The sequence below is a fragment of the Crassostrea angulata genome, chromosome 3 (genome assembly GCF_025612915.1).
Source record: "Crassostrea angulata isolate pt1a10 chromosome 3, ASM2561291v2, whole genome shotgun sequence".
Lineage (NCBI taxonomy): Eukaryota > Metazoa > Mollusca > Bivalvia > Ostreida > Ostreidae > Magallana > Magallana angulata.
Genome location: NC_069113.1, coordinates 36,960,767 through 37,104,945, shown reverse-complemented (window position 1 = coordinate 37,104,945; position 144,179 = coordinate 36,960,767). Strand labels below are relative to the sequence as shown.

At 33.4% G+C, this 144,179-nt stretch overlaps 3 protein-coding genes across 15 annotated transcripts in view; 2 read left to right on the top strand and 1 right to left on the bottom strand.

Annotated features, from left to right (window-relative positions):
• The window catches only part of LOC128176278 (uncharacterized), an 18,974-nt gene extending 16,070 nt beyond the window's left edge, over window positions 1-2,904 (top strand). For 3 of the 4 annotated variants that reach the window (XM_052842494.1, XM_052842495.1, XM_052842496.1), the window contains exons 4-5: window positions 201-897; window positions 1,163-2,904. In XM_052842494.1, coding sequence (XP_052698454.1) covers window positions 201-897; window positions 1,163-1,227 — 762 coding nt within the window. In that variant the 3' untranslated portion in view covers window positions 1,228-2,904. The remainder of the gene's footprint in view (window positions 1-200; window positions 898-1,162) is intronic. The other variant, XM_052842497.1, reaches the window with a different exon arrangement.
• A 30,884-nt stretch (window positions 2,905-33,788) lies between these two features.
• Window positions 33,789-49,827, top strand: LOC128176699 (myosin-IIIb-like). Of its 4 annotated transcripts, XM_052843206.1 has the most exons (30): window positions 33,789-34,046; window positions 35,829-35,894; window positions 36,070-36,200; window positions 37,558-37,763; window positions 38,323-38,479; window positions 38,869-39,097; window positions 39,402-39,510; window positions 39,668-39,784; window positions 39,951-40,051; window positions 40,177-40,263; window positions 40,429-40,494; window positions 40,729-40,845; window positions 41,050-41,161; window positions 41,551-41,621; window positions 41,756-41,824; window positions 41,946-42,065; window positions 42,465-42,550; window positions 42,722-42,817; window positions 42,944-43,035; window positions 43,174-43,338; window positions 43,811-43,944; window positions 44,180-44,203; window positions 45,005-45,201; window positions 45,559-45,648; window positions 45,810-45,927; window positions 46,199-46,246; window positions 46,392-46,463; window positions 46,588-46,626; window positions 47,705-47,902; window positions 48,592-49,827. In XM_052843206.1, exons 1-30 carry the CDS (start codon window positions 33,936-33,938, stop codon window positions 48,604-48,606), a joined length of 3,243 nt encoding a protein of 1,080 aa, XP_052699166.1. In that variant the 5' UTR covers window positions 33,789-33,935; the 3' UTR covers window positions 48,607-49,827. The 4 variants fall into 4 exon arrangements, with proteins under 4 accessions (XP_052699166.1, XP_052699168.1, XP_052699169.1 ...); XM_052843208.1 differs by lacking the exon at window positions 46,588-46,626; XM_052843209.1 differs by lacking the exons at window positions 47,705-47,902; window positions 48,592-49,827 and adding an exon at window positions 46,909-47,677.
• Window positions 49,828-55,710: 5,883 nt separating this feature from the next.
• Window positions 55,711-117,909, bottom strand: LOC128177548 (potassium/sodium hyperpolarization-activated cyclic nucleotide-gated channel 3-like). Of its 7 annotated transcripts, none has more exons than XM_052844287.1 (12): window positions 117,311-117,909; window positions 79,650-80,482; window positions 67,914-68,077; window positions 65,414-65,620; window positions 64,036-64,133; window positions 63,416-63,433; window positions 62,971-63,021; window positions 61,996-62,145; window positions 60,886-61,104; window positions 59,701-59,847; window positions 58,912-59,155; window positions 55,711-58,702 (listed from the first exon to the last, which is right to left on the bottom strand). In XM_052844287.1, the coding sequence occupies exons 1-12, from the start codon at window positions 117,371-117,373 to the stop codon at window positions 57,717-57,719; spliced, it is 3,180 nt and encodes a 1,059-aa protein (XP_052700247.1). In that variant the 5' UTR covers window positions 117,374-117,909; the 3' UTR covers window positions 55,711-57,716. The 7 variants fall into 7 exon arrangements, with proteins under 7 accessions (XP_052700247.1, XP_052700246.1, XP_052700248.1 ...); XM_052844286.1 differs by lacking the exon at window positions 117,311-117,909 and adding an exon at window positions 103,436-104,127; XM_052844288.1 differs by lacking the exon at window positions 117,311-117,909 and adding an exon at window positions 103,436-104,127 and having other exon boundaries at window positions 65,453-65,620.
• Window positions 117,910-144,179: the final 26,270 nt, after the last annotated feature.

Sequence of the window (144,179 nt, the reverse complement as noted above, 5' to 3'; positions counted from 1 at the left end):
ATTTTTTTTAAATTGTAAATTACAAATGTATGATGTAATGTCTATGATAATGATAATTTATTGAATGCAAATACATGTATACTAGTATCTAAAATTGTCACTTGCAGTTGACATAGTGTCTCTGTTAGGTGTCCTTTTTCAAATATTAAACACTGCCTGTCTCCTGCAATTATAAGACGTTCACTTTCTTTGATTTGCAGGGTCTTTCAAATGGACAGCATCGTCCGGCTGCTGGATTGCCCCAAGTTCGCCAGCCAATCATTAACTCAAAAATAAATGAAGTTCCAGGGAACAAACCAGAACCCCCACCACAGGAGAAAAGCACTCCTCAAAACTCTCAAAATGGTCAAAATCACACAAAAGAAAAGACTTCACCTCCAGCTTTGGTTGAAAGTATTAAAGGTGTTTGGTTAGCTGGAAAGAGCATATCGTGCATGCATTTGAATAGACCTGGCCGACAGGGCAAATTCTGCCTTGTGGAAGCTGTGTGCAAGCTTTATTTTAATGGTTGTAGTGTGAATGAATTTCTCTATGCACTGGAGAATGTCCTAAAGGTTCCTCTGGTAACCTGTACAGATGAAGAGGAGAAATCGTTTATTTATTATTACAGTTTACCTGTTACAGTACTGAAGTGCAACAAAATGATCAATTACGATGACCTAAATGAATATTTTCCCCAGTTATCATACGTGTTCAGGGAGAAAACAGGGTCAAACGGTGATAGTCAGAGTAACCCAAATTCTACCTCAAACAAGAGCCAGGCCAGGGGTGTCGGTGAGGATTTATCCAGGAAGAGGCCTATAAACACAAATGGAGGACCACCTAGTAAGCAACCATGTCGTAAACTGGAAGCAACAGTACAAAGACTTCTCAGTCAGCAAGAATCACAGAAAACTGGTAAGAAGCAGTTAGAACAATTTGTCCAACAAAACTTAATTTAATATAAGGTCTGTTTATCCTTTTGCTAAATTTTTAAATTAATTATCATTGATGAATAGAACAAAAACATTACTTTTGGTTGCGAAATAGATAGGGCCGGGGTGAAACAAGCTTGATTATCAAGGTTTTTTCTTTGTTACCACAAAATAAGCTACATGTTACATTGTAAATGTATAGGTATTGTGATAGGCTTATACAACAAATCTTCGTTTTTGATTTACAGAATATCCCAATAAACCTATTATCAATGGGGAGTCCTCAGGGGGAGCTGTTATTATTTTGGATTGAATTGATACACCCCATAAAGTATCATTCTTTTCAAACAGAGACCACCATAAGCCAGACTTAAGCAATGCTCCCTTCATCAAAGTTATTGGAAAGTGCCATGAACCTTCATCTGAAGTGTTGATCACCAAGAGTAAAAGGGAGCATTCAAAGCATGAAGAAAAAGCCAAGAACTTTTAAAGCATTTATTCTTCAGAAGATGTCTTGAGTTTTTTTGCAGGACTCTAGGCATTCTGTTGTGAGCAATGCACTCCAATTTGGACTGTGTAGAGATGATTCTGATCAAATAGGTTGTGTCTGTTAATAGTACTATATTAAAAAAATGAGTTGGATGAGTTATTGTATTTTTAAATTGTACAGTATATTTTGCCTCATTGAGTTTTTCCTCTCAAGACAAAAGAGAGGAAGAAATAATGACAAATGGTAAATACGCAGATTTTTTTTTAGATTGTCTCATTTGTCACTGTGACAGAGTTTTGTGTTCGACAACTGGGCATTATTGTATACATGTATTGTGTATATAACATTAACAAGTGGTAACTAAATATGTATGTATAACAAAAATTAAAGAGGAATAACTCTTTTCAACAGCAATAGTTTTACCATTTTCACTGCCATTTATAACATGAAAAATATGATTTCATAGGAAAAATAAACTTTTGATGAATGACCTTTGTTGCATTAACATGAACTCCTTCACCCGATTAACTTAATTACCTTATTGAATGTTTTCACAACAAACAAATACAATACATTTTGCTATGTTGTAAATTTCTTTTTATAATAAATATGATTTTCTGTATTTGATGCCACATAGTACCATATATCCCTGTTTTCATCTTTGCAAGTTTTTTTTTTATTACATGTACATGTAGATAGCAGTAGTATTTTTTGAGCCAATGCTAAGTATGTTATTGCAATATGGCCAAAACTTGAGTGCTATAGAGTTAGTAAAATGACAAATATAGTGTAGAAGTTTTGGGTGTTTTTTTATTGTTTGTGTTTTGACCTTTTCTCTGTTACAGGGTATCGGTCTTTCTTAGTTGGCATTACATTTGAGAGCAATACTTAATTTCAGAGAATTTTTTTTCTCTTTACCTGTTTTATTTTATGATTTTATTACATGTATTCTGATATTTTGAACAGTTCATTTTCACATGAAATTTCATTTTTTTTCCTTATCCAGCATGTCAAACAATAAAATCCCCATACTTTCATATAATTTTTTATTTCATATCTTATCAACAATCAAAATAGGTTAAAAGAAAATTTAAGCTATTTTTTAACTTCCTATAAATCTTAATTTTTCTCTTTGGTTTTTTTTTGTAATGAACATTTACAGACATTGCCAAAAAAAACTGTATAAAAAAAAATCAAACCAACTTCTTTTAGGGTCTTTTGTTTGAGCTTTGAAAAGCATTATAAGAAACTGGTCACACACAACACGATGCGTGGTAAATTTTATTTTCTAATGTTTTTTTTTTTTTCAAAAGAGTGAAAGTGTACAGAACATTCATGGCCACCATCTCATATTGAGAGAGATGAAATCATTGTTTTTAGACTTCATAACAAACATTTTTATACATTTTTCATGTTATTTCATAATTTGTTAATAACTTGTGTACACATTGTGCTGATCGCGTTAGTAATTGAGAATGAAGTAAAAACTGAAACAAACAATGTGCTTGTTGTTTATCGCCACTTTACACGGTTTATTGTTCGTACAAACAAGGCACGTGACTTCTTACAGAATTGTTTAGAACGTCAACGTGGACTTTGCTCCAAAGTATTTTTGTGCTTCACGTAACCTTTTCTTGTACTGTGATGCCCTGGAGCTACATGTATGCTATATATGTGCGACTATGACAATTTTTAATAATTTTCGATCGCTTGAAGGTGATTTTCTCCAATTTCTGCACGTTACAAAATGTAATAAATGTCACATATATAAAAATCACCGTAGGCGTTTGCTAATCATGTTTGGGTTAATATGACGTTACTATGGTTTATGCACGGTAACCCGTAGCAACGCGGGGTGGGTGTGTTAATTTGTCCAATCACCCACGGTTTATAGCACTAACCTGCCTCTGCCATCGACAAAAAAGCTTTTGAACCTTTAAAAAATGACATGGCAATCATGCTTATTCATTTTTGATACAGATAGTATTGGAAAAAAAATTTCAAAAAAAACCCCACTGCTATCATGAGTACAGATTTTACAGATATTTAGTGTTTGTCCCGGCGTAAAAAGTAGAACTACTCGGATGAGAAGTGGAAACTTGTGTATCCTCATAGATTGCATGACCCGTAATGCTATGAAATGATCATTCTACTGAGGTTCCTGTAATTACCGAAGGATGCCATCGATTCGTTTCTTGCAATTAGCAGGCTACTGAACTATTTCGTTATTGCAACTGTCTTTAATGCTTTTCGTAAATGAAAGGAACGAAGCATATTCATATCGGAGAAAGGAAATTTTTATGTTTTTGATTTCTTCAGGGCATTTTAATTTAAAACCTATTACGATGTGCATAGAATAAATTTAAAAGTCAGACATTTTTGCGCATTTGCCAAAATAACTGTTATGCCCTTGGATAAGAAAGGTCGGAAGAAGGATAGGTTTACTGAAATACAATGTAATCAAGTCGATTTGATGTGCATTCAGCTTAGCCATCAATATAAATTGGGAAAGCTTTATCTGAAACTCATAATTATGTAAATATAACTAGGAACAGGAGGTGTAAGTATTGACTCGGTAGCGGAAACGTATCACGACTCGTTATGGAACCGACTTAATTTGTTATCACCATGTTGTTGGAGGAAACATCTATACGGGTCTACACCTGGCCGCATTTCGATTCAATTATGCAATCTTTGCGAAGTTTCACATAATTATGTAATGCAGACATTCTAATCTAAACCGTTTCCGATCTGTCTGCCATTAAAGGTGTTTTCACACAGCCAAACCAGGAAATTCAAATAAAAACCTTTTATGACCCTTTGCTATGGCTGAAGGACGCTGAAAGGAAAGGAATATATTAAAAACACATTATTCGACTACAAATGTAGCTTTTGATCTATACTAGAAAAAGTATGTGTTTTATTCTTCATATTTTGGTATAGTGATATTTAGATTTCAGGAATATCGGCTAGAACTGTCTTCGTGATCAAATTTTCGAATTTTATGTATAGTTAATCCCGTTGTAAGAATTGAAGCTTGACGAAACTTAAAGATTATAGTAACTGAAGTGTACATATCAATAAAGTGTAAGAAAAAATTACATTTTATTCATTAGATAATATTAAGTATTAGACAATGGCAAAAAAACACCCTAATTCACTAACAAAACAGAAACGGCTCATCTCGCGAAATTAGAACGGGTCCTTGCAAATGCCATTTCCTTTTTCTGATCTACAAATAAATTTATGCCAATACATATACAATCGGGAATTTTTTAAAAAGGTTTTGATATACAAAATGCATATACTTTATACTTTAAATTTCTTTTCTTTTTCTATTTTTCTTCTTTTTTTTTCTTTTTTTTTTTGTGCATAGGTTAAATTTTGCGTTTATAAAGTTTTCTAGAAAACATAACAAGGGAAATTACTTCCTGATGTTTTATTTCTCTGAGATATTACGAAAAATCGGAAAGAATATCGCCTTGAATAATCTTGGTTAATTGTATTCTGACGTCAACGACCTTCTTAAATTGGTTGTTTTAGTGAAGATATACAAGGTAAGTGCCTATATAGTAGCTTTATAAAAAAAAAGATTTTGAAAGTCGGTTCATGTGTTTTTACATTTAATGTTGATAAAAAAAAAACAGTCTGCGCACATTTTTTCTATGGTAGAACACGTTTCACACACCAGAAACAAACACGATTGTTTTTGAAATTGATAACGTAATTCAATATCTATACATTTGCATATCGCTCAAAATACCACTGGTGATCATGGGGTGTTTTGTTAGAGTCATGCTGTGGATATGTATTAATACGTTATTACAAATTGAAACATGCTTGATTTAGCTTATCGATCATGATATTTATTGGCGTGCACAATGTAAAATAAAAAAAGAAATAAAAAATCACTCGCTATCTTTCGTGGTCGTGCTTGCCATGAGTTCGTAGCGCCCAACTTAATTGATTTTCAATTTAACCGCATTTGAAAATTATTTCTTTTTAAGCTACAGAATGTTCTTTTTTAAAGATTACTTGAATCAAAAAAATATTGTAACGAAACATGCGAGGAATAAGTTGACCCTCCCTTTTTCATGACTATTCCGAAAAGGTCTTAACAAGCTGTTGCTTTTAAACATCTTATTTTTCACAAATTAACGGTGGTATTTTTTTTAATCAATGAGTCATAAAATATGAAGGTATTAGATGATTGCCTGCACAAGCGCGGGAAATAACACTTTACATATTGATGGGATTTGTATGTTTAAGCAGATTTTATCTGTTCATTTTTTGTATATTTATATTGTGTCCGAGTTTATTCTTTTTTTAAAACATATTTTTAATCGGGTTTTCCAAGAAGAAAATCCGGTTATTGAAATGGAGAAAATGGCGTGCGGGCGGCTGCCAAAAGGGTGTCCCTATTGTATGGATAACTCCTCCCACAGTTTTTAGATAAGAAGTTGTTGTTTTGCAGATCAATTGTACATATATCAGATATGTGCATATTACTTGTATATTGATTTTTGATAACTTATGGGGAAAAACAGCTGTTGAACTTATTATAATTCTTTTGCAGAATATTGCAAATAGGGTATTCAACAATCGAAAATGGAAGTAGGTTTTTAATTAATTTTACAATAATTGATTATCAAGTAAAATTCAGTAATAGTTTACGGACATATATCTCACACGTGTTCAAATATCAACGGTGTGAGCAATGTAATATAAAGACTTGTTCAGCATAGCGGGTGCTTGCAAACGAAGAGCAAGGAAACACCCGGATGTAACACTTGTCGAACCCATCTTATCCCTGAAAGAATAGATACCTGCCCTCGAGTATTTGAAAGTCGTGGTTATTGCAAAAACTACAACAACAGAATTTCAAATAAACAGCGCCTACAGCGCGCCTACACCTCATACTTTGTACCCTTTACGCCAACATCCCCTCACCCCGTACGTACTGCACACAGCGAATGCAGTTCCAGAAGAATTACCTAGCAACGTAAAATCTACGCGGTCACAATAGGTATATTTCATTCTAATAGAATGAAATCGATGATTTCTAGAAAAAAAAAGATTAAAAAAAAGAAGAAATCAAACAAAACCAACACTTCTATTTTCTTTAAATCTGAAATACACAAGATTTGCTTTCAAAATTTACCCTTTTAACATTCATCCTTTGGGCGGATTCGAAACATCTAAATACTGTATTTTTTCCACGTGAAATGATAAAAAAAATTTAAATAATGTAGTACAATCTTAACGCAAACAATACAATCTCATAACTGAGTCGTGCAACGATGCGTGTGATCCTATTTAAAACGGCAATTCAAGCAGTTAAAAGGAGAATCAATTTTTTGTATTTTGTTCATGCCACGCTGAATGACTACTTTGACTGAATTTTCACAGGCAGAATGATATGCGTGTGTGCATACACAGAAAACGGTATGTGAATGCTTAGAGACCCATATGAATATTATAATGGCCCATAAAGTACACTGTCAAAAAGTTTTGTAATATGTAATTTAAGAATCTTAATAACATCACAGGTTTTAATGGTAGACGTGTCAGCTTACATGATCGTGTATGAAAAGAACCTCAATATTTTTGTCCTTTTTTTTAAATACCAACATTTTTTAAAAAAGACAATTGCTATCAAAATTCTATCTATTGTTGAAATCTTTCAACGATTTGTTTATGAAAACGGAAACTAAACAAACCTTGAGTCAAATTCGAGAACGGTTACCTTATTTTAATATAAAAATTATATTTTTGCAAGTTCATGCATGTACAAAAAAATAAAAACTATTCTGTTTAATAAAGATTTTCATACACAATTATAATAGAATTAAATTACATTAAAGAATAGGATGACAGTAATAAAATATTGCTTTTATTAGAGTCTCTGAACATCGTGATCCCCGCACATACTTGTATAAACCTCTTTTCTGTAACTAAAATAGTATTCTAGTATAAAGTTTTTGACATGCAAAGATAGCGTTAATGCATCCCACATTGTCTTTACCATGATAGCTTGTTTTTCTTAAACATCTTTTTCAAAGTACGCCAAACAAATTTGATTGCATATATTCCGCTAGTGTGAAATAAGACTGGCATTTATCATTTAGACATAATTATCTAAAAAGACCTTGGGAAATCGTCCATTTAAAATCGTTTGACTAAGGGTCAAATTTGAGCACGAATGTAGTACTTTACTTTTCTTCTAAAGAAAGGAAATTATAGAAAAATTAAGTGTTTGGAGAAATTCGACTCTCAGATAAGCAGAACGATTACTAGTACTCAATGCCTCCAGCCTTCAACAAACATTCGATATTCGCCGGGTTTTTTTTATGTCGACAGCAATTAGGCTACCCTAATCACGTTTTAGATTGCAAAATGTTCCTTCAAACTATCGAATTACCTTTAACTCTAAACGAATTGTTCAGTTTGATAGAATTATGTTTTGTTTATCTAGATAAGATAATATCTTTTTTTTATCTTCAGCCAAAACATTTTAAAACGCACATTGATTTGATAAAAGAACCATTTTAAGGAGAGCTTGGACTTTGGGTAGTTGTGTCAAATAGCTATGTGACGTAGGTCTGTCTATTTCATTGCTGGCCTCTCGGCCATGGTTCTATGAAATCAACAAAATTTGTCTGACTTTTCAGCAGTCTATGCATATTTCATTCGAAAGCAGCGTACCGTAAAACGTTTTTTTTTTTCGGCGTGTCACAAACTTTGCGAAAAATGGGGGAAATATGTAGCATTTTTTGAATTGCATCAGTCATTTTTTGCGATTTTGAAAGTGCAATTCTTAGAGAAATTGATGCAGGATGTAATTTCTGCGTAATCAATATTTTGCAATTTGAAAGAGGTCGTGAAAAAAAACGAAAATTAAATCATCGCAAAAATTACCAGATAAACGGTATTTTTAACTTGTTTTGATGCAAGAACTAGATAGTTTCGTACTACTGAAAGTCCAAGGTCTTGGTTAAATGGTTCTAGTATTCATTTATTGTTTTGTACTTTCTCTGTATGTTCCTTCTGTATTTGATTATATAACTTACAAGTATATACACACGTCTGCTTTTTTCAGCTTACCATTGACAAACGTGTGTCATTGGCATTGCTTTTGAATATGCTTTAATCAAGTTGCCGCGGATAATCATTAATGAAGAATTTATAACCCGCGTCAGTGGGTAAAAGTTCATGAAATATTGTATTATCGATAGGGATAAGATAACCAGTATGAATAACCTAACTAATGTTTATATTCATCAAGAAGTTTAAAGACTTGATTTTTACGGGAGTTATGTACTAGAAATATGCCCCGTATATGTGATAGTATCAAACGTTTTTGTTAAACACAGTCTTAAATTTTAAATAACCGCCAGTTACACTGCGCAACTGGATTGAGTTGGCTGAGTAAAGTCTTTTGTTTTCCATTGGTTCTCTAATTTCATTGGTCTTTCTTATTTTCATTATCCAATAAATTTAATTCTCTTTTTGATATAAGTAACCGTTCAAACTAATTAAAATTAGGCAGTATTTCATTTTCAACATCATTGGTCAATCCAGCGTGTATCTGCTGCATCTTGTGGTATGTTAATATTATATTTACTTATATATTTCTTTACTACAATGTTAGTGATTAGGGCATTTTATTTTAATTGCAAAGTTTATACTTTATCGTATTTTTGCAGTTAAACTTGTCATAGTAATTTCTAAAACTTGTTTGTAGGTTCAAATGTAAAATTGTTACAAAACATGTTTTATATTATAAATGAATACTGGAGTAACGGTTGCTTATTTTCAAAGATTTCAGAAACAAAACATATCAAATGTACATGTAAAACTGTATTTCATGTCTAATGTATTATTTCTTTGTTTATAGGTCAATGCTTTATTTATCTATGAAATAAATCGACTGAAATCACCATCTGCCTCCTTTCTGCTCGGTTACATGTAGTTTTGTACGAACAAATATTCATTAGTTTGAGGCATGCTGGGGCAAAGAGGTGTATGACGCATTTTGAAAACACAGCTGTGGCGTCATTTTTTGGTTATTGCAGTCTTTAATCCTACCTTTGTTTTTTGTAACAGTGAGCTAATTAGCACCTTATTTCTTAACAGACTGTTGAATTAAGTTTTAATACATCATTCAAAATGGGAATGTATCAGGTCAATCAAAAGCATTTTTAAATGATATCAGTTCTGAAACAGTGCAGGAACAAAGCAATGACATTTTATCACACCTGAAATTGTTATGGCTTTTATTTTACTGCTAAGAACCTTTCTCTAAAAAAAGTGAGACAATAGCTGTAGCTTATAATACATTGTTCAGCACGATTGATACATTGTTGTGTATATCATAGCTACCATCTTTAACTGATAGAAAATTTTAGATTAAAAGAAAAAGAAACCAGTATAAAGCATATATTCGGGAGTGGGGAGGTCTTAAAGCTGACATGAATTGATAAAAGCATTTGGTCGCCATATTAGTTTTGATCGCTCCTCTACTGTCACTGGCGTATATATACCGGTTGAGAAAGTTACGGTCGGTTGCTTTCTGATCGAGGCATTCAGGTTGCACGGACTTCTGAATGCATGAACTACACAATGTAGTAAAATGTTAGTATTAAATAATAAAGAAATCAACAATCAATAAAATACAAAATACATTAATTTCCAAGGTATCCGTAATATTTTGCACATAGAGTGCTGCCTTACTTTGCATGCACATCGAACACGTGTGTCGTTTATACAGAATGCATAACGTCTGCATCATTTTTAAAACCCCGGTGACAGTACATCCAAAACAGTAGCTAAATGATAGTCAATCCAAGAAAGTAACAACGTAACATCGTTTCCATTCGTTCCTACAAAAACCCTCTGTTTCTAAGAATCCATGCGATCATTGACATTGCTCGATCTGCCACAGTGTGTAGTTTGCGCATGTGTGATGTTTTTTATACACAGGAAAACGGTCTACACTTATCGAGGATTTTTGAAGTATCTGTGGCTGGATTTCAGTCTGTCTTGTTTCGTCGTTCATTGGATATTCCTTGCCAGTGCAGTGGTTGTCATGTTATTTTTGTTCAAAACGCGATTCTACACGTCTTTTTGTCCTAGGTAACGTGTTCGGGTGAATGAAATACCTAAATGCGGTGAAGCATGAATAGTGCTCTCGGCCTTATATAGGGGGTGTGTAGCTATGAGCAGAACAATAGAAATCGACAACTAATATGGCGGTAGTCGGAGATAAAAGGGAAATATTGCGTATTTATGAATTCATGTCAGCTTTAATGGACCATCTCTCTTACCTGAAGGACAGTTCTTGCATCTTTTTCTAAATTTTCAAAACTTTTCTATATTATTTCAAAACTCGCTAAAATCTCAGATATTCCAAGATCTGACATTAATATAAAGAAAGTTTATTAAAACCTGTTTTTGGAACATCATATCATAAAATGGATTCATCGACTGGCCTATCCTTTGTATCTTATTATTTAAGGCATCAATGTATCAAAGATAACAATTTGGGAATAATATACTGATATAAAAAAAACAAAACAGTAGGTTATTGTGACCAACTTTTGAAAACAAAAATGATATGAGGTAATAAGACACACCAACAAACAAAGTTTGATAGTCATTTGCTTAATAATATCCATGTTAAGACAATACTGTGGAGTTGTTTTTATTCAAGGGAGTCAATGTTCGTGGGTAGCTAAATTTTTCCTGCTTCGTGGGGACGTAATTTCTTTGGTAGTGTAATCAGGAAAATTGTAATAGATATCAAACAAATGGTTGTATATAGGTTCGTAGGGATGTAAATTCGTGGGAAAGGGTTATCGTAATTAAGCCACGAACATTGGTCCCCAACAAGCAATGATGATTCCACAGTAAATACATGTAGTTATGAAACACCACATGAAGATCACCGTGACCTTGATTTAAAGATATGAAGAGATGGGGCTGCTTGCATAGTTATATCACACATTGTAGTGATAAAAACAAAATTATTTTAAAATGTTTTTCCCTTTGATTTCTATGTTGAATACCTCCTCAGCTCTATGTTTTGGCCATGGGGTCAAGGTTTTCACAATTTAAAATCTACATTATCTGATGATGCTTGTTCATCAACACCACAAATTGTAGCTTTGTAGTTCTTAATCATGAAATATATTTTCAAACGTTTTCCCTAAGTATTTCTTTTTAAAATTTTAGCGCCTTCTTCGTAGGTCCCGGTTTTGGTCTTAGGGTCACAGTTTTAACAATTCTAAATTCATTATACTTGAAAGCATTGATGATAAGATTGGCATTTCTGGCGTAGTGGTAATTTAAAACCTTGTTTTTAAACATACAACCTATTTTAATGATTCGTGATCATTATCATTGAAAAGGGCTTGACCCTCTATATTTATATCTTTAAAAGACGTTCTTCGCATAATAATGATTTGTAGCAAATTTGGTTAAATTTGGCTCATTGATTATGCAAAATAAGTTTTAAAATGTGAAAATTTTACCGACAGACAAACAGGCAAAGAAAAGCTCACTTGAATTTTCAGTTCATTTAAGTTAAACACAAACTTGATCTTGTACAGCGTTAGTTACAATCATTAACATCTCTTTTTATCTTGTTCGCTATGTGTTCTCATACCTGCCCGCGGGTACAACTCTCACCAGCATTATGTGACGGAGTTAATTCCTTCGGGCGAAGTACATGTAAATCTTATGTCTCTTATCGTAACAATGGGGAAATATATCTCATGATTGACCGACCAAGCGTTGTTTATATGTTTAAGCTTGAAATGTAAAGAGAATCTACATGTGTAATATCTACGTCGAAATTTGTGGCATTTTATTCAATACATATACTAGCGGAAAAAAAGAAACTGTGCATTATTTAATATATGAAAAAACATTTAAAAATTACAATGAACAAATTTTATTTTTTGTAATACTGTTAACACATATATTCGTAAGACCATCTCATAACACATTAATGTCAACGTCGAATAACGTCAATTTCAGCACACTCGAAATTCACTGTTATTTGAAATTGAATTAAGAAAATTATTAATAACGCGTGTGACCACCATTTGCGTTTATGCATGCTTGACAGCGACGCCTCATTGATGCCACTAAAGTGTTCAGAAATGCTTGAGGGATTTGTTGTTCCAGATGTTGGTTAAAGCCTGGCCTAAATCAGCCAATGTCACTGACTGATTTGGTAAACGGCGTAAACGTCTTTCCATTTCATCCCAGACGTGCTCGATCGGCGACAAATCGGGGGAAACAGCTGGCCAAGGCAAGACATCGACATTCTGTTGAACAAACAAGTCCCTGACTACACGTGCAACGTGTGGCCTTGCGTTGTCTTGCTGCAGAGTGATGTGATTTTGATGTCTCTGTATAAAGGGTATCACATGACGCTGACTAATTTCATCTCGATAGCGTACGCCGGTGAGATTTCCATTAACAATTTGTAGAGGGGTCCTTCCTCGTGCTGATATTCCACCCCACACCATAACGCTACCTCCACCAAATTGTTGACGTTGCACAACACAAGCGTCCTGGTAACGCTCCCCAACGCGACGATACACCCTACAACGGCCGTCATTGCTATCCAAATGAAATCTGGATTCATCAGAGAACAGAATATTGGCCCAGTCCTGTATTCTGAATCGCAGATGTTGTGTGCTAGTCTGGCGATACGATGACGTTGAAGCAGTACTGGGCGCACCGCTGGACGTCTCGGTCTGATGTTTTGCTCGCGCAGACGATTACGCACAGTTCATGGACTAATTGGTCGAAGCCCTGGTAAGCTACGGGCAGTCAAACTTGCTGTCTGGAAACGATTTCTCAGATGCACAAATCTAATGTGGTTGTCCTGTTGACATGACGTCACACGAGGTCGCCCAGAGCGCGGCGATCCTGAGTGTTGCCAGATTGTTGAAAACGTCTCCATAATGACTGGATGGTGTTCCGATGAACTCCAAAGTGTCTTGCTACAGTATTTTGTGCCATTCGTTTGCAGCATCCCACAACGATTACGTTGGTTTTCGTTAAGTCGTGGCATGACACAGGGGTAAATTTTGTTGAAACTAAAGTGATTTCATTAACAAAAAAAGTTTAAACAAATCCTTTACAGTTCTTATTCCAAACAGTATTGGCCCGTAAAACTCGTGCGTACAAATTCTTCAATAAGCAACAGGTGATCAATAGATAAAGAAAAATTATGCTAAATTTTATAATGCACAGTTTCTTTTTTCCGCTAGTATATTTATGGCCAAAAAAATGCGACGTGGGATGAGGGCTGTTTATTGTTTCAACAGGTGTATTTCAAATGTTTTAATTCTCCGAAAAAGAACTTGATCAAATTTGATGGATGTCATCTGTAGGGATAAATATTAATTGTAAAATTGATGACCCTCGCTTCCTAGATGGTTTTGACTTTGACTAAAATAAATTAATAAAAATTGATGCATTTTACAAAAACACATTTTTCTGCTCTTGATAGTCAACAGAACAAACCAAGAATATCAGAAAAGAACAATTAAAAGTTTATTATGTGAGTAGCTCAGGTAACCTAAAATATTTTACTCTGGACAACTATAACAGCATAGTTTATATGAACAACAAACCCACTACTAAATTGTTAAATATATTACTAGTATTCTTCTGAAATGTATTTATATTTTGTTAAGCTTTCTTTCCGATGCTGGCTGATGATGTGCTTTTTTTATGACGATGCTCTTTATATTTTATCAATAAAAGCATTGTTTTATATTTCACTTAGAGGTTATGGTTCCTTTTAACTCATGAATAAAAAATTTTCCCATTGAAACCAATTAGTTTTGTCTTTGCTTTAAAGGAAAAGATGTATGTATTCGGGATTGCATTAAACTCTTTCACCGTAAATGCCCTAAACTCTTGTTTTTATTGAGTTCACCTTAGAAATGAACTACTCGGACCAACTCGTCATTTATCTCACTGTACGTCCTCTTGTCCGTCTGTTTATTGGTCTGTACACTGTTTTACAAAAGGTTCTCATTTCCATATATCTACATAGGAAATTTTTCTTAAATATAAGATATTCAGTATAAAACTTTATATGCTTTCAAAATAAAAAGAATATTGTTACCTTTTTTTAATTTAAAACCTTAGATTAACCGATTAATAAAGTCTGTTGATCATTGTCCTCAGGTTCCCCATAAAATGCATCTAAAACAGTTTAAAATGAAAAGCTGCAAAATATAGGTCGAATGTAGTTCACAGTGACCTTTTCACTCAGGTCCTCTAATGCATCAACTGACAAGATTTGATAATCTTGGTCTTAAAAGTCGGCAAGATATTCAAGTTTTAACTAAATATCATATTCGGAAATTTTCTACATTACAATTAGATAACATATTTTGCATAAGAAAGATGCTTTTAAAATTGTTGTTATCTACAACATATCTTCATACATATTTATCATTTTTTAATTTGGTGATCTACACAGTGGTTCTTGTAAGAATATTTTTTTAAAACACGGCTTTGGTTGATATTTTCTATTTTGAAATTTCATCCAGTCCTGGAGCCCACGCTTTGACAAGGGAGTCATCATTTCATTTTACACTTTATGCAGATGTTTGCTTACTCATACAAAAAGTTGTAGCTTTGTAGATCTGGTAAAGAACAAAAGGTATACGTTTACTCAGAATGAAAAAAATTCCACTGATGATAATGAAAAACCATACACCGTGTGTCAAAGACCTGTCATGGTAGTACTATTTTTCACTTTCAAAAAGTAGGTCAATGGCCTACTTTTTGAGATAATGGCCATTTAATATTTTTTGAAAAATCAAGAAAAATTCCTAAAAATTTTACGCTATCATTGAGATTTTCTTAATTGTGAAAATAATAAAAATTGTTCAACTTTTTAAAAAAAGAAATACAGTTTATGAATGGCAGTGACATTAAACAGACACAAATTATGAAGTTTTCATTCACAATTTTTTTTAAATATTCCAGTCCGAATTTCTTCTATTAGTTTTCAAATACCTACCCATTTTTGATCCAATTTAACAAAACACTTAATAATGATAATACTTAAACATTTAAAGCATTATACTAAGTATATTAACCTTACTCTTCAGGCATAAAAATTATAAGAGGTCAATGATCAAAATTTTGAGATATGGCGTCTTTAATCGTTTTTAAGCATTTTTCACTATTTTTGTAGCGTGTGCCATTCGATTATCTAAATGAAAAAGTGAGATAAAACCAACAAAAAAATATGCGAAATTATGTTGACTAACAAATAAAATCTTTACTTTGAATATTACAGTACTACCAAAAATATTTCAGTGAAAAACAAAATCTGAAAATTTTAGTCCGAATTTCATCTGTTTCGCTTAAAGTCCAACTTTGTTTGAGCCTAATTCCATAATATAGTAAAAATATCGAATCGTATGTCAATGATAATTCATTTCATAAATACTTTTAGTGTTAAGAACAAATTCTACTCATGACATTTAACTTTATAACAATCTGAATTTGAGAACTCAAACCCTGAGTAAACGACGTCTTTAAAACATTTTCCTTTTCAATTACTAAGCGAACGTCGAATCCCTCTGGTATCCTGAGCACTGGAATTGCCTGGAAGTTCACGGTTTGTACAATCTAATCCTACATTATATGATGATAGTTGCATTATAATAGCACAGTGTGTGGCTATTTGGTTTTTCAGAAGAATAAATTTGACCTTGAACACCTTATGGTACCAAGATAATTGCCCGGGATCACGGTTTGAATTACATGTATTTAGAATTTTCACTTTATGTGGATGCTTGCTTAGTTCTATCAAAAATTTTAGCTTTGTAGTTCTTGAGGAGAATTAGGGTCTTCCGTCTCCAGCGGAAGACCCTTCTATTATTCTTCGGTTTCTTTTTCAATTCTATTATTATTATTATTATTATTATTCTTTTTTTCCTTACACATTTTGTGCAGAAGATTTCTCGGCGATTACTCGTTCGATTTCTTTTAAATTTTCAGTAAAGATGCCCTGCCGTCTGAAGTTTGTACCGCCGGAAAATTTTTGAAAAATTCACTTCCGTTCGGAAGTTATCGTCATTTTACGATTTTTAAAAGTCCATTTTGTCTGACAGGTTTTTCAAAAATGGGTAAAGATATAAGGCTGAAATTTTCAGAGATGATAGACCTACTGTTTTTCTGGCGCAACACACTCAAGAAAGTGTCCGCCGTCACTTCTTTTTGTCATAGGAAAAAAAATTGAAAAATTGAATTTTTCGACTTTTTCATTTTTTAATATTTCTTTTTTATATTTTAACAGTTGATAGTGACCCTCTTACTGATTCAGAATATGTAATTTGTTTTAAAATCGATCAAGGCGTTCTCGAGAAATTAAGCGTCAAAGTCCTGAAGCGAGAGCCCGAGTAGCTCAGTTGATATAGTCTTGGACATGGCCCAGGTGACCCGGGTTCAAGCCCCGACTGCCGAAAAAAAAATTTCCTATTTTTTTGGATAGAATAACAATTTCGTGTTAAAAGTCGTCTTCTCTACTCAAAAATCTCACGGAAGACCCACTCGTTGCTCGCAACGAGATCGAATCTAGTTGTTTATATTTTCATTCAAACATTTCTATTTTGAACTTTGAACCCCTTTTTGAGTCCCAGTTATGGTCTGGGGTGAAAGTTTGACATTTTAGAGTCCTAATTATATATAGAAGATTTGATATTATTTCTAGTGAAGTGATTCTTAAGAATAAAATTTAAAAAAAAACACGTCCTATTATATTGTCAACGTTTTGGGATTACTGTGTTTTAAAACCGGTTGATATATTATTTTAACAATTTAGAATCCCCGTCTCCATTAGGTAATGTTGTATCAAATTGGGTTAACTTTACCCCAATGGTGTTAGAAACAACGTAAAAGCACGGTCAGACATACAAACAGATGGACAGAGAGGCGGACATACGACGAATAACCTGTAATCAGAAAGGCTTCCTTGAACCATCGTTTTGGGGGAAGGGGCTAAAATATTGTTTGTTGAAGTAAATGAAAACTACAATTTGAGAAATAATTCATTGTAAAGGGGAGATAAGAAAGAAAATTAAGAAATAACAAACGGAAACTTTTTTAGGACGTGAAAGCAGTTAATTGAGCGATTAATGAGCAAAGCAAAATTGCATTTCGAAGTTCATGTCTATTCAAACTACGACCCAATGGTGTTAGAAAGATACCACAATGGAAGACAATTAAAGACAGTGTCTCTGTTTTTACACAACAATACACAAAATTGTCAAAAAAGGAATATTAAAAAGTACTAGTATCCTTGTTATGGAAGCAAGTTAGTATAAATATGATTTTGCTCAGATTGTTAACATGCTCCTTTATATATGTTTGAAATTGAGATTTTAAGGTTTATGTATATAGTGTGATTTGGTATCAACTTTTTTTTTTAAATTTTTGGATCCAATTTTTTTTTTGAATTTTAACAATTGATTTAAATCATTAAAAATAGATTATCTGAATCCACTTAGCATCAACGGATTCAGTGCATAAATTATCCTCACAAATATAACCTAAAAGTATAACCAGGTCCACACTTCATTTCCTAACTACACATAATAAAACACCCTTTAATTACATTGCAGCACACCGAGCAGGCTGAGGCCAGGTTTATTTTTCAAACACATAAACAAGCCATTGGACAAGACATTAATATTGAGTAACATAAAATTACAATATGTGCATCCATAATAATATGGTATAACATGATTTAAGCCTCCTCCGCCGCCCAGGAAAAACCATAGATAAAAAAAACCCAGTTGTTTTGAAAATACTATGGAATCCTGTGTATCCGCAGCCAAATGCGGAGTCAGCAAACATGCAAGTGGCGGAACCTCACTCTTTGAATAATTTATATAAATAGGAAATATGAATTACACACACACACACACATATATATTATATACAATTTATATAATATTAATAAAAAAAAAACACGACTTGCTCGGGACAGCGTGCGCTAGAAAGTGAACCTTACTGACAACCCATGAATCAATTCGAACACGTACACCCAATACTGAAATTTCATTGGCTAAATACTCCAAAATAAGGTAAACTTAGTAACCCCACACTTTCGTAATTGTTTACATGTCTTCATGACAATCATTTTTCGCTATACTTCGTAACGCGAAACCATTTTATTCATAGTCAATAGCTACATTGAATTATATTTGATAATCATTTCTTTTCTTGCCATGTTTTTATAGACATTACGATACTTTCTATAAGTATAAAAATACATATGTTCATTCACACTATATAACATTGAGGATCTGAAATTTTGATATTTATTTGGGACAAATCCCCCACTAAATATAGTAATAGATAGTATAGTATGAGTCTTAGCTTGTTTAAAACGACATTGTACACGCACTCATTGACACTGGGCTCATAGACGCAATACATCAATCACATACGACAAACGATGTGTAATTGTGAATTAGCCAGATGATGTATATGCACTTATCAGCATACCAAAGAAAAACCTTTTTTCGAACCTGTAAACAATTTATATCTATTAAGATGTACATCTATCAAAACGATACCATTGCTTCTCATACGGTTTACCGAAAAACAAGTTAATTTTATGGGCGTTTCTAAAGAATATATCATGATTTGTTACACCTATATGACAACAAGGGTCACTGTATAATTTAAACAGTTTAACGCCCCATTTTCTCAGGTCTTTTATGTATATTTGATACTTTTTTATTGACTAGTCCTTTTGTTATGCCAATATGTGCCAATGATATACGTAATACTAGTTATGGCATATGAGAGTATATCTTTGTTTGTTCTTGCTTCATATTTTGCAATGTTTTTAATTTGAACAAGTAAAGGACTCTGTCATTGTGATATATATATATATATATATATATATATATATATATATATATATATATATATATATATATATATATATATATATATATATGTCTTGTATATATGTTGCTTTAAATAATGTCATTCATTTACTTAATTAATGACCTTTTTACCTTTATATGAGTTGAAGTATTTTTCTTGGCAGGCTGACATAAAAATTATAGTATGAAGACTTTCCAAAGTATTATCAGCCAGCGCTCATGCATAAAATTAAGACACGGCATACAAAGGAAGGTACAGTCATAACTGTGCATAATAACCGTATTTTGTTTTCGTTTTCAGTATAATATTACGCCCATGAATTATAAGTGGTATGAAAATCACTTTAATCAAATAAGTGCGAAGAAAAGATATTTAAATCTTTATTGTAACCATCATTTTAATTTTTTTTGTTTTAATTCCCAAGCCTTCGCACTAATATCATATTCTAAGCATGTTTTATAGCAATTAAAATAATCAAATAGTTTAATCACGGAAACAACAAACATATTATTTGATAATTTTTTTAATTTATTTCTTATTGATAATTTTGATTGAACATGGTTACTGCTCTTATCTCAGTGTGTCATTTTGTTTGGCAGTTCACCAGGAAAAAATACGTATTATTTCACTGCAACAAAGAGATGTGATATTTTGATAAGCACCAATGGAAGAAAAGTCAATTTATGGTTCGATGCGAAACGTGTTTCGCAGGCTTGATATAAAAAGTGCCAACACAACATTGCTCACGAACTCATCAATACTGGGACATTAGCACACAAATGCAATGCATCAATACATCACGATTTTTCTTATATAACTAGTTATCAGTTTATTTATAAAAAACACAGGTGAATTGTACCGTGTAAAGGTTACTGTAGGTTACACGCTGTTAATTTATTATTTTAACACTATATTGATTTTTCAACTTTATTTTAATACCTCTTTACGAGAAACATATTTTCGAAATTAAAACCAGCAATCAAATGTAAATGATTTAGGGGCAAATGGCTTCTGAGCTCCATCCATCAAATAGCAGAAATGTCAAAGTGTGCTTTAAGTAGTATTTTGTTATAATTGTATCATTACTTTCCAACATTTTTTTAAAATGCATATCAATTAAATACAATGATTCAAATTGTTTAGTCATTAATATTTTGTTTTCGTTTTAAGCTTACAGATTACAATTGATAGCCGTAATACTTGGGAAATTAGACGTCTAGATTTATCAGGTATGATTCTGTTAATTGAATATCTTTTTCCTGTGCATATAATCAAAGAAAAAAATATAGAAAATGAAACATGAATTATTTAAAAGTCCGGAATACCCACTCTTGATTTTATTATTTAAAAAATAGCAGCTGTGGGCTTATTTGCTACCGTTTTCTGAAATACAGTAGGGTACATGTTGTTCCACTTGAGGTTATGCCCCCGATAAATCCTTTTTTCCCTAGAGGTATTATTGAGATTTTTTAGATTTGGAAAAAAAAACTTTAGTTCGCATTATTTTCTCGTCGCATTTCATAGCTGTATACCCTTATTGACTATTTTACCATGCAGTAAAAGTATTTTCTTTTAACATGTTGACATATAGATAGAAATTGCATTGTAAAATGGGGAAAAAACAAAAGCATACTCCAAAACCTGACCTGGTCTGGCCCCGTTGGCCTGGCCTAAGAACTGACTTGGCCTCTCTTTTGGCCTCAAATTTGGTTTGGCTCAAAATTTTAGTTTGGCTCTAAAAATCGGCCTTGCCTCAAATTAGGCCGTTAAATTTTTTTGGACCTCAGTCTCATTTTTATTTTTATTTTTAGATATTGATGATTATATTGATTTTGTATTTATTTGTGTCCAATACACACGAAACATCGCATTGAATGGCTTCAACTGTCATTTAAACAATAAAATGCTTGCTTTTTCCATTGCGTTAGCTGGTGATTTTAATTTTTAATTACTGCAATGGTCACCATCTTCATAGCCCGCCTTAATCATCAAAGAAATCATATTGTTTATAATTACATCTTTGTTTTGTTATATTATTGAATCAATCATAAAATGTAAGTTAAAGTAACTAATTCTCAAATTATTGTGAATTTACATCAGTACGTAAGATAAAAGAAATATTCAAGTCGCCTTTTTGGGAATTAAGTGTGTCATCTACATGATTATTTCGGGCAGTTCGTGATTTTTCATAGGTTGCATAAGGTTTCAACCTGGTGATGATAAAAGACAATCGCTGAATCAAATTATCGTAGGATGCAATGTTGCCAAAATTAGGCTTTTTAACAGCAACGTAAAGGCAGTGCTCCTGTATGGCTCAGAAACATGGAGGATGACTGTATCTACAACAGGATCCAGACTTTTACCAACTCATGTCTGATACGTATCCTCCAGATCAGATGGCCTGACAAAATAAGTAACACAGATTTGTGGCAGAGAACAAGCTCCTATTGACGAAGAAACAATGAAGAGAAGGTGAAGGTGGATAGGGCATACACTTCGCAAACCACAGGATAACATCACAAGGCAAGCCCTAGCCTGGAACCCCCAAGGAAAACGAAAGAGGGGCAGGTCAAGAAACACCTGGCGGAGACATTTAGAGACGGATATAAAGAGAATGGGTAAAAACTGGAAAGAGGTAGAAAAGATTGCAAAGGATAGAGGGGCATGTAGAAATCCTGTCAGCGGCCTATGCCCCAGAAGGGGTAGCAGGCATAAGTAAGTAAATAAGCAATGTTTTATTTTAAAAATTTTCTTAATTTTCAATATTAAATTGACTTATTATTACAGTATTATTCAAAATGTTCTGATTGATTGTTCAGTAGTATGGTTGCTGTTAAAAAATATACAAGTCTAACAATAGAAGAATATTTGCAGTTTGCGCAATATGCTTCCAAACAACCCTTATATATATATGAATGTTTCATCCAACACATTATTATTTTGATATACTGTAAAAATATCAAAAAGAGTGAACAAACCAAATTGCAATTAATTAAAAAAAAACTTTCATGGTAATATATTCAAATTTTCAGACGTCTTTATCATGGAATTTAGAGGTGAATCTGATCCTTTAATAAAATGACTGTCAAATTTCAACTTTTTAATGATGTCTATTGGACTTCATGAAGAAGTTCATCATTAACATTACTCTCATCAATAAGATGACCTTGTAACAAAACTAACTGCGAAAAAAAACATAGCTTATTTGTCATTATTGTTACTGCTTCTCTTCTTCCTGTTACCATAAATTTACATAATTTTTTACATACATAATTTCTTCAAACATTGTGTAGTGTTTTTATACCAACGTCTTTAAATGATGACAATTAAAATCTTATTTTAATTGTCAGAGATATATGTATCATCCATTTTTATTAATTAAACTTCCTTGTTGCAACTTGGTATTGCTGTTGCCAATCACAGAAGTATTTATGATAAGCAAATAAATTGTGTCTCAATTCAATATCAATATTTGATGTGCATGAGCAACAAATTCCAACGCTATAGGTCACGAGTTAGGTTAATTTTTATTCCTTTTTTAATGTTTACATTCCTTTGGTAAAGCATTTCTTATAGTTAACAGTCGAGTTCTAAGTTGAATTCAAAGCTCATAATTCTTCGTTATGTAAACAAAGCTCAGGTCATATATTTGTTTACATTTTGAATTTTCAAAGTTTAGACCTAAAATGACGATAACAAATTCTAGAAACTATTTATTAATGTTCAAAGCTAATTTAAAGCATGAAAAAGATTTTTTACGGTTGTTGAAACAATGTAAATAAAGATATGGAACAAACCTTGTTTACATAACAACAAATTTTGAGCTCTGTATTTTGCTCATAAATCTACAAATGACACTCAAATTTTGGTTGAAATGTCTTACTAAAGCATTGTAAACAATAGATATAGAAAAATCAAATTTGACCAAAATCGTGCCCATGCCCCTTTGATATGTCTTTGTACATAATTAAAGTCAAAATATTAAATCAAATCCTTACTGTTACCATTTGTTTCCTTCGTGTAATCTTTAAATGAGGTAACAGGAAGAACAGTAACATGAAGAACAACAATCACGTAAAGGGTTGATTAAATCACAAAGACATCTACTGCTGATATTGATTGTGAATGGATACTAGTGTGGTATGTCCTTTTTCATGAGAATGAATATCTGGCCATCATCATTGTCTTTTACACCCTGTGGTGTGTAAGGCAGCAACAAACTTCCTCCACCACTGTCTATCCTGGACCAGCTTTGTGATTGATCCCCAGGTCTGAAGCATGGCTTTAAGCTTGCTCTCCACTGTCCTTCTCCATAATTTTCTTGGTCTTCCCCTCTTTCTCTTGCCTTCTGGGGTCCAATGCAGAGCTGTTCTCGTTGCTGACTGAGGGTCTTTTCGTGGGACATGTCCTATCCATCTCCATCAGCGTTTCCTTATGATGGTTCCAATGTCCTCTTGGTTGCATCTACTCAGTAGTTCTTCATTTGTTATTTTTTCTGGCCAGAAAATTTTAAGTACTCTGCGCAAGCATGGTATGTGGAATGGTGTAATTTGGAGAGATCTGTCTCTGTGATTCTCCAACTCCCTGATCTATATAAGAGTGTGGACACAACAGAGCTCTTGGAAAGCTTCAGCTTGGTCCTGGTGCTGTATTGTGCAGACCTCCAGATGTTGTTCATGTCCCTAAATACTCACCTAGCCTTGTCCAGTCTGCTGTGTATGTCCTTTGCACAGCTCTTTTGTGTTGTGATGCTACCCAGGTATGTGAAGTTGTCTGTCTCGTGTAGTGCTTCATCTCTGATTTTAAAATGAACAGGCACTTCCACGCTAAGTGTCATTGTCTCTGTTTTCTTTTTACTTATACGTAGGCCAACCTGTTGTCTGTTCGTTTGCAGCCTGTTGGTCTTTTCTTGGATATGATGGTGTGTGTGAGACAGCAGGACAGTGTCATCCGCAAAGTCCAGATTAATGAAGATGTTGTTGTGTTCTACTGAGCATCTGAAGTTGTTATAGAAGCTCTTGATTAGGTGGACCAGTTTAGATGGAATGTAATAATGGCGTAGAATTTTCCAAAAGTTGGCAGGGTGTACACTATTAAAAGCCTTTCCGAAGTCCACAAAGTTAACATACAGCTGTCTCTGTCACTCAGTGCGCTGCTCTATGATGTTGCGGAGTGCAAAGATCTGGTCAGTACAGTCTCGATGCTTCCTGAACCCTGCCTGCTCCTTCCTCAGTACTGCATCTGTCATTCTGGCACTTGGACCCAATGGCTATACAGCTTTTAAATTTACAAATGACATAAAGAATCTAATTACGAGGGATACTTTAATAAATTTTCGTTTCTTGTATTTACCCCATTCATGTTTTTTCATCAATAGATGATATGTGATTTGTTTATAAAAATGGTCGTTTCTTTCTTTCTCTTCTTCTTTATTAATATTTCTTCTCTTAAATTTTAAGATTTTAATTTTGATGTTAATATATTCATAATATATAATATGATTTATATCTTGCTGTCTGAGTTAATCACGTCGTTCTGAGTTTATCTATTTCTAATAATCCAGTGATTTAGCATTGCATGCCATGGTTTGATTTCACTCATCCAAAGAGAGATAATACCTTCTTAACTACCAAGTGACAATTGAGTATCACAACTATTCCAAAAGAAAAGTTTTTAACCCTTCTCTTTTTATTCCGCTTTTATATGGTAAGAAAGTATATACCTACTTTGAAACATGGAAATCAAATCTAAACGTTTTGTGCCAGTTTAAATCTTTTGTTACTTGTTTTTTCTTTGTTTTCTTTTCATGAACAAACATAAACTGATAAAGCTTAGGTTTCTTATAAATAAGTTATTCCTTTTTCACCTTATTTCACCTTGAAAATCTTGTGTTTGCATAATCTGCAAGAAATACTATTAATTCCAAACAACATATCTCAAATATCTGATAATTGACCTTATTGATTTAAAAATACTTACAGAATAAAGACAATGCTTGTATTCATTTTATAAGCAATAAAAATCTATCAATGCTTTATGCTTTAGAGCTCCAGTAAATTATTAGTTTTATAGCACTTTTAAGTAATAAATGGGTAGAAGTTTCAAAATATTTAGAGAATATTTTTAGGACATAAGAAATATACTGATAAGGAAAAAATTTGTTCAGAATAACCAATGTTATCAATTATAGTTAGGAAAACCATCATTATTTGCTTTTCAAATAGTTCTGAACGGTATCCATAAAATTTTAGAGGCCTATAGCATGGAAAGGTCATTGACCTGTACTCTGTCCCGAGATTTTGCTTCTACCACTTTTTGCTTAATATTTCGATATATAATCATAAAAACCTTTGTGCTCAAACTACATTCATCCCTTAATATGGAAAATGTCCAGATTATCTGTTTTGAAACGCCCCCTTTACCGCTTCAGGTTTTAACACATCCCAAAATAGAAAGTCTACGGGGATTTTGCATTGCATCAGCCATTGATAAGCCCGGATGATAACGTTGAAAAATTGCGCGAGGTGTCCTGAGTACTTCCGAATGGAGAAAAATGTAAACATCACCCTTTATAAATCTCCGTAAGAAATTTGTTTTCGTTCTTGTGAACTTTTATGAGTGAAAAATGATAATTCTTCAATGAAGATATCTTGGATATATTCCCTTTTATCGATGTCAATTGTATTTCTCTCACATGTATGTGTATTTTTATTAAAAAAAATCAAAAAGCGATGGATGCAATAACTTGGCACAGACTATAATTGTTTAAGAGCGAATTATAAAACTTCAATAATTGTTCTACAATGTACAATTGGGTGAATTCATATTCCTATGAAGTAATATATTTTCAATCTGAGTAAATGTTATCTATTTTTATTATTGCGTGTGTGTATGTGTTTCTGCTACTTGGTTTTTCATTTCCTTTTATGATTTTTTTTTTTTTTGCTCAAACCTGATAGAATTAAAAAAAAAAGTTTTGGTCATTTGACCCTGCGTCGAAAATCTTTATTATTTCAAAAAAGTTATAGTCCTTTACAAAATACAGACTTTAAATTTAAAATAGGGTTGCTTTGGTCAGTGGCTTATTGGGTGATTTATATTTAATGAACCTTAGTAGCAATTTCTACCTCCGTACATAAAAATAATATTTCGTGAATGACTTTTTAAGACATAGCCAATCAGACTGAAACATAGGCAACCACAGGTATTTTCAAATTTTGCTTGCAAAATAATTTTTATGTCATTAATAGCTTTTCACAACAAATAGCGAACTGCTGAAGACAAAAAGTAACATAGCTTCACAGTTTGAACCATGGCCTCTTCTTACATTCCAAAATTATCATGTATGAAAACTTCAGTATACGAATATCAAAATCACAAACTTTAAATCAAAAAGATATAGAGTATTAACAGAATTGTTCCGAGTGTCAGAGCTTTTATTAGTATATGACACAAGGTTTTCATTACTCCTTACTTAAGCTACACGTTGGGTTACAATTTAGAGGACTCTCCTCTCCGTCCAATATGCCAAAAGCGTCACGGTCATTTGTCTTGTCTGTCCGTCTAATACCAATAGTCTTGAAAGTTTATAATTGTCAGATTTCCTCTTTAATTTATAGATATGTAAATTCCAGCATAAAAGACAATGTAACAACTGTGGTGGTTTTTTTTACTTTTCTACTGATATATTCATCAAGTTCAAAGTCTGAGGTCACACTTTTTATTGTTGAGCCATGCATGTAATATTTCCTTTAACCTTTTTGCATTATTGATATTTCATATTTTCAGATGAAATGATCACAGTAAGGTTACCTTTACACATGAGAATCATCCATGAATATGTCCGTATAGAAATCAAGCTTGAACTGTGTATCATAGCTAATTATTTTTTCTGTATGCATTACTAGTATACCTAAACCTCCGTCAACTAAGAACGATGCTATATTAAGTGGATATAGTGCTTTCCGGTCAAATTGACTGGTACGAACTTGAAAGGTTATGAATGCAACATCAGACAATGGTGCAGTGATACGTTTGATACAATTTAATCTTTATTTGCAATATTCGAGATTCAAAAGAGGGTTTATCAAGGACATTATTCTATTCTATATCGTAGATTAATATAGTGCGTTTTATTATCAAATGCTTAATGTTAAACCTTTTAAGGGAGGAAGTGTGGCGTCTCACTTTTTGAAGGGAGATCTATTATATATATATATATATATATATATATATATATATATATATATATATATATATATATATATATATATATATATATATATGGCTCTGCTTGCTAGTTCTACATTATAGCATTTTTCGTCATCTGTTTACACATCTGTCTGAAACTTAATTTTTTTTCTGGATTTTGTCTTTGCACTTGCATTTATTTAGAAAGTATTTTCCTTTCCTTCTTTTGTTGAGTTTTGTTTTTCATCAACGTATCATTTTAACCTGTGAAATAAATATGTTGTGACGTCATGCATTTTTCGCCAATCACAAAGCAAATGGAGTGCAAAGTGAGTTAAGTCTACAGACTGCTAACCATTCTAACCTTTATCAACTGACGTTCAAGGAAAACATTGAATACTAGGAAGAATTAATCATCTGATTGGTCTAGAGAGTCGCGTGACAGAGGGCGACAAAACGTCGTGTCTCCCGGGGAAAAAATATCATGTCTCACCTATTCGGAAATCTCGGGATTTTTCATTCCAAAGGAATTTAAAAAAAAGCCAATATGAGCATACTATGTTAACAAATATGATGAAATCAAAATATTAATCGTTTAAATTATCTTTATACTACAAAAATAAATTTTCAATATTTGTTTCCAATTTATGAAAGAAGAGAGAGACAATCAGAAAAAAAAAACCAAAATCACGACGTAATTGTACGGCGGCGTGAAAGGGCCAGATGAAAAAAACAATTAATCTTATTCGTTCGGACGAATAAGTTATTTGTTCGGACGAATAAGTTATTTGTTCGGACGAATTAGGATTTGTTCGGACGAATAAGTAATTTGTTCGGACAAATAAGTTATTTGTTCGGACGAATTAGGATTTGTTCGGACGAATAAGTTATTTGTTCGGACGAATTAGCTATTTGTTCGGACGAATTAGGATTTGTTCGGACGAATAAGTTAATTGTTCGGACGAATTAGGATTTGTTCGGACGAATTAGGATTTGTTCGGACGAATAAGTTATTTGTTCGGACGAATTAGGATTTGTTTGGACGAACAAGTTATTTGTTCGGACGAATTAGGATTTGTTCGGACGAATTAGCTATTTGTTCGGACGAATTAGCTATTTGTTCGGGCAAATTAGAATTCGTTCGGACGAACAAGTTATTTGTTCGGACGAATTAGGATTTGTTCGGACGAATTAGCTATTTGTTCGGACGAATAAGTTATTTGTTCGGACGAATTAGGATTTGTTCGGACAAATTAGATATTTGTTCGGACAAATAAGTTATTTGTTCGGACGAATTAGGATTTGTTCGGACGAATTACGATTTGTTCGGACGAATAAGTTATTTGTTCGGACGAATTACGATTTGTTCGGACGAATTATGATTTGTTCGGACAAATAAGTTATTTGTTCGGACGATTTAGGATTTGTTCGGACGAATTATGATTTGTTCGGACGAATTAGATATTTGTTCGGACAAATAAGTTATTTGTTCGGACGAATTAGGATTTGTTCGGACGAATAAGTTATTAATAGTGGTACATGTATGGAGAGAGAGAGAGAGAGAGAGAGAGAGAGAGAGAGAGAGAGAGAGATGTCATAATCATGGATAAATAAATGTGAAAAGTCTAATCTGTTTACATGATCATGCGCGGATCCAGAAAAATTTACCGGGGTAGTGGTGGTGGTGGGGGGGGGGGGGGGTCTGATAGATAGTTTTGTTTGCGGGGTGGGGGTGCAAGGCCCCCCGACCACCCCGGCTCTAGATCCGCGTATAAATGTATGCCAACTGTAGGCAGCGCAAGTTTTTTTCTTTGCTAACTATAAGTTTTATTTCGTTATTAATAGTGGTACATGTATGAGAGAGAGAGAGAGAGAGAGAGAGAGAGAGAGAGAGAGAGAGAGAGAGAGAGGGTCATAATCATGGATACATAAATTTGAAAAGTCTAATCAGTTTACATGATCATGTGCGGATCCAGAAAAATTTACCGGGGTAGTGGTGGTGGGGGAGGGGGGGGGTCTGATAGATAGTTTTGTTTGCGGGTAGGGCGACCAAGGCCCCCCGACCACCCGGTTCTAGATCCGCGTATAGATGTATGGCAGCGCAGGTTTTTTCTTAACTAACTATAAGTTTTATTTCGCACAATGCCAGAAGAAATGATTCCAATAGTCATAATCATATGATTCCGCAGGTGGATTTCGATTGTCGATGTTTATATTGAAAATGTAGTCATTCTCCTGTTTACTAGGGACACTGGACATACGAAATTATCTTTCGCCTTAACTTTATACATATACATGTATACGATCAAAGTTAACTGATATACTTCGTGGAATTGTAATAATCGCACAGTTACTTAAGTGACTTATAAAACAAACTAATTTTTACTTATACTGTAAAATATAAAGTCAGCAAAATATCCCAACATCCTAACTATAATGCAAAAAAGTAATAAAAATAGAATTTAATGATAAAAATACTTATTGTCCGTCAAATAGACCTCTGATGACGTATTTGCATGTTAAAATTATCATATGGCTTTGTAAAGTTTTCCTATGTTTGGAATCTGAGGAGCGCAAATAAAAACATTATCAATAATCATAACTGATTGAATAATCATAACTGATTGAATCAAGTTATGGGGAAAATTAAAATAATTAGACGATTTAAGGTGAAATAAAAGCTTACAAAACAATTGACAATTTTATACAATATTTCAAAAGGTTGTATCTCATTTTTCTTAACTATTATTGAAAAATATTGTTTATGAATCCTACTATCGTAAAATCTGACGCCTATTTTCATCGGTCGAATGCGGCATCCAGGCTATTTATAGATAAAAACTCCATATGATGACGACTAACTTTGATTTTGTATCGACGATTTTTGATGCTATGTCTGATTTTAAAAATGAAATAGATTCAAAGTTGACTAATGAGACAACCATTAAGGTTAACATTAGTTTTAGACTATCGAAAACCCATGGCACCATGATAATATAACTCCAATCCTTTAGATAGATAGAGTTTGAAAATTGAGCTTGACAGCACAATATGTCAGATATTGCATACATGTCAGATAGTATACATGTAACACCTATGTCTATATTATAAGCAAATTATCATTTGAAGGAAAGGGGTGGCTTGACCCCCCCCCCTTTCATCTACATCATTACCAGAGCAGATACATGTAGTCTTTATATTATAAAGTATAAGTAAAAACTAGTTTGTTTTATAAGTCACTTAAGTAATTGATCGATTATTACAATTCCACGAAGCATATCAGTTAACTTTGATCGTATACATGTATATGTATAAAGTTAAGGCGAGAGATAATTTCGTATGTCCAGTGTCCCTAGTAAACAGGAGAATGACTACATTTTCAATATAAACATCGACAATCGAAATCCACCTGCGGAATCATATAATTATGACTAGTGGAATCATTTCTTCTGGCATTGCGCGAAATAAAACTTTTAGTTAGCAAAGAAAAAACCTGCGCTGCCTACAGTTGGCATACATCTATACGCGGATCTAGAGCCGGGGTGGTCGGGGGGCCTTGCACCCCCACCCCGCAAACAAAACTATCTATCAGACCCCCCCCCCCCCACCACCACTACTACCCCGGTAAATTTTTCTGGATCCGCGCATGATTATGTAAACTGATTAGACTTTTCACATTTATGTATCCATGATTATGACATCTCTCTCTCTCTCTCTCTCTCTCTCTCTCTCTCTCTCTCTCCTCTCTCCCTCTCTCTCTCATACATGTACCACTATTAATAACTTATTCGTCCGAACAAATCCTAATACGTCCGAACAAATCCTAATTCGTCCGAACAAATAAGTTATTTGTCCGAACAAATAAGTTATTTGTCCGAACAAATATCTAATTCGTCCGAACAAATCATAATTCGTCCGAACAAATCCTAAATCGTCTGAACAAATAACTTATTTGTCCGAACAAATCATAATTCGTCCGAACAAATCCTAATTCGTCCGAACAAATATCTAATTCGTCCGAACAAATCGTAATTCGTCCGAACAAATAACTTATTCGTCCGACCAAATCCTAATTCGTCCGAACAAATCCTAATTCGTCCGAACAAATAACTTATTTGTCCTAACAAATATCTAATTTGTCCGAACAAATCCTAATTCGTCCGAACAAATAACTTATTCGTCCGAACAAATCCTAATTCGGCCGAACAAATCCTAATTCGTCCGAACAAATAACTTATTCGTCCGAACAAATCGTAATTCGTCCGAACAAATAACTTATTTGTCCGAACAAATAAGAATTTTTTATTTTTTCATCTGGCCCTTCCACGCCGCCGTATTATTGCTTTCGACAAGTCGAAAAATTATTTAAAATCGACGTATTTTGTATACTATAGTCATATGTTGTTCGGTATAATAAAACGTTTATTGCATGAATGTTCGGGAAATATAAGGATTTATTCCCCCAAGAAAAATCATACATTTATTTCCCGAGGGCTTTGCTTGGGGAAAATATGATTTATTCCCCCAAGAAAAATCATACATGTATTCCCGAGGGCTTTGCTTGGGGAAAATATGATTTTTCTGGGGAATAAATCTTCATATTTTCCGAACATTCATGCAATAAATCTATAATGTCGTCACTCAAAGCATCGCTACATCGGCCAAAGCGAGATTTGCGATAACACATTGAATTACCTTACAATGACATTTACCTGAACGGTTTTATCATATCATAGGTCAAGGTAAAAAAAACAAAAAAACCTAGAATTTGATTTTTACTTCATAAGCATAAAAAAAACTTTATTTAAATTTTAAGATTATTTAAGATAATGTGGGGTTTTTTTCTTTGAAGATTTGTACACAGTCTTTATATTATTATCAACCTTTTTTAATGATGTTCCGTGTACCGCTCGAAATTAATTATTTTTCCATCATATGCAAAAATACCTCTGACATATGCTACATTTGTTTTGAAAAAATGCGACATGACATTTTCTAGACATAAAACAAGGTTAAAAGGGGTCCTTAGCGAGCAAGTTCTTTATTTAATCATTACGCATAGAAAAATAGCCACTGCACAATCTTTTTTTAACTTTAAATTAATTACACTTCACTTGATTTCACTGCGTATTTTAATTTATTAGCAGTTGATTGTTAGTATAAAGTACAGAAAATTTAAATCATTTTAAAGAAAGGGACCGAGTACAATATCTATCATTAGAATTTACAAATAAAATACGGCCTTCATTTTTGATGGATTAATATCATTTATATCAATGAAAATAATAGTTTATGATCTTTCTCTCTCTCTCTCTCTCTCTCTCTCTCTCTCTCTCTCTCTCTCTCTCTCTCTCTCTCTCTCTCTCTCTCTGCGCTGTGCTTACATATCAATCATATTTACCCCCTAAGCTTAGCATCAATTTCAAGATATCTTGGTGGGTGATTTTTAACTTTGAATCTTCACGTTCTTGTTATATCATTTAATCTACTGTGGTATACAATCATGTTGAAACACAATTATCAGTAGTAAAACGATCTTTATTATAACCATAAATAATTTAAAATATGAGAAATAAACGTGTAATAAAATGCACTCCTTAGAATGTTTATGGTTTTAACAACAGTACAACATGTTTTAGATAGCAAATGAATGTAATTGAAAAAGATGCTTCCAAAATTTTTACATCGTTTCAAATTTGGGGCATTTGTCTCATTTGCCTCCACTAAGCTAGCGCTGATTATACATGCATTAAATTTTATAATTTTTTTTTTATTATTTAAATTTCATTATAAAAAAATATAGCAATTTATGTATTTCAAGAAAAAAAATTGAATGCGTATAAATTCAAAGCTATGATCAATACTTAAAAAAAAAAAAACATTATAATTATCTGTCGTGTATGAACAAATTAAGTAATTTGCCTGCATTAACTGGTTCGAATATTTTGATATGATTAGCTTGTTATAAGCTGCAGTCATACCTTGATGTAATGTTTAGGGCTCTTTTAAGTCCTTAAAAGGCAATTGCTGACAGTAATTCTCACATGTGATATTTGTATTTAAAACGTCATGCTTTTCTGTGTCAAACATACCCAAATCACGTTTAGTTGCTATTTTTAACAAATAATGAAAAGAAATCCTAAGACTCTCATGAATCAGTATTATTTTTCTACCTTTAAACTACGTCACACAGGTAACTCATCGATGACCAGTCTAAAAATAGCTCGATCACGTTAAAGGTACATAAACTAGTATTCGTAAGCCCTCGGTAAGGAGCTATAAACAGTGAGTGGTCTTGGGTTGGAAAAAAAGGAAGTGCCTTGATATCATTCATTGTGTGAACCTATGCACAGGTAAAGAGATAAGAAACAGGTAACGAAACAGCTGGGAAGATGGAGAGAGACAAACCGGGATCTACCGAGGATTTAGCGACACTTGCTAACCTTGATGGTAAGGTGCTGCTGAATGAATTAAAAGTGAGATACCTGGACAGCAATATTTATGTAAGTACACAATGCTGAAACCCGTTTTCCTTATAAGCTTCCAGTGACAAAAACATTGCATATAATAGATGTTGACATTTTGGAATGGCTATGAACTACTAAGCAAAATCGATTTTTATCCTAGATTTTTTTCTTTAGATATGAAATTTGATAAGGGCGTGATACCTTGATGATTTAAAAAACACGAATGGTTGGATCAACTAAATATAGCATAGGCAGATTATCTTAATATTAAAATATGTTGACCGTCTGCTTAAAACATTAAGTACACCAGCTGTAAACTAAAATACACACATTGAGTGTTTATACGTATTCGCGCGATAATAATGAAAATATTGTTTGCCTGTCATGATAAAGGAGTGTGTGATCAATTCATATTAATAATGATAAAATCCTGGTGTCCATCAGTTACATGTACCTACATTGTAGCTCACGATCTCTCTATCTGTTTAGTTTAATTTTAAATCAGCCATATCATTCAAACTTGATATAAAATGGAGCCGATTTAAGGACACTCTTACTTCTGATGGTTCTACTTATAAAAAGAATTGCTCGTTGAATTGCTTGATAAACAACAACCTTTCTCCAGTTAATTACATAGATGTTGGTGATTGATATTAGGTATACGGACAAAGAGATGAATGTTTCGGCAAAAAGCTGTGAGCCAAATCGAGACATTGACTGGATGACAATTGACCTATTCTATCTCGCTTAGAAATCAAATTGGCACTCGTCACGATTTTTTAGTTAATATTACCTAACTATTTCTAATCATAGTATTTTAATTGTGTGATTCGTCAATTGATGCAAGTCATAACCGTCTCGTTTGAGAGAGAGAGAGAGAGAGATAGTCTTAAAGTTAATAGTCTGCGACTGTATATAACTACCCGACAGTTAATTTCTGCATGAACAAGTTTGACCAAATCACTTCCTTGTTGCATTCCAATACAAATCTGAGACATGGCAATGTTTGAAGTAACCTTTAAAGAACCTGAATAAAATACCCGTAAGATATAAAAGCTGATTTCAAATCGGGTGCTTCACTGCGTTCATATAAACTAAATCGTGAGGAGAGAAAGATTTCGTTAGAACTTCATTCATTGAAAAAATGCAAATTTTGAATATAATAAAAACCCATTAAGACTCAACCGTACCTAATCATTAAAAAACTGTTGTTATAACATATGAAATAATATTGCCACGGCTTAATTAATATGTTCTTTATTGGGGTATTTTGGTTTGTATATATACATCGGTTTTTTAATAGTCTTTTATTTAATCATTTAAAAAAGTAGTAAACTAGTCCACATGTGCTTGGGTCTTACTCTATATGTACATGTATTTATGAGTATTCATGCGCGGATCTAGAGGGGGGGTCGGGGGGGTCCCGACCCCCCCCCCCCCTGGAAAATGAAAATTTATTAAATTTACATAGTAAAATTATCGCGAAAATATGCCTCGGACCCCCCCCCCCTGGCAAACACAATTATCCTTCGGACCCCCCCCCCCCCCCCTGGAAAAATTTTCTGGATCCGCGCATGAGTATTGGATGTCATGCATAGGCATATTATGCTGAGAATATTTTTTACCGAATGACAAACGTATTCCGGAAATCTAAACACTCCTCGTATCCTGTTTCCTTATTACAATTATTTTGACATTTTGGCGGCGAGATCAACCTCGCCAAAACTTCTATCATTAGTAATCATTAATCAAATAATATTGTTTGTCGTAATGTTAGTAGATAAATGCATCTTTATGTGATCATTTTCATTGTTTTAGACATATGTTGGGGACATACTTGTTGCTATCAACCCATTTAGACCCCTCCACATCTACGGAGAAGAGGTAATACTATAACCATGCTAACATGATTAAGACAGTGGTATATCTATGACTTAAAAATTTAATCAAGATACTTACCTGATTTTAAAAAGTTGTGAATGTTTAAATATGAAAACCAAGCTTCATAGAAATAGCAGCTCGGAAGGTTATTATTTCTTATTAATTTAATTAATTATAGGAATCACAGAAGTATTATCTGGAAAAGAAGAGTTCCAACCCACCACATATTTTCGCCATCGCAGATGCAGCTTACCAATGCATGCTGGGATATGGTGGACGAATTCCACAAAATCAATGTGTGCTTATCAGGTAAAAATGTTATGGAAAAATCCTAGGGTATTTAGTTCTAGATGACACAGATATATATAAAAGCCTCCTAACAAATTAAACCTACATGTATAACGTTCAATAGCCTAGGGCGCTTAAATTTCCGGGGTTGTACAGAAAGTTTATTTTATTGGAAAATTTGTGTGTGATTAGAAATGGACACCCTGTATTTGCATTACAAGTGGCCATTGGAATGTTGGCGTAAATATATCCAAGTATAAAAACATTTCGTTGAATTTCTGCTTAATTTTGATCAGTCTATGGCATATATATGTAAGTAACTAAGTGCAAACTGACATTTGAAAGGATCCTTTTCTTGTAGGAGAAATCTTGTAATAGCAGGGACATATATATGCTATTCTAATATTATAGTATATACATCCCTGGTAATAGTATGTATAGCAAAGTTGTTCCTTTATGAAAAACATTATACCTAGGAATGCTTCTGTTCATTCATGCATGCTCTTACCCACTGAAGGTTGGAGGACAATGAAAAGAGCTTGATTTTTATCAGTTTATTGAGTCCTTGAAAAGTGCTAAGAAAAATTCATGTACATTAACAACAAAAACTCATGGAAGGTGCTTGAATTTTCATGCAAATGAATGCTTGACTTCTGATTTTGCACTACAGTTGAATGTTTTTTTACTTGCTCTTCTAAGCAGAATAAAGATATTAAATGAAGATAATTCTCTCTCCTAATTTTCTAGTGGAGATAGGATGATTTTCCTTTTTAACCGGGTTTTCCAACGGAAAAATCCGGTTATTAAAATGGTGAAAATGGCAGGCGGGCGGCTGCCAAAAGGGTACCCTCATTGTACGGATAACTCCTCCTACAGTTTTCAAGATAGGAAAATGTTCTTTTTTAGCAGATCAACTGTACATATATCAGAGGTGTGCATATTGCTAGGATTTAGATTTCCGATAATTTATGAAAAAAATACCAGCTTTTGAACTGAGTCATTTTTTGGCAAAATATTGCATATAGGGTACCCTCATTGTACGGATAACTCCTCCTACAGTTTTCAAGATAGGAAGTTGTTCTTTTGCAGATCAATTGTACATATATCAGAGGTGTGCATATTGCTAGGATTTTGACTTCTGATTATTTATGAAAAAAATACCAGCTTTTGAACTTAGTTATTTTTTGGCAAATTATTGCATATAGGGTACCCTTTCACCTTATCCATTTCACTGGATACGGGTTGACATGGATTATGGATACAGTTCACATAAAAGAAAACCCGGTTTGCTGTCACATTGACGGCTTTTCACTTGTTAAAAATTTGTTTTCTTTATTGAGGTTTACGAGAGGATAATTTTCTTTCATGCTTTTCTTAGTGGAGAGAGTGGAGCAGGGAAGACAGAGAGCACCAAGTTAATCATCAAACAGTTGATAGAGTTATGTCGGGGCAATACTCAGCTAGAACAGCAAATCCTCCAGGTCAACCCTTTATTAGAGGCCTTCGGAAATGCCCGAACAGCCATGAATGACAATTCTAGTCGCTTTGGAAAATACATCCAGCTGATTTTCCGTGATGGACACGGTATAAAATTTTCTTTGAGAAAACTTAAATTTTTGTTGCATGTTACCAAGAAGGTAATTTCTGTATCAGACTATAAGCGTATGAGGAAGTGAATTTCTAAAGAAAAAAAATTGTCATTGAATTGATGATTGTAATCTGCTGTGTGCTGTATTCATCATGTCTGCTTTTCAACTACTTTTGTTGCTGTTTAAATAAATGTACATTGTATCGCATTAAAGGTAAACTAAACTATCCAAGTTTAAAACCATTTGGTTGAACACTCACTTCCTTGTTCAGATCTCATAAAGAGTCCTATTTTCATTTCATGCTTAAAAGCTGTTAAATTGCTCTTAAAATTGTAAAATTTTAAAATATTTGTGAAAAAGGGGGGTTTTCTAATCATTCTCACAATTTTTTATATGCAAGTTTAAAAAGCAAATGAATCTAAAGCAACTATTCAAGCAGTTTTAAGCATGTCAAATAACATGTATAAAAACTCTTTGGCAGATATGTGTAATTCACAATTAAGTTTGTGTATTGATTTTAAGATAATTAAATCGGTACTTTAATATTTTTACAGTGGATGGGGCTAAGATCTCAGAATATCTGTTGGAAAAGTCCAGAGTTGTCCATCAAAATGGAGAGGAGGAAAACTTTCACATTTTCTATTACATGTTTGGAGGTTTATCAGCTGAACAGCGAAAAAACTACAACTTATTACCACCTGGGAAACACAGGTGTGAATTTTTTAAATGAAAGAACAACGGGAGTATTATCACTGAAACTAAAATCAGAGTTTTATCTGTTGCATGTAAATAATACCCCTTAATCAGACTTCAGCATAATATCTGATACACTGACATAATGGGTGAAGACATTATATCATGAAAACACTCTTTTATTGATTATAAAATACTCCAGCCTAGGAGGGTCAGACACTGAAGTCATTCAAGGTCACAATTTCGTATATTTTTTTTGTTTAGTAAAAATTCGATCACTTTTGATTATAAAAAAAAAATCGGTAGGGGAGAGGGGGTATAACCTTTCATTCTAAATGATTTGCTCTTGATTAAATATTTTATTATATATTGCAATTAAACTTCAATGTATTGATGATTTTTTTAAGGTATTTGACAAATGGTGCTGATTGTTTGAAGCGTGAACCTTCATATTTCAAGAAACAGTATGATGAGCTGGTGAACGCCATGGACCTGGTCGGGTTTACCGATGAGGAGGAAGACAACCTTTTCTCAATCGTTGCTGCTGTCCTCCATATGGGAAACGTGACCTTTGAAATGGATGATGATGAGGCTTCTTTTGTGGAAGATGAAAACGGACCAGTTAAAATGGCAGCAGTAAGTAGTCTATGCATTTGATATCTAAATGTTCAGATTTTTTTTTTTTTTTGCACAATTAGGTGAATATTTGTATTAGTTTATTTTCCAATAAAGTCATATCAAGGTCATGAATTTATATTTGGTGTCAAATATTTTTTGTTTTGTAAGTTTTCTTACATTTTCTTTTATGTTTATAGTCACATGTACAGCATAGAAAATCAATAAGTTAATAACAGAAATGTCTATATGAACAATACATGTATTAGAAATCATGAAAAAGTTAATCTGTAGTTTTTACAGTATTTTCTTGGTTATCCCACAGAATGTGCTGGGAGTGAGCAGTGAGGAGTTAGTGGGAACATTGACGAACATGGTCACCTTCACACGGGGAGAGCAGATCAAACGACACTACACAAAGGCCATGGCCGAAGGTGAATGCCAAATTTATGAATAGAAACTGTTTTATACTGATAAAGAAATTTTTAGAGCTAGGTTTTTAGACATTTAAACAACTTATATTGGGTTGCATTTGGTAGTTTGATACCATTGATTAGTACAAGTAGTAATAGGATATGAAATGGGTTTCAGATGCCAGAGATGCTGTGAGCAAGGCCCTGTATGGGAGACTCTTTGGATGGATTGTCAACAAAATCAACCAGCTTCTGGCCCCCAAGGACCAGTCCAGTGTTGAAGCCAGAGAAATTGGTGGGTGTTTGGATATCCATCAGTTTGTTCTTGTTTGTCTTGATTTCATTTTAATATATCTATGTTCTGGTACTTCTGCACATTTTCTTGTTTATTCTACGATTTTTTAAAATAAATGCTTAAATGATATGAAGATAGTATTATATGAACAATTTTTATATCACAGGTATTCTGGACATTTTTGGATTTGAACACTTTGAGAAAAACAGCTTTGAACAAGCATGCATAAATCTAGCAAATGAACAGCTACAATTTTTCTTTAATCAGGTTTGCAAATCACTTTACATAATTTTATGGATTTAAGTGGGGAATAAAAAAGTTAAAGGTTTTCAATATTTATAAGAAATTTTACAGCACAAGAAACACACACAATTTGGCTTGTTTCATTGTAGCATGTGTTCAAAATGGAACAAGAAGAGTATATGAAGGAGGGCATTGACTGGAAGGAGATCAAATTTGTGGACAATCAGCCATTATTGGTGAGTATGTTTTTATGGAAAATCGACCTTTGGGTCAAGGTCATAAAATGTCAAGGACAAGTTAACCGATAGTTCTGAACTTGACATAGAATTGAAATTAAGTTTTGAAAAATATATCTATACTTTAAAACATTTGAACATTAAATTCTGCCTTTCAAATTACAGAATTTGTTTTTAAACAAACCCATTGGAATTTTGTCTTTATTGGATGAAGAGACTCATTTTCCTAAGGTAATTGGGACATATCGTTCATGTTACAATTAAAAACAAAATATTAAATGCTAAATATGTTTACAGCAAGGATTTTTATGAATGTGTTATTTTAATATAATTGTCTGGTTCTATAAAATGTCATTCTCAAGCTGTATTTAAAAAAATACTAATTTGAAAATGCTGACATTAATTTCATAACTTGTCAGTAATCATTCTTTTGATTATTACTTATCAATAAACATTCTTTTTCAGGGAACAGATGAGTCTCTGGTGGAAAAGTTAAACATTCACTTTGGTGGAAACAGTTATTATGGAAAGTCAGCACAGTCCAAGTCCAGGAAATTCACAATCAACCATTATGCTGGAAAGGTGTGTGATTGAATAGTTTAAATGTTGTAAACAAACTTTTACTTGTGACAACTTTATTTCCTGTATTCTATGGAATTATTTATAAACTACTCTTTGTCCAAAAGTAGAAAAATTCTCTAAACTGTTGGTGACCAAAATATGTAGTTTTCTAGATTTTATGTCCTTGTATTTGCTAGATTTTAAAAATCTGTATAAACTTTACAGGTAACATATGATGCTTCTCGCTGGTTGGACAAGAATCGAGACACGTTGCCACCTGGTGTCACTGAAATGTTACAGACTAGTTCAAATGAGCTCGTTAAGCTGATATTCAGAGGCAAGTGGCTTGAACGTTTTCTGTAGTTTAAATGGCAGCATACATTTTTATACTCCTGCTCTGAAGGAAAGGGGGTTATTCATGTCAGTCTGTGTGTGTGTGTGTCTACAGTCCTTTACAAATTTTCATCAAACATTTCTTGGCAACTATGAATCACAGATGCATAAACATTTTAACACACTCTTTGTTAGGGCATGCCATTTGGTGGGATTCATTTAATTACAAATTCTATGTCAACTTCCTGTTAAATGTCGCTTATTTTGTATATTCACATCAGAGCAGGGTATCACTAGTAAGCATTGGCTCATAGATATCTTGTCTACTATACTGTCATACATTGGATGTTGTATCGAAGCTTATTATGATAAAGTTCCATGTTTATGATACAGGACAGATAACAAGAACGGGATCCTTAGCTCTCCAGGCCAGGAAATCCACCAGAACAACAAGGAGAAGCAAGGTTAGGAAAAAACTACACATTCAATCATTTATCATTAAATTACTGGTATTTGATAATACAGCCATTAGAAGCTTTATTTGTTTGGACTGATCGTTTGGTTTTATTTGATTTTTTGTGTGTTTGTTTACCAACAGAAGCCCCCACCCGCTGGAAGCCATGCTGGCGGACGGAAGCGAAAACAGACAGTCGCCGGACAGTTCAAAGTATGTACTGAATAAGTGATCGGGGAAGTTCAAAGTGTGAATGAACCACAGAAAAAAAATACATGTAGTTTGAGATTTCAAAGTTTTTATTTTCACTTATTCATGCTTTGGATTTTTTTAGAATTCTTTGGGTATTCTGATGGAGAGAATGATGTCATCATCCCCAATATTTGTTCGGTGTCTAAAGCCCAACCATGTCAAAGTCCCAGGAAAGTTTGATGAAACCTACATTCAAGGCCAGGTATGTGTGGCAGTGAATCAAAATGTTATTGTTGAATAATGCAAACAGAACACTCTTGATGTAATTTGGTACAAGGGCAAGGGTAGTTTAAATTGGGGAAAATTACCGCCATTTTCGGGAATACTGGAAACATCATTACATATTGATACTTTATTATCCTATTTTTGGGGTTCTGGAATTGTGTATCATAATTTCTGTTTTTCAATTCATAAGAACATGCTTGCTAGTCTCAGTGTTATATACAATCACATATCATGGCGTTTGAATAAAAGCCTCTTTTTAACATTTTGAAGTTATAGATATTTGAAAGAGTGCAGTTCTCACTCATTATCAGTTGTAATTTTGATCAGATTTTACAACACTTATGTTTGTCAATAGAACATTTCGTCTTTGTTCTAGTTATTATACACTGGTATGCTGGAGACAATCAAAATCAGGAGAGAGGGGTTTGCTGTAAGGCCATCCTTTGCTGAATTTGTTGAAAAGTAGGTATTTATATTTTTACCTTCAGTATCTTGATACTCTGTTAAAATATGGCCTGGATGTGTGGAAAAAATGTTCGTATTGCACTCATAAAACTGGAGACCCCATTCCCTCTTTCTTAATCAGTTCAAACGGTTTCTGGATGTAAGTTAAATGAGTTTTAATTTCTTCAGATACAAAATCATTGTGTGTGAGGCTGCCCTTCCAGGAACAAAACAGAATTGTTTGAGAATCTTAAAGGCAAGCAAAATTGTCGGCTGGCAGATGGGGTAAGTCAAGGATTCAGTATGTTTATATATGCATACTTAATTATTTTTTTTCCATTAGAAAACTTCTCGTTATATGTTATCATCTTTTATGCATGAATGATACAATTTATTGTTTTTATATTGCAGAAAAACTAAAGTTTTTATGAAATACTACCACTTAGAACAATTGTCAGATGTCTTTAAAAAAATGGGAAAATCTGCCATAAAAATACAAAAAGGTTTGTATATATTAACCATATTACTAACATGTTTAATATATATTTACTGAATTTAATATCTTGGACACAAATACATTTATTTGTCAATGAACACTGATTGTATGGAACTGAAATTTCATTATAATTTTGATATTCCAGTGATAAGAGGATTTCTTGGGCGACAGGAATATCGGCGCAGACTTGCCCAGGCAAGGAGTGAGGCAGAGCGGGTAAAACACTTGGCCGACGACATCTACAACATCAACATCCACCTGTGTAACCAGCTACAGATAGCCAAACAGAATGACACCAAAATCCCTCCCAGTGAGTCTGCTTCTAGATCTATCTACATAAATTAATAAAATATTCAGCTGAAAATGTCAATTTGAATGGAAAGGAGGGGGGGGGGGGGGAGGTTTCTAATTTGTGAATGTTTCTAAGAGTCTTAAATTCTGTTAGAAATGTAATTTTAAAACCGATATACAAACATTTACCGGTAACTCGATTTAGCATAGCTAATACAGAAGGTGCTAAAATGTGTAATAAATGTCCCCATGCAAGGGCATGTACAACTCATGTACAGTGTATATTTTACAGAAAGTATAATTATCTTGTATATTTTATGTAACATGGGTTCAAATTATACTATAATGGTACATTCAAGCCATGCTCATATTCATTTCAATTGTACTTACGCTATCTTCAATCAGTATTGAGCCTTTCTTTCATTAAATATAAGCTGAAAAGTACAAATTTTGAACTTCCACCACTGAGGTATTTTTCCTCTATACTTAAGGTTTCTTTGGTGTTTCCAATGACCCAGACTTTCCCCCTATACCGGACTTTACTGATGTTGAATCTGTGAAAGCCAGCGTCAAAAGTTATGAAAAACCATCACCCAAAAAGACATTTCATGAAATGGGCATTCAGGTATTTAAAGACTCTTCAATTTTTCCTGTAACGATTTTTGCAAAGATCCATATGCAATTTGATCAGTAATGATTATTATTGCTCATGTGAGGAAGTTGCCACTGGGCCTCTTGTTTTTAACATGTGAGGTTTTACCTTATCTTTTGTTTCCTTGGCTGAAATAATCTAATCAGTGTAGAGTTTGATATGCCTAACTGATGTGGAACTTTGAGTTCATTAATATTTTGCTGTTTAGGCACGAAAGCCATTTCCGGAAAATGTAAGACTTGCTTCAGTGTGTGCTGAATTAATGCAAATGCTTTATTGATAAAGGAATTACATTAAGATGTAACCTATTAATTTTATATTCAAATTCTGTTAAACTTAAACATCATGACAATCGTTTGAGAATTGAATGCAATTTCATAATTTATGTAGATTTTTCTTAGTAAGTAGAATTTTAATGCTCCCAGCTGTGTTGGTACAGGTATTTTGCATTTTGACTGATAAATAAGCAGGAATGGTTTGCTTTTTATGTGCTTAATTAAAAACAAGAGCAAATTTGTAAAGTTTTGATTGAAAATCTGTTTTGTCAATTAAGTGCTTACAACTAATGTTTTTGAAACTTGTATTGATATTAAAAAAATGTATATGAAGAGCTACTTCTTCCACCATAGAAAAGTTTTTAGAAAGGGAGAAATTGTTTGAACTTTTCCAAAGTATTTTTTTTTTTTGTGCTTTGAATGTTGAAAATTAGGATATTTATAAAATAATACCCTGAAAATGTGTGAAATGTTGATTTAGTTTTGTTCTCTTTAAATTTTATCACTGGGATGAGTCTGTTGCACCTGGAAATGGGTTTTTTTGTTTCTGATAAGGCAGTGAAAAGTTCCATCAAATTAAATTAAAGTTCTGACACCATTACATTTTAACATGCAAAAAATGTAGCAAAAGATAAAAATGTCATTTATGCATGAGTAAAAGAAAATGGCAATGCATGTTTGTTTTTTTCATTTAACAAAAAAAAAAAAAATCCCACAATTCTGTAATATTTGATACAGTAGACAAGTGGTGTTTGTAGGCTGATGGTAGTTCATCAGACTCGGAGTTTTCAGAAGATGAGTTTAAACCTGTGTCCTCACAAGCCTTCGGTACCCCCGGGACCCGACAGGCCACCATTCGTTGGTTCAAGGAAACCCAGGCCCACCAAATATACGACCCTGTCAACACCAGTGGCAACTTCATTGCAGAATGGTTCCATGGGGTCATAAGTCGCAGGTATTCTTTCTTCAATTATTAATCATTTGAATTGTTAGTGAAAAATACCACATTCCATGTACATGTATGTGTACTTGTATCCATTAATCCATTAAGATTCTATTAACACATAATGATAAGACAAAAATGAGGTTTTGTATCTATAGATAACTGTAAGAGCAAAACTCTGAATTTGAAACAGTTCATTTTCTGTAGCATTCAGTGAATTAAGTCTTGGGATGTATTTGCTTTGGGTGGGCCATGATATATTTAAATTTTTTGAAGAATCACAGAAATTTTCAAATCTTCATACCTGATAAAAATAATTGTCATTCCTTTGAGCATGTTTATAATTTATTATTTGACTTTTTTTTTCAGAGAATCTGAATCATTATTAAAGAGAAAACCAAGTGGCTGCTTCTTAATAAGAGTCAGTGAGAGCAGATTTGGCTACACTTTGTCTTTCAGGTAATAATCAACAAATGTATGAAATATTAGTAACTATGTAACCTTTCGATTGATTTTTTCGTTCCATTTATCTCTCTTTGATCCTGTATTCTCTGGCTTAACAAAATTCTTGTTTATTTTCTTCATGGCATACAAACATATCGATGATTTTTTTTTTTCAGTGGAGGTGATCGTACAAGACATTACATGATTGATCAACTCCCAAACAAGAAATACATCATCATTGGAGAGCCAAAAGTCCATAGGACTCTCAAGGATTTAGTAGATTATCACAAACACGTGAGAACTGCTGACTAATATATAATATCCCTAATTAGACATCCCCACTTTTGATAGTAAACCGTGATCATGTGAATCTCATTTGAACAAAAATATTGAGATATTTATACGCGATGTCAGTGTAAAAGAGAGACAAGATCAAAAGTTAGCCCATCTAATGGCATTTGCTCAAAACAATTGCGATCTTTACGACAATATTTCTTTAAGTTTGTTGAAATATTAGTGCTGTTGAAATTCAATACATGTTGTATCTTAAAATTTTTTTTTGCAGGTTAAGATTTCGAATTGGAATGGGTTCCTCACAGAACCATGTGGACAGGTAATTAAAGTCTAAGTTTGTGTCAAATGCTCAGATCTTTTATCAAGATTTCTTATGAAATGTTGAATTTTTACGTGTAGTTCAGCCCATTTACCTTATGGGGTAAATGAATCCTGATGGATGAATTCTGTCATCTTTTTTTCAGGAACAAGGTATCTGTGATTACCAAGAACTTGTGGGACCAAACTTTTACTTTCAATTGGAACAGTCCGACCAGGTAAACAATTATTAATGTATTTTTTATTTCAGAATTTTCTTCCTCTGTAATAGTGGAAAATAGTTTCAAAATATGTAAAATGAAGATGGTAATAATTGTATCACAACAATATGAATGTTTACAGAAAAATTCTAGCCAAAATTCATCAAGAAATCCACAGAGAGTAAGATTTTTAAAATTTTATTACATGTGCATGTAATGGTATGTGCAAATATCACAGTCTTAATCACACTTATGTTGTTCAAAATTAATTTTCACACCCACACACATGGACATTTAACAAGGAACTGGTGGTTTAATGATTTTAACACTAACATTTTATTAACATCGTAATGAAAATTTCAATTAAAAGCTAAAAAAAAAAATAGTAAACAATATTAAATGACCTTAATTTTTTGTAATAAATGAAATCAACAGAGGTAAATTTTGAAATTTTGTATTTTAGCATGTGATTTATCCTTGAATGTGAGTGTCCCACACATGCATTTGCAAGATTAAACAAGACATGTCATAATGCAGAATCACTAGAATTCATGGTGGTTCAATTATCATGGATTTCATTAGAAACTACCAATTTACATTCCCAGCAAATTATACAAGTCTTCAACTTTTCATGTGTTATTTCTAGTAGACAAATGAGCCTTTGACAAAATAACAATCTGTTATCCACGAAAACTGGCCACCAAAAATTATAGTAATGATTCTGTTGTATTTTGATATTTTGAGTCCTTCCTCTCCCTACAGCCAATTTTGTTTTTTATTTCATGTCGCCCATTTAATGTCCACATGTCCAAGCTTATGTTGTTGCTTTAAAAACTGAATTATTATTCATTATAATAGAAATCCTGTTATTTTGTTAACAACGCATGCATTTTGAGGTTTATTTTTTAGTAAATTAATGTTTACATTGTTTAAATTGTTGTCTTTGCATGCTGCTTGAAAGTTTAAAAATCGTAAAACTGTTTTGCATGTACCGGGGTAATACTAGCTTCTAAACATTTTATACTTTTTTTTAAAAATTGACATCCTTTATAGTAACACTCTTTGTGAGAAGCAAGTGATATAGTTTTAAACAATTATAAGTAGATAAAATGTATAGCTTAAAATGTCAAGACCTTAACAGGCAACATTGACCATTGATTGCTATTAGTTAGGTAACATGTTTATCAATGCATTTTACTCTTTCTAATATAAATGGAAGAGGTGTGTGCTCATAAATTTTCAATATTTCTTTAAAACAGAGACTCGCTTCCAGAGTAAGTCGAGGCCAGGACACCCCATCCAGAAATGGTCACGTGACACCTGCCGACTCCGCCCCTCCTGTCCCAGAACGTAGCTACTCAGTGGCCAAGCCTATTCCCCAGCAGGCCTCTGTAATGAGTAGTCGCCCCCTCCCAAGGAGGCCTGATGAAGCATATGAAAGATTGCTAGCACACCAGGTAGGGTCATCGTTTTTTTTCAAGGGGAGTTGTATGTTAATAAAACATCAGAGACTGTTTACTTGAGAAATTTGAACAATCTTTTCAGTTTTGTTTTTCATCTTTAACTTCAAAATACATTATTTAAGTTAATTGTTATCTGATGGACCATGAGTTAAGCCCTGACCTTACTGATAGAAGTGTAGAGAAGAGAAAATATTCATTAATATCAGGTCATAATGGATAATGAAAAAAAAAATTACCATTGTGTCATAAGTGTTTATAAGATGCACAGATATACATGTAAATTGTTTACTTTGTAAAGTCCCCCTTATGTAGGTGTGCAACGTGACTAAAACAATTTCATTTTCAACTTTTAACTCCATTGAGATAAAAATTAATTTTGATCAAGGGAAAAATAAAAAAAAAATTAAAAAAAATTATGGAAAAACATATCAACCTACAGATCTCATTTTTTTTTTTAAAGAAGAAGAAAAAACATTTTTTTTTTCTGAACTGTTTTCTTGAATAACAAAGCTCAAAGTGGAATCAGAACAAAGAACAAAACAAAAACAGTAAATATCCAGCGTTAAGAGCTTAGTCAGCGGCACAAAATTGAATCATGATCTGATTCACCATGTGACATTCATTCTCCCGATCATTTCCGAATCTCTTGACAAAAGCTGACGCTCATGTCTTGTCATTTACAGACAAAACAACATTGAGTCTAGAGACGGTAGCAGGAGCAGCCCTCCCAGGCCTCCCTTCGTGATCAATACTGTGTAATAGTTCTTGTAGGCTTGTCCATGAACTTAGAAATTCTACACGGCTACATCGCTGACTTTGAACTGGAATGCAAAAGATTTCGGAAATGTTTTTTGGTCTTTATTTTTTGCAATTTACAGCATAATAGATTATATACTCTCTATGTTGCCTGGTTGAATCAGGGTATATGTTATGGTGACGCAGATTCCTGTGCTATATATGTTTATATATGTGCTTATTTTTGTGCAATCATATTTTTCTACAATGTGTTGATATTGTAAGATGATTTGTATTTTTTTTTTCTAGAACACTATAAGTTTGATTAGTTGTCTCGCGTAAATTATTTCAGTAACAGTATTTTGATGTCATAATATTCATGTATCCAGAGATTTGTTTTAATACAGATATTTAGCCTAATATTACAAGCTTTGTATGTTATGAGGAAAAATAACATTTTTTTTCTTCGTTTACGAAAACATTTTCATAATTACTTGAAAGCTTTTTTCTCATGCTTGGAAAGAGCTCATTTCTCAAAGTTTACAAAGATAGCTTACTATACATTTTATTACTTTAAGGCAGAAACACTAATACACCGCAACCCCGAGTAAACCCATATTGTTTTACTTCCGTGGCACTTCCGAAATCGTCCTATTCATTGTCGATCATGGACCACCAGTTACCTTTACGTTAAACAAATCGTGATTTTTTAACATTTCATCATTTTCATTGCAATTGTATTGAAAGCATTCCTTTTCATTGTGTACCGGAAATGTAATTCTCTTTGCCTCGTAGCATGTCTGGGACATCCTCTTCCTCTACAACATTATATACATTATTGAATTATGTTTCGTTTTTCTCATTTTGTTTCACGTTTTGATCATCTAATTATGTTATCAAGATATTCGAAAGGGAAGTGATCATAAGCGTTAAACATGTATTGTAGATGACTTTTTTTTTGTACATTTCTGCCATTTTTAAGGAACTTCCTAGTGCGTGTATCTATGTAAAGTTTCCTGTATATGTTGTGACGTCTATCATTTCACTTGTTAAGAAAGAATATGCATTGTTTTACAAGTTTTATAGTTGTATTGCAATGTTATTAAACAGTCACGTTATTGAAGTTTGCGCTGTTTAGTTGCATTAAAAATGAAATTTTGCAATTAAATGTCTAATGCTTTCCAGTTTTACTTTATTCATGCAAGTGCTTATACATTAAGGTATGCATTTTACCTAGAATTGAAGTCCTAGAAATGAATCCTATTAATATACGATGTACATGTATGCATCATATTGGACCTGTCATGTAATGCTACAGAGTCTCTCTATGGAAGCAAGAATCAGAGTTAGATCGTGATGTCAGAGAACATTATTTTGGCGGATCAATGAATTGTAAACAGTAGAGACGGGATGCACGTTTTATTTCAGAAAGTTGATAAATGATATGTCACTTCTGATGCCAGACCTATTCTCCCGAATAAAATATCATGCATCATTATGATAGATTTCTAATCATTGGATATTCCCCTAACATAGGGATTGGGAGAGGTGAACGAATTGAACACACCCCTCAAGCGACGTGATAAAGGTCAGCTTATTATTCTTCTCCAATCCATAATATAAGGACATAGTGTCAAAATGCTAAAATTAGTGGTAGAAAGCATCAAGTTTTCTCAAAGATCTCAACAAAAGGTTGTCCTGAGCTAGATTGCCACTAAGCACAGATTTTGAAGAGTCTATATGAGGGGTCGTCAATAGTATTATCTGTATCAAATATTTCCGGTTGTTTTAAGGTTGTTTTTGAAATGAGGGAATCAAATCAAAATTGGGGACTTCTTACTTAGTATATTGCATGTTTTGTAAATGTATGGATTAAGGTTCTATGATTTTCTGTTTTGTAGCTACTAAGGACGTACATGAATGCTGTACCTTAAGGTTTTTTTCTGCTCTTCGTCTCCAGTTCCCATTATTTCGCCTTCTGTATCTCTTTTTGGGTGGAATACATCTTTGTATTACTTAGATATTGCCGACCTTTCCATTTACAAGACACGGTTTTTTATTTCCTAACTCTTTTCTCTAATTTGGCCAGAAGTTGACGCTGTTCTTAAACAGCTGTATTAGTATTGTAATATTTTGTTTGGTCAAGAACATAATTAAATGTATTCTTCAGTGATATCTAGATTTTGTGCTAGATTTTTTTTTATATCCTTGTCGTCTTCTTAGACTGAGTCACAAAAGAGGACTAAAATAAAGCTTGGTTAGAAAATCCTTATTTGGTTTTTGTTCTGAACATTGGTGATATCCTGGATTTGCATAGACTACGGGCTTTAGTGATCTTTTCTCAACCTCTATTGGCTATCATGGTCTTACTGTTAAGATAAACGAAGTTGTCAACTTCTTCAATTGTACAACCCGTGATGAACATTAGTGTTGTATCATGGAATATAGAAAGCTTAGCAAGTAAATTACGCTCCATTAAAAGTGAAGTGTAATCCTTGATACAGCATTATGATATCATTGGTTTTATAGAATCATTTCAGACAAAAGACAATGAATTTGAAAGTAATGAATTGGCAATATTTTCAGCCATGCATACAGTTTGTAATAAACCAGCAGGTGGTGTAACAGTTATAGTTAAGAGGTCCTTGGTGCTACAACACAGTGTGACAAAAATATTTAGTGTTGATGATAGATTGTATTTGCATATTAAGGATATATTTAGTGATCAAGAGTGCCCAAATTTAATTTTGGGTTTTATTTATCTACCCCCACAGGGGTCTATATACTACAATTCTAGAGACACTGAATTTGCTGAAGTCAAACCAATCAACCGTGAAGAAAAAACCTGTTATTTCAGCCAGAAAATGGGCCAGTTACTTCAGTAACTTATTTAATTAGGAAGAGACCATAACAATTGACTTTACTGAACATGTAAACAATATGCTAGAACAACACAAGGAAGGCTGTGATTTGTGTTCGTACAATTCTGATGAGATTCTTGACAATGAAATCACAGAAGAAGAAATTCAGGAAGTTATCAAAGGTCTTAAAAACAATAAAAGTCCTGGACAAGATGGAATCCCAAACGAATTTTACAAGTATTCCAACAAAGAAGTAGGAAACCTACCAAGGAAACTTTTTAACCAAATATTTAATTCAGGACAGTTTCCAGAGTCTTGGTTCAAAAGTGTGATTATTCCTCTCTTCAAAAAAGGAGACAGAGAAGACCCTAATAACTATAGGGGAATCTCACTACTTGATTCCTGTAGCAAAATATTCACAACAGTTCTGAATAAGAGACTCAATTTATGGTCTGAGACCATGGGTCGTATTCCAGAGGAACAAGCACGATTTCGTCACGGATATTCCACAACTGACAATATTTTTGTTCTACCATCTATAGTGCAGAAATACATTACAAAAAAACGAGGGAAGATCTATTGTGTCTTTATAGACTTCTCCAAAGCATTTGACTCTATCGATCGTAAAAAACTATATTATACATGGAAAGATGATCACAATATTACAGTCTATTTATCACCGTGTGTTGTGTTAAAATTGGAAACAAAATTACTGAATATTTTACATGTAATGTCGGTGCTTGTCAAGGATGTATTTTAAGCCCATGGTTTTTTTCAATGTACATAAATGAATTTATTGAGATGTTACGTAACTCTCAGTGTGAAGGAATCTATATTACAAAACAAATATCGGATATAACCGCCCTCCTGTTTGCTGATGATCTTCTTATGATATCAGACACTGTAAATGGACTACAAAAGAAACTAAACGTACCACAAAAATACTGTCTGAAGTGGAACCTAACAGTAAATATGGACAAATCAAAAGTAGTGGTTTTCAAGAGAGGTGGAGTAATTGCAGGCACAGAAAAATGGATGTTCAACGAGAAACCTATGGATGTTGAGTCTTACTACAAGTACCTTGGTACCACATTTTCCTGTCGACTGAAATGGACACAATGCTGTAAGTCACATGCACTACAGGCACGAAAAGCATTAAATATGTTAAAACATTCTTTGAAAATCCTGAATAACCGTGATCCTAAGGTGTGTTTTAAACTTTTTTACAGCATTAGCGTTCGTATTCTAACATATGGAGCAGAAGTCTGGGGAACTGATATCAACGAAGAGATTGAAGCTGTACAGAATGACTTTTGCAAATGGATATTGGGAATAAGCAAAAAAGCCACCAATATAATGGCTAGAGCAGAATGTGGAAGACTACCCCTTTATATACATGATAAAACCAGTGATGAAATACTCCTTTAAGTACCAAATAAACATCTTATCTTATCTTATCTTATCTTATCTTATCTTCAATTGTGTTTTTATTTTTAGTGATAAGTGTTTTTAATTTGATAATTTTCTTTAGTTTTGCTTAGTTTTAATTGATGTTAAGCCCGAATGCACCTTCATATTGGACTTCCGTTTTGTTCAAATTATCCTTTTGAAGTTGTGCTTTTAAAGAATGTCATCTGCAAGATCTACAAAGGAAAAAAAAAGCAACGGTGAAAGCGTACCCCATAGCTGAACTTCTGTTTGGATAACTTCATGTCATTTCCATGCATTTCTATTCCCTATATCACACTGTAAGCCTCTGTAAGGTAGAAATAATCTTACAAGGGAGGTATTATAATTTTTAAAAATATTTTTTTAGTTCAAAAAATAAAACGTCTTATTGCCATTACTGGATATGATTTATAAGATATTAATATCATGAATTTATCCACATCTAATTTTAATCTTTACCGTGTGTTACTTGCAATCAAAACAATTTTTTGACTTTCTCATAAACAAAACCAAAAAATCGTGTAAACTAACTTAGAGCAAACATCCCTCTTTGAACAAGAAAATCATGTTTCAGAAATGACACGTTAACAATCCTTAAGTATTGAATCCTTATTTTTTGAAAGATATAGTCTCATAACTGCAACGGTGTGTGCATACAAATTGAATAGCGCGCGTTAGCGCGTTATGAATATTTGTTTGCACACACCGTTGCAGTTATGAGACTATATCTTTCAAAAAATAAGGATTTAATGCTTATATTTACATTTTTTTTACCTTCTTGTCTTGTACGCAAATGGGAATTATACCTCAAAATTACTGTATTATCCTATGGGTAAGTTCAAATTAATGGAAGAGCCACAGTAACAGCCACAAGCGTGATCTTTGATTTTCGCTTGTGACGTTGTATTTATCAACGTTAAACGTTTTTGACGTCACAATTAAAACTCGTGATTTAACCTATTAGTACCCTGTCTGTGTTATTGTGCTATATCTGCAGTAGCTTTACATGCAAAATATATGTGGAATGTAAATATATAGTTATAAATTTTGATGTAGCATTCTACCTTATACATGTACCACCGGATGAACTTGAGTTTTCTGTACAGCTTTCCGAAGTTTTCATAGAAAATCTTTTTTTCTTCGTTCTCTTAGCTTCTGTTGGAGCGCAAATTCCATTTAGCATTGAATTGAAACTCCTACGAAGAAATCAATCGCTATTCTACACTTATTTACGAAGCGTGGAACTTTATAGAGTTTTAAAAATTAAGACTGTATCAGTGCTTTGATTTTCTTATTTTATTCCCGACCAAAACATTTGATAATCGTTAGTTTGCAAGTCCTATTTACATTCTCTTTACGACTTCAACAGATTTCTTTGTATTGTAGGTGTGGTAGTTTCAGCAATTAACTTTCATTCTCCAATGTTGAGGATGCTGAGTATCTATCAAATAAAAGTCGGTTTCATTTGTTTCTGCCATTCCTTTTTACTCTCTATATTCCCTAGCATTATTTATAGCGTCGATATGAACAGCTAATCCTGATCCAAACCCTCTGGACTCGGACGGGAGTAGCCTCCTATCAGAATAATCACAGGCACCTGAATTTTTATCAATCAGTCGATTAATAAGTCATATATCGGAAAATTCTACCCCTATTATACATAAATACACACTGAATTTATATATAGTAGGGGTAGAATTTTTCGATATATGACTTATTAATCGACTGATTGATAAAAAATCGTATGCTTGTGGAATAATATGTTTGAAGGTGTCTAAGGCTTGCTTTTTGCCATTACAATGTATTTCACAGTTGCCATATAATTTTCAGGGCTACAAAAGCGAGGAGGGTGACATGAAATATGACTTCTTTCGTTTGAGATGAATTAGACAGAAATCAATTTCTACTTGGTATAATAATGAATTAATTGTTCGGAAATATTAGGTTTTCATTCGAATACCTGTTTGTGTCACGTGGGTCTTAAGAACCGGTTTATTAGCAAGGCTATATATAGAGAATTGCTTAGGTGAAAAAATATCAGCGTAGGACGACACATACAGCGGAAAGTTTAAATTTTAAGAAATGTTTTATTAAAGTAAATAAATCATGTGATCCAACTTTATGTCATAATTATATATTTGTACATTTAATATGCCAAATGTTAGATAGCTGCAGCGTGCCGTTGCTAATTACACATAGTGTGTTGTTATTTACTAGTATTATGGTATTGAGCCTTCATTTTGGAAAGTAATGAATGGATTTAAGTTCATTGATAAATCTCGACGACAAATGATTAACCATTGTAACCAATATTGGCAATCGAATTTACTTAAACCACAGGTACATTTAATTTTTGCCTAAAAACCAGTTACAGTACGTAGTTAATATGCTGTAACTTTGAATTAATCTGTTTGGTTTAAAAAGTGCACTTGAATTACTTTTTACCAATATCATATACAGTTTTTGTTAATTGACATTCGAGTTTCAAGACTATAATTTCTTTAGTTTACCAATTCTTTTGGCTGGAACAGATATAAAAATTGGATATTGTAATAAATTTCAGCACATGTTCCTCAAACAGTAAATGTTATGTAATTATACCGTATCTTGATGATACAAACTGCATGTAAAACAGCCATCGTACATGTTATATAACGCTTGGGTAATTTCTTTACTATATAGTGATGATTTGTAGTCCTTTATCTATTTATTGAGTGGATCTAATAATAAATAATAGAAGAGAACAAGAAATCCAAATATGAAAATGTTTCAGTTTTTATTCTGATAACTCAGTGAAAATCAGTAAGTTCTCTGTCCTTGGCCTTTTACTAAAGGAGTCAGAGATAACGTTCTTACCAACATAAATAAATAATATATAACAAATATTCTTTAAAAAAAAACAGAACGAAAGAAAGAAAATCGCGATGCATGTATAATATCACAGTCGATCTTATCTACAGAATAACATTAGTTTCTAGGAAACAATTATGTTGCAATGTACTACATAATCTTGCTGTGTTACACAGAGGCAAAGGGGGATATTTTTCTCTTTCTGGGAACATAAATACGACAAAACAATCATTTAATCGAAACATGCTTATTTCAAACAAAATAAGAAGTTAAAAAAGGGGGACAACGCCTTGGAATGTATTTTTTTTTTTAGAAAACAAAGAGACTTTAATACATTAGTAAAGTACGTTAACAAAACTTAACAACTACAAAGTGACAGAACCATTATGATGTAACACCGAAATACATTTCAAACCAGTTCTTCAATATATAAATTAACAAATATGGACATTATGATGGATTTAACATGAAAAAATATAAACCCTGCAGCAATGTTTGGAAAATAAATCTAACCGTGTGTTTTATGAATTCTGCAATTGCATAAAGGAGTTGACTATCAGTATACACATAAAAACCAACAAGGGTTCGTGCTAATTTAATTTATAATACTGATAGACCAATGAAGTTAAAGCTTTGAATTTTAAGAGGAAAAATAGTTGATCGTCAAAATATGCAAACCGAGACATTAAAGTAACAAAATTCGTTGTAAACTACACACTACAAAAAAGACAATTTGGCACGCATGATGTGCATTGTATATGCACTACAATAATATTAAAACACTAAACAATAATACGAAAAAATAATGAACAAGACAAGGCAATTACCCTCATAAAAACAGTAAAATGTCTCATTATATCACTGTGTGATGTAGCAATAATATTGCAACTCTTACACATGGCACATGAAAATCAATCTCGCGAACCTTGAAATTTCATGTTTTCAAACTAAAATTAAATATATCTGGACTTCTTGTTTTTCTTACATAAAGCGGTTACAGACACAATTTTTTTTTTACAAAGAAGTGGTTCATCCTAATGCACTAAGAAAAGAAAAAAAACCATGGTGGACGATTGAAGCAACACGCACTTCGTCAAAGGAAAAACAGTATTACTTGATATGCATACAGTGGTATGATATAGAGTTTCAATTAAATCATGAGGTATCTTAGCTGTAGATGTCCAATTTGTAGCATAATAAAGCCTTTTTATTACAACCTTATGATAATTCTGTGATGAATAAATTTTTTCGCGAATAAAACACTGTTTAAAGATAAAAAGTTCAGATAAAAGGTCTTAGTCTACATTTATCTTTTATGTTACCATATATCTTTAAAATATTTAAGAGGGTGGGCTTTATTTTGTATTTCAAACAACAAAAGTTTTCGTTTCTCTCGCTTTCGAAAATTAAAAAAAAAAAGTTATAGTTTTCCCAATTAACTACGAAACCACAATCCAATCATTTATTGATGTGTTTGATATAAATGCTACATGTACTAAACCAAATAAAATTTTCTTTACTATATAAAATTATCAGAATGCAAATATAGGGCTGAAATAACTTAATAAATGTGACTATTATCCAACTTTCTCAATCGAGGGTAGACATATTTATTAATTAATTATATTTTACAAAAGTTTCTATTCTTAAGAAATATTTATGCTGCCTTACAATTTTCAATAAAGAGAAAAAAACACTAGAATCCTTAAAGAATTTAAACTTTGTTGTACTATTAAATCCACATGTATTTATACCTGGTTGCATAATAAAATTGCATTAAAAAGTCAAATATTATCTTTATGATATGGCATATTGAATCTTGTAATTAAACTTTATGATAAAAATCTTCCGAAGTGTACACTAAATTCGAACGATGAAATTTTTATGAAATTAAATTAAAAAAATGAAAATACTTAAAGATGGGAACTGGGTGATGACTCATCTATATCCTCTATCTGATAGACGCATTCTTTAGCCCTATCGGTCTGATGCACCACTGTTTCAGGTATACTATCGCTTCCTGATTGCACATTGAGAGGAGATTCCTCAATGATGTCCTGGGAATGCATATTGGTGGGAGGTTCTTTTTGTGAAACCGAGTGTTCTGATTTCGATTTCTTTCCCTTTAGTTTATGCCTCAGATCAGCTTGAAGGGGAACTGTTAGGAACTGAATCACACCGCCTTTCCCATCTGATGATGGTGAATCATTTCCTCCCGTTGATCTGGTCCTTTCTTTCTTTTCTTTCTTTGGTTCTTTCGGTTTAAAGAACTTCGTTCCAAGAAAACTGGCCCTACGAGGAAGATAACTTTGCCCCGATTGGCCCGACCCAGAATGATGTTCTATTGAATTCAAATTCGCTCCCACACTTTCCGATCGTTTTCTGTCAGAAAACCCTGCAAAACCTACTCGTAGCCCAAACAAATTGGAACCGGACGGCATCTTGCGCAACTTTTCCATTTTCCCGTTTGGCATATCAAGGGAATCCTTGTGAAGGCTCTCTCTTGATTTCGACTTCCTTTCCTCAGTGATTTTTTGCAACTTTCCTGTGAAATCGAACTTGAATTTTTTCTTCCTGCGCGAGCTTTTCGAACTCTCGGAGCTGTCGTCTGAATCTTTGTCCTCGTCTTCACTAGCACTCGTTACGACAGGGGTGGATTCCATGACGATCTCATTGACTAATTTCTGGTCCTCCTCCAGATCCGCTCTACTACTAACGATGCTCGGATTTTTGCCGATTTTCGTTAGTCGTTCTGCGGCAACACTTTCCATCGTTCTGCGCATGAGCGGATATCGTTCCAGTACTGAATTGAAATGTTGTACTGACAGTGAATATAAATTGACGTATGTTTCTGCCCGCACACTAGCCACTCGTTTTGCATTGGTAAGCAGGCATATCTCTACAAAAAGAAGTTCATTTAATGAAAAACCCCAAATTTACACATTGTTGTCTAAGAGAAAAATATATTCCAGTGACCTTATGCATATATAACTAAAGTTTAACAAGCTGATATTTCGTTATACTCATGCAGTGTTTAACAGTCATAGATACAAGTATCTTACGCACACAATAATCACTGAAGATTCAAAACAAAAACAAAAACTATACCGCCAAAATATGAGCCATCAGAAAGCGAGGTGGCGATTTCATTGTCCTTGGTGATAATGTCGACGATGCCCTCCTGGATGAAGTACATTTTATTTCCCATAGTTCCCTCCCTAATTACATAATCCCCCGGTTGAAAGACTTCGAATTCTAATTTACTTATGACCGCCGACACGAACTGAGGATCGGCGTTTGTGAAGAATGGCACGGATTTGACCAGAGCTCGACAGTTGTGGTTGATCACCTCCTGAAAACCGTATACAAACAGTGTTATACACTGCAAAAAGGTTAAAATATATCTAACTTTACGGATAAAACTCAAAGATATTATATTAAATTGTTTCTAAACATTACAATAAATTGTAATCACTTATATCTTTGTTTCGTTTCATTAAAAAATAGTTAAAATACTCATATTTCACGTTAACTGCAAATAGAGAAACATATAACACTTAAAAAAAAAAGATCCTAGGCTAGTAAACAATCTCAAAATATATTTTAGATGCTTGATCTATAATGATGTCACAATTGATTTGATATATATTTTCCCGTATTCTATGGTTTTAAATAAATTTGATAGAAGATAAAACATTTTTTTTACATTCTATATTCAATAGTGGGAAAAATAATCCCGATTTTCGTTTCATATTTAATTTGTTATGAACCATCATTGAAAGCAGTACATGTATCTTCCTGTTTGAACCTTTCATTGGCTAGATCATTACCTCAACAGCAATATTTCGCGTTATTATTTGTAAAATTGCAGTCTATGGCCTCTATGATGTACCCTACCTGTCTTAAAACCTCGTTTAATTCGTCCAGTATATTGTCTTCGTCAAACATTTTGCCTTGGTAACGGTGTTCATAGTATTCAGATATTTTCTGTCTCAGTTTTCTCGGAAGCTTTCTGTATATCATGTATTCTTCAACTTGTTTGAACTAAAATTAAGATAGAATACATAGTCATTAAACATATAGTTTACAAGTATATATATGTACTATTCATGTATATGTGTATTTTTCCTTACTTACTCATGCATGTACACTTACTTATATCACCTGACTTCTAGTATATATTCAGTTTTTATAAGAATAGGATTTTTAATTTACCTTTCTAAAGACAATCCCTCAGGTTTTTTGTAGGTGGAGAATGAATCCCCGTCAGTTACAATAATGAATGTTATTGCAAAAAAAAAATATCTGGTGTAGACGAATTGGGATTTTTGTATCTTGTTATCTACAAAGCGCCTGTCATCGACGCTTGAGCATTGTCTTAATGAGTAGGCCTGGACATTAACTAAACTCACAAAAGCCGTTTATGAGAAGGCAATGACGTCATCAGACATAAACAATACCATTAGAGTACAAAAATCAAGGAAAAATTGACCTCTGGAGATTTTGATCAGTTCATTTTACCTCGCGTCATTATGTGTTCTTAATTACACGTCCACCTGAAACTGCAGTACAGTATGGTACTTGGGATATGGATTGAGCTTAGTCAGTCTATAAATGAGCCGGTCTGCACATTTGTGTTTTTAATGTTCAATTAAAGCAACCTGAAGTTTGGAAAGATTTTATATTGCTGTTAAAATGAGCTCTTTTGATAAAAATTCGTTACTTAAACCTTTATGATAAAAGAGACCAAAACGACACGTTGTATTCTATAAATCATATACTTGGTATATCAATACTTTGAAATATTTAACATTATAGAAACCAAGTTTTGATGAAATTGACAATAATGTATTGATAAATATCTTTTAATTAGAGACTGAGGATGATGTTTTCAACTCAAAAAGAGTACCAGAGGTTTGTGAATCTTATTATCATGGCATCAAATGTTAAATTACATTTGCTTAAAATATTCTGCTTTGATAGTACACATTTTCTCTATCACAAGATCAAATTTTTTGATTTTAAAAATTAAATTTTTGTGCAAAAGTATTTTCAATAGCATGAACGATATGGTACACATACCTTCTCGTTATAAAGTCTTCGTGATGTATCAAAAGATTGAATTATCGTTGTAGTGTGTCCAAGGAAAAGCGCGTAGCATGTAGCACCACTGAGCATGCTCAAAATTGTAAGCCACGTGTCTGTCATATTTTGTGGCGGGAAACGACCATACCCTATGCAAAGCATATGTGACAGAGCTTTGAACAAAGCCCACGTATACTGGGTCCACCATGAAGCATTCTGAAATATAAAAAAAATCCCAAAACTGTGGACTATCAACATCTTAAAAAATATTAAGAGCTTAATTCAAAAATTTAAAAAAAAAAGCTCTGGTTATGCAGCTACGTACATAAATAATCTTAATGTTCACTTCATTAAAAACATATATACTTATGTAGTTCAGTTTGGCAACGACAGTAATCACAACAAATTGATAGGATCCCGAATGACCTTGAAACTATTTTACTGATTTGTATATTAGATAGGACCGTAGCATGATTAGAAAAATTAACTAAAACGCCATGCATAGTACTTGTTCCCTTTTTTAAGGATTTCAATAATTAATATATTTTTAGAAAGAAATATATACTGTGGCTATTATATGAAAATAAAAAATAAACCATGTTATAGATATCTTAAGAGAAAAATAAAAAACTAAATCAACATGGTTTTTTTTCAAACATCAAGTATCTTGTGTGAATGGTTTTCTCACAGGGAATGCTAGAAAGCAATCAGGGGCTCTATAGATAAAAAAAGGTTGCTCTAGTACATTTTTTCCTTAATCAAAACTGAATTGCTGCTTGATTTCCCCCTATTATTATCACCTCTTGGCTTCGGTGAGAATACACCCCCGCTAAACACCCTCTCCCTCACACTGTGTATATATATGTCTGACAGCTTTGTGGTTTACCTTCATCAATTTTTCATTTCAGGAAGAAGAAAAAAAACACATTCAACCGATGCTTCATTAAATATGTATATGTCTGCTTCTGCTGTGCTATATAGGTCCAAACCTTGCATTTTAGTTGGTAGTATAGGTGGGAACTCGGCCAATTTAAACACAGGTTTATTATACCTTCTGCAAATCTAAATTATTTTCCTAAGGGTTTCTCTTGCCTTTATGTCTCTTACCTTAAGTTCTTCAATAGAAACCCAACAATCTCTTGGAAAGTCCTCTAACATGGGAACCAGAAACTGTAGACAGCCGTTCCAGTGACCGAGGAGTAACATCAGACATATCAAATTAAATATCCGCATGAACTTTCCAGCCACAGCAAGGAACTGCAACAAGAAAAAACAAAACGCTCGTCACAAAACAGTCCAATTTCATATACAGCAGACGTGATATTTATCCTTATTTGAATAGAAAATTTTATTGGATAATTTTTTTTTAATTAAAAAATCGGGGAGGGAAGTGGAATGAAGTCAGCATGGTAAAAAGGTAATTAGCCAAACCTTTTATTTCGTATATATATTATGTCAGCAATGTAACCAAAAGTTGCTGAAAGGATCAAGAAACTGTCAACATAACTTAAAGCAGTGTAAAAAGCAGCACATTGTGTTGATATATGGAGTTGATATATACAAGTAGCACAAATACTAAATATTTCATCACTTCCTCACTGTTTTCTTCTTCTTTTTTTAAATTAAGGTACACATACTTTAGTTAAGTCTTTTCTTGGATCATGATATTCTTCAAAGTATTTCTTCGTTGATTTTTACCAAAAAAAAAAGAACAGAAGAAAGAAAGAGGAGGCTAAAGAGGGAATTGTTGAAGCAAAATACATGACATACCACATATATACAATAGCCAGCGCATGCATATCAAGTCTGACACAAGAATCATACACCTAGTATATATATATGAATAATAGTTATAATACATGTAGTTATAAGACATGACAGGTAGATTATGATGGGTATAGCCTGGTGTGACAGTTCATTCCAACATAACTAGTTAGTTACAGTTTAAACACCGAGCTCCAGCCCTTCGTGCATTGCATTCTAAAGAACAGAACTCTACTGTGCACTGGAGTTCAAACAGCCCACTGTATAATGCCTAGAGTTTCTCTGATTTGACAGTTTGTCCTACGGTTCACAACTCACCCCCGGGCGCCTGCGTCGTCCACACTTAGTCATACAAGGGTTTGCGTCAAACTAATCGAAATAAAACCATAAGTACACATATGTAACTATAGGATTCTTTTTTTAAACTTAAAAGGAACAAAATTGATGACAGGTTTGGACGCCGTGGTAGAACACAGCTACAGTTTTTTTTTTATTGAGGCGGACAAAAATTTAAAAAAATGGTTGTGTTAAAGGAAAACGTTGTCAGTGTTGATCAATGTTTTGTAGTGGGGTTAAGACACACGTCTGGGGCTTAATGACATAATGATGATTAATAAATGTCAATTAATTATGTCAATTAATTATGATGATTCCCTAAACTCACTACGTCTACGCGATGACTTTAGTTTGGTCCACATGTGTTACGATTACAGATTTGATATGTTGCTAGGGATACACTGACAATTGAAAGCACATAACTCACCTTCTTAGATTTTAACAGCTGGAAAGCCAAATAAAAAGATACAATAATGAGACTTGGTGCTCTACATATTTCAGTATTAACAACAACAAATGATGTTAAAGTTTCGTAGAAGACGATGCCTGCCCTCTGTTATGCACCGTCTTTACTGACGTTGTTGATTAAAGTTGTATCAAGGGTATTGCAGTTACAGTCGATTTATGTCGGTATTAACATTAGAAGTAACAATGTTCAAACATTATACAACGGAAACGATGCATTGGGAAAGAAATATGGCCAAATTGGAGGTTGGTTTCACGAAAAGGGAACAGTTCTATATAGTGACAAGATTAATTGTATTTAGAATTTGAAAGAACTGGTACGTATTCATACCATGCATTCACAACAATGCACACGAAATGAGCCCGAAGAATTGGTGTTCAAACACTCATGCAGTATATAAACTTGTAGGTCACTTAATAGTTTTTAAACAGAATAATCATCACTTCCCTCCCAAATCTCACGTTTTTATTGACATAATTAAAAATCTGGTTGATAACAGTTTAACTATATTCCGACATCTTTTTGTGACAATGCAATACATGAATAGTTGCAGACGACACAATACACCTAGGAAATCTTACCTCCTCCCATTGCTGAACATAGCGAACCAGTCGCGACAGCCGCAGCAGCCTAAGGAGACTCAGGAGTTTGGCTAGACGTAGAATTCGTAAGGCTCGCCCTGCAATAAATGCATAAATGCATCAGTACTGCAAAGACAAAAGAAGAACTCTTTCGATCCGGACTATAATTACTACATGTATTATCATCAATGACGTTTCCAATTTAAAACAAACACAAACCCCAAATGACGTAAAGTTCAGTCCGTCGGTTTATATGGTATGGTATAGTGCTAGATATTTTTTTGGATAATGTGAATGCCTATATTCATTTTTGTCCATATTTAAAATACCTCAATGCAATTGTAGTCTCAAAAAGACAACAATAAAAAAGTGTTTCACAAATATAACTATAGCAATTGTGGAAAGTAAACCACATAATGACACTCAACACGCATGCGTGTAAACATCAATATACAATTAAACAAAACGAAAAGTTTAATCTTTATGCATGTACATGTACATCAATTCTATACATACTATCATCAATACCTAAACCTTACCTGTATTGAAATCAACAAGAACATGCTTTGTGCCTACCCGTTAAATATAAGGTAGTGCACTTTGCAAGATTCTCATATTTATTCCCAAGGCGACCATTCACAATAATTTCTCAACTTACGGATACTTGCTTTGAGGGCAACAATTAAACGAAAAGTGTACAGCTTTGCAATCAAACACTCACAGAAAGTGAAAACTAGTACTAGAAATAAATTAATTCAATTATTACAAATATTGTTCAGCGAAATGAAAACATATTCAAAGAAAATCAAGGAGATATACTTTCAACATCAGATTTAATCGGGTTTGTTGTTGTTGTTGTTGGTTTTTTTTTTGGGGGGGGTTGTTTTTTTTTTTGGGGGGGGGGGGGGTGCATGTTTATCGTTCTTTTGTTGTTGTTATTTTTTGCGGGGGGAGGGGGTTGTTTGGTTTTTAATTTGCTTTTGTACTGTAATGTTTGAAAGCTTAAAAAGGTTAGTGCACACAAAGCAACTTACAATCGATACTTAAAAATCAGCGTAATTTGATGTTGAAACAAGCCTTCATCATACTAGGACGATTAACCGATATTTTAATTAGATACATTCGTCGCTTTTCACTTGGCCATTGATCGTTTAATTGGAATGTAGCCAGCTTTAATTTTGCAAAACGAATGCAAAAACAAATAGGCTTTGGTTACAAACAATTTTCAAATTTTACTTTTATTAAGCCGAGGAAGGCTTGTTTTATACAGAGGCTCTAAAAAAAGCTGATGCGTTTACGTGAGTAAGGTTAAATAAAAGGCAGGACGACGGAAATAAACAAGTCACGTGATAAGAGAGAGAATTATGGGAATGATCACCTTGCCAGTATGAGCCTGCATCCACTCGCAAACCCGTACCTGCATGGACCATTTGATAAAAGTCGGCTTCTGCGTCCCACCAAAGAAAGATATAGTCCATTGGTATTGTGCTGATTAAGTCGAGGAAAAACCAAGACTTGACATAATGTTTGGCAATCAATTTAGGGTCCAAAATAATCTCGTCGGCAAAATCATTTAGAATTATACCTGAAACATGAATAAAACGGTTAAATATATCTTAAATGGATAATTGCTATATGGAAAGAAAATAAGATTTCGTTAAAAATATTCGTAATCAGAGATTTTGATTTCGTTTCTCTTCTAAAAATAAACAGAAAGTGAAATGAAAAGTAAAACTATTGGAAAGATTTACAATTCGTTGGCAAAATGGCACAAGATCAAATACTCTGCATGGAACAAATTCTTGAAAACTTGCTATTAAACAGAAACCCGGGGAGTTTGGGATCTAAACATAAGTGCTTAAGAAGGCCAGTGTTTATTCACGCTGGTAACATAACACGAGACATTAAATCGTGCAGCTACGATGCCTCCATGTGCAATACGGCGCGCTTAGGTTCAGGTTATGTTAGATAAAACTGTCAAAAATATATACTTCAATCGATTTCATCTTCACAGTATTTGGAGATGCAACAGTGCAGAGGGAGAAAAGGGGGTAACTCCTTATCATGCTTCTTTCACGTGATCACGCAATGATTTGGAAATTAATACGTAAGTATGGGAGCTTTAAGTGCTTCTTGTTGGGTTATTGAACAGGGTAATACCAGAGAAGAGGACATAATGTATTATGCACTGGTTCAACAATGCTAGGGTTCTGCGTAATATGGAAATATTATCAAAGGATGACGTTTTATGTATATGTTTGCAATTTTAATATCGAAATAAGAAAATCGATAACACATTATCTTCATAAGTCTTCAACAAGATGTTAGATTTGATAGATCAAACATATTAAAAACTTGAAGACATGTTTGTAATGTTGAAGTTATACTTGAAGATTCAAGACTCTAGGTCAAGATCAAGGTAATAATGTGTTATTTGATCATGGCAAACGCACCAAATTGGAATATTGAAAATTGAATACACTTAAAGCTTGAACAATATATGGCCTTACTTTTCAATGTCAGTTGCACAGTTACAAATTATGATAATATTTGTTGATCAAAGGCGATACTCAAATCTTGAATGTACAAATTCACAGAATTTGCAATGGAAACGTTTCCATGTCAAAATAATGAAAAATCTACAGTGTAGCAAAATTTTTTACATTGATGAAAATATTGTCATGGACAGAGTATCATTGTAACGATGATAAGCATCACGCATCGAATTACAGACCAGAGCACGATTGGAGTTACACTAATTGACGGGAACACTAGGAAATAGTAGTAAAGTCCTTCTAATGTTTTTTTTTCAATTTTAACAATGAAAATATGCATTACATTTTAAAAAAGGTCACCTTTTTTTCATTGTTGAAATATGGCAGAAGAGCCTTGAAAACCCACAAATCAATTTGATTTTTGAAAGTGGTTGTCATGCATAAATGTACATATGTAGCTTGGACAGAAGGGAGAAAATAAGGTTATCTTTGCTACGAGACCACTTACCCTTTGTTTGATATCTTGCAACTACATGTATTAAAGTAAACGCTATGCAAATAGGATCCAAACAGTATTACAAGTATTCATAACACAACTCCACCTTTTTATGTGGTAATATGTCATTTGCCTTAATGTCACGGTACAATATCTCATGGTAGGCAAGAGCAACAATTGACATTTTCTTGATACGCATAGAAAAAATTAATGAATTTTGAACGAATTTTCCTCCAATCTGACAATGTTAAAAAAGTATAGGGAAACTTCACCTAGAGGTGAAATAATACGATACAAGGCATACACCACTGACCACCGCCACCAACACCACCACCCTGACAAGGATTTTGTGGAATGCTGATATTATTATATTTCAAGTCATTAATTTTTTGCTTGCCAGATATCGAGGTTTGCTCCCTTCCCTTTCACATGTTACATGTACGTGTCGGTCTTGAAGTCTAAATTAAAGTATCTAAGACTATTTGGGAAAAAAAGAGCATCAGAACTTTGATCACTAGAACCAGAGTGTATTTAGTTCAACTATCGATGGAATAAAATATGCCAGTGTTAATGAGCTAGATAATTCTATTTTTTTCTAATACTTGTGTCGTCATTATTTTGCAATCAGAAATTACTTATAGATAAAAACGGGATCAGAAGGCGATGGTGCTGCTATACAGAGCCTGAGCTGGCTTAAAATAGAATCAATTGCACATATACAATGTAAAAATAGTAACCAAAATCACACTTGTCACCAAGAGATATAACTTATTTAGGTTCCAAGACCGGAACAGACAAAAACAAAGCTGTTATTATTCTAGATTTTTGGATGCAGACACCCAAATTAAGATAGTAACGCCATTCAGTCCTATAATACTAAATCTTACCTGTCCGGAAGTTGATAATAATATCCAAAAAGAACACGGTATCGGATATACAGTTGAATGCTATCCATTCCTCCGAGAGATCATTGTTGAAGAACGATATGGCTACTGGTAAGATGATAAGGTTGGCTAGTAGAAGGACTAACATGAACAAGTCCCAATAAAACCTGGAAAAAAAAGAATTGCTTATTTAGAAATAAATTATCAATAAAATTTCGTTTTGTAATTGTTTTCAAAATTTTTCGATTAAACTTTAAAAAAAAAGAAGAAATAAAATACACCACCAATTCTTTATCATACGTACTGTATCAATCAATAAACTTTCATTTCATTGGGTTTTTTTTTAAGAATTAGATTTAAAAAAAATTAAGAAATAAAGATACAAATGCAATGATTTATCGTATTATGAATACAAACTTGTACATTTATCTAAAAAAGGATAAATGTACTAACCAATGTATATTGTTGTATCTAAACTCTTGTAAATAATTAAATAAAAATATATAACGAGTGATTATATAGATAATCAAAGTACTGAAGAACTGACGGGAGTTGATTTTGTCGATGTTTATTTATTTTAAAATCAATAATATGTTAATCTGCACGACAAGTACATGTAGTTTCTAATTTGTATTTGAATTACGCACATTTTTATAATATGAATTTTTGGACTTTTTCGACAAGAATGTCGAGAAACCCCCATATGAATCATGTTAAATAATATTTAAAGATAAAATTAATTCAATCCAACTATGTATCAGTAATAGAAATGTTTCTCGAAAATTGTATGGATCCAAGCAATATTGAACTCTAGTCTCGTTCAACCAAACGCTAGGCTGACACCGTAAATCTCCGACAAGCAAGAGAGACTCTCTGCTTGTCGGAGATTTACGGAGACAGCCGAGCGTCGAGCTAAACGAGACTATGTTGAACTCTGGCGTAGGAATACATACGACTACAAAAATATCGAAATTTTTCGTACCATTTAAAATCTGACTATTTTCAAGGTATTTATAAATAAGTTTCCTTGAGAAACAATGCTTTAGCATACATTACATCGAATTTATCAATTATTTTCAAGAACTAAGTCTTGTCAGCAGCGATGATTTGTGCTGAGGTCCAAACATTGTTTCACTTTCTGTTTGTCTGAGTAACTGCATAGGAGAGTTGATTAAAATCAACTCCCAAAAACCAGATGAAATCATGAAATGCGATTCTGTAATGATTTTGTCATTTTTACTTATTGGTTAAAAACATCTATCGGTAATCATGTTTGTCCCTATGAAGTGGATATATGAATTCATGAAAGGTACACAATTCAATATAAAATTACATATGCATGTACCATGGACATGTTTATTTCTGGTAAATATTGTTCTAAAGGTTGCAAACGTTTCAAATTAATCGAAGAACACCTACCTATCCGTTTGATCTACATCGAGTTAATTGTTTACACTATTAAATTCAACTTGAAAGTGATATCAACTGAAATATTTATTAGCATCTTTCGCTTTGTCCATACGAAAACATTTAATAACGTTATTGTTATTTGCAGACAATTCCACGTGCAAGGTTTCACTTCCAACAGTAAGAGGCGTATTTTGTCAACATGCTCGCAAAACGAGAAGGGCAATGGCACAACCAGATCTCCCCGTTTCATTCAATACACCATGACCGATTTTAGATTTGAAGCACGTTCTCCCCATCAGCTATCTTATTTTCATTAACTCGCTCTTTTGATGTTTTAATTACTGTTTAGGTTCCGTTGTCTCTACAGTCTTTCTTTTCATCTTATTTTTTCTTATTTTTTAATTGGAGGTATCGTAGCAAGCGTTGTACTTGATTTCGTTAAGAAGCTCAAGAATCAATGGTTAAGGGTTACTTATATAAAGACAAGAATGTACGACTTGAAAAATGAAAATGTTCTTCGATTCTTATTTTGATTCTAACGAATATAATTATCGTTAACAAATGTTAATGAAGGCTTTTAACCGTGGGTTTTTTTTCGATGATGACAGAAGGACTTTTAGGGGAAAACAAATCTGACTAAGAAAACATTCACCAAATTATCAAACATCAACATACATTATGAAGCTTTCAGCAGAATGAATTTTTTAAGGAAAAAAGAAGAGACAAATTTCAAATTTCCACGACCTAACAAAAGTAGGCATTGTTTATATATTCAAACGGAAAAAAATGTTACAAAAAATATATTTAAATAATTATATCGTTTCAATTTGTTCAAATTCTCGACGTATCTCGACGCTAGAAACCAGGAATGTTGGGTATATAGAAGTCTTTAAAATTTATATTTACAAAAAAATCTCCAAGACTACTGACGATACCAAACTTCTATATCTAATACCTCTGTAATGTTAACCCGGCTTATCTTCATTGTATTATCACTTCATGCATATAAAGATTATATACTGCCTCCCTATTATTCGATGAAATTGATAGCCGGACAGAGGAAATTAGGAAATTTCTAATTAAATCGCCATTACAATATATTTAGCAGCAGACTCAATCAGACCTGTGGTTTAGTGATTAATTTACTCCTCTGATTTGATTTTCTATCAATCAGACGTTTAAGATTACAGTGATAGAATGAAAAACTAATGAACGGCGTGGAACATGTACAAGATCCCCGGATATCAATCAAGTCTTGATACACGGTCAATACTTGGCTCCAGCGACTAGTAATTCACGGCTACTTAAGCTGAGAGAGAGAGAGAGAGAGAGAGAGAGAGAGAGAGAGAGAGAGAGATGAACATTGACAGCTATATCTATCATGTGGCAATATTTATTTACTTTGGCGCATATTGAAGTTCTTTTCATTTTGTTCTATCGGCTACCGAAGCTTTTTCTGCTCAGTGGTTTAAAAAAGACGCTTAGAATTATGCAGAAGCAGTATACAATTAGCTTTCTCTGAAAGAAATGTTACTACCAAGATAATTGGTCAAACATTCATGTATTCAAAGACCGACAATTTAAATTAAAAATTTCTTTAGTAACTTTTATACAATTCAGAGACTTTTTGCGATTTCAAGCAGCGCAAAGGCCACCGTGTGAATTAAGCCCAAATACGTATTGATGCGTTGTAAACGAAAACTAATGCATTTAAAAAGAAAGCTCTTTAGAGTTTCCTTACATCAGTAAATGGAGAATTCACCCATCCTTAACCTCAAGCTTTCACTCGCTGATATTGATAATTACAGGTCATGATCGATAGGGTCAGTTGCGGTGAAAGGAAGCTAAGTAACGGGGAAGAAAGCGGGGGTCGACCGGGGTCGATCCATACATTCTGTTATCCTTTCTTAGATTTCTTTATAATTAAATCCAATGCAATGAGTGGATGGCTTTGAATGTATACCTGAATATGCGAATGAAGAAACAATTTTTTTTTAAAGACAAGGTGAAAAATGACAAGTATTGCTAAATTTATATATATTTTACTTATATGTACGGAGAGAACGATGGTTCTTTAAGCTATATCTACATGTATATATAAAGGCTATTTGAATTTAAAGAAATAAAGTATAAATGCATGATTTCATTTTCAGACGCAATATACAAAGCATGAAAATATGTTTTTGAATGTATTGTAGTACATGTATAATAAACTCTAACATTTTGGGGCATCTTAAAGTGTAAAAGAATGACTACCTCAATTCCAAACCAATCTGACATACGGAGATAGGATTAATCTGTTGTCATTTATAACCATCCCCATTAACATCAAACATCTTTCTTTCTTCAGCTAATATAGATAAAACTCACACATTTATACAAACAAACACGTTCATTAGAGTTCTGTGGAGTTGTTCAAGACTTGATTTCCGCTCTTGTCTCTTTTTATGTTTGGGAGCTAATAAACTACAAGAACTGAACAGAGCGAACTATTTTCATTCAAACAGACAAACTCAAGGCCAAGCAAAGAAGCATTCCGCAACCCAAAGGCCTTATGTAGGTTCCATTTATTCTAAACTCCACATGAGATACACTTTAAAAATATTTGAAGCATCGGCATATTCTTTAACAATTAGCTTCCACATTTTTTTCTGTTCTTTGGAATATATCAAGACCCTTAATATTATAAGGAGTCCGTTATTTTGTCACGTTTGATACAAAGTTTTTTTAAACGTTATTATATCTATGTTTTTTTAAACATATTGTTTACAATATGTTCTTTACATATTGATTTTATTCATTGATTAATAAATCTTAACAGGATTAGCTCAAAATTAATCCTTTACTCTAGAGTCGAGATTAAAGATTTTTTCAATCATTCAATTTCTTTTTAAAAGACATCTAGTAGCTATTTTTCTGACAATGTATAAATCAATATTTTGAAACTTGATTAACTTTTTTTCTCTAATGTTGAGGAAGACCATGGACGTGCATGCAGTGTTTTCAAAATATTGTACAGTATAAACATGTAAGCATTTGAGCGATGATCGATGTTTGGCCCCTTATATGGGTGTCGATGACAACCCATTCTAAATTAGATGTATATTTAAAATGGATATTTAAAAAATTCACAAAATCGCTTAAATTCGCAAAAATTTCACACAACAATATTTGCATGCATATAAATGGTAATTGTAACGACAAAACGCTTTTGCGTCCTGCTAAACATTTTACTCATAGAATCTTATCACATTTGCAACATCTCTTTTACAGCGAAAAGTTCACTTTGTTTCAGATAACAGTTTCGCTGTATCCGTATATTCGAGAGTCTGTTTTGGCAATCCTGGAAAATATCATCATTAAAGAAAAAAAAAATATTTTCTTTGTCAACGAATTTATTTTGACTATCCTATACAGTACATGGCCATATTAGATTATTAGTATTCATTAACACCAGCCTTACGTTAAGATTGTATGGTTTTTTGTTCAATAAGATTGCACTATACCCAAGGGTAGCAATAAAACTTCTTGGAAGATTCGACGTTTGAATTACCTACTCACTCACTGAAATGTTTACAGCTTTCAATCTGTTTCCAAGTATATGTCAGTTGAAATGTTAGAAATTGCTCTGATCCGCGAGCGCGTAAAATCTCATTTCCTTTCCAAAATATATTGCAAATGAAAAGAACAATTGGAACAAGCTGCTCTTCCAGAGGGAATGAAAGAGTCCATGGAACCTTTTCAGACGTGAAACTCAAACTCAAACTCAAACAAAAGCTTAACCAGACTTTTGTTCAAATAAACATATTTTTCACGGAGATAACCCTGGCTTTTGCCTGGGCTCGTAGAGCTTTCCTCTGACACTTCGTCAGCATTCGGAGTTTGAGAAATGTTTACACAGTGTATAGTAAACACTAATATTGCTTTTGCGATTCGTACGAGAAAAAAAAACGAAAAAAAATATAGAACGGCTAATTGTGATGGTACGTGTATTGATTATTTTGCTAGTTTTTCGCCATTTAGGATTTGGAATAAACTCGACATGAAAAATCTGACCAGATTGTAATGTACTTTTCCATTAATGGAGTAATCTTTGCTTCGCGTAGTGTCTTTTAAAAGATTATGACTTTAAGGCAGTTTAATACAAGACAAATAAAATGACTTTTTCCTCGGTCTTACTGAAATTGAGTATTTATGTAGCTGGCAATTTTACTGAGACTTTTTAAAATTTTCTCGCCTCAACCGATGATGCCTGGATGAAGGATCTAACATAAAGGATCACTTAAGTCAATGCGTTATTTCGCAGTTTTTCATCTTCACTGAATATTGTATACTGAATCCTTACTTAAATACAAATTATAGGTAAATCGCCACTCTCTTTGAAATGTTATCGTTTTCATTATATGTATACTCGATAGTAAATACAAAAAATTCTGGTACACAAATTCAGGTTTTATTTCATTTAATAATATATCTTAACAAGTGATGTTCTTATAGTGTATATTATATATTTTATTCGATCTGGAAGTAAAAGAAATCAGGACATCATATGTACATGAAATGTTAGATCATATTGATCTGCGAATATGAAAACATAAAAGGCGGAAGGGTTGTGCGAAATAGTTTAAAGCATTTATATAATATTGAAATTTAATGATCACTGCTGATGGATATTAAACGATAGTATGTAAGTATACATTTTATTTGTTATTATTTCTTTGTAGGAACATGTCAAATTCAAGAAGATTTTGGTTTCCTCTGATAAATTCAATAGACTTAGCAATGCCTGAATACAAAATTTTGTCCAGACATACATAGAAAAAATGTTTAAAAATACATATTCTTTTTCAGTCGAGCCAACTTATTACATGTACTACTAGTTTTTTTTAATACCAAACCAAACAATATCTATGCGTACAAATACTAGTAATCATTTGAAGAAAAAAAAATTGCAGTATTTCCCATATGTCAAATATGCCTGGAACGAAATTTTGATCTCGGTTAAGTGTCTTAAAAAAGCATTGGCCCGGGCACCATATTTTTAGCTGGATGATATGAAGTTATACCACCTTTTTAGAGATAATGGCATCGAAAATGCGATATTCACAGCTTGATTTTATGATAGTAATCTTAAGTTGAACTATTTTCAGAGGGAAACTTCCTTTTTTTATTCACCCTATAGAGGCATTTAAATCGATCGTTGCAAAATGAAAAAGCAAAAACAAATTCGAAATTCATTTTAAAAAATCGAAACGATGGAATTCGCTTAAAAAAAAAGAAAAAAAGGAAAGAAAACGATAATTCAAGATGTGAGGTTGCGATTTTTTTTAAAGACCTTTCGAAGAAAAGAGGGGGATTTTCGATCAATATGACAATCAGAGGAAATTAAAATACTAGGGGCTGGGATAAGCATCACAGAAGATTACGTGTTTAGAATCGCCGTACAATAGTTAAGTCTTATTCCTTAGAGACCTAACAATCATCCGTCCATGGTTTTTTTTCTCTTGGAGATTAACCAATACAGCTCCAATCAGAGTCTATTCTTATACTCAGACAGCAAAGACGGACATCCCTGTTCCATACGTGCTGATTGTGCTAAGATGTCTACAATTTTCCTTCAGGTTATTATAGCACGATAATTTAAAATCGTATTTGACATTCTACTTTTTTTTTGGTTACTACTAGTAAAACAAGGCGGGGTCTTTGCAAAATCTCTATTTTCGTAAATAGTTACCAAAGTTCTACTTATCATTTGTTTCCTCTAAATTTTTAAATTCATTGACAAATCTCATCGAGTCTAAAATTAATTTCTTTTCTTACAAAAAGCACCAGGAACATTTTTACATAACCAAGTCAATAAATCTTGTAACGAGCATCTCCTGCAATATTCCTTCCTCCATATCATATCAAGCTAGCGAAGACGGTTTGATTAATTTGGTCAATAGTGATATAGGAACCATTCATCAGAAACCCTTTCCCCTATGCGTTTGGTCACTTCCAGAAATCGGGCATTATTGCTCTTGCAAGAAGCTGTTCTTGTAAATAATGGCTATCTACGGGGAAGGGGTTTGGACCGTAGCGATAATGCTTTCCAATTTTTGCAATTTAATTGCGGCTCTAGACTCGAGTAAATGTACAGCGAAGATGAGACGGTCCATTTGGATTATTTGGGTATGGCCTGTAATCTATTCTGATCTCTAAGCAGTTCTATACAATCTAAAATGGAACAGAAGAAGGAAAAAGTCTTCGACACTCATCAATCGTAGCCAGACCAAATTTGTTTTGGAACGTTATGTCAAATTTGTAACTGAAAAACAACCCAGTAGTCAGATGATAACCTTTTTGAAAAGTTTTGTCAATTAGATTTCTGCTTTATGATATGTATACATTGCAATAGTGGCAGCTTGTATTTTAAGACATGGCACGAGGGAAAGTCTAGCGATACACGAAAACATTGGTTGCTCAGCGTGCGCGTAACCTCATAGATTCCCGCTTGTGTAAACGTTACGTCCATCACTGGGAGCTTTTACTGGAAGAGCTCTCGTTTATCTAGAGAGAAGTTTGGAATCAAGGAATTTAAATGCTCGTAAAAAATTTCCTTCGAGACGGCTGAAGTAAGATAAATACAAAAGCCACGTGGCCAGTAATTTGTCTGCATTGTGTATATGCTGTGGAAGTGATAAGGAATAAAACATGTACAACAGAGACAGATAGGGGCAATGTGTATTTACTGTGAGGGTGAAAAACTCCACCTGGTGACGCCGAATGTTATTAATGGATTACAGAGACTTCCCTTATGAAAATGCTATTCTGTTTTGTGCAATGGCCGTTCCCCCACGAGATGAAAAATCGAAAAATTTTCCTCTCTATATCTGCAGTGATGTAAACGTGCTGCCGTTCATTTTATCTCTATATGCCGCAAAATGACACCCTCAGTTTTACATGTAATACTATTACATTAATAGCATATCTACTAATTTTTTTTGACGAAGAAGACGCCTTGAAAATCGACGATATGCCAATTAAGGACACGGCATACCGCTGATTTAACCATCAATTCCAGCCTGTTTTTGTGCTGTATGACACATGTCAAAATCATTATCCTGAGATTGTTTTGTAAGAGCCCTGTTCATTAAAAAGGTCCCTTCTCTTTAGCAGTGAAATAGAAATACATCTTCTTCGACATATTCTATTCCAACAATTATTATACATGAAGATGTATCATGTACATTTCACTGATGTAACATTTTTTACCATTGAGAAAATCCACTATTATATGGGTTCGTTTCCTTTTTTAATATTCACTCACATGTTCAGTATATCTTTTTTTTTTGTTATGCATTTTGTCTATCACTATATATATATATATGATGTATAGTTGTATAATTTTCTTCCCAATAGTTATACTGTCACTGATAAAATGACTGATGAATTACCTGACTGTCAAATTAATTGATGACTGTTATAATGCTTATTCCGCCAGAATAGCATTTTTTTTAAAAACTCAGTAATAGCAAACCTTCAAGAACCAAATTGAGTCGGACAAACGCTTTATTTGTTCCTTCAAGTGAGCAACATTACTACAAACATGATTTTATAAAAGCTTGTCGTATGACATAATATCTTACAAATTTTTGCACTGTTCAATATTTATTGCTTGTAAATTAAGGATTGATAGACAAACTGTATTTGTACAAAGTCCGAATACAGTCTAATATGATTTGTTATAATATTTCAAAAAACTGTACAAGGTCGCAATAGAGGTCAAGGTCAGAGCTTGAGCAGTATGATTAGTTGCTTTGACGATTAATTCGACAAGACTTGCCTTGCTGACAGGCATTGACATGTCATTCATTGTAGTAAAATGTATAGCAGAAACGCCATGCATGTACAGTATTTTTAAAATGCCTTCGGAATTTCTTTTTCATACTTTTCGAAAAATAGAATTTTTCATCTCCAAATTTCTAAATGACAAAATATTTCAACATTAAATATGGTATTTATCACAATTATTTCTATGGCATACAATTATGTTTGGCCACATTTCACACGGTTCCTTTTGAACAGTCTATAACTCTGATAACTTTGACAATTTTGAGTTTGTGAGGATACACGAAGACGACAGAGGTCTCGTCTTATTGGTTAATTAGTGCGCTCTTTCACGTGTTTGCACTCAAATGAGTATTATTGAATCATAATCAACTGGAATGAGTGGGGAATGAGCATAACATAAATCATCTTTAGCTATTTGATTAGGATTCCATAAACATGAAAAATAATATCAACATTTTAAAGTTTTTTTTGTCTTTTGTCATTCTGACCAATATGTCAAATCTCTCTCTCTTTACCATACGTTTTGCAAAAAAGACCAAATTAATCCAATTAAGCTTTTGTTTACTGTCAAAGTCATTTATCACTTTGCTGTGAAGGCATTGAACTTCACAGGTTGCAGAATCTTGCTGGATAATTATAAAATAGAATGTGCAAAATTCTCTCTGAACAGCCTGGGTTGGAATTCATTACTTGGATCATCGAGATTTAGGAATTCACAACGAGCCGACCATGCTGAGAGGCAGAGCTCTGAAGCCATGAAAGCAATCAAAAAATAAACCAAAGGAATTAGCAAAGGTGTGCATAATTGCCGAGAACTTTATGACAGGTTTTCTATGGCTATGCTCCTATTGTGATGACATGTTTCTGGTTAGCTTTCGTTTGGAGATTTTTAATAAATTGGATCAGACAAGGTCATTACCTGCTTTTACGACAACATCAAGGCGACCGCCCATCACATTTAGCTTGAAAAATATCTTTAATGACATACTAAGAACACAATTTCCAGCTTTCTTCATTCGTTAGCATAATTATTGTAAAGATGCCTAAATGTTGTTTTGGGTCGAGGAGTGTGCGATCTTATATGGAACGTTTTATGGCCCTTGTAAAGCAGATTTTTTTCCCTAGAAAAAGACAGGGATGGTATTGATTTGCATAAAAGCAGATTGGGATTGCAGCCAGATGCGCCAACCAAAGGTATTAGTCCAGTCATGCTAATATAGTGATATTCTACAAAATCCCAATTCCCATTTCACATAAAAATTCCCAACCTTACATTAAATGTTTGTAAGTTTGCATACATTGAATAAGCCTTATGCAATGAGAAAAAAAATAAACACTGTATTTAACATATGTTATAGAAGATATTGACTTTTTAGAGCACCTCCAAGAATAGTTATAATGGTTTTTTTTGCAAAGTAAACAAGGTTTGTTCAGAGGTTGCTGGTACTTGGTATCACAATATAAGGTGATAATTGCTCTCTTGAGCGTTAACTGCAACAACCCAACAAACACTAACGGGTACTTTTTCCACCCCCGTCCTACGTAGATTCTTAGTTATAACTTTAATATAAAATCATAAGTAAATAATTTTTTTATTTGGAAATCTGTACATATATTTTATATCTTTCACAATAATCTTCTGACATTCGAGTAAACAATTTCCTGTGGGATATCAAATTTTCTTTCTTAGTCCATAAACATTTCGATACAGCGACGTCGTTTTATTTGCTGCACTATTTATTGGTTGTATTATACATGTCAGCTGTTGTTGGGATTTCGAAATAGATTTGAGTAGCCATTTGTCTTTCGTATTATTATCAGAATAACCAAGCGGAATGAGTTGTAGCAACATATCAATGATATAGGTCGACGTTTATGCATGTTTCCGATAAAAAAACGGTGTCGTATCCCGATTGAAGAATCTTTGACACACCCAAACTGGATTCATTTGATGATTTGATACATTACGATAAAAGATAAGAAGTTATCAAGACATATTTTTGCACGATTGAAAATGGCATTCATTCAATAATGTTGAACATAAAACGCATGATGAAATATATCTTTATCATATACTGTTAAAATTATGTTGGATCTTATAATGCATGTAAAACATTTATTGGAGCATGCAGTGTTTTAATCTTCAGAAATTAATTAACAAAACCCGAATGAAAATTCATTTCAGTAATTAATAATAAAAAGTCAATTTAAACAAATTAAAAACAATGAATTGTTATTGAAATTTCAATTAAGTCCATAGACCTGATGATGCAAATAGATGTAGACCTGGTGCAATTATTGGTATTACCAATTTCTTTAAACTTAAAAAAAAACCCATTATAAATGTTTTAGATAAGAATATTTTTATATTTGTTTTAATTGATCGACAATCAAAAAATCGTGATTGTCGAATTATAATGATTGTTTAACACTGTATTTATTTTTAAACACATGCATTAAAATAGTAGGTATTCAACATTAACAAAACTGTCTTACCTGAAATTGCTACAGGGATGTATCACCCAGTTCCCCACCCGCTTGTGTCTCATCTTCTCCCTCTGTAGAGAGTTTTTATTCCCAAACAACTTCATTGCAAGTTTATTATCCGACGGTTGAAAAAAAGAAATGATCTGCTCCTTGAGGAAGCTGGTCGGACTGGACTTGTTGTTGTACAGGTCATTGGAGGCCGTGTCGCCAGTAGGGGGCAACAGTTCCTCTCTGGGAGTCCCATACAGCGAGGTCTCATCCCCAACAAAGTGAACACGGTTTATCTCATTCTTGTAATTAACATCAGGATTCAAATAATCACTGTAGATAGAATCATCGTCTGATTCAATGGTTATTGTGATGGATGGATTCGTTGGTCGGTTACTGCATTTGGGTAGGCAAGGCATCGTCCGCTCTTTCGACTGATTGTTTACATCCAGGTGCATACGTTTGAGCTTCAAACTCGCGCTCCTTCGGGCCGGCTTAGGTGGCGTAGCACTTCCTATTGGTTGAGAATTTTTCCGGTATTGTCTTCCATTAGACTGCCTCTTCAATTTTACAGAATCCGATCTGGTAGGTTTGGGCGAGAGCGTGGCCACATGCTCTACGTGAAGCTGGAACTCCGATTCGTTCTCTGAGAGCAGCTCTTCGTTCTCCGACTCCTTTGATCGATCGCTTAGCGCACCTTGCTGATTCCGTGCCTGGTGATAGGGCGATGTCGGGTTACTGGACTCCTCGTCCGAACTGTACGACACAGGTCTGTCGTATTCTGAAATGTTTATTAGGGGATGTCCAGAGGGGTTCCGAAGACTCGACATGCTGACGGAACGTGCCGGAGGCACCTGAGGTAAATAAAAGCAGAATTTGAATTATATTTCAATACTTTGTCGTTAAATCGCATGTTATTGTTACGTATGTTTGTCAATAAATATGACGAAAACAGGTGTTTTTGCTTCCATCATAAATCATTCAAGGACTATTTTTTTTAAGAAAAGGTAAACAAAACATACAATGATAAAATACGTCACGAGCCAGTCTACAATAAGCTTACCATTATGGAATCAATACATATACTTAATCGTCAAATAAAAAGGCTGTGCAGCTTTATTTTACCAAGAGCGTCTATATTACATTGGAGATTTTTCCCCTTTTGTTTAAACAAAGAAAACTAGTTAAGGGGTAATGGATTGTCTGCAAAGAACGATAATTAAATCTGAATGATGCTGACCTGATGCTGATAGAGCTAATGTTGCGAGTTGCTGCGAAAGGAACTAACGAAATTGGAAAAGAACTGACAAAGAGATGAAGATTAATTATCTGTTTAACTTTGTGTTTCAGAGCCTTCTGGTATAGTATTCTCCACCGATACAATACTTAAACACGCCAAGAATATGTCAAGCAGCTCTCAAGGGGTATAAGATTTCAGCATGTTGCAATGTCGCCGTCGACAAATTTGCTTCAGAATGAAAGTAACTGAATGGAATTGGAGAGATCTTGATGATGAATTGGTTCGAACGCAAACTTAGAAGCAGTTATTCATTGGTGGCTACATATTAATAACTGTCCCCTTATCGGAGAAACCATGTTCTGACTTTGAACATTGATATAGAAGACATCGCATTCTGACTGTGTATTCTTTAGAAGCCAAGAACGGAAAAAAAGCAAATTTAAAAAAAATGATGAACAGTCGATATCCACTACATCTGAGAACCTTACGGCTTGCAGGAAGAATCAAATGTCAGTGACTGATTGACCGTCTGTTCACTGATATGTTAATTGTGGGCGAAGTGCTAATGTTTTAATTATCACATCATTAATAACTGAAACAATTAAAGTGTATTGCATACAGCGCAGATTAACACACGTGTGACAGACTATTGAAAAAAGTTAAATAAGAAAAGGTTATTAAACACCTGCAACGAAAAATAAAAACCGTTCGATTGAAACTTAAGAATTTCCTCACGTTCTACCCTGAACAAATTTGCCCATGTGACGCAAAAGTTAACATATGTCTCGTGTCGGATGGGGGGGGGGGGTGTTTTACCATAGTTTAATAAAAAAAAAAACAATTAAAGCAAGCAAAAGAATAAAGGCACATTAATATCAATATTTGACTACTCTTACAGTACGAATCCCAAAGAGACAACACTCATTTACCCCTCCCCCAAGTACTTCAAAGTATGCATGCAAACGATCTAAGAAATACAATTTTGCCCATATTTCTATTTTGCATTGTATTTATTGCTCAAATGCGTTCGTCACTAATCTGTTAAGATATACATACATGTAAATCAATTGGCTGAATACAATCAGAATAAAATTATGAATTCGCGAGAAAAAGAACATTTTTGTCGATATCCTTGTTTGCAGGAAAATAGACGTGTAATGTGTAAAATAATTTAAATCCGTTTCCTCATACCTACTTAAACAGCACCACTAACGAAACCGATTCTTTTTTTTTTTGTAGGATAAAAACAAACTTAATTGATCAAGTATGAGAAATTAGTCTAATAATTTGCAAAAGATTACATTTTATTGTATATAAAGACAATACGATATGATATTCAGCATATGATACTATTATAGGGTCGGTTTGACGTGTGAAAGCGGAGACTGTAGCAAACGGTTCATTATCTGATATGTTTAAGGCAGTGAGATCTTTTACAATGATGTCCACTGGAGGTAAATCGGTCATTCTCCTCTATGACGCCAACCATTCCGAGAATTATCACAGAACAGACGTCCGTTCGCTTTTTTTGCGTCATTTTGGAATCAAACTTATTATGAGAACATCGACAATAAGTCACTGCTTCGTCCATGTACTCTAAAACATATAGTCTTGTTGTCAACTCACCCATCCTCACACCTCTTACCCCCCTTTTAAGTCTGCAAGGTTGGAATATATTGAACCCAATTTAATTTATTTACATGTTTATATGTCACCAAATTAAGAATTGTATATAAAAAGCGGATTTTTTTTTAATTCATTCCATAGCGATTGCTTTTAGAAAGCAGCTCAAGTGTTTTAAAAGATTCAAATATCCCCCATTTTTTCAACAAAAGTACACATACGTGACGTATTGTAAATACAAAACAGAAAAGACCGGTGAAACGTCAAATGAATACCGTTCCTCTTTTAATCTTAAGGTCAGAAACTTTGGACCAACATTTCGAACAATAGGAAGCGCACTAAGGCTTTTATTAATAGATTAAGATAAAGTTCAATGTTGTTTACATTCTTAGCTTCGCGTTTTTCTCGCTAGTGAGTCTCCGAAGTAGTGTGTGGATCTCATGAATTGAAAGAAAAAAAAAGCCTGGAGAGTCTTAAATAAAGTAGAAGCTTTAATCATTAATCTTGCATTTGATGAGGAACCCATTTCAAGATAGAGAAGAGAGATACTGGAAGTTTTCCTAACCTCGCTAATTAAACAGTAACCGGCTACAGGTATTCCGAGGTATGTGGTGTGCTCAGCATGACCCACTGAGCTGAGGAAGGAAATAAATAAAAAAAAAAAAATAAAAAAAAAAAAATGAAATTCCTTTGGGGAGAAATTATCTTAATCAAGTAGGTCTATCTTATCAGTGCATTAATTGCCATCAGTAATGATTTATTATAATAAGAAAAGGATCGATTTTTTTTCCTTTCAATTTTCCAGTTTCGTAATTACCGATTCAGCTTCAAAAGCTGCCATTTTTGCGAATACACGTACATGGATGTATCCAAAACGGACATAAAATATTGTTATTACAGATCATCAAAAGTCGTTATACAAATGCATGTACGTGAATGCACCTTACGTAATGGAAGTTATTTTCAATTATCGATACTCTTAAAAGGGAAACAATATTAAACTTGCACGATTTTTACAATTGCTTATTGAAGATACTGATCCCTTGATACATCGACATTCTCTCGTACATAATCTCTCTCTCTCTCTCTCTCTCTCTCTCTATCTCTCTCTCTCTCTCTCTCTCTCTCTCTCTCTCTCTCTCTCTCTCTCTCTCTCTCTCTCCTCTCTCATGTAAAATAGATTTAGGTTTTGTACATGTACGTGTCTTTTTCTTTGCTTTATTTTTGTTTGTTTGTTTGTAGTTGTTTTTTGGGTTGTTTTTTTTTTGTTTTTGTTTTTTTTTTTTTGTTTTTTTTGGGGGGGGGGGGTTAGTACAAAGAATCATTTTCTTTTTCGGACCAAACTTGCATAAATTATTTCTACTGCAGCAAATGAAACAGATGACAGAGGGAAAATGCTCTATTGATTCTTTCTTTGTTGTGATGAGAAAAATTGAATTGTCATGGAATTAAAAGAGCGTCAAAGGCGATTGGAACATGTTCAACAACAAATTTAATTCGATATTAAATAAACGGTCATTAGATTAATTATCAACAATAACATTTATACATGTACAATGAAACACGTCAGATGTCGGTGGCCTAGCAAAATCCAATTTCTGTGTACCAAGCGCGATAACTCACATCTCTTATGCCAGCCATTTATTCGATATATTAAGAGAGAGAGAGAGAGAGAGAGAGAGAGAGAGAGAGAGAGAGAGAGAGAGAGAGAGAGAGAGAGAGAGAGAGAGAGAGAGAACTACAAACAAAGAAGGACCTCTGGTGTTTTTTATCAATAAAAAAAGCGATTTTTTTTCTACATTAATCCAATAAAACAATTAATACCAGAATGTAAATGAGAATGCCTTAGCAGCTAGGTGTTTTGTGTATTTTGTCATCAATGCATGCACTGATCAAGGCCAGCCACTGATGTTGGGATGAATTATCACCTGGCGTCACACGATCGTCAGGTAGCAGTGTATTACATCTGCTTACGTCTGGACTAGGGAATCATCCTCGGTAAGCACAGCTTTAAAGTGACAAATGAGGGCTATTATTAGTGACCCAACAAGTCCCCTATTAATGCTGCTACATGTAAATCTATGCAAGTTATACCAGTAACGCCCACGATATGTAAAAAAAAACAGAACCCACAAACAAAAACAAAACCATCAAATACACAAACAAACGCACACACAGCGCAATATGTTTTTTTTTTTCTTTTTTTTTTTTAAATCAATTTTAACTTTAACTTATGTTTGAATTGCCCTTGCTTACGGAGCCTGTTGACATTCAACCATCTTTATTCGACATACTAAATTCACTAATCCATTCCCAATTAACATACTGAGTTCTTTTTAGATTAAAGGTTTTGTTCCGTATCATATACATGTAATTTATAGCTATGAATTTTTTTAAAATTCCTGGTATGATTTGTCAAGATAACAACCCTCGTCGACATACTGAACAAACAAGTTATTTGGGAAGTTGTACATGACATTGTATCATTATTACTTCCGTTTTTTAATTTCATTTTTTAATAAAAGGTCAAAGATCAACAAAGTGGTACATGTACGGCAAATTCGCCCCCATTCCCCCCCCCCCCCCCCCCCACATCAAAACGTATCCGAGTACTACCTAGCCTTACTTTATGAACTTATTATTAGCTCACCTGAGCTGAAAGCTCAAGTGAGATTTGTCCGTTGTCTGTCGACGGCGTTGTCGTTGTAAACTTTTCACACTTTCTTCTTCTTTTCCAGAACCACTGGGCAGATTTCAACCAAATTTGGCACAAAGCATCACTGGGTGAAGAGGATTCAAGTTTGTTCAAATGAAGGGCCACGCCCTCTTTAAAGGGGAGATAATTGAGAATTATTGAAAATTTGTTGGTATTTTTCAAAAATCTTCTTCTCAAAAACTATTTGGCCAGAAAAGCTTGAACTTGTGAGGAGGCATCCTCAGGTAGTGTAGATTCAAGTTTGTTCAAATCATGGTCCCCATGGGTAGGGTGGGGCCACAAAAGGGGTTTCAAGTTTTACATAGTAATATATAGATAAAATCTTTAAAAATCTTCTTCTCAAAAACTATTTGGCCAGAAAAGCTTAAATTAAAATGGAAGCATCCTCAGGTTGTGTAGATTCAAGTTTGTTCAAATCATGGTCCCCGGGGGTAGGGTGGGGCCACAACAGGGGGATCAAGTTTCTTCTTAAAAACTATTAGGCCATATAAGCTCAAATTAAAATGAAAGCATCCTCAGGTAGTGTAGATTCAAATTTGTTCAAATCATAGTCCCTGGGGGTAGGGTGGGGCCACAATAGGGGGATAAAGTTTTACATAGGAATATATAGAGAAAATCTTTAAAAATCTTCTTCTCAAAAACTATTAGGCTAGAAAAGCTAAAATTAAAATGAAAGCATCCTCAGGTAGTGTAGATTCAAGTTTATTCAAATCATAGTCCCTGGGGGTATGGCGGGGCCACAATGGGGGAATGGATTTTTACATAGGAATATATAGAGACTATCTTTAAAAATCTTCTTCTAAAAAACTTTTAGGCCAGGAAAGCTCTAGTGTGTGTGGAAGCATCCTCAGGTATTAAAGATTCAAGTTTGTTCAAATCATGGTCCCCGGGGGTATGGCGGTGCCACAATGGGGGAATCGATTTTTATATAGGAATATATAGAGAAAATCTTTAAAAATCTTTTTCTCAAAAACTATTAGGCCAGAAAAGCTCAAATTTGACTGGAACCATCCTCAGATAATGTAGATTCAAGTTTGTTCAAATCATGGTCCCTGGGGGTAGGGTGGGGCCACAATTGGGGTATGGATTTTTAAACAGGAATATTTAGAGAAAATCTTTAAAAAAAAATTTTTTTCAACTACCGGTATTAGGCTAGGAAAGATCAAATTGGCGTGTAAGCATCCTTAGATAGTGTAGAATCAAGTTTGTTCAAATCATGGTCCCTGGGGGTAGGGCGGGGCCACAATGGGGGATAAATTTTTATATAGAGAGAAAATCTTTAAAAATCTTCTTCTGAAAACTATTAGGCCAGGAAAGCCCAAATTTGAGTGGAAGCATCCCCAGGTCGTATGGATTCAAGTTTGTTTAAATCATAGTCCCGGGGTACAGCGAGGCCACAATGGGGGATGAATTTTTATATAGAAATATATAGAGAAAATCTTTAAAAATCTTCTTTTTAAAAACTATTTGGCCAGAAAAGCTGAAACTTGTGTAGAGGCACCCTCGGGTAGTGTATAAATTCAATTTTGCAAAATCATAGTCCCTGGAGGTAGGGCGGGGCCGCAATGGCGGGTTGAATTTTTACATAGGAATATATAGAGAAAATCTTTAAAAATAATCTTGGAAAGTTTTCAGTCCAAAACTCAGTACTTTGTTTGAAACCTCAGGTTATGCAGATTTAAGTTTGATGAAACCATGATTCCCTAGAGAAATGTGGGGCCACAAAATGGGGGGGGGGGGGGGTATATAGGATTAGAGAAAAATCTTCTTAGAGGTACAACAACAAAAGGGGCTTGATATTTACCAAAAAAAACTGTGGATAAAAATTGGCAGATTTTCAAATTTTTTTTAGCAAAATCTACTGTACTTAGTTGTAAAGATATTTTGATTTCGATACAACTGTAATGCTAATTTGATCAGAGTTAAGGCTCAGGCTTGTATAATATTAAACTGAGCGAACGGAGATGCTTACGATTGGATAAATCTACTTTACTAACACTGGACAAAGAATCTCGTTAAGTACTTAAGATATCTCACTGGGTACATTTCAAAAGTCAATAGTAGTTAAACATTCATGTCAAATTTGAGAGGAGATTACCCACCATACAGTTCACAAATGAGAGGTAAATATTGAAATTTTGACAGACACAAATACAATCGCAGCTTCTCGGGCCTTTCCGAGAAGCTGCAATTGACACAAATACAGACGGAAGGACAAAAAAAGGACAAAAACATTATGCACGACCTTCCTGGATATAAAAATAGGAACATTAGTTAAGAAGGTTCGTCAGTATTAGCATCTCCATATGATGTAAATAAATGAGTTTTATTATTATCATTTCTGCAAGTTGTATAATAAAGAGGGTTCAAAATGTCCCAATAATTACTCTCAGAAACTTTATGTCAGTTCGTTATCTTTCCCTTTGCCCGTTTTTATGAAGAGTTAATATGATTCATTTTACCCCTTTACAAATGTTATAGAACATAATAAAGGTATTTTTATCTCATGTGTTTTTCCTTTGAACTAAGCCTATCTGCCGACTCGGATAAAAATGATGTTAATTTAGTGTATCTTTAGGATCAAAGTTACAATCTTCTAAAAAGTACGAAACCTATCATTAGCTGGGGCCACTATGTTCAGAAAACTTAGGTGCATTCATATATAATTTACTTTGATTATATTTATATATTCATATATTAATCTTTTACAGATTATGGGTTTTTTTTCTTTGAGGGAATTTCCTATCAAGTCAATCGATTTCTTATTGTTTTAAATTAAAGAAGAGAGATAAAAATGTTTTAAACGCAAAGAAATCAAAATCTGCAGATTTTACAGTGTTGTTTTTTTCACTTATTTTTGAAACATGCTTTCCCTTCCCCGATGTCCGGAATTTGCATGATTGGACGGAGTTGGTTTGATATTTTATTGAGGAGCGTGATCGGGCACCGACCTCTCTACAAATGTAAAAGCCCTTTATTACACTCACCATCTGAGGGTATGTACAAGGGAACCGCCAGTATGAAATCACGTGTTCACAGTAAACATTGATCTGTTTAAAGTCGCAAGGAATGTCTGTGGTTTTGTTTTACGAAATAATCGCAGAAAATGTCAAAATAATAGCATTTGGGCTTTTGGGGGAATCATTAAGAAGATAAATGTCCTAATAACATCTTGAATGATTTGAGAGTATTTCTCTTTCTTTAACTGTATTTTGGACACAGATCTATATGGAATTCTGAGATCGTTGAAAAACAACTGAATAATCACAAAGTATAATATTAACTATTTTACAATGTAAACCTTTGGAAATATACCCAGAATCTTCAGCAAGGAATCGTTATCAATCAAAGTCTGCAGGAAACTCTTTTTCAAATATTAATCATTTTGCAATATCAAACAAAATCAAATAATTATGGATACATATTTTTTTTGCAATTGTTGTTTGTAACATATTGATTTTTTGATTCATAAATATAAAAATAGAGGTGATAAGTGATAAAGCAAAAACCCTCCCGATATTATTAACAGCAGTCCCATTAATCAAGTATGACCTTGCTATCATGCCATGACATAACACGTTGGGGACATGTTAGAAGTGTGTTTCTTTCATGATCAAGAGCAACAGATCGGGATTGGAGAGGCGATCTTTATGATTCAGCGGCGGGGATTTGGAGACAATCACGATGACGGGTCAAATGAGGACGTCTCTTGATGGTTGAGACAACCGACGACATTAACTGCCTCGGTCCGAATGGAATATCTCCGATACAAATTATAGGTTGGTCAACACTAGGAGGGGCATTGACACTTATAATAATGATCAGATCCAGAGGCTTTGTTTTCGTCAAGCGCTAGTGCTAGTATCTATTTAACCCGGATAGTGTTTAAAAAACCCAGAATTTAACACATTAAACACTGGCTTACAGATGTATTGTCTAGTTGAAACAAGCAAGTATTTTTCTTTCTCGCACAAGAAAGCATGCAAATGTGTACTGCAGAAAACAAGTTATCCATCCAGATTGGTCATGTTAATTAATAAAAGTAACTTTTAAAGAGTAAAAGAGCTTTGGCGTTTATCATTCGAGTATGGTAAGATGGAAAATGGAAGATACCTTACATGGGGCAAGCGCAATGTCATTTCATAGTTTTTTGTTTGTTTGTTTGTTTTTACCGTAAAAACGATGTACTAGTAATGAAAAGATTTAAGGACAATGTGACCAGAATCTGTTTTCAAAAAATTACAATGCACAAATTGAAAGAGAGAATGTAATGTTTACTAACTTTCATTTCATATTTCGAAATTTCTGACCTCCCCTAACGTTCTTTCATTAAAACCGTTCAGCGTTTCAAAAATAAACATCAATATTATTAGTGCATCAGCGAATACAGGACCAATTGTAGTCTCTCCGAATTTATCGCTAACATAGATCCATTAGATGCCAAGAATAAACGTATGTCTAAGCAAATTAAAAATACACATTAACACTATTGGCAATTTCCAGACAAAATACTCAAGCGCTATAACAAGAACACAATGTTTTATAGACTCTATTCATTAGGCCGGCGGTCTCAAATTGTTTCAAAAGTTAGTTGTCACCCAGAAACAAGACCATTTTCCAATAATGAAAATAGCTGAATATCTGACGTTGACACTGCTGTTGCTGCAACGTGATGGTGCAATATTTGAATAAATCGTTGCTTTATTAATTTTTTAAAAATTAATGTTACAAAAGAGAGGGCTGCGCATTGTCATGGGAGCACTTTCAGTCAAGGTAACACAAATTCTTTTTGATGAATAGTAGAAAAAACAAAAATTAATATTTCTAATTGCAGTAGTAAAATGTTTTGCCCATACCTATTTGTAAGCAATTCGAAGCTTTGCGTTTCGTTTGCATCAAATCAGAAAGCCAACCTTAATGATCTGCAATAGTCGTATGGACCTTCTGTTTTCTTGATTGTCATAATTGTCATTATCTCTTAGACCCAGGTAATAGATGTCGAATGGACTGAATACCTTTACCGAATAAATGGTCCGTAAATGCAACATAGAATCCTCCAAACAGATAAAAAAATGTTAAGGAAATCCCTTTATTCAGCCGTATCCCCTGATTCGTAGACTTCAATTAGAATCCTCAATCAGTTTTTCACAATAAACACAATCCTAAGGTTTTTTCCAGAATACTGTTACTCTCCTCACGAGCTATGTTGATATCTCATTTTGAACTCATCACAGCACTTTGTTTTTGGTTTTTCCTATCTTAAGGTACTATACGTATTTTTTTCTCTTCTAATCTGAATTCTTTCTGGATGGAAGCAGCAGCCTTAACGATCTTGGACGGTGATTGATTGTTCCCCGTTTTAAGAATGAAATAATTAAACGAACTTCTTTAATGATCGATGATCGGTTTATAGGTGGACTAAAGGTTGAGCAGGATTTTCTTTTTTTAATACATTTGCCTACCATCTACCATTACGACACGGAAGGTTTAAAAACCCAAAATATGATCGATTCTTACTTTTTTTGCATGCATGAAACTATTTCGTTAAACATTGGATAGGCTCTGGCTTAGCTGTGATATTGACTTTCTCAGCTCTGTTGAATACCGTTGGTAAACACGGTGCCTCTCTATTTATAATGTTGGGATGCAGGTTATAAAGATTTTTGATCTCCTGAACTGTTACATAAAATATCCCTTTGTTTTCCCACAACACAAATCAATTGATACATTTCGTATTTTGAAAACTGGCCCATTATTAACAAACTTAATACACGTACATTGCAGTAATTAACAAATAATAAACGTAGGTAGATAACAAACTAACTCACAATAATGCCTTACAATCAAGAGTTTTTCAATGTGCAAATTGTTTCTGTGTAAACCATCTCTTTAAAGTCAGCAAAAGAGAAGAGCACTGGTTTCTAAAGATTTTCTTTGGAAACACTGAAAAGACTGACAACCAACATTATTCTAGGTACCCATACGTGATATATCCCAATAAAGATAAGAATTTAATGAAATTACTAAACTTGAATGCTGTAATCACTTAAAGGACAAAGGAGTGCCGCATGCAACTGCAAAAGCAGTCTTTTTTTTTTATCCGAAAGCTTTTTAAAACGTTAAAGGAGACATTGCTTCGGGGTTTGGTGAGGCCGATAATCCGATTACCATATTAAGAGCTGCTGTTGAGTTGTTAAGCATGCATCCCAGGAAATGCAATAATATTGCAGCTCCAACGGAAACGTGACGTCATCAGAGGGTCGGGCGAAAATAGAAAGATCCATTTTGCGTTATTGACTTGCTCAATAATTATGACACAATATTGATCAATAGATTTCATTTTTTTGAAACTCTCATTCATGAATATGGGAGTGCTCTTGTATATATATGGAATAAATTCAGTCGGTTCCATTATGAAATTACCTCATTAAAACAAACTTGGGACGTATTTAAATGAGTTCCCTGGCGTCTTCCCCCATGATGAATTTCTAAGCTGCGCTTTTAACTGTAATTTTTCTATCATGACAATCAAAAACCTGAAATGACTCTCGTAACCACGAACCCAAAGGAGACATTTGTGTTTTTAGGTTTTTCTTTTATTACTAATAACTTTTGACTATTGTATTCCATTTATTTTTAATGTTGTGGATTTGTAATTTTACTTCTACTATTACCTACTAGTATTTACGACTGGTCATGATTTTTAAAAAAGTGTGAATTCTGAAAGCCATAACAATAAAATAAAGAAAATAGAAAATTATATAATTAGAACACACTAATTTGCCAGCAGTAGTTGCAATGTGTCAAATTGAAAGTAATAATTACAGAACTTGAATAAATCTTCCTTTCTAGTTTATTTGAGCCTGCTTTTACACGTCAGTCGAAAGTGACACGTGTATTCCGGCTATGAGTGTATGTAGTCTTCGAAGGAAATTTCGCACGATCCTTAAAACAAACGAAAAACTCATATCGACCTTAAGGTTACAAACTTCCTCTCAGTTAGCTTTCCTTGAGTGGGAATGCTTCTGTCACAAAACAATGTACAGTCATGCATATCAAGCACTTGAAATCGAATATGAAATCAACAGGATTCCTCCCTGTTGTCTCAAATAGAAGGGTTCAGAAAATTGCACTATGGTTGTGATCATATACCATGTCCCACTCACATCTCTAACAAAGAAATACTGTTCTAAAGCAGGTTGCTTGCTGAATGAGTTTGATAACAGCAGATAAATGTCTTATGACTTGAAAAAGTTCTTGATTGTTTTTTCAACACCTGAACAAATCAAAAAGAGCACATGCGTCATTGCCTGATCATTTGGCATATCCAGCTTGTAAACGATAGCGATTTTCTGCAAAACTGTCTACTTTTTCTTGTCAAACTGTAGAGACGTTTATATTTTCTTTGAGTCGGTGAAAGATAAGATCAGGAAAAGAGGAGAAAGGGTGGGAATAAAAATCAAATATTTGTGGTTTTGGATCAGTCTTGAAGACGTTAGCTACTTCATACATTAGTACAAATAACACGCCACTGCACTTATAAAGTGATTTTTTAGAAGTAAAGATTTGCCAATCAGCAACGAAAATGCATGAAAATCAATTGAAACTTTTAGCATGTGCAGCAGTGCAAATAGAGATTATATGCATAATCCCAAATCATTTAAAGCAGATTGCAAGGGAATTTGACGCAACACTTGTCAGATTGATTACCCCCGCATACCAATCCCTTGACCAAACCTACAGCAGACGAACATATGGAAGCAGTTGGACAGATAAAAAAGTTCGCCAAAGACAGTCGGTAATTTCCACCGACTGAGCGTAAGATGAAACGATAAAGAGACAGTTTCCTTTCTATTAAAAGACTGAAAATTCCTTCAAACAGATTGCCTTCCTTTTCATGACGTAGAGAAGGGGGAGAAAACGATTTAAGGGTCTTAACATTTTCATTAAGCACAGAGTTCCGATATTAGAACGTCATAAACGTATATTTGATTGTTAATCTTGTCTTGGCGTTATTGAATTCGAGGGAGAAATAACGAGCTGTAGCGGCATACCAAAGCTAAAAATAATTTCCCTGTGGGAAATATCACGGTTTCCTTGTTAAAACTTTCAATATAAAGAATGTTTCAGATATTTGATTAAAAGTTAGTTATTTTATGTTTTCATGTTCACAAAATTTCACGTTATCGTTGGTTTATTATAACAGTACGATAACGGATATAGAACATCTTTACCCTCTGTAGTATTTATGTAAACGTGTAGTAAAATTACATACCAAGGACACTTTAATTTAAGGGATGCACAAGGAATTCATATAATTGTCTTTACTACTAAAATGTAGAACATTATATATATATATATATATATATATATATATATATATATATATATATATATATATATATATATATATATATATATATATATATATATATATATATATATTCATTGTATACAGTATCGATTGGGTTTACAATGTATATTTAATGTGCTTTGTCATATGTTATGTACCAAGATTCAATCAAAAACTTGATTAACGTTTAAGCTATATGTTGTACTTTGCGTGATCTCTTTAAACACTCATAATGAAATTCCATATCAATCTAATTAATTTATTTCCTCCAGGAAACCTTAATGTGATTTCCAATGATATAAAATACATAGATGCACAATGAATACTTAGAAGCCATTATAGATCTTCGTTCGCAGATTTCTTCTCGATTTGCCCAAAGATTTATAGAGTACGGGAACGAGAACATCAATTATAGAACGGAACCCAGGCTTCTGTTTCAGAATGGACTCAGTCTTCATGCAGGCTGCTCGATAAAAAATGTCTTGATTTTAGGACTTTGACTATTTTTGTCCGTTTTATGGCGGCGTATTTCCCAACTTTTTTTATATGCTTGTTGTTTTCTGAATTGTTTTATTACATGTGTATGTATTTTGATCAAAGATCAATAGATATATTTCGGTTGGATATTCCATCAGCGTATATTAGGTTGAACTTTCTGCTCTTATGAATATGTTTTGAAGATGTAGCAATACATTAGACTAAGTAATAACGAACACAGCAAGAAGAGAGGCTTCATTAAAAAAGTGTATTTTATAGGGAAAACTATGCAGGAATATTAGGTCTCTAAATACATGATCTACAAAACAGCGATAGTGATTTATAAAAATCTAAAACCATTGTGAAAAATTTCTATTAAGAAGGCTTGAGGGTCAACAAATTAATCATTAGATCCATCTCATATTTTTAAAAATAATTTAGCTAGTAACTAATATTTAGTAAAGAAAAATTGCATTTATTTTCACTTTTAGATTTGGAATGTTTTCATGTACCTTTATATAGAACTCTTCTATTTATGGAGATCTATACTGTTTGAAAATTTGCCATGACCATCTGGCCCTCTTAAACACATTAACTAAATCACCAAGTCTTACGAATTCTAAAATGGCTAGACAGTTGGCTGTCCAAACTGTAGGGTTGCAAAAGACAGTTATAGACAATTTCAAGGGCAGAATAAAGTGTTAGATCGTATTGCACTACTTTCTGTGTGTAATAAAAGACAAGAATCAGACAGAGTAATTTCTTAATGACTGATTTACTAGACCTTCCTAGAGTGTCCAAGTCAATAAAGCGCATTAATAGTGGTCCAAGATGCCAAAGGGTCGAAACATAAAGCCGTGATGCTGAGCATGACCATTGTTATCCGATAACTGAGCTTATGGGTAAAATTAATAAAATTATTGTTTTCATTTTATAAAACCATATTGTCAAAGTCTTATATTTTTTTTTAATTAAAATGTATAATTTTTTAAAAAAAATTATCGAGTCAAACCATGTAGCATTTTGCCTGCAGTGTAAAGTACGGTATCTCATGGCATGAAAATAGAAGTAATGTTTTTGAAAGTCCAATATATGTAATATATGAATAGAATAAGACAGAATTAACAAAATAAGTTTTACACCTCGTTCAACATGTATAATTGCGCTACGTATAAAAATTGCTGCGGTTTAACAAATAGATCAGTCATTACACAGATTTTTCGATTTTTAGTGAACAAATCGCAAGATAATTTTTACTTCGTGAATATATATTATAACATTTCGGTGCTATACAAGCAGTTTCTATCCATGTATCATAATGATGATTGTTTCTACACTGATTTCCCTTGGTTGACCTTATCACTACATTGTGCTGTAAGCCTTCAAAAGCATCAACCTTATTTTTTTCTGTACAAAGAATTTTCTTTCCTCGCCTTGATTCATCGATATCACCCAATACACAAAGGCCAAATTAACGCTGCTTCCCAGGGACGCTACTAGGCGGAAATGAATCGTTATCCTACATTAGCCAAGATTATTGAAGTTCTCCTCCAACAACAAAGCATAAACTGGTTATTTCCTACAAAATTATTATGACAATATCTTACGGGAAAATAAACATTGACTTGATCAATTGCACCGAGGTTTTAATCTGTAATAATCCAGAGGCAAGGGGGATGAGAGAGAGAGAGAGAGAGAGAGAGAGAGAGAGAGGTGGGATTCATGTAGATGTTCTTGACGTCGAAAATGAAACGTAGAAGCCGTGACTTGCTGAACATTCATCTTACGAGTGCTCTCGTTCAATGACACAGAACCAACAAATATATAATTTGAATTCATTGAAATCATAAACAAAAATGAAATATCAAAGTGTTGCATAAAGGTCATATACATACAATACTGCAGATGGCGTCATATGCGCATTTGATCCATGACGACTAAAATGTATTGAATATCAATGAACGCATTTTGATACATACTGAACGAAAGATCACAATAATTGCTCAAAACTTCAGAAAAATATTAGGTGACACCATTTTGTTAAATTTACTTAAAGACGCTAAAACGTGGCATGAATACAATTGAAGCAGAAAGAAAACACACACACATTTGATGCAGAAATGTGACGCACTTGACATACAGAAATGTACACAGCAAAAAGTTGACGCAGATATTGACATGTACACAGCTGACGCGATAATGTTGACGCGGAAAGATGAAATGCACACATTTCATGGTTTGACACAAAAAAGGGGTGCATGATTGTACAGAGTTTGGTGTAGAGAGATGACATTACACTGTTAAAGCTACATGTAACATTGATATGTAAAGAGTTAATGTGAAAGGTGACTTGAGCTGAAGTATACATGTGTGTTATTATATCTTGAACAAACAGCATGTAAGTATGTGAAGAATAAACAAATGTAATAACATAAGCAAACAGCATGTAAGTATGTGAAGAATAATCAAATGTAATAACATAAGCAAACAGCATGTAAGTATGTGAAGAATAAACAAATGTAATAACATAAGCAAACAGCATGTAAGTATGTGAAGAATAATCAAATGTAATAACATAAGCAAACAGCATGTAAGTATGTGAAGAATAAACAAATGTAATAACATAAGCAAACAGCATGTAAGTATGTGTAATTACACGTACGTTTGCATCGATTGTTTTTTTAAGGGAATAATTACGTTGCATAAAACATTTTAAAATAGACGTACCGCCATTCATTTTTGGGAGTTGATTTTATTCAACTTTCCTATGTAGTTACTCAGGCAAACCGTAAGTGAAACAGTGTTTGGACCTAAGCACAAATCAACACCGCTGACAACATTTAGTTCTAATCGATAAATTCGATGTAACTGTGTTCTTAAGCATTGTTTTTCAAAGAAACTTATCTAGAGATACTTTGTAAATAGTCAGATTTTATATGGTACGAACAATTTAGATATATTTGTAGTCGTACATTGTATGTATTCCTACGTATACGCCAGAGTTCAATATAGTCTTGTTCAACCAGATATGCTCGGCTGTTTTCGTCAATCTCCGACAAGCAAAAGTATTTCGATTACTGATACATAGTTTGATGGAATTAATTCTTTGAATATTACACAACATGATTCATATAGGGTTTTCTAGAAATTTCTGTCGGAGAATTCATATTATAAAAAATGTGCATAATTCAAATACATATTGGAAACTACTTGCCTTGCAAAATAACATATCGTTGATTTTAAAATAAATAATAATCGATAAAATCAACTCACGTCAGTACTTCAGTACTTTGATTTTCTTCGTAATTATAACCAATAAAGTTAAACTTTAACTTCATTACCGAATTTATTATTCCTTGTATCGAACCTGTCAGTTGCTTAGATTATCGTCTAAATAGATCTAGAGCGAGATTAGTTATGATTTAAAAAATAAACAATTTCATGCAAATGGTTTTTGAAATTTCTAAACGGCATCTGTGTTTTAAATGTCCAATCATTTCAACTAAATATTTAGTTTAAAGTGTCGATTTTTTACTAAACATTTTGCATATATCTCCTGCCCCTGTTTTACTAAATGCATCATCGCTATAAAGCTCCGTTCTAAAATCTGTGTTATAGAAAAAAATATCACGATATATTGTCCAATTATACCTAGAGATGCATTGGAACAGAAAATTAATGTGATCAACATCACTTAGCATGTTATTGAGAGAGAGAGAGAGAGAGAGAGAGAGAGAGAGAGAGAGAGAGAGGGTCTATTGATCTAGTTTGTCGACAATTTCCAAACATCTTATGTTATTCCAAATACAAATTAGACCCTACAAATACGCACAAAGCAAATCGTGTGTTTGCCGAGAAATGCTTTGAGCTGTTAATGCATTTCAATCTTAATATATCATTGTTATTAAGATTTTCAGTAATAGGATTAAAGTGTTACTACAATGTATAATGCAACTTCAAGTTCTTGCCTGTCTTGAAGCAGGATTCCAAGTACTTTTTAAATTCATATAGTTACTCTGAGTTTATCAAGAGTCGTTACTAAGTAATATACTTATAGTCGGATATGTCTTATTGAGATGGAGACAGGCAGAGATTTTATTCTCTCGATAACGTTGAGAAAAATAAAAAATAAATAAAAGCTGCACCATTTGATTAAATGAGAAAGTGGAACAAACCCCCCGGTTTTATATCATTTCCTATGAAAATGGGTGATACTCTGACAACTTGAATGAATTTTATTTCGTTATTGTCATCATCACTAATGATAAAAACTTGAAATAAATGTGTTGTATTGAAATATTAGAAGGTATAACAATACAATTCACAATAATGGATACATTGTCTATACAGACTGGGAAGGCTACTCATAGATTAATGAACTAATGTTAAGTAAACATTCACTGTACTGAAAAAAGGGAAAAGGGGATACTTTTATATTACTAAGTACTTGCTTAAAACATGTTTCCTTTTATTTTAAGTGCAAAGGTGAATCAAGATGGCAAACTAAGAGCAATACAAATACACCATGAGGAGAATACATGTAACTAACACAAAGTTTGAGAATTTAACAATTAAGATATGGATTTCGTAGTACATAGATATGATAATCTCCCATAAGGCTATTAATTTTCAAGTAATTTTGGCCGCAAATCCCACTGTGATGTACATGGGTCGGTCCTACGAAACAGAGGCCTCATTTTGATATCGCGCTATTGCACGGTCCGTCACGTATCATTAACCATGGTATCCTGTCCAGTACTCTATCACTGCTAAAAGGTGATATCTTAATATTCATGAGAATTATAGACAGAAAACAATCATCCAGAAATCTATTGTACAAATTAGATGGACAATCCTTGTTACCCGAGGACGCAGTCCGATGGTGTGTCATGGTTCGAATCGGTATGCAGAGATCACATTTTCACATTTGAACAAGCAATATTGAAATTGGTCTTCAAATCTATGACTAATCCAATCAGACTGCGAGATATATAATTAACAAAAAATCAAAAGAAGAATTTGAGGATTCTGCAGAACGTGCAAACTGATTACTTGTATCTTTCATTTATGAAAGGTCAGTCAATAAAACATAATTAGAGATTAAAACCAAGTGGATTGAAGAGATTCTTTAGATATCTCAAGTGACACAGCGCTGTAATCAGACACGATTTTAGAAAACATCTCGACTAACGATTTTGCAGCTTTTGTGGAGTATTTGAAACTAAAAACAAAATAATAGATTTCAAGACCTTGCAGAAAACAGCACGAATCCCTAGAATATATTCACAGATCAAATCCTTTACAGCACATATATATTTTTGTACGTTTGGAAAAGCTGGTTCATTTGGGAGTGTTTTGTCAATTGGCTAACTGCAAAATCTTTAAAAAAAGGATAATACTTTTGAGTGGTTTTGATAGTTCTTAAAAGCAATTTCATTAATTATTCCCAAGTCCTACTGTTCCACTTGTATCCAGAACCGAGACCTCATTTATCACCTATAGAAAGCACCATTCTCCCAAGAGATTAACTTTGAAAGAAAGCAATGAGCGCTGCATTGTATAAAGTTACATGAAATACACTAACAGACAAAGAGACGGTTCCGTGGCACCACATGAAAACTAGAGTCAATAATCAAATCTTTGAACTAAATCCATGCAAAAGCCTTCATCTGGTCTGGCTGTAGGAAGTGCGTCATTTCTAATGTTCAAACAACGCTGTGTGTTTTATAAACTTTATTGTTCTTAAAATCGTATCTATTTCAAACTCAATTGTTTGGTTGTTTGGAAAATGGATCATAGACTTTCGCTTAAAAACACAAGACAATATGCACTCAGTTTCCAGCTGACAATATATAATTTTTATATGAAATCAAAGTCAACAATTTATTTTTGCCCTGATTGGCATGAAAACTATTTGAAAATTTTGACAAAACAAAAATTTTAAAGTCTCAATATGCTCAAGTATGCAATTGGCCTACATGTATATGTTGCTTTTGGCCTCTTCAAGTGGTTAAAGTCACAACACAGCTCTTTATTCACAGTCGATGGCAGGATAATTGGAGCTAATAAAAGTTCCACATTTACATCTATATTGAAAGACTATCCATAATCTAACCATTGTCTAGCATGCTGCGAGAAAATGCAGGGAAATCAAATGCTTATCTTTCCTTTTAACAAAAACCCATAGAGACGTTTACTACTGCAGCTCAACTTTTCATCTGCTTTAAGTGTCGAGTTTTTACATTGATTTTTTTATTTCTTGTTGATTTCTTGTATTTAAGGTAATAGTTCTGTACAAATTGCGCAATAAACGATCTTAATGTTTAAAAAAACTAACTATATTGGGTAAAGTGTTTCGTTTTATTTGAAAATATCAATCTACTTAATGTACACAAGAAGAAACTGCCTAGTCATTAAACCTGATAAGGCCTTGGTAACCACAATTTATACACAATAAGTAATGATAAATACTCCCTCATGAATTACATAAGCATTGATGAGGTACGCATTCTATACTTATCTTGCATTAATCGTATTGTTACATTCAAGAACGTAGCGAGAATTTGATAACAACCTACGGAAGCCTGTTAGTGCCACATAAGATATATAAAAAGAAAAGTCTATATAAGGAAACCTCATTGTATATATAAAAACACACACATATATATATAAGATGATTAAAAATAAGCAGCTTTATATATAAAGGAATTGCCAATATATATAAAGAATTGTGTATATATATAAAGCTAGGTCGTTATATATAAACAGTACTTTGATATATAAAAGCAACAGTGATAAATATATAAAGCGAAAATTTTCCACTGAGTGACCTTCACTGAGTTCAGCCCAGCATCTGCATGATAAACCCCACCTACGGAGGAGAGGATCAACAACACTATGCTCCCGAGGCAGGCAGTTTAAGATTCAATAGCCACTTAATTTCAAAGAATGTTTTTGAGAAGTTGTTAGAAAATGAACAAACAAATTCGTGTCAACGCGAGATTCATGGATATTCATTTTTGGATGTTTTTGATGTGCAACAGAGACTGATAAGTTGAATCAAAATTATTGCTCATACATGCATATTAACTTCTCTCTCTATTATAATATAAATGTGAGTTGCGTTATCTTGATACACATTTCATGTCGTCAAACTAAATAAACTAATACTAAGTACAATTTTGCTTTGTTTCTTATAATGCTATCAAATAAGTGACAATATAATTTATTAAGTTAAAGATAACTGGATACATCGTAAAATATCTTCATTTCAAGCCAAATCCGGTTTACCCCCCCCCCCCCCCCCCCCTTATCGATCAAATTCGCCGTCACAATATGAAATACCTTCCGACGCCCCTGTATCAATGCTTTATACAAACTCCTTGAGGCTGGGTTTTATTTGGGCAAGGGGGGGGGGGGGGCAGTTTAATCTCATTATTGTTGTGTTTAGAATGGTTAATATGGGTATTTTTAATGATAATGTCAAAATTTGAAAGTACAAAAACTGAGTTACAAGCAAGATAGATTTTGAAATTCTTCAAAGCTCAAGTCTTGTTATATAGTTTACATATTTGTTTGTATTGGTCAGTTTCAATCAAATGTTGGTTCTTCTGTTGATAATGTTATAAATTTATGAACATTAAATTAGTTTATATTGTGTTTGCCTCGAGCCATTCTGTCAAAAGAAATGATAATTCCTTATTTAATTATTTGTAAAATAATATAGAATATAAAATTTTCATGTTCATCGAAGTGGAATGAAGTAAAATTAATGTTCTGGGCAACTGTTCTGCAAATTTGGTAGAAAGTATTATTTAATGTAGAACCTTAAAAGAAGGTATTGAAAAAATATATCATCGTTTATTTACAACAGTAAACACAAGTAACAGAAAAGAAAACTTGACAGAAAAAAGATCTTAAATTTGAAAATTTAGGTAGGGGTGCTGGATGCCATCCCTTTAAATCTGCCACTGACTTTTCCCAAATCCCTGGGGAATCATGTAATGTAACATTAATTAGATGGTTCAAACTAATCATCGGGAGCATAATATTGCTGACCCTCTCCTCCGTAGGCGGGGTTTATCATGCACACGCTGGGCTGAACTCAGTGAAGGTCACTCAGTGGAAAATTTTCGCTTTATATATTTATCACTGTTGCTTTTATATATCAAAGTACTGTTTATATATACACGACCTAGCTTTATATATATACACAATTCTTTATATATATTGGCAATTCCTTTATATATAAAGCTGCTTATTTTTATATATTCGAGTTCATCTTATATATATGTGTGTGTTTTTATATATACAATGAGGTTTTCTTATATAGACTTTTCTTTTTATATATCTTATGTGGCACTAACAGGCTTCTGTAACAACCTGTATACAACTGTATAAATAAAAAGGTATATGATTTATACATATACCTCACATCTCAAAACTTAGATATGAATTTCAATTTAACCGGCGTTAAACAGCATGCGCATCGATTCTGCAAAGAAAATTGGCGTTTTTATACGTTTAGCAAAATGAACACACCGTGCGCCCCTCGTTGGTGTTACGTAATAAATCTTTCTGGAAGCAATCGTCAAGACAAGGAAACAAGCACCTTACTCCCTCAAACAAAACTATAGCATGGCGCTGAGCTTTCAAAAGTAAGCTTTGATTACCGAGGTGAAAAATTTGCATTTGTGTCGTAGAACTGAAAATCAATGTTAAGACATATTGATATCGCTTTACGGATAAAATTGAGTATTGTTTCATGAAAATGTTGTAAAGTTTGGAAAAGGTGTCGTAAAGTGTAATCAAGATAAACCGAAGACATTATATAGGGCTAATGGCTTTATCGAAATTTTTCTTTTTTCTTTCTCTTCTTTTTTTGTTATTCACTTTTATATAATGGCGTGGTGCTTTACGTGAAAAAAATACTAATTGTTTTTCGCTGTGTTTCCAGGTAAACATAGGTGAAATCGATGGCTATTAAATCAGAGGAGACCGAACTATCAAATGGCTGTGTACCTTCTATAAAAAGGTAAACATATTCTGCAAACATCAGCTTTATACATTCTTAACAAGAATCAAATTCACGCGCACGTATATTTCAAACAAGTTAAAAGTTGTTAAATTAAATTTATGGATGAAAATGCGAGTTTGGAGAAATCATTTCCCTTCGTTTTGGCCAAAAACTATAGCTGTATGTTGCAGTCTGATTAGCTCTCGACTTCTGGCACACCAAGCGATTTATTTATTTCCACAGGTGCGATTTTCTAATATATCATACTTTCCTATCTCTATAACCATCAACACATTAAGAGAAGTATGTTTATCTAAAGCATCAAACGAACAAGATTTATCATCCAAGGTGTGCAAAATGCTTACAAAGTTGAAGCCCATACCTTGAACATGTCTTCATCATCACATCCGCGTGAAAACGGGTGTCTATTAATAAGGGACATCCATTTTTCAAGGTATTCCCTCTTCAAAGAGTAATTCATGATTCCAACTTCTCTTTTTTAAACAGCTTTCAACCTTTCGTGTACACACTCCAAGAAAAATCGCGAGACCGCTTATTGTCAGATACGTTTCCTCGATAATTATTCCATCGTAAGAAAATAAACAGAAACCTTCGGCGAATAACTGCAAAATCACCAGGAGTATGGTAGATCAATCATATTCCGAATCCGTAAATAAGTCCCTAATTACATATACAGTTCAATCCAAATCTGCTTTCAACTTGGTAGTGGCCTGCGAGAGCTCGCTTAATATTTTTCCTGGTGATGTTTATCATTCAAACAATGCAGCTTTGAATACCTGACGAACTATCGACATCCTCCGCCTTTTCAGTACAACTGGCCAAAGTCAGGATCTTATCCGACATATTCGATTTGTCCACGACCAATGCCCTTTTCTTTCGTAAGGTCCTCAGAAAACACCTTCCGTGTATTGAGTGACGTAGTTTTTTTTTCAGCTGTGGAGGAGGGTCAATTTACATCATTAAAGTGACAACATCTGAATCTTCAATTACTTTGAAACTGTGGACGCCCCTCTCTCCAATTTAGCAGCTACCAATCCAGGAATAAGTGAGTCAAAATATTTTGCATAAGGGTATTACAACGCTACACGAGACTGGAGGGGGTCTGACCGCCAGTAATACGAATAGGTCATCACTGGGTTCAATACCATTACTATACTGATGAAGTTTGATAGTGCAACAAATCTGATATGCGTTTGGAAGTCTCGGGACAAACCATGCATCAATCAATAAACATTGAATAGTAATCACTCTATTTTGCTCACTGCTTAAAGAGGAACTTTTACAGAGCAGCTAACTTTTCTTAATTGCAACTTCAGAAGGAATCATATTACAATAAGGTGAAAACACGCTCACTTAAGCGTATGACAAGGTTTGCATTTGCTGCGGGTCAGTAATTGTGTACTAAGGGCTGACGAGCACAAATTAGAGATATTTTAAGAAATATGGAAGGTTTAGGTACGATGAATGTGCGAATCGGGAAAAAGCATTTACTTGGTCAATACACGATTGTATTAAAAACACGGTAGAATCAAAATACTTCCTCAATTTACGATTTCTTCTTAAACAACTTGCATACCACTAATTTTTCAGTAAGGCTGTAAAAATTGATTTTTTCAAAGCCAAAATCCATCAAAAAAAAATGTTGAGTGGCTGTCTGCAAAAGGCTGAGGCTCTATGACAAATTCTTTCTGGTAACTATTGCTTAAAAGAAATTGTATCATGAATAATTTAGATCTAATGTGCTCTGTAAGAATTTGAGAGGGTTGTCGGTATTTGACTGGCATATCATCCCCCGAACTGACAAAATTAACCCCTTATTTACCGTCTATCGGACTACTAATAAAAAGAAAGAACAATGGTCGCGTGGTAATTATGTAGATTAAATCTGTTTAATGAGGATCGGTGGTCAACAAATTAATCATCAGATCTACATAAAATTTTACGATATGAATTGCTTACCTATAATCTATTATTAATCAAAGAAAAAAATCCATAAATTTTGACTTTTAAATTTTGGGAGTTTTGCTATATTTTTTTATGGAGCTCTTCTCCTAAAGGAGATCAATACAGTCTAAAAATGGCCACGACCATCGAGCCCTCCTAAATACTATCAATGCAAGAACGATATAAATCATAGGTACAGTTTCGTGCAAATGTTTAATATACTCTTGACATAAAGCTGTCAATAACACGATTCCTCAAACTATGAGCTACATTTCTTGCTCTTGGTAATCTACGCCACGTGAAAAGTAAATGTTTTAAAGAATCAACGTTAATTCGTGTAGAAAACACGATTATAGTACGTCACTCATTAAGCATCACACACGAATGCTACTTTGAAACGTTATTTTTGCAAGATACCAACCTTAAGCTTGCAAAAACGCTATTAAGCTGGCAACTGCTGTTGGATATGGTAAACGAAAGACATTTTACAGCTTCAATAAATAATATCAACCTGTACGTATAAGTAATTTAAAATGCATATTGTGGGATCATTAAATTCCGTGGGGGCTAATTTCGTGGATTGTGAGTTTTTGCGTGGTTCGTGGGGGATGCAATTTTTGGATGCGTCGGTTTTCAGTTTCAGTAGAAAGACTGAATCTTATGTAATTAGTTTTCGACGAGGATGTTAATTCGTAGGTGAGGGCTACCCACGAATACCACGAAAATTGACCCACCACGAATTCTAATGATTCAACAGTACATGTTATAAAGAATGAGAAAAAAATACATCTACTGCAATAATTAATATCAACCACTACGTATTGATTATGTAAAGTGGATACATGTTATCTGAAGTAACCATGGGATAGTTATGTACTTGTAAATAAACCATGATATTTTTATCAGGCAAATAGTCAACTATCGCGCTCGGGGGTTAACATCGAAGGGAGGGGTCCTGTCCTGAAGAAAGTGAGTTATTTTTAACTATTTAAAGGAACTCACCACCAGTTCATTTGGTTTATAATTGTTGTGCTTAAATGTTTGTTGATTATTGCATTTTTTTAAAATTTTAGGTTGCATGTTATTTTACAAACAAGCGAAAACAGATAAATGGTGCATTCTCAGTGAGACTAGAAACCAATGAGCTATTAAAAAGAATCAACGTAGTCCGACCAATTTCAGTTCTAAAACCAACCTGTTATTGATTTTAGCGCTCTGCTCGTTGTATGATTTCATGATTGAAAAAATTCCTATTTTTGTGTAAAGATCCCATAATTTGAAGTTTGAAAAGCCATGCTTGTATAATGAAATGCATTTCTATTAAATTATAGTGAAACGTATTCCGCCCAATTGATATTTCTTTTTTTACTCAAGCCATACTTTCAAGTTATTAAGCCGCATGTACAAGATTTTTTTATTACTTTCAATTTAAAAAAAATATTTAACAGACCTTTCAAAAATTGATATTTATTTCGTTCTGAAACATACATTAAAATATTCAACGAATTCTCCTTTTTCCGATTTGAAAATTTCCCTTGAAAATATCATCAGAACAGTTTATCTCATTGGTTTTGAATACGCTATAAAACGGAAACACGTGGGTGATCGGTAAGAAAATATTTTATCTGGCTACTGCCGGTTTTAAAATCATATGGCGGCTACCACGTGCACACAATTTATATCATAGTGGCGTCCGGCACTTATTTATTTGGCGGCTGCCAGAAACTTTTCTGGCGGCCACCATAGTATTACAATTATCTAGCGGCAGCCAAATAGTTATAGAAATTATGTGGCGGCTACAATTACAAGATACTTCCTAAGTGGCCGCCGTATGAAAACTTGGATAATTGATTTGTATGCGCAAGTGCTTGAGATAAACATTGTTTTAGAGAACTTTTCCAAATTGCATTGTTGTTGTCAAACGCAGCGTTTTAGTTCGAAACGCATTGAAGCTTTACTTCCCTGTGATTAACATAGTCTTTAAGTCTAATGAAAACCGTATACAGCCCTGTGAACAAAACTTTGTGTCAATATATTCGCCTCGGGAAATAGGCTTGCTCTTCGAGAACTGGAATATTGCTGACTCCCTCGATGGTATACTTAACTGTTTTATTATACTGATACAAGCAATAAATCAGAAAAGGGTTCAATTAAAGCCGCTTGGTCAGAATTTTTGACTATCATAGTATCAAAAACAAAATACTTTTGGAAAGATGTAGACTTTTCACCCATTTACACCAGCAGAATCGGTCTGTATGGGAACACCAAACAAGTTTAACTTTTAAAGGAATGATCGCCATATAATATCAGTTGTCAGCATGAAATGTTTTTTGTAATGCCAAACGTACAACATGCCTAAAATAGGATAGTTGCTTTCCGAAATAGCAAAGAATGAATAAACTATATATGTACGTTTAGGTGGCAGGGGACGGTTTTTTTTTATACAATTCACTGTAGCCAAGGGATGCATGTCTTCGTAACTCTGTAACTTGAATTTCTTCTGTTCCCATTCAGCACAAATACCTTTAATTCACTCTTTATAATGCCAATCACCAATTTCTGAAGAAAATTACTAGTCAAAACCTGTAAAATTATCTACATACTGGTTTATATGAGATTTTGACCCTTTCATATTTTGCTAATTTTTCATGATTTTTCAGCTTTTTAGACCTCCCCCAGCTAATTCCCTGCAGAGGGTCGACCTTCCGTACCGCGTGCATGTTGCACTATCACATGTCAGAAACTTACCGGTGTATAGTTTACAATGTCCCATCCACCTACTTTTCGTGTTATTTTACCTCCCGTCTGTAACTTGCAATTTCACTGTGTAAAGTCAACACAACAGTCATAGCCGCAGGTTTCGCATTTTACTTCTGATTCTCATGTACCTAACATAAGGGGCCTACATATTGCATATCAATTTCAACAAGAGACACCCCTCTAACTAATGATAATCATTAAAAATCATTTCATGAATTTTAGCAACACTCATAAGCCTTCAAGTATAGCAACTTTCAATTTTACAAAAATATTGACGGGTACTTTATTCGAAGTACATTGCTAAACCATTGGTTTGATTTTTTGAATCAAATATCTATAACTAGGAGGGCACAGTTGTAAACAGAAATTGTGTTGGGGTGGGGGTCTCAATTCAGAATGCTGATTTTAAACTGAGCCTCACTTCGGCACTGACATATCTCTGAAATGTGCTTTAAGCATTCTTCATTTACTGTATTTCAATTTTGAGATGAAAATTAAGAGATTAGTAAAACCTAAAGTATCCTTTATGTAGCAATCCTATCTTCTCGGGCCTTTCCGGCAAGCTCGGAAAACAAGTCTGAGCTTGACGGAAAGATAAAGGAAGGTAGTTAAGAAAGGGCATCTGTTTATTATAATTCCTGAGATAACTCGACTTTTTAAGACCTAGGCTTCTGTAACTTTTGGGTATTAATGTACAGGTTTAATAACAAGCAAGAAAGCTTCAGATCATAAATAGATGATAAAACGAAATTGACATGGTATAGTTTATCAACAGAAGTACATGTATTTCCAGAATGCCCTACTGTGAAGTCAAGCATGCGTATTCCAGTAAAAAAGACTAACGTAGTTGCTAGCGCTCTCGAGCGCTAGCAATAAAAGTGTATGAATCTTTAAATCAATACATCTAAATAATTTTCCTTAGTTAAACGTCTAGTAAAACTATTAATTAAATAATAACATGAAGCTGCCCCTGCATACCTGTAGTTAACAGGGTCGTGCATAGCGTATTGTTTGCGCAAATAATGAAGTTTGCCGGATGTTTCATTCGGATACATTGTATATATCACGTTTGGCATACCATTTTCTCATTGATATATGGCTTATAATTGACTGGGAAACCAACTGCAATGTCCATCGTTATTCACATAGTCAGCATATTAACCATCGTTTTAAAACGTACAATTATTTTGATGTAAAATCGGACCAATCAGCTGTAATTCTAAATCTCTTTATACACCACAAAATAAATCAAATCAAATTGCGCTTGCGTCGTATGGTGACGTTAGCAAGTTTTGGTGAAATTGTATAGTAAATCATAAAGGGCGGCGCAACCAGAATCAATATTTGTTTATAATGAATATTCAAGTGTGCTGTGTACATGTTATAGTCCTAAATACTCACATTAACACGTGCAAACCCATTAGCAAGACCTCTATCTTGTGTGGCGGTCGCCATATATTTATCTGTAGGCCGCCAGATATTTGTCGCCGCAATCTGGCGGCCGCCAAAAACTTTTATGGCGGCCTTCAGTTAAAAAAAATATTTTCAGCTTCCATCAACGGGATTCCGTTTTATCAACATTCTATTAAAAATTATGTATTTTAAAGTATCAAATTTGGATGCTGTAAATTACACCCCGTTCTACAAGAAGCTTGTCACATATCCTTCGCATTAATTAAAACAAACATATTATGAGCTAGAGTAATTATTTCGCAAACCAAGTACCTGCTTTTCAATTTATTTTAGACTTGAAGATTTAAAGACCAATGTCATTTACGAAAAACGAACGAAGGAAATAAATTACCAGTAAGACGATCTCGTTATTCGTAATGAGTTCTGTATATCCGATTAACAATTGGTTAAACTTTTGTAGTTTAAATGGGAACTTCAATAATGCGATTTGAGTGAACAAAGAGATGTGTGGAGAAAGAAAGAGAGAGAAATTGAAAGTAAAAATTGAAAACAAAATCCTTAAGATCTCTTGGGAAAATGTTAAAATGCAATAAAGCTATAAGAAAATTCAAAGGGGCTTATATTACAACGCATAGAAGTATGTCTCATGAATTCAAAAATATTCATTTGGTGACAAACTATATTGTATTTTTGAAAATGATTTTTATTTATAAATCTTTGATTTAGAGAATACCTATAAAATGAAAAGACTTGCATTGTTTCCTTTAGCTTCCATTCGAAGGCCGGTTTCAATCATGATATTACAAGCCGGTTATTCTCAAGGGCAAAACAAAACCACACCAGAATAAACTGAACTGACCTTGTCAATTAAGGAGATCTTCAGTCATCGTAAACTAAATAGAAAAGAAAGCCAGGCATATCGCGTCGAAATAAACACATCTGAATGTAAAACGTTCCAGAACTAGTCATTCTCCTGCAAATAGGCGTTGTCAAAAAGAAATATAATACAAAAATATTTCCAAATTTCATAGTTAACAAATATCATATTCCAAAGAAAACAATAGTTAAGGTGGTCATGCATTGGTTTATTTTAATTTTGCTTTGGGAGAGAGATGAATATTACGTTAATCGTTAGAGGAAATTCAGAGCACATGGAGGTATTAATGTCGGAAATTCTGATATCATGGGATAACAGTTATGTACTTCATTATCCCAATGCTGTTTGTTTATCAAGTCATAAGCAAATAAAAGTAATCACGATCGAATATACCTTAAGCTTACTGGTACGGTCTGATCGAACAACGTCCATCGGTCTGGCTCCAAATTCGGCGTGCTCGTTCAATGACCATTTTAGTCCCAGTCTTTTCAAAACATTTTCTTTTTAAATTAGTTTGTTATTTAGAAAAGTAACATTATACTATATACAGTGTCTTTTACATTAATCATATACTATATACAGTGTCTTTTACATTAATCATATACTATATACAGCGTCTATACATTATAAGGACAATTTTTGCAAGGGCACGGTAACACTAAATAATTCGCATGAATTATTAAAGGATCTTGCTATTCACTGAGAAGATGCGGCTGTGTACTTAAACCCTTCTCCTCATTAGTCAGCCGATCTCTATGTCACGGCCATCCTAATTCCTGTACTTCTACGGAGCAGGAATTAATCAGGTGATTTGAGAAGGAATTTGCGACAGACACCGCTTCCCTGACATTGACAGAACAATAATCTACCCATCATCTGTACCACATCAGCAAGGACACCGACAGAGGATCGATAAATCGGAATTCTGGGGTTGTTTTTTTTTCTTGAAAATAAGGGGGGCAGGGGGTGGTCTGCAATATTAAATCTGTCCTCAATTCATTCACGAGTTTGATCAAAGAAACCAAATTAGAAACCAAAGGTTTAATTTGATCAGAGAAATAACCATATATGAAAACAACTATGGCTTTTTTGCACGCTTTGATCAGTCATTTCTTGCTGCAATATCGTGAACATCAGCTGGATAGAACGTACTGCAAAGCCCAACGATAATACAGCTGTACAAAGCTTCGGAAAACCAGAAACCAAAATCTTACCCAGATATAATGAAGCATAATTATATTTTGCTTTAACCCAATACCCCATGCACTAAAAGTTGGCTAAATTTAATTGACTCGTGATGCCTAAACAATTATCGGCAATGTGGAGTAGTGAAAATAAAGGAAATAAAATAAAGACACCGCTGCTGAGAAAGGATTTTTTTTTACATTTCTAAGGACCGCTACATTTCTGATTAGGTCAATCTAGCCAGTCTCTAAGTGTTTCCAATTGATTACATGGAAGTGTGACTTTCGATAAGTTAAAAACGTCGTTACTCTTATATGCGGACAAAGAGAATTCATATTTATTAATTTTCAAGAATTGTGTGATAAGATTATGCAATCAGAAATGTTGATGTCGGATTTTAGTGTACGCACATCAATAACCATTTTTTTTTTGGGGGGGGGGTGTCATTTGCGTTATAATCATTTAAAAAGATATGCAAAAATACTCATAAGTAAATTGATTTTGGGTTGACTTTTCAATCTATAAATGGTTATTTACTTGATATTTATTTTTACATTTTCCGGTACTATCCGCTTTCAACATCCAGCCTCCATTCGCCTTACCGTTACAAAATCATAAACAGGACAGGCACGTAGCATTGGATGGGGGGGGGGGGCTGCCCCCCCCCCCCCCCCACTTTTTTCGCGCAGCAAAGATTTCTCTTATATTTACATACAAATAAATTGAATTAAGTTGGAGTCCCCCCCGCCTCCCCCACTTTTCTGTGACCCAGTAAAAATTGAATTGAAAATAAGGAAAATAAACAGTGAAATTGAAGTGAGAAGTATAAAAGTATACCTGCGCCCCCCGCCCCCGCCCCCACCCCACGGATTAGAATTTTCAGGAATTTGGAAAGTAACTTTTTTCGTGTTCTTTTTTTTGCTTGTCAAGATTTTTTGGATGAGTCTGCTGCCCCCCCCCCCTTCAAAAACGATGCTACGTGCCTGCAGGGCCTTGGAACTTTGTTGGTTTTTGGGCGGCGAATATATTAACTAATAAAAACAGCTAACGCTTGTTTAGGGCATTCAAGTCCTTCTTAGTATCATGGAACCCGAATGGAACTTGTCATGATTGATTTTAAAAAGAAAATAAAACAACATGATTTGAACACTGGAAAGCCTTATACAGCTTTATGATAGAGGAAAGAAAACAAAAAGCCGGCAGGCTAATATTTGTACAAAACTACTAACTGTTCTTTAAGGAGACAGATCACATTGAACGATTACGTTAGTGTCCAGGATATTACCTCGTGGATTGTTTGCAGACTCTGACTGATAGAGATGATGAACTTCTCCAGTAGGACCCGGCAAGTCCGATAAAGAAGACTGAGTACGTGTCTCCTACTTCTCCGAGGAATCGATTACACTGGATTCAGGAGGAACACTGCGGTGCTCGTCACGACAACGCGATATATTCTCATTGTCCCCGCTATAAGGAACCCTGTATAAATAATTCCATAGACAGAGAATTTTTGTTTTTGTTTTAAGACCTGTTTGTACTCTCAGGCATGTAGCCACGTAGCATCGTTTTTTGAAGCGGGACGGGTGGGGTAGCAGACCTACATGTAATCCAAAATCTTGACAAGCCAAAAAAAATGAGATAAAATAAACAAGAAAAAACCACCCCTGGTCTTATAAACCAGAATCCTTGGGGTGGGGGGGGGGGGGGGCAGGCTTATAGTAACATTATGTATATATGGGTCTTTCATAAAATGTCTATTTGGTAGAAAAGCTTGATGAGGGGGTAGCCATATAGGGATGAGAGTTATAAAGGGGGGTAATACCCCTCAGTTTAGCGAGTTTTCATAACGTTGTACTTATAAACGAAATTATGATAAAAATGTATTTCATTGATTTTAAATGGTTTATAACCATGCAAAAGCAATTTAAACAACGCAACACTATGAAGATAATTAGATTATAATGGAATAACTGTGTTACATGCTTGGTATTTTTTTCGTTGAAACTCATAGTTCCCAACATTGTTAACTCATAATGGGAAACACAAATACTAATAAAAGAGTGGAATATGAATATCTATAAATTTAGCCGAAAGAAACAATCCCGCGTTTAATCACATAGCACCACATTGGTATTTCAGCAATCCACCTGCACTGTGAAATACTAAACCGTCCCAATTTTGTTCACCTACTGATTATTTCTTGCAAAGGTACATGACGGAATCAATACCATATTCATAAACAAAGTAGGATTTCCGATCAGGGAAAGAACTTGTTTCCTACGACCAACTCCAATCATCTTGGATACCAAATACAGGAACATTCAGCGTATACGACAGTTTCTGGATCAATTCTCTTTGCAATCGTTCCGATCTCCATCTTGTCTGTGGACTTGATGTGATCCCAAAGCCAACGGTCGGTCGAATATAAAAGCCCATCTTCTGCTATAATATTGTTCAATTGTTTGTGCACATTAATCAATATCTATCTGTCAAAAGAAATCTTGGTTCAAAACCCGATCTTTGACTTTAACCATGCGTGTGGGAATGGGCCTCTATTCCTGATATGGTAATGGGGAAAATGCAATTATATGTTGACTCGTTATATTGTTAGGATAAGGAATGAAATATTTTTGAAAAGACTCTACAATGTTTGATGAAAATTCTGATATCCTTTCTATATTCTTAATTTAAACAATAACAATCTTTCTTAAGGGGGTGTCAAAGTATTCAAAACTTGACTACGTATACAAGAATATTTTTGTAAACACAAGCATTATTCTCTGCTTAAGTTTCATTAAACTTTGTCATGACATTTTTTCACAGTAGTAACTTAATTAGTTTTTAATTAATAGAAACATCGTTACAATTAACAGTTTGGGCGTTTTTAAACTTCAAAGAATTGCAGTTTTCGCCGCATTACCATGTGTATTACAAATGTAAAGAATAAAATCTCATATCCAACAAAAGCCTTTTTATAACTGTTCTGATCTTTACTGAATCTTTGTTTCGGCATATACAATAACGATATATTTAATTAATTAGTAGTTATAAATGAAAATCATGCATGACTCTTAAGTTTGAAGAAGATAGCATGATCCAGAAATGGACGTGGAGAAATTGCAAAGGCGTCCAGTGGAGCCTAAGCTTTGAAGTATGAAGTATATTTAAAATATCCCAAGGCTGATTTACGATCAAGAAGTATCAAATAAATACACTCAGTATGATCTTATGTATCCTCTGTTACAAGAACGGGATAATCGGCGGGTTATATTTAGTTTCTCTTTGCGTTAAGAATTTACAACCTTCTTTCAAAATAAAAAATAGAAAAATATAAACAAACCCCTAGACAAGTAAAACGGCTCTCATTGGGCTTAAATCGTGCCAAAATCGTGGCTTTTTCGTTCCCGATGATAAATTAGAAATTTTATCTCCAGAAATTTTACTCTGATAACGGTGGAATCTCATTTGATATTCTACTGCACACGACGTAAACACAACACATTGTTCAGTGGAAGATAACTCGCAGACGAGAAAGACAGACCAGACGAGATGTTTAAAACACAAGTCAGGTGCCCCGTTGTATTAAAACATCCTGAAATGTTTTGATTCAAAACCTTCTCAAAGACAGAGGAGGGAGAATTATGGTGCCCGTTTTTATCCAGAAAAATCTGTTTCATGTAACCATACAGCTTGAAAAAGCGGTTTAAAGGAACAGAAAATTAATTCAATGTAAGAAAGACAAAAGAACGAACCATTAAACGGTTTATTTAATCAGCAACAAGAATTCTGAAGTTTCGAGGGTTTGGCTTTTTTTGTCGCGACCTTTGCAATTGTCTAAGTAATCTAGCGTGCTGGGATCTATTGTCCTTTGATTTTGAATTTTTTAAGGTTAACAACAGACAACATACTAAGGTTATTGTATTTCGGGAGTGTCCATAGACTTTATCGATCAAAGAATGGGCGTATGAGCATGTTTTTTATTCTTTAATCGATAACTTGCTTGGATTTCTTATATTGTAGTTATAACGCAAAAATATCCGAAATACTGTGCCACCCTCACAATTTTTTTTTAACTGAAAAGGATTAGAAAGGAGATCGAACATACTCGATAACTTACTCTTAATTAAGCTTGCACTGCTAGGAATAGCTCTAAAATCTGCAGTATTTGTCAATGCCTTTTATTGATGATTGAAACGAAATCGCCGGAAATAGCAGTTTTGTCGCCAGCCGTTTGGAATTCCAGATAACCAAAATGAGCCTTACCGAGCTCGAGTGCGTGACAACATTTTCTGTAAAATTAAAGAACTCTAAGCTTGTTACTCGCAGATTCCGAATATTTCTTCTCAATTTATCACATAAGGATCATGAGAAAATGTCGGCGCATGAATCACTTTGTCGTAAATTTAAAAATGATAATAAATTGTGTTCCTACGTCACATTATTAAGCGCTGTACAAGGTCGTGGGAGTGTTCAGAATATATTCGTGTAGCACGTGGTGCACGGAGAGAAAACAAGAAACATAACGTAAAAAATCTTCAACAAAAGTGCATTGTCAAAACTGATTTTAAGAGCAGTTTGTAACGATTTCAGGAGAAATGACAATGGAAAAAAATATTAGCAAAACCTTCAGTATCAGTGGGTTAAAAATAGAAATGTGTGTTAATTTTCCCCTTGTCTTAGCTATGGAAGAAATCGTCAATATCAAGGAAATGCAGATGCAATTCAATTATTTCTAATGGGGCGATCCGCTGCAATTTCTAATGTAATGAAATGTCTTATTACATCATGAACCGTTTCTGCGATTGGGGCCCTGATTGCAGACATGACTCACGTATCTTTTGGCTTGTTCCTGATTTTTTTCCATAAATGTCTTTCCCGGATATAAGGGCTATAAAAACCCAGAGACCGTGAAAGCAGGCCCATCACACCAAATGCTGGGCAAATAGAAGGAAAGGAAACAGCATCGGAGCAAAATAGCAAAGATCTGTTATTATGGATAAAAATATCACTGATGGAATTTTTTAAACAGAATTAATAATGATCTGAATACTAATTCACACGGGTTTGAGGAGTCATCAATACATAAAATTTACGATGAAACTACGCGAGAATTAAATCTGTAATGGAGAAGTGCTAGTGTTAGGCTAAGATGCCAGCATTGCTAATCAGATGAAATCGGTATCGTTAGTCCCTCGGTGGTATAGTATCAGCAATGAGACTATTTATATTAGAGACGCTGCGGGAATCTTATATTTCACTTGTCAGATATAATAATTCTTCCTATACATGGAATCGCTCCCTCCCAATCACCCATTCATCTCTACAACAAATCAATTAATGATAATGTGGAGCTAGAGCAATATCCCAAATCAAAACAAATGATGCGATAGCATGCGTATGGTTGTGTATAAGGAACCTCGTTTCATTATTTTGATCCGAGGACAAGTTTTCATTGTCGTTGGTTTCAATTTCCACTCAATACATGTAAATCCTAGAATCAATTTCAATGTGATTTACCATTAATTGAATAACCTGTAGAGGATTGTTTCTCTCTCGTTGTGATGGTACAGATCTGTACTTAGTTTTTTTTAAACTGATGTCACAAATCTTGATTTAAATCAGTTTACACAAATCGACCGCCTATTCATATGCGAATTTCCTTTACTTTGATTTTGTGTAATATTAAAATATTTCCAGAATCCTCACCGATTTATCATTTCCTCCGACAGTTACCCCATATCTGTTTAATGCTTTTTCATTCATCAATGACCTTACCTCTTCACATACGTTTCAAAATTTGCATTTCATTAAAGCTGCATTGAAAATCAACAGTTAATGATAAATGTCGACCGAATCGATGAATCAATTTTTGGGTGGTTTTTTTTATATCTCCAAAGAGCGATTCTGCTAAGATAGCTATTATTCATGATTTCAACATATATTTCTAATGGGGATTTACTGTGATGGGAAAATCGACTTGCTAGCTTTACACATAATTCAACCCGAGATCGGGGATAATATAAAAATCAGAAACAAAAGTTAAAATGAACAACTCACCTTCAACTGAGAAGAAGACAGCTCTGATTTTGGTGAATCTCCTATTTCACACCTTATGTACATTTACACATTGTAGGTAGCGAACAGATTCAAAAAGAAAATCTTCAATAAACTAAAGAAATAAAATATCACTTTGAAAAAAAGTTGCTACTTGTTTTACAGTGTAACACTATCCATCGCATGAAAGTGTGCGTTCGATGTCCAAAAGCATTCCTGGTGAGAGCAAATGTATAGCCTACAGCCCGATGTTCGATGTGTTTTCAAGATAACGGAAAGTAAAAAGGAAACGGCGTATTCCTCAGATTCTATTATTAACAATTTACATATATCCGATCGGACTCGGGGAAAAATCACTTCATGTTGAATACATAGCGAGAACAGAACTCTTTAAGAGCATATTTTTGTCGACTGATTCCTCGCTTGCTACCGTTTTGAACGGTAAGGCTCCTACGTCTTTTAGCCCGCGCCTTTGATTTTTCTCCAGGGCTAGGAACTTAACATCAATTGATCGCTCAATTCGTTGTGTGATCAAATTTGGAAGTATGTTTTTCCCTGTAATTTAGGGTCGCGAATAAACACACCACGGCGGGAATTAAAGCGCATTATCTACAGAGATCGAAAACACAAGAATTCTTTAAGAGAACCCACAGATTCTTTGCATCGGGAGGGGTGAATTTATATTTGGATGCAGCAATTACAGCACATCAGCAAAACCATCAGTAATTTTCCTACTAAAAGTGACCTACTGGGAGAAACACTGTGATGCATGGAACAAAATTAAATTATCTACGCTTATAAAAGAAATGTATGGTAGACCTATGTTCTGTTGAATTAGTAAAATTACATCTTGAATTAACCAAGAAGTTTAAAGCAAAGCAAGAGAAACCACTATGTTTGAATTACGATGCATTTAACCTTCTAATTTTACTACCTGACTTTATTGTAAAAGAATGCATGCATCCACTGAGCAAAACTTACAAATGTAAACGATATTTAATAATCTGAAACACATGTAAACCGAACTAAGATAAACTTTACATTCAGGCATAGACACAAGCTTGAAAATGTTTATTAATTATGTTTATTCTATTTTAATGAACGAGATCGACTAAGAGTATTTTAATTGCTCTAAAAGTTCACACACATGCATATGATTTTTAAAGAATTCAGAATAAATCAAATATGACAACACTATATAAATAGTGCCTGTTTGGGAGCGTAACAGTTGAAATTGACATCCTCTCGAAAACCACTGTCACCTGACGCGAAGCAACGGGTAACATTAAAATTGTTATTATAATTGTCCCAAACAGGCACTATTTATATAATGTTACCCTTTGCCAAGTGTGTTGCTAAAGCTGAGGGTAATAGAACGGATTATAAACTGCGTCTAAACCAATCAGATTTCAGTATTTAACATGAAGGTATTAATAAAAACAAATATCACGCTCGAGTTAAATACAGATTTTGTTTTATGTAATATTGTTGATCTGGCTAGGATTGATAGAAAAACATAAAACATGGTTGTTTGTATTTACTGCCATTTATTTTTGCTAATAAGAAAAACTGGGCAATAAGGGGAGGTCATCAAACAGTCATAATATCAATTACCAGAAATTGAATGTAAGTTATAAAAGGTGCGGTGTTTACAAACTTGTTGGCAGCCGACAGTTAAAATGACGTAGTCAAAACATCGCGCGACAAAACGCCGCACTCTGATTGGCTAATGTAGACATTTAAAGAAAATCAGCTAAATACTCAAAAATTAGAATTACAATTATATTATGACTAGACTATTATTTTTGGTACTGGCATAAAAATAACATCACAATATACATAAATGCTATTATTTACAATAATGCTGTATTATGATTGTTAATAGCAACATAGTTTCAAAGGCTTTCGAAGACAAAGCGTCTTGTTGAATGAGACTAGTTCATTTTAGATCCACTGATACCTACAAATACCGTTACGGTATGTGTACTTCTTACTATTATATCATATAACCGACAGCCTTCTGGTGGCAGGCCATTATAAAAAGCTAGTTTCTTTAATGTACTTCGCAAAGAAAAAACTAAGCCCGGAAACCTACCGTTTTAAATATATTTTTTACAAAGTCCAATTCTGTCTGCCCGACTTGATACATAACTTACAGACAAGATACTGATAAAGTTCTATGCTATATATTGAATTATAAAATAATGATTAACATTAACATCGAAACTACTGAAGTTGTTGACACTCTAAAATTAAAGTATTTATACCGATGACGTCATAAACACTGTGCCGGATAATTATGCCAGTGCCAAGGTGGCGTTTTTGCAACCGCTTAAGAACGTTGGATCCTACGATAAGTTTGTTTTTTTTCTAAAGTTTTTTTTTTTAAAAATGTATACACATAGATTAACCCAAGGTCTATATGCTTCTTTCGGTGCTACGGTGTATTAAATATGACCTTTCTGGACGGAAATTACAAATTGCACATAAATCGTTTTTCCCTCTGTAATTCTTTAAGCGGAACGAACCATGCCATCAAATACAATTTTATACTATTTGAAATAAATAAGATTAAAATCAACATAAAGAAAAAGTTTGCAATTTCTTCACTTAATTGATGTCTTGACCTTTTTGCACTGATAAAACGCTTTTTAGCCATTTACGATTCAACATGGAATGAAAGTCTCAAACTTTTTCTCAAATTATAATAGATTGTCAGAAAAATCTTTTAAATTCAGAAAATTAACCAAAAGGTCTATGATGTAAAATTTGAGATATGGCATGAAATAAGCTGATTTTTGCCAAAAATTAGATGTCGATAGAAATATTGAAAAACATCGAAGAAGATATACCAATGCTCAAAGTACCTGTATTTGGCCTGCACTGGAAAAAAGAACCGAAAGTCACGGTACTCTAAAACAGTTGAGTTATGAAAAATGTTCATTTTCTTCTTTAACACCTTCCGCCACAATGTAAAGTCCCTTACTAAAGTTTACAAATATGTAGTTTTCCCTATAAATAGTTTATTTGGCATTGTAAAATATGAATTTACAAGTAGAATTAATATACGATGCATAATTTCCAGTCTAGATGTGACCCAAAATGGCTACCCAAAAACAGAGTAACGAAAAGAGTTTCGAAAAATCCATATATACCAAATGATAGACCATTGTCTAGAGAGTATATAGTCCCTTTTGTTTTTAGTGTGTATCACCTGACGGGTGAGATATCTACCTTTAAAAAATATAACCCAGGCAGGATTTTTTTTCAGACTGGTAGTTTTTCTATAGGACATTAAGATTTCCTATCTGAATTTTAAATCTATGGAAGTTTTGTTCGAATCCTCGTTGTAAATTTCAAATATCCTATAGGAAAATTGTTTTTCCTACGGGACAAATCATTTCCCTCTAGGAATTTATTTTTGAAAGGTAAATATCGTACGTAACAGGTGAGATACATTTAACAATAAAGGTGGTTATAAACTCCTTAAGAATGGTCTATCATATAACATATTTGTATTTTTTGATACATCGCAACTTAGACGGGTGCAAAAATGCCAACTTGGCACTGGCATAATTATCCGGCACTGTATTCATAGTACATGTATATGCATAAGAGTGACCAGAAGAGACTACATGATCATGCATCAATTCATGCATCAATAGTTATAACTTGCACATATTGCAAAATGATAACAGATGGGAGAAATTTATTTTTTATGTATGAACTATTGAAAAGTTGTAGTCTGTGACATCTTTCAATGAATCTGATAACCTTTGAGATTTTTTTTTTATATTTTTGAATAAGAAAGGGAATGGCAAGACTTGTAAAATTCACTGTTGATAAAAAAAATAAGCTTATCTATATATATATATATATATATATATATATATATATATATATATATATATATATATATATATATATATATATATAGTATTCAAAAACATACAGGGACCACATTGCTCACCTGAACAACAATAGCAAACTTATATAACGCTGATCCAAACAGCTTTCTAAATCATATACGAAAAAAATTTTACAATCTAGCTGATGTTTTGTTTTGGTTTTTGAGAGTTGATTTTAATCAACTCTCCTATGCAGTTACCCAGACAAACCGAAAGTGAAACAGTTTTTGGACCTAAGCACAAATCATCGCTGCTGACAAGACTTAGTTCTTAAACATAATTGATAAATTCGATGTAATGTATGCTAAAGCATTATTTTTCAGGGAAACTTATTTATATATACATTGAAAATAGTCAGATTTTAAATGGTTCGAACAATTTAAATATTTTTTGTAGTCGTATGTATTCCTACGCCAGAGTTCAATGTAGTCTCGTTCAACTTGACGCTCGACTGTCTCCGTAAATCTCCGACAAGCAGAGAATCTCTCTTGCTTGTCAGAGATTTACGGTGTCAGCCGAGCGTTTGGTTGAACGAGACTAGAGTTCAATATTGCTTGGATCCATACAATTTTCGAGAAATATTTCTATTACTGATACATAGTTTGATTGAATTAATTTTATCTTTAAATATTATTTAAGATGATTCATATGGGGGTTTCTCAACATTCTTGTCGAAAAAGTCCAAAAATTCATATTATAAAAATGTGCGTAATTCAAATACAAATTAGAAACTACATGTACTGGTCATGCAAAATAACATATCATTGATTTTAAAATAAATAAACATCGACAAAATCAACTCCCATCAGTTCTTCAGTACTTTGATTTTTTTGGTTGTTAATTTATGGCACAATTTTAACATTGAGTTTTAAAAAATGAAGATTTTGAATGATTTACCTCTGTATATCTTCGCATTTAAAAATTGTGGTCCCACCTTACCAAGCGGGGCAATTATTTAAACAAACATTTAAACACTACCTGAGAATGCTTCCACATAGGTGTTTTAACTTAGCTGGCAAAACATTTTATAAGACGATTTAAAAAAATTAAATTTGTAAATTCCATAATAAATTTTGCCCCTAATTTAAATCTGCACTATCTTAAAATGCTTCCTCATTAGTTTATAATTGTCTGGCCACATGTGTTTTAGAAGATTTTTTAGAAATAGTACGTCTCTACCTACAAATTTAAACCCTTCCTTGATGTGGCCCAACCATTACAATGGAGATCATGATTTGTTTAAACTTGAATCTACACTACATAAAGAAGACTTAACATTAGTTTTTAACTTAACTGATCAGATGGTGATTCAGAAGAATAAGTTTTAAGATATTTACCTGAACTCTTCCCCCGGGGATAATGATTTGAACAAACCTCAATCTTCATCTTCTAGAGATGCTCAACATTGCTAGTCAAATGGTTAAAACATTTACGCCTTTGTTGTGGACACATCCTACATGTACCTGCAGTGATCATGATTTAAACAAATTACTTGAATCTACGCTACCTGAGGAAGCTTCAAAATAAGTTTCAATTTTACTGGCCAAATGATACTTGAGAAGATTATTAAAATTTTAATAAATTTACATTGTTTCCTATTTCTCTCCCCTTTAAGTTAGACGTTATCTAAAGATTATTAAAATTTTAATAAATTTACATTGTTTCCTATTTCTCTCCCCTTTAAGTTAGACGTTATCTTTCATTTGAACAAACCTGAATCTCCATGGCCCAGGAATGTGTTGCGCCAAGTTGAAATTGGCCCAGTGGTTCTGGAGAAGAAGATAAAAACGTTAAAACTTTACAACAACGTGAAAAGTTTAAGACAACGACGACTGACAACAGGCAAATAATCAGAACATCTCACTTGAACTTTCAACTCAAAGTAAAAATATGGCACTGAAAGTTGGTTTTCTATGTGTAGCCGTTGCTATGGTGAAATTGTTAAAGATTTTGCATGAAAAATTGCTAATTTCATTATATTTATTTTTTAAAGGTAAAGTCCTTAAAATTATGCTATCAATTACGAAATCCAACCTTTGCTATATTCTAAAGTTATATATTAAAGAAAACGTATTGGGGAAAAACAATTATCGATAGTATGTTACCATGGAAATCTCTGTTATGTCTCAATTGCACGTCAGCCTTAAATAGCTTGTTTAATATGTTTATATCACTGTCAACGTCTTTACAACAAATATATCATGTGAAAATTGACCTCCGTGGTAACAAAGCAAGAAAATATGAAGTGTATCGATTTTGATAGCAATATAGATTTAATTGTTTTGTTGACTGCTACATTATTTATGTATAGAAACATAGGGAATTACGTACATGTAACACAGAAGATCACGTAGAATTGTGCATTTGTACACTCCAAATCCAATACAATATATTTTGGCAAATTTAAGTCATTTATTTGTCTGAAAGTTAGAAACAATCTTTGTGAGCTTTAAATAGCGAAGTTTATACACAAGGTACATGTAGTTATCTCTTAAAGATTTTGTTATGTAAGTTTAATATAAGGTGAGCGTGGCACATTTACATGAACTTGATAGTTTGAAAATAATATTATTCAACCTGGCATGTATACATGTATAGTAAGTTAAATTTGACAGTAAACCTTCATCTATAATCAATTAATAAAAAAGACTGACAATTTTTTTTCTTATCACGAAAATAAATGATAAATGTAATAAATAAATGACAATTAGTAATTAAGAAATTAGCGATTTGATTTTAGTTGCGAAAGCAGAGTTTCTTTAGAGCATAAAAACATCAGCGGTTTTCAATATGGACGTCGTTCTCGTCGTAACCGCATTGCGGCGGGTAGTTAATTAGAATCTCCATTGATGTCGCATTAGTCTTATAGTCCAAACAAAGTATCGACAAGTGATCACGCAAAACATTAAGTGTACATTGTTTTTCTATTTCCTTCCCACATTCCAACAGATTATTTCACAATCACGACCATAAATTGTAAGCAATCGGTCGACGTAGTGGGAGTAGGTACAATTGTATTCCAGCAAAAACATTTTGTAAAATACTGACGTCTAATTTGTTTATAATTAAACATACCGTGGTACATGGTAAACTCTAAAATAGACGTCTACAACATTCAAATAGGGGCTTTCAATGAAAAGGAAACCATTACTCAAGTCGACGCCTTCATCGATATATTTGTATGTAAGCCATTTAATTAGTGGTATTTTACTACCGCGCCGATAGTACTCTAAATGTGATAAGAGATATGAAGTAAAAAAAAAAAAGACTGATTTTTGACGATTTATAGGTAAACTACGTTACAATTCCTGTTCCCACCTCCTCCCATATAAAAAAAAAAACCTTCAGCGGTGGCTGATAACGTTTTCTATATAAATCAAAGTACTTCTAGTACTTGAAAGCAGTTAGCAAGTTGGTAAGGTTGTTAAATAAAAATCTTTGTATTAATATTTCTAATTTTTTTAGATAATTATTGTTTTAAATATGTCGTTTCATTGTCCATCTCTAGATAAAAAAAAACCATGGCTATTTCAAATGATTACAAAGCTCACTGAGACGAGACATCACCCTTATGAGACTTCACCTTTATGAGACCACCTTTATCATATTAAATAAAAATCATACTTTATGATCTTGGATATTCATGGATTCTGTTTTGACACAATATCGTATATCATCTGTTAAAAAATTGTATGATAATCATATGTTTATATGTTAATCAATACAATAATATAAATATTGCTGCCTATCATATTTACAACATGTATCATATAATACAATAAAATACCATAATAAACAAGGATGAGATATGATATTGTAAAGTATGGTATGACATTGTATTGTGTTATACGTTATTGTATTTGATCACATAATACAATATCATAATATATAAAACAACATAGTATTATATTACAATATCATATTACATAATACATCATAACATTGAAACATGATATTATATTGTATAATATAGTTTGATATTGTATGATACTGTATCATTTTTGAAACATAATATGATATTGTATCATATGATACAATATAATCTGATACAACATTGTATCATTACAAATGATACAATATTATGTGATAAAGTAAAATATATAATACAACATCATATTATACATATTGTATCATATGATACAATAATAAATTTTACAATATCATACAATACAATTTCATGTGATGTGATAATATATCATATTATAAACCAATATCATATTATACAATATCGTATGATACGATATTATATAATATTACAATATCATATTATACAATTTCATGTGATATAATTCTATATTACAGAAACTAATATCATATTATACAATATCATATGATACAATATTATAGAATATACAATATTGTATCATAGTATACAATATTATATTTTGCAATATTTTATGTGATAATACCATGTGATAAAATAATAAATTAATAATACAATATAATATTTACAATATTGTATCACAATATACAATACTATACATAACGATATCATGTTACAATATCATAACATAAAATATATAAAAAATTGATTCAATATCATATCATATCATTTTTTATTATATTACATATGATATTATATTGTATCATATTAAACAATATTGTTTCATATCATACAATACTTTATCATAGGAATCATGTTATATCATTTATCAACAAACATATCTATCTATGGAGCAGGGTTGAGTGAGATTTCTTTAGGAGATTTCTTTAGCATCCTTGATAATGGAGATCAGGCTCTGCATCTGAAGCAACCTCTGTTTATTTATAATATAGTTAAATCAACTATGCAAACTATCATTTATAAAACATGTGACCTGTTCCAAAAAAACTAAACCTCATCCAGCATCCGAAACCTATTGCTCAGATTCAGCATTCAAGCCTGTCAGGTGCATCAGTATACATAAGACGCGTCTCCATGCAAGTTTGGTGAAGTTCAGACCAGTAATAACTAAGATATCATCATCAGAGGGCACTAGCAATTAAAACCTTAACCTGCTCCAGCATCCGCAACCTAATATGGCTAAGATTCAACATCCATGCCTGTCAGGTGCATCAGTATCATAAGACACACCATCCTTTCAAGTTTGGTGAAGTTAGGACCAGTAATAACTAAGATATATTTTTTAGCATCCATGATAATGGAGATCAAACTCTGCATCTGAAGCTTCCTCTGTGATTCATTCATATTACAGTTTAATCAACTATGCAAGTTTGAAATAGTACTATTATCTATTAAACATGTGACCTGTTCCAAAAAACTAAACCATATCCAGCATCTGAAACCTATGGCTCAGACTCAGCATTCAAGCCCGTCAGGTGCATCAGTATAATAAAACCCACCATCCATGGAAGTCTAATGTAGTTAGGTCAAGTAATAACTAAGATATGATCATCAGAGGGCACCTGTTTCAAAAACGTTAACCAGCTCTAAAAACCATAACCTCCCCCAGCATCCGAAACCTATGGCTAAGATTCAGCACCCAAGCCTGTCTGGTGCATCAGTATCATAATACGCACCATCCATGGAAGTCTGGTGAAGTTAGGACAAGAAGTAACAAAGATAAAATCATCAGAGGGCACCTGCAACAAAAACTTTAACCAGCTCTAAAAACCTTAACCTCCTTCAGCATCTGTAACCTATAGCTCAGATTCAGCACTCAAGCCTGTCTGGTGCATCAGTATCATAAACACACCATCAATGCAAGTTTGGTGAAGTAAGGACCAGCAGTAACTTAGATATTGCTATCAAAGGGCACCTGCAACAAAAACTTTAACCTGCTCCAAAAACCTTAACCTCCTCCAGCATCCGAAACCTATAGCTCAGATTCAGCACTCAAGCCTGTCTGGTGCATCAGTATCATAAGACACACCATCCATGCAAGTTTGGTGAAGTACGGACCTGCAGTAACTTAGATATTGCTATCAAAGGGCACCTGCAACAAAAACTTTAACCTGGTCTAACAACCTTAACCTCCTCCAGCATCTGAAATTTAGGACTCAGATTCAGCATCCAAGTCTTTCAAGTCCATAAGTAGGTCCAGATGCATCATCCATGCAAGTTTGGTGAAGATAGGACAAGTAATAGCTTAGATACAGGACCTGCAACAAAAACTTTAACCAGGTCCGGACGCCGACGCCGACGCCGACGCCGAGGGTATAGCATAAGCTCCCCCTGACTTCGTCTCGGTGAGCTAAAAAAACCTTCAGCGGTGGCTGATAACGTTTTCTATATAAATCAAAGTACTTCTAGTACTTGAAAGCAGTTAGCAAGCTGGTAAGGTTGTTAAATAAAAATCTTTGTATTAATATTTCTAATTTTTGTAGATAATTATTGTTTTAAATATGTCGTTTCATTGTCCATCTCTAGATAAAAAAAACCATGGCTATTTCAAATGTTTCACAAACTTAAGGGCATTTTAGCATTAATCTGAAAGTAATATAAGTACAAGCATCAGGAACTTTTTTTTAAATTCCATTGATTTGATTTTTCCGCACATCTTGCTAGTAGGTGGTCACTCTTTACAACACCGATTGACTTTCCCTCGCTGTGAGTTCTGTAAGCTCGAAATTACCCCGTCTTTCCTATAAACAAACAAATTGAAATCACTTCTACAAATTGTATGGCTATTTCAAATGTTCCCAAAAACTTAGGGCATTTTAGCATTTTTGTATCAATCCGATGATAATTTCAGTACAAACATCAGGAACTTTCTTTAATTCCATTGATTTGATTTCCCGCCCTTCTTGCTTTGTAGGTGGTTATCTTGACAACAAACGACGGACGTTCCTTCCCCGTGAGTTCTGTAAGCTTGGATTCCCCTGTCTCTGCTTTACTTCAATGTGTTTGGTTCGTCTGCTGGTTTAACGGAACCTAAGCACGATTTGAGCTAAAAATTTTCTCTTTCTATTTTTAATGTCTAGAATGGTTAATTTGGGTGTTTCTAAGACCTTGGTATGAATTGAAAGTCAAATATGCAGCAAAATATAGTGATTGAAATTGTTTGTATTGTTGACAAAGCTCTTATCTTGTTATTGTTTACATATGTGTTGTATTGATATAAGTGTCAATCAAATGTTGTTTTCTTTCGTAGATAATATCATTTATGAATATGATTAATCAGTTTTTGTTTTGCTTTGTTTGAATAACAATAAATTTTTATCTTTGTATCTCGCCTTTAACTTGACTTTTTTTTAATTCAAAATTCACAAGTAAACCATTGTTTAAAAGAAATAAAAAAAAGTTTCTAGATCCCTTTAAATCAGATGTTACTAGTACTAATGGAGGGAGACAATCAGGAAAAGTTTCTTGGGAGGAGTGGAACCAATGCGTGTTCCTTTTCATCTTGGGCACGCTGGGTTTAAATGATGATGATTTCAACCTAATACAATCAAAAGATACCATAGAGCATTTAAAAAAAAACCATTCGACTGGGAATGCGGCGTAAAAGCGTTTAGCCAGGAGCTGACATATTTCTTTGAATAGCTGAATACTTGGAACCCTGGTATGGGTGTATTTCGCTTAGAACTCCCAAGTGAGTGATGAATAAGTCTACGGTGTTGCGCATCTTTACGCAATTTTGCTAAATGTCGTAAATCAAAACGTAGCCGTAAGTTACTCCGATTTCGCGTTTTAATAAAGGTCGTATCTTATGATGTGGCGAGGATTTACGTCAAAATCTGCACCATAGCAGCCGTTGAGAAGCGCGCAGCATAATTAAAAAGACTACATATTTACTTATGCCGAGTTCACTAAAACAACAGCGTTTTACTGAGATAGAACCAAACCATAAAGGATTGGACTCTGTGAATGAATCGTCTCTCTCGAAAGGTAATTCTTGATATGACAGATGGGTTGGATGAGCAACTATGACCATATACGAACAGGTCCCATGCCATCCCTACTCAGCTGCAGTAAACATTGTGACTGAAAGCATCCATCTCACATCCTATGACAAACGGGAGTTAAGTCTAAGAAATAATATTCTGGCAAAAGTGGCTTGATATAAATATATAGTTTACAATAAATGTATTAATTTTGTTGGCCACATGGAATCTATTCAAAGGAAAATAGTGCCTTTATGTTAATAAACAAGCATTCTGAGAGTATTGCATAAGCAATACACGTCCCCTACCAGTTTGTATTATTCTATGACAGCTTTGAAGCAAACAACTATTTCAGAACTATTCTATTATAAACAAGATGTTATGCTTTAATCATACATAAAGAACAGAGGAAATTCAAACTACTAGTATATAGTTGATATAGAAATTAAATACAAAGTGGGTAAAATAATACTCTTTATTTAATCTCCTGTAATTTCGCCAAGTCCATTTTCGCTGGTAGAAATTTGTGAAAACAATGCACAGTTATGAACACTATCATTTCTTACCGTTTTCTGTACCCCGAATCAAACCAAACAGTTAAACAAAACCACATTGAAATTACTATGCTGTACGAGTCTTAAAGTTTTTTTCTGGCTCTTTTTACATAAAATCTTTTATTTCACAGGTAAACATCGGATAAACAGATAAAAATATACATGTATACCTAGCCCTGCAATAAATCAATACACAAGACATTAGATATAAAATTATAGATATATGTTTATCTCAATAAACGGTGGATTTCACTCACTGGAAAATGTTTGATATTCCAATATGTGTTCTTACGCCACGTGACGTCATAATTAAACATTACGTAGTTTCAGGCGAATGATTGACGTAGAAAGAAAAAGTAACAAAAAGCAATTCAGTTGAAAAGTGTACAGTTGTAAATGTGATGCATTTAATGCTGCTTCATTTTTCCTCATGTATTGATAAAAATATGCCTAAAAAATTGAAATCTTTAAGGAACTTTTTAAGTGCGTGAAGTTGTTGACGTCTTTTAGTAAATGTGTTGTGCGGATCACAATTACAATTTTTAGAGAAAAAATTGAGGTTTATAACAAAATACGTTCTAAAATATGTGATAATAAGAATCTCTCATGATATGCGCTGGTAAAGGATTTTTTTTTATCTATCTCGTTGTGTGTATTTATCCCCACGCCAAGGCTCGGGGATAAAAAAAAAACCCATACAACTCGTTGGAAAAAAATTATATACCATCGCAAATCATGAGAGATCCTATAAATAGATACATGTTTCTTGCGTTCCCAAAACTAGATAACACCAATCGTTAAAATATATTCTTCCTCATGAATTCGAATGTTAACAGCGTAGGAACACAAATATCATAAAAGCTTATACACTTATAAATTTTATTTATAAGTGTTCTCCATCGAACCTATTCATTTAGTACATGTATCAAAGTTCAATCAAATAAGATTATTTAAAAGTATATTTACAAAATACCATTAACAAACGACTTACCAAAATAGTAAAACAAACTTTTAAACACTACAACTTGTCTATAATGACCAGTCATGTCTAGGTCTGCACAATACAATTTTGGCGGGAAAATAATTATTTCAACAACATTGTAGAATAAATTCAGAGACACATTAAATAGTGTTTTAAAATGGCAGCAAGACCGTATGTTCTTATCGAAGTCGCATGTGACAATTGGAGGGGGTTTGTGCAGTTTTTACAGGACGCCTTTGCAAGAACCCCAAGCTCAACGACACGTCTTCCACTGTCCCATGGCATGCTTGGTTGTTTTGATCCACAGTCATCACTGTCGTCTGTGTCGGCATTGATATTGTCAACTTCCTCATTTGCGACGATGTTGTTTACTAGGTCCAGTAGATGATGTAACGTTACCTGCATTAGCATAATTATGCTCTACCGATATCTGTGCCGATTGTTTCATAATCACCCATCTAGCTTTTGTTGCACTTACAACGTTCTCTTCTCGTTTTTTTTTCTTTTTGATGATGTAAACAACATTGTTTGTTTACATTCGAAGCATACGACACTGATGTCGTAAAATTTTACGAACATTCAATATTAAGAAGTATTGATTAAGTAACATCAATTAAGCATTATTTGTTTATAATTGCTCTAGCCAATGATTATGTTTTAAAGAATAGTTGTTAATTGTATTTATTTCATAATGCATAATTTTACAACGTATGACCCGTTTTTCGGTAGTTCGAGTTGCGCGGCAAACTCCAATTTAGCAGGATCGAACTTCTTTAATATAATATGTTTTTTTAAATAACTTTTATTTATCAAACCATTTTTCATAATTAAAGCTGCATGAAAACAAAAACACAATTTTAAAGTTATACATGTATATACAAATTACTGATATGCTACATGTCAACATATCTTTAAAGGAAAACTGTACACTAATGTCACTAGAAGTAAATAAATTCATTGCTAGTACAAAATGAGGAAAGACAAAAAATAATACTTGTCTTTCTATTGCTATTTAACCAAATTAGACATGAGTAATCTCAATAAAGTCTTACATCTGGCATTGTTTGGCTACATGTACATGTATTTCAGAAAGCTTTAAACTTCAAACGTGAAAACTACTATGAATTGTACAAGGAGGTCTCAAAGCTTCTCTTCAAGTGTTATTTACTTTGAGTTTCATCGCAAAAGCCAATTTCTTTTCAGAAGTTTGAGACATTCATTGGGTGTCAGTACTGCCAGTCTCTGTAGGTATACCATGGATGTGTTCAGCTTTTTGTTAGAACTTGCAGAACATTAAATTTCCATCATCAATAATGTCTTTAAGAAAAATGACACAACAATTTCACTGCATCACTTGCTTCCCCACCCAACGTGGTAGGATCCATAGACGGGATACTTATCCCTATCAAAGGAATAAGTAACGATGAAGAGCACATATAGGAATCAAGAAAGAACTTTCATGACCTGAATATACAAGAGGGTAGTGGACTCAGAGATGAGGTTTGTCCAGACATTGTTTGCAAAATTGTACAATGCGATCCTGAATTACAAATATTATTCATTTTAAAATAGAGAACATTGTGATTTCTCTCCTTGCTTAAATCTTCTTTACGATCAAACGATGTAATTATTTTATTTCATATTTTTTAACATTAATTGCCGATTCCCAGTCAGTGCGCATGATGCCTACGTCATGTCAAACTCAAACATTCCGGGAATTATGGATTACCTGCCAGAAGGTGGTTGGATGCTGGGTGACTCTGGATATCCTTTGAAAGATTTTCTCATGGCACCATTCAATAACCCTTTTATACTAATATGGAGGAAATATTTAATCATACTCACTGTTTAACAAGATATGTCATGGCATTTGAAGTGCTCAAATTTAGATTGAGGCAGGGAATAAGACTTCAAAACATCATGTATATCTTCCACTAGATACCATTTGCAACAAGTTGCATACACATTTAAGTATCATAAGTTTACATGAATCCTAGTTCAAGAGTATTTTATCCCTAATGAATAAAGAGTGTTTAATGTTACTTAAAAAGCCATATATGTATTACAGATAAAAATATATACTAATTATATTCTAACTTAGCCTTCAGTTTATAATGGCTACAGCGAGAATCTATTCACTCAACTCATGCATTTTTTGCAGATGTTTTCACAAAAGTGAAGGATGCCTGCTTAATATTGAAGTTTCCTGTGTAGTTAATACAAGATTTCTGTAAGACAATGCTCACTAGCAATTCTCTGATGTGAATATACAAAATAAGCAAAGTCAATATTTAACTGGAAATTGACTTCAATTGGTATATAAAACCCACCAAAGAGCATGCCTGAAAAGAGAGTGTTAAAATTTCCAAAAAGGGCGATAAATAGTTGCTGTGAAAATTTTTACGAAAATATGAAAGAAAATTTATGCTAAAGACAAACACAAAGTCGTCATTTAACAGGAAGTTGACGTCCGATATACAAGAATTGATCCCACCATAATGCATGCTTAAACAAAGAGTGTCTTTAAACTTCTACAATGAATAGTTGCTAAGAAATCTTTGACGAATATTTGTTTGAAAATTTAGACTAATAATAAACAAAGTCGTCATTAAACAGGTCATTGACTTCCGATTGGTACAAAAATGGACCCAATCATATTGTGCTGTTTAAATAAAGAGTGTATTAAATGTCAAGCACATATAGTGAAAAGTTGCCGAGAAAAATACGACAGAAATTTTCCGATACGACAGACATAAAGACGGATTGACAGACAGACACATAAGGGAAAACAGGGTAACCCCCTCCCCTTCAAACCAGGGGTATAATAAAATCGACTTGTTATATATGTTGGCTAATCCCAATAGATATTTTATAACGTGGTTTGGAATAGGAATTTAATGATATGAGCGACACAGATCTGTTTAGACTTGTATTCCAAGGATTGTGGCGATTCTATCCAAAGCATGTACTTTTCTTTCATCCACATGAAATCTTTACCTTTTAACTCCACCAGATTTTCCAAATCATGAACCAAAAAGTAAAGTGAGCATCTTTCAATAGAATTATTATGCAATGGTTTTTGAACCTCACCAATATGAATCACCACATCAGTTTATGAACTTTGCTTAACATGTCCTGAACAGTTCTCTTAAGCTAAATGAAAAAGGTATCAGATGGACAGATGGGAGACAGATATGATAAACACTACATGCCTTAGCCATATTCTTGGCTTGGCTAGAAAGTTCCGAGTAAAGATGTAAATGTACAAGTAATTCATGCAAGACAGAAAAGTTTAACATGTATGTACACGTATTCACGTTTTCTAACTTGCATATATAAGAAAGGAGTAAAAGGGGGCACAGTACATTATTTAAAAGTCAAAAAAAAAATCAGTTCTGCTGTTCTTGGGAAGATTTTTCCTATACATTCATATGTAAAATTTACTGATTCAGTGTGGTCCCACCCTACACTATAATGTCATGATTTGAAGAAATTTGAATCTATATTACCTGAAGATCTTTCCACATAAGCTTCATCTTTTCTGGCCCAGTAATGAACTAAATTTTCATACAAATCATTTTTCACCAAGTAGCTTATTTAAATTAAGAGTTTAAAATATTGTATATGTTTTTTTAATTTGATACTTGTTATTAAAAATATTTCTGATAAACGCTCAGTTTCACGTCACAGATGTTGCCTTTCTTACCATTTCTAACAAAGCTGGATGCATGGTTGAAAAGAATTAGCCTTCCATCCTGCCTCTCTAGTATAAAAGTTAATTACAGTAAGGACAAATGAGGTAAATGGACTCTTGGGGATGTGGGCACATTTTCGAATATAACTTTTATGGTTAAAGCATAAAGTGTTGTAAAGGAAGAACACGGGGAAAATTCAGGATGAACGTTCGATTGGAAAAGGTGAAACTCTGCTCGATCCGTATGCAAATTTAACCTGGCCATTTTTTGTGTTGTCATAACACACCTCACAGCCTTATTAGCATAATCGGAACCTTTCTGGTTTTTATACTCACAAAAGAATGAAAAAACCCGAGAAAGTCAAAACTTCGTATATCTCGGGATTTTAACGAGACCAGTCTCATACTCGTGAAAATCGAGAGAGGAGGTTAAATGGAAAAAGTAAGTAAAAGTTTTTGTTTCTTATATTGGCAAGCTTTTAAATTATTTAAAGTTGCAGAACAATTGTTTATTAATGTGAAGTCGAAGTTTGGGGTGATTAGCCTTATCTCGTTAATTTTTTTTTCAGCATGAAACAGTCTGAACAGCAATCCTCGATTTTGTCAACAAATTAAAACATGCTAAGGAGTAGTCATTCGTCGGTAAGAACATACTTACTTACATTGTTAAACTACTCAAAAACTCTTTTAAAAGCCTACAATGCATTTAGTCTAGTACACATGTTACAAAAATGTCGATAATTAATGGGCGTTGGTGAAATGTGACTTAAAAGACATGTTTTAGTACGAAATGTGTATGCAGGTGTATTATAGTCAGTTTTTACACATATTGTTACGTAGCATACGTTAAAAAATATTGTTCTGTTTTTCCTAGAATATTGAGTTTGTGTCAATCATGCTTTCAGTCATTTCCATACAGAATTTCCTCGACACGTACAATGTACACTGTACATGTGGTTTTGATATCTGTATCTCATTCAAACTGTTAACTTTATGTCTTATTGAATCAAGGATCTGCATTTGTTATGTAACTATAACATTATACGATTGAGAGTATGAGAGAGAGATAGACTCAGAGAGAGAGAGAGAGAGAGAGAGAGAGAGTGTGTAATTACAGTGTACATGTAATTGTTATTGATTGCCTTGCTTCCATGAATTGAACCATATATATATTTCAATAATGCCACATTGCACTAGAAATATTGCTGACAAAGATGTTGAGAGAGATCATGGAGAGAGAGTATGAAAAGCCATAACAAATTTTATAGTTATATGTCATTTCCCACTTAATGAGTTGTTATAGCTTATATCATGGTAATGTGACCATGTCTCAGATACTGCATGTGCCCATAAAAAAGTGTAATCTAGGACACACCCTATTGTTTTGATAATGACAGCATTTAGTTTTGTAATGATAGCTAGTGTATCTTTTTTCTTCTAATCTACAGATTTACCTGCAGCTTCCAGATGATCTGAAGATCAGGAATATAGAAAATAATGTCAATTTGATATTGATGATGATCCAGTCAAGTCTGCTGAAGCCCAGAAGGTACTTCTTTGTCATGTAATAAACTTACAACTTGTCTTCCATATGTAGATATATTTGGTTTAAGCTGATTGAAAGCCAAGCAAGGTCATCTAAATAGCTACAATGTCTTGTGTAAAAGGGAAAGGTTTATATGGGCATCTTGTTGCAAATCTGCTTGATTATAATTTGTATTTTAAGGGATGGGAACCTCTGAAAGGAATACCAGGAATTTGAAAATATTATAAACTTTAGGAGATGTGTTTTACACTCTCTGAGAAAATGGGATTTGCAGAAATCCCATGAATTTCTTATGCTGGAAATATGTTTTTCAGATTAGTTTTTGTTATTGACGCAATCATATTTTGGTGTACATAGAATGTTGAAAGTTGAAACTCATACAGACAATCATATGTTACATAAGTGTTACATAAGTTTTTATGACTTTGATCTTTGTTCAATATATTTAATATCTTTCTGTCCACTGGATATCTAAATATCTTTGAAGTTACACCATTGAAGTTACACATTCATTACATTTATCATGTGTGTGCAGAATTGATTGAGCCAGGTTTCTTGATGTTGTCATATAAGTGATACATTGTACTGCTTTAAAAAGTATATATCACTTGTGACTTACTGGTATATTAGTACATATTTCATTTGTAAAATAATTTGACAAATTTAAAGTGTTTTGTAGTACTGAAATGTTTTTATGGCTTTTAAAATTACTGAAAGTACATGCACATGATGCAACTATCTTTTGACGCTGTATTTATAACAAAAAGAAACTGTCAGCTGGGTTTAAAATTAGTGGCAAAATGATGTAATACATGTATGTACAATATTAGAAAAGATTACATTGTTAATAATTGCACATTCTGTAAATAACTTCATTGAATATATACATGTAAGTATTTGATGAGTGCACAATGTTTGCAAAAATAACATGTAATTCTCTTAACACTTTATGTTTATTCTATTTTAGTTTCCAGACCATGACATTAATGAATATTTCTTGAATGGAATGCGTGAGGATTAGAATGGAACCTTATTCTGCCTTTTTACCAACTCACACCATCTTTTCAAGATTTATGGAGCCAACCACAGAAGAATTTGTTCTATACACATCATTCATAACATTCTTATTTATGTTGCATAACTTTAAATGTTACTGGATGAATTGTGTTCACACAATGAATACCAACAAACTTTTTATCGAGTGCACTTATTTGTATTTTTCCTACCCATCCATTTAACATATGTTTTTATATAACATATTCATATACATGTAACCTTTTTGGAAGCAGCTATTTTTTTTAAATTGGAAGTTAGGCTTACTATTTTATACAAGTTTTTTTTAAAGGGACTTGGACACGATTTTAGATCAAAATTTTGTTTTCAATTTCTTTATGCATAAAATGATTTACTTGCACATTTTGAATAATTGACCATAATTTGAATGTTAGAAGTCAAGTTATAAGAGAAATACAGGGGTAAGAATTTATTGTTATGTAAACAAAGCTCGAGTCTTATGTTTGTTTATAAATAATATAAAGTATGAAATTACCACTTCTTTAAGAAAATGATTCATAGAAAAGAAGGTAAACTGATTCGATGTGATCATAAATGATATTATTAATAGAAAAAAGCAACATTTGAATGAAACTTACACCAATAAAACACATATGTAAACAATAACAAGAATTGCGCTTTGTTTACTAAACAAAGAATATTTAATTCTTTATCTTTCTTTTAAATCAGTATTTGACTTTCAAATTTTGACAAAGCATTAAAAATACCCATAACAACCATTCTAAATATTGAAAATGGAAATATGAAATTTTGAATTCTAAGCTCAAATCGTGTCTAAGTCCCTTTAATATACTCTTTTGTATACAAACAGAACAAAATACTTAGTTACAATGGGAAATGGACATAATATATATAAAAGTGTCTGGTAAAAGCATAGGTCTTGTTCATGAACAGAAGAAATTGACAGAAACATATTCAGTTTTAGCCATGAAATACAAATATTAATATTTTTTAAGACTATTATTTATAATAATCTAAATAAGTTATAAAAGTTCCCCTTTATTCCAATGTTTGGAAACAAATCCAATATATAATTAAAATTGCTGTACAGTATATCCTATTGATTCTTATAATATATCACTTTAGTTTCTTGAACAGCATGTTTATTACTTTTTTTTTCTTAAAATGATGTATACAAGGTCATTAATTTATTTTCATTATATTCAACTAGATACAAATAGGCCTTCTGCAACCTTTTCATTGTTTAAATGGTATGGAGTTTTAATTACCTTTCATATGAAAAATGACATCTAAATCTTAAATTGCTGTACATTATATCCTATCCATCTAATGTATCACTTTATTTATGTTGAACTTCGTGTCTATTAGTATTATGATTTTTTTAGAATGATATATGCAATTTCATTAATTTATTTTTCATTTTAAGAAAATTCATTTAAAAAAAAAGATCTCTTACAACTTGTGTATTTTTTGTCAGTTTACATAACACAGTGTATTAATTGAATGTAGTTGTGTAGATTTATACATGTACCTTCAAGCAATATACATTTAATATTCACCAGGTACATGTACCAGCCTACTATATTTGATAAATATATGTACTTCTTTCATGCCTTTTCATGCCTTTTACTCATTGTTATATGTATTATTTTTAATTAAAATACTTTGAAAACTTTTCTCAATTTATTTATTTTAATAAGATTGAGAAACGGACTATAGTTAATGCACGTTATCAAGAGTTGTCTCTCTTGGGGACAATAATGAATGCTCCCCAGAGCTCATGACCCTGAATATTGAGTAGGCTGTGAGGTGTGCATAAGATAATGCACGAATTTATCCATCGTTTAAGTAAAACCTGTTTTTCTTTAAGCAGCAGACATATTTTTATCTATAAAAAGAAGCCTCGTTTTCGTGTTTATGCTCATAGTATTCACATTTATGTACTTTACAAGTTAGATTAATATGTTCCATTGCATCATTCCTGTAAACAATATCTATCTTCACATAGAAAATGGCTATTACTTGCAAAATATGTAAACAAATATATTGAAAGAATGATTATTACTTCGTAAATATTCAAGTTCAATCTGTGAGAGGCATTAATGAAAAGAAAATTCTAGTTTTTCAATTAATATTATACTGTACATATAATTATACTTTGTTATTCATGGGAAATCGGGAGCTGTCGAATTACCTTGTTTTTACGTCTACCATTTATTAAGGTCTCGTGATATGAAAATATAACTAGAGTATGCTGCATGGATTAATTATGGATTTTAAGATTTATACCAAATATTTATGAATCGAATGGCAACATTTTCTTTGAAATTAATAATCATAAAACATATGCATTTATTTTGTAAGAGTCCTTGACTAGTTAAATTTCTAAAAATGTCAGTTAACCCCGTCAGCTGGAAAAAATGGCCAGTATAAAAACTGACAATGTTATTCAACAAGAGGCCCATGGGCCACATCGCTCACCTGAGGAACAATAGGTATGATAAAATCAGCTTAATGGAGTCATAATACAAACTATCTGGACAATGTACAATAATACATGTTGATCCTGTATAAATAAAATCCATTTTCCCCTGGATATTCTTATGTTTATAATCATTAGTCCCTTTTCTAACAGGACGATTTTATAGTCATATCATATGTTGAGTATTGCAGTTCTCAAAAAGATCCTTAACAATTGTTTATATATGGGATATAAACGTACATAAACTCTGAACCTTCTTGTGAGGCCAAAGAATTGTCCTGGGGCCAAAGTCTTAACAATTATAAAGAATCATCTGGCTGATTAGTTTCTGAGAAGAAGATTTTTAAAGATTTACCATATATATTCCTTTGTTAAACTTTGAACCCCCATTGTGGCCCCACCCTACCCCTGGGGATCATGATTTTCACAACTTTGAATTAACACTACCTGAGGACGCTTCCACACAAGTTTAAGCTTTCCTAGCTGATTAGTTTCTGAGAAGAATATTTTTAAAGATTTACCATATATATTCCTATGTAAAACTTTGACCTTCCATTGTGGCCCCACCCTACCCCCGGGGGTCATGATTTTCACAACTATGAATCTACACTACCTGATGATGCTTCCACACAAGTGTCAGCTTTCCTGGCTGATTAGTTTCTGAGAAGAAGATTTTTAAAGATTTACTCTGAATATTCCTATGTAAAACTTCGATCCCCCATTGTGGCCCCACCCTACCCCCGGGGGTCATGATTTTCACAACTTTGAATCTACACTACCTGAGGATGCTTCCACACAAGTGTCAGCTTTCCTGGCTGATTAGTTTCTGAGAAGAAGATTTTTAAAGATTTACTCTATATTTTCCTATGTAATAAAACTTCGACACCTCATTGTGGCCCCACCCTACCCCCGGAGATCATGAATTTTACAACTATGAATTTACACTACCTGAGGATGCTTCCACACAAGTTTCAGCTTTCCTGGTCTTATGGTTCATGAGAAGAAGATTTTTAAAGATTTACTCTATTTATTCCTATGTTAAATTTCGACCCCCAATTGTGGCCCCACCCTACCCCCGGGGGTCATGATTTTCACAAATTAGAATTTACACTACCTGAGGATGCTTCCACACAAGTTTCAGCTTTCCTGGTTTTATGGTTCATGAGAAGATTTTTAAAGATTTACTCTATATATTCCTATGTAAAACTTTGACCCCCCATTGTGGCCTCACCCTACCCTCGAGGGTCATGATTTTCACAAATTAGAATTTACACTACCTGAGGGTGCTTCCACACAAGTTTCAGCTTTCCTGGTCTTATGGTTCATGAGAAGAAGATTTTTAAAGATTTACCCTATATATTCCTATGTTAAATTTCGACCCCCCATTGTGGCCCCACCCTACCCTCGGGGGTCATGATTTTCACAAATTAGAATCTACACTACCAGATGATGCTTCCACACAAGTTTCAGCTTTCCTAGTCTTATGGTTCATGAGAAGAAGATTTTTAAAGATTTACCCTATATATTCCTATGTTAAATTTCGACCCCCCCCCCCATTGTGGCCCCACCCTACCCTCGGGGGTCATGATTTTCACAAATCAGAATTTACACTACCGGAGGATGCTTCCACACAAGTTTCAGCTTTCCTGGTCTAATGGTTCATGAGAAGAAGATTTTCAAAGATTTACTCTGTATATTCCTATGTAAAACTTCGACCCCCCATTGTGGCCCCACCCTACCCCCGGGGGTCATGATTTTCACAAATTAGAATCTACACTACCAGATAATGCTTCCACACAAGTTTCAGCTTTCCTGGTCTTATGGTTCATGAGAAGAAGATTTTTGAAAATTTCTCTAAAATTTTCATAAATTCCTAATTATCTCCCTTTGCAAAAGGGCGTGATCCTTAATTTTCACAAATTCAAATCCCCTTAGGCTAAGGATGCTTTGTGCCAAGTTTGGTTGAAATTGGCCCAGTGGTTCTTGAGAAGATGTTGAAAATGTGAAAAGTTTACAGACAGACGGACAGACGGACAGACGGACGGACAGACAGACAGACAGACAGACAGACGGACGACAGACAAAATGTGATCAGAATAGCTCACTTGAGCTTTCAGCTCGGTGAGCTAAAAAGCGGTCCCAGGTTTACTTTTCGGAAATTCAATTTGAACTGTATCAGTATAAACCTAAGTTTCATGTATTCATTTTTAAAATACCATTTCTATATTATTAAATAAACCACGAATTGGTTTAATGTATGATGAATTTAAATAATCAGGCACGTAACATTGTTATTTGTAAGTGTTATGAGGGGGGACTCATCCAAAAATCCTTGACAGGCAAAAACAATCCTAATGCGGAAAGGGGGTGGGTAACGTATTGCAACTGTAACTTCATTTGCACTGTACTTTTCTTCCTTTCACTTCAATTATTTACATGCTCTTAAATTGAATTTCAGAAACAGAAAACACTATAAAATGACCAGAAAAAACACCAAGATTGAGTAACTTCAAAAGTGGTTTTCGATTCTTCAGTATTTACACCAACCGTTCTGTCTTAGAGGAGATTGTCCTCTTAGTAATATTTTTGAAATGGAAGAACGGGGATTTCGTTTGACGATATCGGATGTGTGTATACTTGTACACTCTAAAACAAGTTTTACTTAGTAATGATTCTTTACTTAAAACCATACTGTTAAGTAAGAAATTATTACTTAACATTTTCTTACAAATTTGAAACAATCACATTTACTTAAATCAATGTAAATAACTAGATCAAAATATTTTACTTACATTTACTTAATATGTAGAAATCTTTTACTACGTAATTCCGTTTTACTGATATTTTTATGAAAAGGAATAATCATTTACTTAGAGCAGAAAATGATTTACTTAAAGTTAGAGATGGATGATATCGATTGTATACAAAAAGATTGCAAAAAGGTACGAACTTCTCAGAAATGAAATATGAATGCTTTGAGAAGATACGACTCATCAGAAATTACAAAGTCACTGCGATAAAAATATACAAAGATGCCTTGACTGACCAAAAAGAATCACGCATTTCGGCATTCTTCAGATTTTAAAAAAATTGGATTAATTTTTAGAAATGAATTACATTGTTTTTAATTTTGAATTTCTGATTTGGTTAGAAACATTTCTTTATGTTCACCTTTTTGTGCATGCTAATTAGCAATTAATCTAGATACGATTTAGTGTGTTTTGTCAATTTTCATTCTTTAAATCTTTTTTAAAAAATGACATTCAAGGCCAAACCGTGTATTTTTTAATTGATAGAAAAATCTTGTTATATCTTTAAACCTGGCTTTGGGCAGTTTACACGTTATGTATATATAAAACTTCATCGTACAACTTTGGTAGATATTGAAATCATTCCTAAAATTTAAATTCAAAATTATTCTTAATCACTTTTGTAAATGGATTCTTCACAACACAATCGGAGACAAGACATCGTCGTTGGTAATGGAAAAAGACAATGCTCAAATGCATGAGAGCAGAAGCAATTTTGAGAATGATGAAATTTGACCAGTTAGGGATTTTGCCTTATCCAGCCCAGGTAACTGTACCGATTCTGCTTCTACAAGAATTTGTACTACAAGACAGAATACAAAGAGCAGACACGAATACTCTAAATAAAACTAAAAAGACTTAATGTATTACTAAATATTTATAGTTTTTCTAAATTCAAATTCTGATTTCAAAAATTAATTGTAAAACTTTTATTCAATGCATAATCAACACTATGTACACTATGGAAGAAAAAGCTCATTTAATGCCAGGAAGAAAATGGCAGGATATGACTTGGTTTGTACATTAAAATATTATTGTTGCTAACATAGATGAAGATTATCTTTAGAGGATGGATGTTTTACAAAACAAACAAGATGTTTCTGCGGATAGCATCCTTGGTCAAGGACTTTTGAAATTACAAGATGTAGATATATTCTGTATTCGAGTATACTCCAATAATAAAGTAGAAAACGTAATATACCTGAACATTTAGCACAGATGTTGGAGAAAATTTTACGTGATGGACAATGTTCTCAGGTGTTACTTCTCCTGACCTGCTATAGAGAGGAGACTATCCATTTGTATGGAAGGACGAACATCTTGGACGCTGGAATCAGTCATCATCCTTAGCTCACTGGTTGAACAAGCAAAAGAAAAGTTAAGAAAACCTATTAGAAGAAGCTGCTAGTCTTCAGGTTCCCAATACAGTCACCATAGAGCCCACAAAGAATACCGGCATTGCGGCGCCCGATCCCATAACTGTAGTCGCACCATTCGAGGATATTCTATCCACTGTACTAGGAGTGGGAGATTGCGAGGAGATTGACAAGTAGGTCTAGGAGAAAGAAGATGCATCCAAGACGGCCTAAGAACAGATACAGGAGGAATAATAAAACAGGTATGTATATATATATATATATATATATATATATATATATATATATATATATATATATATATATATATATATATATATATATATATATATATATATATATACACACACACACACACACACACACACACACACACACACACACCGCGTCTTGTCGCATCCAAGTCAGGCATAATTTACATCAAAATATACTAGATGATAGCCCGCGCAAGCGCGGGAATCAACACTTTACACATTATTATGATACATGTATAATGCTTAATATGTTAAATCATCTTTTTTGAACATTTTTATAAGCATTGTCCGATTTTTTCCTTAACTTATTTTTTGAAATTGAAATAAACAATGAACTGCATTTTTAGATATTTAGAGTTTCGGGCATGGATGATAAACCTAAACTGAAATGGAAAATATATACA

What these genes read in the sequence shown, in the direction of transcription:
- LOC128177548 (XM_052844286.1), bottom strand. Translation starts at nt 103,534, where the DNA reads ATGAATTACTCTTTGAAGAGGGAATACCTTGAAAAATGGATGTCCCTT. An exon ending in ATGATGAAGACATGTTCAAG is followed by an intron (nt 80,483 to 103,435) that starts GTATGGGCTTCA and finishes TATTTACCTCAG; the next exon opens with GTGCCTCCGGCACGTTCCGT. An exon ending in TATTATCAACTTCCGGACAG is followed by an intron (nt 65,621 to 67,913) that starts GTAAGATTTAGT and finishes TTCATGTTTCAG; the next exon opens with GTATAATTCTAAATGATTTT.
- LOC128176699 (XM_052843206.1), top strand. Translation starts at nt 33,936, where the DNA reads ATGGAGAGAGACAAACCGGGATCTACCGAGGATTTAGCGACACTTGCT. An exon ending in GACCAGTTAAAATGGCAGCA is followed by an intron (nt 39,098 to 39,401) that starts GTAAGTAGTCTA and finishes GTTATCCCACAG; the next exon opens with AATGTGCTGGGAGTGAGCAG. An exon ending in GGCTACACTTTGTCTTTCAG is followed by an intron (nt 45,649 to 45,809) that starts GTAATAATCAAC and finishes TTTTTTTTTCAG; the next exon opens with TGGAGGTGATCGTACAAGAC.